Raw genomic sequence first — 144179 nt, forward strand, 5'->3', positions numbered from 1 at the left:
TGGTTTAAAGTCGAGGAGAAGCTCACGCTAGAGGAATATGCTCAAAATTAGGGATTACGGAGATATGCGGGAATCAGAAGTCGGTTCCCATAGATGGCGCCTCTGTTCTGTAGCAGAACTAGAAATAGATGTGGTCACAATGATGGAGAGATTCCGATGTGACAAAGCAAGGGGTGTATCTACAAGGTTAACACTCCAACTCTCAAGTCAGTATGTGAGTGAGAGAGTATTCATATCGTGTTTGAAAAAAAGGTTACATAAAATGGAGCCATCTGCATATATAGAGGAGTTGAATAACTAAATCGCAAACTAACCGATGTGAGATGCAAGTGACCGTTGGATGCGTTGGAGGGATGTATCTTCTTCTTCTAGATCTGAAGATTTAATAGTCAGAGGAAGGTTCTAGAAGCCTTAGTGTGTGCTTGAAATGGACCTGGGATGCTACACTCAGAGGTGGCCATACTGGAGATGAACCTTCTTGGATCAGATCAATTCAGGGAGTTATTTTCTTGCATTAGTCGGGTCTTCAAAGGTGGGACCGGATCCCTGAGCATGTGGCCGACCTAGAACATATTATAATTTCAATAACACTGATGGTCATTTTAAAACAAATGATACTTGAATATTTAGTAATTCATTTTTTAGGAGAAAAATTAGAAATCTCAATTTTCATCATTTAATGAAGGCTAGAATATGTTTATGACAATAAAGGACATGCCCTGATAATGTAAAATAGTTTTATATTGTCAACCAATCACCATTCTGTACTCGACCAAATCACACTATTATTTTTAAATTAGGTTTATGATTTGACTGAATAATAAATTTTTATTGGATGATAGTGTAAAACTATTTTACATTTTGCACTACTTATTTTATTTTTTACATCACATATATTCCTATTATTTTAAAAAGTTTAATTGGCCAATTATTTTACTTTTAAATCAGTGTAGTGTATTTCTTTCTGTTTGATTTGTTACTAGGGATTATAAAGAAATAACTTTCGCGGAGAAAATTACTCAAGGAAGACTCCGATGTTGCTAACATGCTTTTCAAAAATTATTACGAATATTTGTTTTAATGCGACATGTTTGAGAAATACATGATTTACCTTCATTTTCCTTTCTCTCTTTTATCGATGTTCTTTTCACGAATGAATATCCTCCTTATAATCTTAAGGGTTAAATATGTTAGTGGTCCTCCTAAATATCTCATATTTCACTTTTAGTCCCTAAAAACTTTTCCTTCAAAGAATGATGCTCCTAAAAATTTTCACCCACACTTTGGTTCCTCCTACTAAAATCATCGATAATTCAGTCACTAAGTAGTAAACTGTCACTAATTCTGTCGCTAACTTGTAAAAACCATCACTAAGTTGCAAGAGGGGCCAAAAAGTGTGGATGTAAAATTTTAGGAGGACCATTCTTTAAAGGAAGTTTTTTGAGGAACTAAAAATGAAATATGATATATTTAGGAGGACCAAAACATATTTAACCCTAATCTTAATATGAATAATCTTCTTTTATACAAGTCATACATAATAAACTAACATATTTGAGTCTTTCTCTACCTAAAAAATTAGTCCAATACTCAATACATATTTGTCTGTCAATAAAACCAAGATAAATAGCACTTTGGTTGACAATAAATAACACATATTTGTCTTGAACGAAATCAAGATTCTGCAAAAAGAAGTCCAATTCTAACATATTTGGCTTCGATAAAGACAATGAACTCTGCCTCTGTTGTAGCCAACATTTTACACTTCTGCAAACTAAATTTCGGAGCCATAACAACTATGCAAATTTAATCATTCAATCCAAAGGGGGCCTACTCGAATCAATGTCTCCCATCTAATTTAAGTCGGAGTATCCCATCAAAGTAGGAGGATGAACTCTGACTATGTTGTGATAATTTTGATGATGATACCTTGAAGATGCTAGTCTTTGTATGTTGGGCCTCCTTAATTAAACTTAAGTTGATTCAGGTGCATCATCAAGATCTTCATCGCATGAGGTCTCATACTCCTCATCATTATTATTTGCTGGAATACTGTACTTATCTCAAAAATGTTGATCATCAAAATAATCATACGTCTCATCATTCTGAACATTACCATTAACCATATCCATATTATAAACATGCAACCAAACTGGATCAATATCATACAAACTATTATCTTTCTCGAGTGTAATCTTCTCCACCTTATCAATGCCTTAATAGTCTGGTCTTTCATGAACACCATATCACGACTTCTGAGAATTCTTTTCCATACAAGGTCATACCACCTATAACCAAACTAATCATGTTCATATCCGATGAAGATACATTATTTTGACTTTGCATCAAACTTGAATCTTTCATCGTTGGAACATGCACAAAACCTTATACTAAATACTATAAAATGATCATGATTTAAGTTCTTGCAAAACCAAACTTTTTATGGAACCTATTTGTTTAGAGAATTAATAGGAGTGAGTTAAGAATATGTATTGCCTTATACAATGCTCCACCCTTGTATTTTTTAGACAACATAACTTCATAGAGCATACACGTCACTCTCTCAACCAGTGTTCGATTATTCTGAGTCATACCATTCAACTAAAGATTTTAGGAGGAGTCTTTTCATGTGCAATACCTTGATGCTTATAATATAATAATTCATATTACTCACCATCATCGTTAGTACGAACATATTTCATCTTCTTGCTTATCTTCCTCACAACTAAATCTAGGATCTCTTTGAACTTATACAACACTTGGTCTTTTATAGTCAAGGCATAAACCCATAATTTTCTGGAACATTCATCAATAAAAAAAATGAAGTGTACCTCTAAAGGATTTTATCTTTAAAGGATCACAAATGTCATAATGCACCAGTTGAAGCAAATTTGACTTCCTTAAGGGAGGATGACTTTTGAAAAATACTTTGACCTGCTTATCAACCATATAATGAGAATACTTCTCCAAATCAACATTATTCAATCCCTGAAGCACATATTTTTTTACTAAAATATGTAACCCATTTTCATTGATATGTGCCTTTGGTAAGACAAAGATGCTTCTATATCAATGGCATCCCATTGTCTTTAACAACTAAAGATTTATGTCCAATACCAGTTAGAAAGTTTATCCCATCTAGTCACAACCAATTTACATTTGCTAAGTTTTCTAATTTGAAGAACCAAAATGATTATCATAACCACAATCGTCAAGCATATGCATAGATATCAAATTAAAGAAGGCATATTGAAACAGGTTGGACTTCTTTAAGATACATCTTCAACACATCAAAATCACTAGAAGTCTAAGATGCAAAAAAAATCGTTCCTCAGTGTAACATGCCATGTAATACCAATATCAACCATCCACACACTCTCATTTGATACAAGATTAAGTGAGTCATGTTTATGTTGAAAACAAGATCCTAAATAGTAGTAGTAGTAGTAGTAGTAGTAGTAGTAGTAGTAGTAGTAGTAGTAACACAACCATCCTTATGATCTGCAAGATACATTTTTTTCTACTTACCGTTATGGCCTTTTTTCTCAATTTTCTACTAAAAACTATATTTTTGTATGTGCCATGCTTTGTAATAATAATAACACTCACGATTCTTGTATCGTGACTTTGACATGCTTATATTATTCTCTCTATCACCCTTTTGTTATTTTTTTTGACTTTCCCCTTATTTTTAGTGACAAATACTCCATATTGAGAAAAAGAACCATATGCTTTATTTCTCATATTCTCATTAAGAACAACTTCATCGTTGTTTCCAAAGAAACAACCTCTTTTAAAGACATACTTGTGATAAAACCTGTCATGTCTCCCAAGACAATGCTAAAGATAACTGTTAGGTAATTAATTCTTTGAGAGTCATTATGAATGGTCATTTTACATTGGGGCGTTTCTTTATGAGAAACATACCTTGTGAGACACACACTACATATTCCCCCAAAATCTTAAGGTGATAGGTGTGTGGGTTATCTCACTTATAAGGTGCTAAATCTAACCTTTCCTAATCAATGTGAGACTTCCTCACACTTTGTTTCTCAACACTCCCCCTCAAGTGCGAGTCTATCCACAATGCTCCCCATCAAACGCAAGTTCTTTCTTCCACATACAATTGTACCATCGTTGACAATTTTCAACGGGACTGCCTCATACCTAGGGATGGAAATGGACATGGTACTATAGTATCCTCTTGTTGTTTTGCTCAACAATCTCTTCGACTTCGACCGAGGCTTGCATGTGTCGACCTGCAGACTCGTCTACCCTCTTGTCGAGGAGTCTCCAACAGGTCCCCTGGTCGAAATTGGCTTTTCCCCTTAGCTGAAATTGGTCAGCTAACACCTCCCCATACACGCAGATGGAAAAAATCCCCGTCCCTGAGCCCATACCCGCTTGAACACAAACTTTAGCATCCGTACCTGTGCACTGTGGGTATGTAAGTGTTAGAACAAGATTTTGGGTCTACAATTTATCTCTAAGTTTTGATGATAACAAAGGATGAAACATTTTGGTACCCTGATAAAATTCTCTAAGTATGCAGGGCTCTAATGATTAATGCATCTAAAGGAACAAGTCTAAGCGTCAAAACAAGTCCAGAAAAGCTGAACGCAAAACATCACTCTGATGGCACAAGGCTCTAACACTCTACATCTGAAAGATCCTTATCATCTGAAGCCTGTAGAGCTCAGCACTCTGAGGAATGCAAGTCAAAATCTTCTGAAGAAAATCACTTCTAACATCGATTTGAAGAATACATGCTCTAACAGAAGATCTGGTTTCCGTGCATTCTGATTCACACCTAACAGATCAACTTCAAGACTTAGCAAAAAAGTACTCCAAATATGGTATGAATCTTTATATGGAGAAGATTAAATACTCTCCAAAACTGCTTTGGAAAGGACAACAAACTTAATGTTAATTAAGTTACATCATTGGCAAGATATCAACATCAATGCTTCAGCCAACGACATCATATTCAAAGCACTATATAAAAGGCCCAACTACCGTCATACAAAATACGAAGCAATCACACAAGAATACTGCAAATCAAAATTCAATATTTCACTAATTCTTGCTCTATTTTTTCTCACACGAGTTATTGCTCTTAGTGTGAATTTTTACTGCTCTTACTGTGTTCAAACTGCTTACCTAGAAGCACTAAACACCTTCTTGTAATTCTAAAATAATGTTGAATATTTCCTCAAGTGACTTGTGAAGTTTGTATACTTGAGAGGGCTAAGAGATCATTATACTCTTAGAAGTTTGTTGTAATATTTCTAGATTATTGAATTAAGTCCTTATTGAAGGAGAAATCATCTTGGTCGGGTGGACTGAAGTAACTTTGAATTTCAAACGAATCAGGATAAACTTCTGTGTTATTTGCTCTGTCTTTCGTGTGTGTGGTGTTTGCAAAAGTTTTTATTTGTGGTGAAAACAATTCAGACCCCTCTTTCTTGTTTTTCTCTACCTTCAGTAAGTACTTGTATCCGTACCCGCTGCACACATTTCTAACAAAAATAAATAGACCAATTATAAAATATAATAGTATTTTATGTTTTTAAGAACATTAAAAAATTTTCAAAAAATATTTTGTCGAATTATGAAATAAACAAACACATATATAAATACGTAATGGTTTAACATTGAAATATTTTTTTAAAATTGATAAACATAAATTTTTATAAAATAAAATAAATTAAAAAATATAAATATACATAGTGCGCGGGTATGGGGCAAGTTGGATACTAAGGTGTCCATACCCACATCGATACTCGCTTATTTTAGTGGGTAGTTACCCGAGCCCATTCTCGTACCCATTTTTGCGGGTTTTTACCCTACCCATTATGAGTATTTTCACGGGTGCCCACTGAGGATGTGTCAAATCGCCATCCCTACTCATACCAATCACCATGTGGGGAGGAATTTTGACACAAGGAAGCCGATCATTTACTCACACCAACGACTCTAATACCATTGTTAAGTCATCGATTCTTTGGGGGTCAACATGAAGGAACATTTTTACATTGGGGCCTTTCTTTATGAGCAAAACACTTTATGAGAGACACACCATATATTCACTCAAAACCTTAAGCTGATAGGTGTATGGATTCTCTCACTTATAAAGTACTCAATCTCCATTTTTCTAATCAATGTGGGACTACCCCACGCTTTGTTTCTCAACAATAACAATAAAATTAAACATAAAATCTCATCACCAAGCTTGATACCCATTCCTGACACATGATCAAAGAATATTTGAAGTTCACTCAAGTGAATTATAAAATAAGTTCCCTAATTTAAACTTATGAAGCTATTCAACAAGAACAATATATTATTTTCTGATTTAGAGGCATAAAAGAACTCCATACTCTCTCATATAGTTTCTTCATTTGTCTCATTAGCAGTATGATTACAAACATTCTCTTTTACATATTGTCGAATAAAATCACTAGCCTGCTAAAGTTCAAATTCTCATTCTTCTATAGAAGTGGAATTTGGACATTTCTTTCCAAAACCAGATAAAAATAATTTATCCACAACATAAAAAACCTTTATTCTTTCTCTTCAAGAAATGGTAATTAATGCCATTCAAACAAATCATCTTTGTGTTTGAATTTACCTCCATCATCCAAACAAGTCAAATAACCCCTTAACCAAGAGCTCTCATACCACCCTAATAAAGAATTACATAAACAAAATAACAAACAAATACGCAGCAGAAATAAAATTTCTAAAACTTGTAGTCACCTAGGAAGAGCAATAATAAATATTTGGCAGCAACAAATCAAATAAAACGAACAAAAGGAACATACAAATTTTAACTTGGAGAGTAATAGCTTCACTATAAATAAGGTACACGAGAGTCTCAATGTGAACACAAATAGTATTAACAACCAACAAAATATACAAAACACACAAGCTTACAATTAATAACAAGAAGAAAAATACTCAAGTCTGCTGCTTTAGTAAGAGAACAATTTATTTTTGCTTAGAATTCATTTCATTGATCCAAATAATGAAACAAAGAATCAAATATTCCAAACTTGGTCTTCAAAAATGTGTCTGATCCAACGGTTAATTTCTCTAAAATCTCTTTCCCACCGAGCCAACTAGAGCTCTGATACCACTTGTTGGGAGTCTGGGGAGCATCCAGAAGTGTCAACAGGCAAGACTTTGGGGATCCAAGAGACCTTGATTCCAAATAAGGTATCAAATCCCTGGTTGGCTTGGTGGAGGAGCAGAAGTGGATCCTTATATGGCGTAAAGGTCTCTTGATCCTTAATATTTCCTCCATTCTTATGTGATATGGGACTTTATCCCTTTCAAACTTGAATCCCAACAATCTCCCCCATAAGTGTGAGTCACCCACATCACTAGCCTTCATCCATACTAGGATCCAATTTCGCTCCCCCACCGAGCCAACCAGGGCTCTGATACCATATTAGAGTTTGGCCTAACGTCCTCACAACCAGCTTGTAAGGTGAAGGATTTCACTCTATATAAACTCTTCCAATGCTCTATCTCCAACCAATGTGAGACTCGTGATCTTCCCAATAATCCCAACTATTAGTAACCAAAGTAGTTTCAAAACCTAATCGAGAATCTATAGCTTCCCAAACATTCCTTATGACTCAACATTGAAAAAATAAATGAGAGATATTTTCATCTTCTACGAAGTACAAAACACAAACCTTTTGTCTATCTCCTTGAAGAATGCCTCTTCTTAGAAGTTGGTCCCTAGTTGATTATCCGTTAAGGAATAATCTCTAACCGAAAATCTGAATTTTGTAGGTATCTTTACTTTCCACATTCCTCCCAAGGTTGTATTCAAGTCAACGTCTAGCTCCCCCTATTGAGTAGTATCTTCATCCAATTTATAACAAGGTTTAACTGATAATTAATATAAATTTTCTGGTATCTACATAAAAATGTAATCTTTGTGAGCAAATTCTTTACTTTGAATAAGTTTTGAATGATAGCAAATTGTGTGATCATTGTCCAATTGTTGGTTGTGCATTATTTCGCATGTTTCAATTGTGTTTTTAGCCCATACTATTGTTTCGTGTCTATACATAAAGATCCACATTGATACAATTCTTCAAAGAACTCATAAAAACTGTTTTGTGTTAGCATGTATCAATACATGTTCTTTTGCATCGATACATAAACTTGTTTTAAATCACAAAACGTTTTTGCTTCAGTATGTATCGATCCATACGAGCCTTGCATCGATACATAAACTTGTTTTAAATCACAAAATGTTTTTGCTTCAGTATGTATCGATCCATACGAGCCTTGTATCGATACATGTTAGTTAGAATGTTCTATGGATCGATACATACGAGCTTTGTATCGATACATGCTTGTATTAATTCTCAAAAATTAATCAAAGCTACAGTATGTATCGATGCATAACCTTTTGTATCAATACATAATTCTGTTTTGTCTACTAACAACTTCTGTCTTTCATATAAGAAGCATTTTTGACAGTTCAGTGAGGCGACGAATTCTGAAGAGAGAAACAGTTGAACACAAATCAAAGAAGTGTGTAGCAGCAATTGTTTGAGCAGTTGGAAACCTGAAAGATACTTCATCTTCTTCATCTTCTCAATCTCTTTTCTTCAAGAACATCAACACATAATCATTCTTGTTCTTTGGATTAAAGGATCAACGAGATAACGTTCAGTGGAACGATCAAGGATCTAGCTGAGGTGTTCAGTGGTACGATCGAGGATCTAGCTGAGTTGAAGGTTGAAGGGGGTTTCGAGGAAAAACCAATTGGTTTGTCCTTCAAGAAATGGAGTGTTCTTGCGGGTTTGTTAGTCACGTTTGCAGAACAGATTCAGCCGTAGCGTTGCGTTTGGAAATTGGGTAATTTCGCAAACAGGTCGTGGAACCGGTGAATTGTTTGCAATTTCTTGCAGGAAATTCTTGATCGAGCTCAGATCAAGTGGAGGTTTATACAAGAAGAAGATCTTGGGATTTAGATTTCTGTCTTTGTATTGTAACCTTGTATCAACGAATTTGGCATTATTGATAATTACAGTTCTCAATTTCATTTGAAATTGAGAGGGAGACGTACCCACACGCGAGGACGACAGTGGGGAACTTCCTTACCAAATCTCTGCGTATCGTATTCTTTCCTTATCTCCCTTTACGTTTTCAACAGTTTTGTGATTTCAGTCGATGTGTTGTGGCTGTACATTTCGTGATACAATAGTGGCAAGAAAACTTCTTTATCTAAACTCCACCATTGTTCATCATTGATCACATACACACCAATTGTTTGACAAAACTGTTAGCTGAGTTTTATTCATTGGAATTAGGATTTAGTGATAAGTGCATTTGATTTGATAATATTCTGGTGTTAATATTCTCTATCGTTCTCATTAAAATCCAGCAATAAATTCGCGTGTCCGGTTTTCTAGTAGCGGTTCAGAATAGACGGAAGTCGATTCGGGACTGTAATTTTCCGCTAAGTTTCAAAAACTCTGATAAGATTTTTTAAATCCGTTTATTTCAAAGAGGTGATCTATTCACCCCCCCTCTCGATCACTAGCCACACCGTCTAACAATCTTGATTTGGGTTCAGTTCTGATCCTAATAAAAACATGAGATTTATTCCTACTACCAACCTAGCTCCTCACCATCTTCCTCCAACTTTAATTGGAGATTATAGACCCAAACACTTTCACTCCAAGCCCCCATATAAGCCACACTTCCATTAGGATTTTCTGTAACTGAAAATAGATCAGGAATAACATCCTTGACATATTGATTGACTAATCACCTGTTATTCCAAAAAGTTATGTTCCTTCTATGTAATACCCCAAAATTTACCCTTCATCTTTCTTGGAAGCATGGGATTATGTTTTACACTTCATTAGCATCATACTAGGTCATACTCATTGCATACTGCATTAGTGACATGGAAATCAGGGTTTGATTGGTCACTCCTTAACAGAAGGAGCCCACACAAGGCAAGATTGATAATTGGACTTCATTCTCCAAGTATACAAGTCTCAAGGGTCTCAAGGTGGCCCAAGTGTCTTATTATGGTCCTCAATTCATCAGTGGAGGATTCAGAGCTCTCAGAATGTGCATATGGATTTAATCAGAAATTAGGGTTTCATGGCTACCTGCAACAGGCAATTTTTGGTTGGAAGTAGAGGGGCTCATTCATGTCATGATTAGAGAGGCATCTTGGCCTAAGAAGATTCACAATTATCTCACAAAGATCCATTGGCAATCAGTGCAATCAGTTCTTAATCATTTTTGCCCTAAACTAGGGTTTGGTTTAAAATCAGTTTATTTCTGATTCTTTGGGTGAAACTCTTTTCCATGGCCCTCCATATGACCACAAGGGTCTACATACAAAAAATCAGCTCTTTATTTGAGCTAGAGGTGCTTCAATTGATCAATGGAATCGGGAATCAGACAGTTTGGGAAAAGTCAACTGTGGGGCCAGAAAAGTCAACTCCTGACATTTTAAGAGTGGAATCTCAAAATTCATGCCTAAGGGAGCCTACATGTGAAATTTGATCAAGGTTGGATCATGGATTCATCATTTAATCAGGAGTTGGAAAAGTTACTAAATTTGGAAATGGTTGACTTTCCATTTAGGGCAAGTTTTCATGATTGTTGCACCCACTTTAAGCCCATTTTCCATCAAGATACAAGCTCCATCTGAAAATTTCTCCAACAGGAAAGTTGTTCCTCTTGTTCCAAGCTTTCTATAGATATAAAGTTTGCTCCATTTGGATCAATATTGAGAAAGTTATGTTTGGTCAAAGTGAGACATTATTTTAGGACACTTAGAGAAATTTCTAAGTCCAAAATCTGCAAAATTTGTCAAGACTTCTTGGCCAGATTTCTTGCCCTTCAAGGCACCATTTGAAAATACTTTCTTCATAACAATTGTACCTTGCCATGTCCTCTTTCACATCCTTTTGGAATCACCTCATTTGGATCCATGGTTTGAGAGATGCACTCATCTAAAGTTGGCATCATGAACTGAATTTCTAGGCAGCATTTAGGCCAAACTGGCCCAGCCATTTTGCAGATGGTGAGACACGATTTTATGGCCATTTTCACCTCTTTCCATTCATAATTTCCACTTGTGCTCAACATGAAATATGTTAAGCTCCATGAACTCTTCCTACTGTTTGCATTGCCTTTGCCATTTGGTCATGTGCTCATCAAGATACAAAGTCTCAAAGTCACCCTGTTGGATTATTTCCTTGCCAGACCAAGACAGCCAAGTCATGTTGCACAAATGACCAGCCCACATTCTTTACCTCATTTGGCCATGTACTTTTGTTTACACTAACTTAAGTTTTGCCAAAATTAGAAGCTTACTTTCACCATCTCACCTTTTGTATCATAGTGCACATAACCAAAACCAAACATTTGCAAGCCCATTAGACACTTTAGACCTACATACTTAAGAGCTTGAAACCCTAATCTGAAGAGGGTGGCTGTTATTTTCGAGCTGAGCAAGCAAGGCAAGCATTAAAGATCTGTTTTCATCCCTTTTCATTTGCTCAAAGTTGAAGTTTCAAAGCAGTAGCATTCCTTCCATTCCTCTCCAATACCAAGAGGCAGTGGACTGTTTTCCACTAGGTACCTTTACTACTCCATTTCCATGACTATGGCTTTGCTTATTCCATGCTTGTTCATCATGTTTACCATGCTTACCATGCTTGCTTCATGTTGTTTTTCCATTATGCCATGCTTGCATCATGTTGTGTTCCATGTAAATACTATGCAATGCTTGTTTATAAAGCCCTCAACATAAGGCATTGCTATTAAGTTTGAGTTTGTGTTGTTAAAATTCTGTGGTATCCGTGTTCATATGGTCGCCTTGTTGTCCATTTTTCTTCATGTTTGAGCCACTATTTTTACTGAAACAAAATACCATGATGTTCTACTCATTGCATACTTGAACTTTGCTTTTTATACCATGTCATTTGATGCATTATCGAGCTTGCATTCTTGAGTGGAAATGTGAGAAAATCCATCTGTGTTTTCGCGTGGCTGTTGCATGGTGTTAGGGTTTTGGAGAAGACGAACACGTGTCGTCACATGAACCGCTTGATCAAAAATGCATGTTGTAATCTGGGCCGTGCGCGTGGTTTTGTCATTTTGTGACTTAAGTGAACCCTTGACCGGTTGATAAAAGTGACATGTTTTTTTTCAAAATAAAATGTTACTTTATTTAGTGTCACGCGTTGGCTTAAGCGCTTGGACCGTGGGCCTCAGCTGCTGCTTCCAACACCCCCCCACATTCAAGGCCCACCATTATTCCACTTTATTTTCATTTTTTATTTTTAATTCTTATTTTATTTTTCTGTTTTGTTTTTTTATTCATAAAAATATTTTATTTTTTCATAAAAATACCAAAAAATACTTTTCACATTTCTTAATGTTTTATTTAATTTTATTTAATTTTTATTTTCATATTTATTTAATGTTAATATTTTATTTCAATTATTTATTTCAAGTGGATCATTTTAACACACATTTATTTCTTGATTTTATTTTCATGACTTAGAATTATTTTTAGGTTCTGATTTTTGGGATGAGGGTTGACCAATGTCTCATGGTCAACCTGGCCTTTTCTTGGGATTTTATTTCTCATTTTCAATTTATTTTGGATTTATTCTTGACCTAGTTTGTTTGGTTGACTTTTCATTTGACTTCTGTTTTATTTCAATTAATTTATACACTAATTTTCATTATTTTTGAAATCTTTTTGGGGGATGATGATGTCCTGACCCCACCTTACTTAGTTTAATTTTTCATATTTTTCTTGATTAATTTACTATTTATTTCATATTTTTTAAGTTGACTTGACTTTTCAGTTGACTTTTCTATGATCGATGTTTGACTTAGGGATTGCTTATGGCAATTGAAGAGATCTTTTGATCCTCCCTTGTTCATCTCATATGCCATGTATTAGAGGCCTTTCATCTTGATTTTATTTGATCCTTGCATCATTTCCCGATTAAATTATTCAATGATCCTTTGTGTGCATAGTTTCATTTGTCTGATTCATCTGTTATTTTTTTATACTTGTTTCTTTCATCCATGCTTCTATTGTTTGATTGCTTAACATGTTTATACTTCTCATGCATTGTCTAATGCTTCATTATTTCATTCTTTGATTCTTTGACTTGATCATATACTTGTTTACTTGTCTGATCTGATTAATATCTGTTGCCTACTTGTATGATGTATGAGGCATATATTTTTATTATTTGATTGCCATGAACAATCCCCATTCATAACAAGTGTACCCCTCTCCCATGAAGTGTATAATGTTTATTCTTTCATTCTTTATTCATCCGTTAATACAAGAATTAAAACGAACATCCGATAACCATTTCAAAACAAGATCAAAACCTCGATCCAACGTCGAGTAATCATTTTCAAATTTAACAGAACCATCACGTATTCATCCATCCTTTTGTAAGTCGATTGCTTCATGCATCGCCATTTCTCTTGTAAGTCGATTGCTTCAAGCATCGCCATCTACCACCTGTAAATCGACTGCCTCAGGCATCGCCATCTACCCTTATCCGTGGCTCCTCTCCTTGCTCCATCCGTCGACTCTTGTTCTGTTTAGGTAGCACCCATTAGGTAGAACCCTTTGTATGATAACATAGGTAGAACCCTTTGTATGATAACATATGTAGAATTCCCTTATTCTTTGTATGATAACATAGGTAGATTTCCCCTATTTCTTTGCATGTTAACATTAGGTAGATATTCCCATTTGTAAATCCTAACACATAGGTCCACATTGCATGACAACTCTAGGGCAGAGCTTCCCCACTTTTAGACCTTCCGTGCGTCTCCGATCTTGTGGCATGTCAGTCCGTTCTATTGCAAAGAGGTAACTGCCTAAGACTCGATTCAGCGAGCTGCGACACCTACTGCTAGGACGTTGAACATACTGCCCACTCTCCTTTGACACAACTAGTGTCCTCCTTTGTAAGTCCATATTCAGATGGCAATCCTTAACCCCTAGTTAGTCGAACTACGACAACTCTGATTCTAATGTTCAGATGAGATATGTAGGCACGAGATGCGATGTCTTGTCGATTTTGCTTGACAACTAACAACTAATCCTTGCTTGTTTTCGCCCTTGTTGCGATTCTTTTCTCTCGCCCTCGTTGCGATTGAGACCTTCCCTTTCTCTTGCCCTAGTTGCAATCGAGACCCTTGTTCCCGTAGTTAGCTGAACTACGTTTTGCTCTGATTCTCATTCCAGATGAGATACGTAGGCATAAGACGCGATGTCTTAGCGAGCACACTTCTCTTTCACCCCTAGGTAGCCGAGCTACGAAGACTCTGATTCTCATACTCAGATGAGATACGTATGCAGTGGATGCGACATCCGTGCGAGTCATTTTCTTTTGACCCTTTCTTTTAGTAAATAGTACCTTAGATAAACACACACCCTTTAGACTAGAACAACAAGAGTGGATCCCGTAGAGTACTACGGATGCGTAGGGGTGCTAATACCTTCCCTTCGCATAATCGACTCCCGAACCCAAGATTTGGTAGCGAGACCTTGTCTTTTCCTTTCCTTTCTCTTCAGGTTTTCTTTGATCGTTTCCTTTCCCTCCTTTGGGATAAATAACGAACAGTGACAACTCTTCTGTCTTTCTTTTTTCGCCGGTTGTTTCGTTTCGCATCATTTTTAGGTTGCGACAGCTGGCGACTCTACTGGGGATAGAACCCAGAGTCTCTGGTTTCCCTATGCGAGTCCCTCCTAGCTTTTGTAGGTTTCTTGTTTGTTGGGTGTTTATTCTTTTGTATAGTTATTTACTTTCAGCATTTACCTGCTTTACCTTATCGCATTCATGTACATATCTTTGCTGTATCTGTGGGTTCTGTGGGTTGGTTGTTTGTTGGGGTGGGATGTTTTATGAGAGATAAGCCCACTACCCAGGCTTGAGCGTACACACAGGTTTTAGAATGGATAGTCATGAGGCTTGCGTGGCATGTTGCTACGTTAAGTCGTTCATGAAGACCCACATCCAGACGAGGTTTCTTTTGGATATATTCTGTCCTATGGGTGTTCCATAATGACAGATGTTCCTTTAGAAATCGTCGACTCTGGTGACCATTTCCCGAGAACTCAGTCGAGGCCTCTCCTCCGAGATGCGGTTATGTTAACTCTGGTGGGCGCATTCTCGCTGCTCAATCTGAGGACCCCGAGATTGAGAACTTGCTTTTAGGATGTCCTGTTGAGGGGGGTCAGTGGAGGTCTTTTGTCTCGTAATAATGCCAAACCTTCAGTGGTAAACGTATTATTCTTGATTGAAGGGCTGAAGCTGACAAACTTCTGTTCTTAGAACCTACCAGTGAGGGGCGGGCCAAATTCAGGAAACCTTAACCTTCAACCAGCCCGGTTTTCTGGAGTAGAGCTTTGATCTCGTATTATATTCCTTAGTGGATTTCTCTTCAGACAGTGCAACCCGACAGTTGTTCAAGCAGATACATCAATCCTGATTTCCATGTCACTGCATTGCATCACATCATTTTGCATTCATATCATTTAACACATGTTTATCTATTCCCAGGGGTTTATATCTTCTTCTTGATTCTAGTCGGGGTTTTATAGTTCCCCTAAGATGGATATTGGCAGAAAGAGACACGTCGCCTACAAATTTCCTGTGGTTTGCTTGGAGCCCATTCAGCAGCTGATGAAGTTAATGGATCATGATTCTCTAGAAAGATTCCGGAAGGACTACGGGTTGATTCTAAGTTTCATTACGGTTCTCTCCAAAGATCAACGCGATGCTCTCTTTACATTGCTGCAGCTCTATGACCCTCCATTGAGGTGTTTTACATTCCCAGACTATATCTTGGTCCCTACTTTGGAGGAGGTTGCCAGTTTTCTCAGAGTTCCTATCAAGCCGCAGTTGTTATTTTACAGTTCTGAGTTTCTGCCCGATCTCAGCATGGTTGCTTCAGCCACATATTTGGGGAAATCAGTCTTGAAGGCTAATATGTGTCAGAAGGGAGGAGTCAGTGGTTTTCATTTGAGTTTCTTAGTGGGAGAAGCCAAGAAGAAGATTGAAGATGGTGATCAGAGGGGTTTCAATACTGTGTTGGCTCTTTGTGTGTATGGGATTGTCCTGTTCCCTAATGTTGCGAAATTTGTGGACGTAGACGCTATACGCCTCTTCGTGTTGGGAAATCCAGTGCCGACTTTGTTGGGAGATTTCTTTCATTCAGTGCATCATAGGAATGAGAATAGAAAAGGAGGATTGGTGAATTATTGTGCGCCCTTGTTTCATAAGTGGTTCAGTTCCCACCTACCCAAGTCAGGAGCGTTCGTTGATGTCAAGGACTCGTCGAGTTGGTCGAAGAGACTGATAGGGATAAGAGCTAAAGATATTTCTTGGTGGTCATACCAGAACTTGCTTCGGGAGGACATTGTTCACAGTTGTGGGAACTTCCCGAATGTACCGTTGGTAGGAAGAAGAGGAGGTATAAACTATAATCCTTCTCTAGCAGTCAGACAATTTGGATATGCTTTAAAAACTCCGCCTTTGGAAAAGGATGTGGAAGAATATCTGTTTTTCCATTCTTCATCTGATTTGACTGTATCCCATAAGGCGGCTGAGGCCTGGCTCAAGGTGATAAAGAGAGGAAGGACTGTGCTTGGAAAAGGAGATTGCAGGACTTATCCTCAGTATGAAGGTTGGCTTCGGGGAAGGGTCGAAGAGTTTGGTCTGCCGTTTCCTATTGAAGAACCTTTGTATCCACCTACTCCTGAGCAGTTAACAATGGTGAGCCGAGAGGAGTATGACAAATTGAAGAATGCCATGGAGGAACTCCAAACTGAAAACTCGGAGTTGAGTGTGAAGTTGCAAGACTGTATGCATCTATACCATGAGGCGGAATATCAGAAGGGGGAAGCTATCAGATTGCAAGAGGAAGCAGAGAAGAAATTGGCTATGGAGGTGGACTTCTTCAGGAAAACTGACAAAGCCTTAGGGTGATCCAGTTCTGAGTTGAGGCGAGTCAAGCAACAGTTAACAGATGCCCATGGTAAGTTAGCTGGGTGGCAAGAGCAATGGGATGCCTTTTCAGCTTCTCGGAAGGCAAAAGAGGAGGAGATGGTGGCCGAATTGACTGGCCAGATGGAGAAATTGAAGACTTTGCTGAAGGAGAAGAACAATGAGCTTCTGTGCGTCCGTTCAACCAATGGTTACATCACAGATCAACTCGACAAGGCTCAAGAACAGATTGAAGAACTCAAGGTGCTGGCGGGTTTGAAGAGGTCTAAACTTGAAGAGGTGTTCAGAGAGGATGATGGGAATTACTACATAGGGCACATCAACGAACTGGATGGGATTATTCACAAGAGGAATTTGCTTATCCGACGTTTGATAGAATCTCCAGATTATCCTGACACGGCGGCACTACTGGCTGAAGTGAGGAGCAGTCCTTATGGGTTGTATACAAGAGGCTGATTCCTGATTTTCTGTTCCTATTCTTACTTGTCGTGTTCCTTTGTTGCTTTGTAGTGATGATCCACAGGCTTGTTGTGGAGATCCTCTTTTGGTGTACTGTTGGCTAAGGCCCTCTTCCTTGAACTCATTTGTATGATGGTTTTCCCTATTGCATCTTGATCTCAGAAGTTTATCCATGGATCGATCTTCTCGTGAGACTGGAATCAAGGGGGTAGAATACCCTTTGGAATTGATAAACAAGTCATTGCATTTACATATTCATTTGCATGTCTTGCATAACAGGTACCACTGCGGTGTTCTCATCTTGTTTGGTGTTCCACTAGCAGGATAACTGATTTAGGCATTCACCGGTACGGTACTAGAAGAAATCAACAGAGAGCAATGGAAGGCCTACAAACAGAGCTTGCTGAGATGAGGATCCGCATGAATCAGTTTATGGATGTGGCTCAAGGACAAGAGTAGCTTAGACAGATGATACAGAGGAATCCCGCCACTACTCAACCAGAGACGGTAATTGATCCTCCAGTTGGAGAAGTTAACGGACCCAGTGGACCGGGGCCTATCCCGATCCCACGTGCCAACCCTGATCAACCACCCATTCATGACGACCAGGAGGATCAGTTCACCCTGATGCCGGAAGATTTTGGCATGGGCCATGGCATGGACCCCATGTTCAGGAGATTGGAGGAGAGGCTGAAGGCTGTAGAGGGGCAGAATGCTCTGGGGGTAGATGTTGCTGATTTGGGGCTGGTCCCAGGTGTGAGGGTGCCACCGAAATTCAGAGTCCCAGTGTTTGACAAATACAATGGCAACTCTTGCCCAAAGACTCATGTGCAAGCCTACTTCCGCAAGATGGTTGCATACTCCGATGATGAGAAGCTGCTTATGTACTTCTTCCAGGACAGCCTAGCTGGGGTATCCCTGGAATGGTATATGAGGCTGGACAGAGCCCACATCCGCTGCTGGAGAGACTTGTCTGAGGCTTTCGTAAAGCAATATCAGTACAACACGGACATGGCGCCTGACAGAATCCAACTTCAGAATCTGTCTCTCAAGAGCAATGAATGCTTCAGAGAATATGCTCAACGCTGGAGAGAGACAGCTTCCCGTGTTCAACCTCCTATGTTGGAGAAGGATATGGCCAACATGTTCATGAACACTCTGCCCAGATCTTACTTGGAGCGTCTGGTGGGTTGCAACGCCTCCAACTTTGCTGATGTAGTCTCTACCAGTGAGAGGGTGGAGAACTACTTGAAGACGTGCAAGATCCAAAGTGGGGCTGGATCATCAATAGGGGTGAAGAAGCCGTTTATTGGAGGACAGAAGCGGAGAGAGGGGGACGCAAATTCTTTGTCTTCATATCAGAGCAGGGGTATCCGGAGGAACAACTTCCAGAATTACCACCAGCAGCCTTATGTCGCAGCTGTGACCATTCCGGCTGCAGCACCAGTGCAACAACAACAACCACAACGTCAACAAACTCAGTACCAACAGCAACCGGGTAACAGACCCGCCTACCAACAGAGGCAAAAGATGATGGACAAGCGTTTTGACACTCTTCCAATGTCGTATGCTCAGTTGCTTCCTAGCCTTCAATAACTACAACTTGTGCAGTTACGCACTCTGGCTCTTCCTGTTGGCAGGCTTCCGGTGGGTTATTACGCCAATGCTAGGTGTAATTTCCACTCTGGGGCACCTGGCCATAATATTGAGAACTGCAAAGCTTTTAAGCACGTAGTTCAGGACCTCATAGATTCAAAGGCCATTAACTTTGCGCGGGCTCCTAATGTCGTCAACAATCCCATGCCGCAGCATGGTGGTGCAAATGTTAATATGGTGGAAGGGGAAGCCAAGTCAGTCAAAGATGTGTTGAAGCTGAAGACTCCACTGTTGGAGATTAAAGACTACTTGCTGAAGGCCGATATTTTCCCCGGTTGTGGGAATGGTTGTTTGGATTGTGCTACACAGAGTGGGGGTTGTATGAAGCTGCAACAGGGTATCCAGGCCTTGCTTGACGATGGTATCCTCCAAGCTGAAGACTTGTCTGTCCAAGAGTCTGTTGAAGGGGTTGTGGAAGAGGTGTTTGAAGATGCCGTTGAAGAATTCACAAATGTTGATCCTGTTGATTGTGTAATTCCCATCGATGTATTTAATTTTTTTGATGTTGTTGCTGATATCCCAAACAATGTGTTTAATACTGATGTATCTGTTGAACTTGATTCCGATGTTTCAAATGTTTGTTTTTCAATGAATAAGATTTTTGAGTATGACTGTGATGTTGCCACTATCATAATTTTCTACCCAACTGCTCAGATCAGTGTGCCAGAAGCGCAACCGGTGCCACCAGTGCGACCATCCACTATGACCATCACGACCCCTGGTCCTTTACCTTTCACCAACGAAAGGGCCATTCCTTGGCATTACGGGGGGAGTGTGTACATGCATGATCATGGAGTGGAGCAGCCATTGAAAATAGAGGAGGTGCAGGATCAGAAGTTTGAACTTGAAGTTGGAATAAAAGATCCCGCAGTGGACAATGTTGGTGGAATCGGGCGATTCACCAGAAGTGGTAGACTATTCTCACCGTCGGTTACCCAATCAGATGGTGCTGACGCCGCGGCGAAGGCCAAAGGCAAACAAGCTGTGAATGAGGGTACCTCTGCACCATAGGCTGGCTCTGAGCCTATTTTTGCGAAGGATGTGGACGAGCTCTTGAGAATTATAAAGAAAAGCGACTACAAGGTAGTCGATCAGTTGATTCAGACGCCGTCCAAGATATCCATTCTCTCACTCCTGCTGTGCTCGGAGGCACACAGGGAGGCACTTCTGAAGGTCCTTAATGCTGCATATGTGCCTCAGGAGATCTCAGTAAACCAACTAGAAGGGATCGTTGCAAATGTTCATGCAAGCAACGGGTTGGGTTTTACTGATTCTGACTTGACACCAGCTGGACGCAATCATAACAAGGCTTTGCACATCTCGATGGAATGCAAAGACACTGTGTTATCACATGTTCTGGTGGATATAGGTTCCTCTCTGAATGTGCTACCCAAGAGAGCCCTGTCAAGGTTAGAAGTAGAAGGTTTGATCTTGAAACCTTCCGATCTTGTAGTGAGAGCCTTCGATGGTTCTAAGAGGTCGGTGTTCGGAGAGGTAGAATTGCTAATTATGATTGGATCACAAACCTTCAACACCGTCTTCTATGTGATGGATATCAGCCCCTCGTACAGCTGCCTGCTGGGTCGTCCTTGGATCCACAATGCTGGGGCAGTCTCCTCAACTTTGCATCAGAAGATCAAATCCCTGTCAATGGAAGGATTATCACTGTCTGTGATGAGGAGGACATTCTAGTCAGTAACCTGTCTACATTCAAGTATGTAGAGGTAGAAGGTGAAATTCATGAGACCCTGTGTCAGGCCTTTGAGGCAGTTCAGGTCAAGGATGCAGCTCCGGTGGAAGAGGTTAAAGCAGGTGCCTCTATTTCATCCTTCAAGCAGGCACGGGCCTTGGTAGATTCAAGTGTTGCTCCCGGTTGGGGATGTTTGTTGGATTTGCCTATGAAAGAAGACAAGTTCGGGATTGGGTATCAGCCAGCTCTGACTTCTACAACTTCAACGCCTCAGACTCGTCAGGGGCCGATTACTTTCTCCAGTGCTGGCATCATTCAGTATGTCCAGATCTCTGCAATCAACGAGGAAGATGGGGATAATGATTGCGACATGAACAACTGGGTGCGTCCGAGGGTCCCGGGTGAAGTCATCAACAATTGATCTTCTGAAGAGATTATCCAAGTCACTCTTCTTGAGGAGTAATTTTTCTTTGTTTATTCATGCATATCCAAGTCTTACGTTCCGCCCAGGGCGTAATGACTCATTGTAGGGCTCATCTATGTGAATACCTACATTTTTTATCATAAATAAAGGACGTCTTTTGCATTCAAAAATTTTGTTCACTGTCTTTCTAATTTTGCAGTTTTCAAAAAAATCAAAAATCAAAAATATTTTGGCAATGTTTGTTTAGTTTTCACTTTTTCACACTCATAAGCACATACCATCACTCATGCAGATGCACGTCACCGGATCCTATCGATAACGGTTCTGCTATGGCTCGCTTCGACTTTGAAAATCCCATCTTTCAAGCTGAAGAAGAGGGTGTTGAAGACTGTGAACTCCCTGAAGAACTTGCCAGGTTGTTAAAATAGGAGGAAAGGGTCATTCAACCGCATCAAGAGTCTGTTGAAGTGATTAATCTTGGCACTGAGGACGTCAAGAGAGAGATCAAGATATGGGCTGCTTTGGAAGGTGATGTGAAGAAGGGGCTGATTGAATTGCTGCAAGAGTATGTTGACATCTTCGCCTGGTCTTATCAGGACATGCCAGGGCTTGACACAGACATTGTGGTACACCGTTTGCCTCTCAAAGAGAATTGTCCTTCGGTCAAGCAAAAGCTCAGAAGAACAAGACCAGAGATGGCTGTCAAGATAAAAGAAGAAGTGCAGAAACAGTTGGATGCAAGATTTCTAGCAATTACCAATTATCCGTCATGGGTTGCAAACATCGTTCCAGTACCTAAGAAGGATGGAAAGGTACGGATGTGTGTCGACTACCGGGATCTGAACAGAGCTAGTCCTAAAGACGATTTCCCATTACCTCACATCGACGTTTTGGTGGATAACACGGCTCAATTCTCGGTATTCTCCTTCATGGATGGATTTTTTAGCTATAATCAAATTAAGATGGCAGCAGAAGACATGGAAAAGATAACTTTCATAACCCCATGGGGCACCTTCTGTTACAAGGTGATGCCGTTTGGTCTGAAAAATGTTGGGGCAACATATCAACGAGCTATGGTAACTCTTTTCCATGATATGATTCATCATGAAATCGAGGTTTATGTTGATGATATGATTGCCAAATCTCAGACGGAAGAAGGACATTTGGTGAATTTGCAGAAACTGTTTGAGCGTTTGAGGAAATTCAAGCCGAGGCTTAATCCGAACAAGTGTACTTTCGGGGTGAGATCTGGAAACTGCTGGGTTTTATTGTTAGTGAAAAAGGGATTGAGGTGGATCCTGCCAAAGTGAAAGCAATACAAGAAATGCCTGAGCCAAGAACAGAGAAACAAGTCCGTGGTTTCTTAGGGAGGTTGAACTACATTGCAAGGTTCATCTCTCACCTAACAACCACGTGTGAGCCGATATTCAAGTTGTTAAGAAAAGATCAGGCTATCAGGTGGAATGATGATTGCCCAAGGGCTTTCGAGAAGATAAAAGAGTATTTGCAGAATCCTCCTATCCTCATGCCTCCAGTCCCAGGGAGACCGCTGATTATGTACTTGACAGTACTTGATAATTCCATGGGTTGTGTTCTCGGTCAACACGACAAGACAGGTAGGAAAGAGTATGCCATCTACTACCTGAGTAAAAAATTCACAGACTGCGAGTCGAGGTACTCAATGCTTGAAAAGACATGTTGTGCACTTGCATGGGCTGCTAAGCGATTGAGATAATACATGATGACTCACACAACCTTACTGATCTCCAAGATGGATCCAGTCAAATATATATTTGAGAAGCCAACTCTCATCGGAAGGGTTGCTCATTGGCAAATGGTACTGACAGAGTACGACATCCAGTATACATCCCAGAAAGCCATCAAAGGGAGTATTCTGTCAGACTATCTTGCTCAACAGCCGATTGATGATTATGAGCCGATGAAGTTTGATTTTCCCGATGAAGACATCATGTTCCTCAAGATGAAAGACTGTGAAGAGCCAGTTGTTGAGGAGGGACCTGATCCAGATGAAAAGTGGACTTTAATGTTTGATGGGGCCGTCAATGCCAAAGGAAGCGGAATTTGTGCTGTCATTACCACTCCGAAAGGTGCCCACATGCCTTTCACCGCTCGTCTGACTTTCGAGTGCACCAATAATGAAGTTGAGTATGAGGCTTGTATCTTGGGTATTGAGCAGGCCATTGATTTGAGAATCAAGACTCTGGACATCTTCGGATATTCAGCTCTAGTGATCAATCAAGTGAATGGTGATTGGAATACTCTCCAGCCTAATCTGGTCCCCTACAGAGATTACACGAGAAGACTGTTGACTTTATTCACAACAGTAAAGCTGTATCATATACCTCATGATGAGAACCAGGTGGCAGATGCTCTTGCTACTCCATCCTCCATGATCAAGGTGATTCGGTGGAACCATGCTCCCAGGATCAATGTGATGCACCTTGATAGGGCCGCGTATGTGTTTGCTGCTGAACTGGTAGTTGACGACAAGCCCTGGTATCACGACATCAAGTGCTTTCTGAAGAGTCAAGAGTACCCTGCAGGGGCATCCAACAATGATAGAAAGACTTTGAGAAGATTGGCAGGCAGTTTCTTCTTGAACAAAGACGATGTGTTGTATAAGAGGAACTTCGACATGGTGTTGCTCAGATGCGTGGATAGACACGAAGCAGACATGTTAATGCAAGAAGTTCATGAAGGCTCCTTCGGTACTCATGCCGGAGGACATGCAATGGCTAAGAAATTGTTGAGAGCGGGTTATTACTGGATGACCATGGAATCTGATTGTTTCAAATATGCTCGGAAGTGTCATAAATGCCAGATTTATGCTGATAAGGTGCATGTGCCGCCAAATCCTCTGAATGTGATATCTTCTCCGTGGCCGTTTGCTATGTGGGGCATTGATATGATTGGAAAGATTGAGCCGACTGCTTCCAATGGGCATCGCTTCATCCTTGTTGCCATCGACTATTTCACCAAGTGGGTCGAAGCAGCGTCATTTGCGAAGGTCACCAGACATGTGGTTGCCCGATTCATTAAGAAAGAAATCATTTGTCGTTATGGGATTCCCGAAAGAATCATTACTGATAATGGTTCTAATCTCAATAACAAAATGATGAAGGAATTATGCAAGGACTTCAACATTCAGCATCACAATTCTTCCCCTTATCGTCCTAAGATGAACGGTGCTGTTGAGGCAGCAAATAAGAACATAAAGAAGATTGTGCAGAAGATGGTCGTTACGTACAGATATTAGCATGAGATGCTACCCTTCTCCTTGCATGGGTACCGTACTTTAGTACGTACGTCGACCGGGGCAACCCCTTACTCCCTTGTGTATGGTATGGAAGCAGTCCTACCTGTTGAAGTGGAGATTCCTTCTCTAAGAGTCCTGTTGGATGTCAAGTTAGATGAAGCTGAATGGATTCATACAAGGTTCAATGAGTTGAGTCTTATCGAAGAGAAGCGAATGGCAGCCATCTGTCATGGGCAGTTGTATCAAAGTCGGATGAAGAGAGCCTTTGATCAGAAAGTGCGTCCTCGATGCTTCCAAGTCGGAGATTTGGTGTTGAAAAGGATCCTTCCTCCTCAGACAGATCACAGGGGCAAGTGGACTCCTAACTATGACGGACCATATATTGTCACCAAGATTTTTGATGGTGGAGCCTTAATGCTTGACACTATGGATGGTGAAGACTTCACTTCCCCTGTGAACTCAGACGCAGTTAAAAAATACTTCGCATAAAATAGACCCGCTGGACAATAAAAAGAATAGTCCAGGCAAAAAAAAGGCATCCCGGCGAACCAAGAAAATGAAAAAGGTTCGGGCAAAAGTTAGGGATTAAAAATGAAAAGATTGTACACCCGGTAAGTTGAAAACCTGAAAAGGCAACTTAGGCAAAAATGGGTATCCCGGTGGATTGAAAACCCGAAAGGGCGATCCAGGCAAAAGTTAGGGATTAAGCGAATGACTGCGTTCTGAGTAGTTCTGAATCTCATCTCGTGTTGATAACTGGAAACTTTTGAAGGATAGGAAACAATCCCATCACCTTTTTCAGAAAGCTGATCATTTGGAGGATCTTGAAGACGAGCGAGTCATAGCAGAATTGGAACCCGATAGAAATCCATTTCACATTGCCATTAGATTAATTTCTATTTTTATCTTTTGTGCGATTACCTCTTTCCAGGGATCGCTTCCTGATGTAAATGCCTATTCAGAGGCCTTTCAATCAATGAAATCATGTTATTCAGTATATCTCTGTTTTCATTTTCATTTTACTGTTTTGTTTGCAAAAATGACGTCCGAATTTTTGATAAACATTGCATCATGAAACATAAGAGCTTTACAGGTACATGCTTAATAAACATTTAAAATTGCTGTAAATTTTAAGTGCTTTGGATCGTCTATTCAGAACAGGTACACTCGGGGCATTTCCTTAAGGTTCCTAGCAGATGATCGCGGATGTTTTGCCCCAATAGTTGGAGTTTGGTATGTTATCCCTGCAGAGCTGATCCGAGCATTGGATTCTTCAATCCCCAGCAGGTTCTCACAACTGTACTCCCCAAGCATTTGTTTCAGATTATACACTCCCTAGTAGAGTTGACAGTGCCAGACTGTATATCCCCAACGGAGTTGACAGTGCCAGACCGTGTCTTCTCAGCAGAAGCAGCTGCTCCTCAGAGTTCGATGCCAGATCCACGATCTCGACGCTAGATCCTTGGTTTCTCTTTCCTTGAAGCAGAATCTCAGTACCGTGTCGGTGTTTGCTTCCCTTGCTGAGTCGGCTCTCTCATAGATTTTGGTTGCCAGAACCACTGTCGCTTTCCTCAGCAGCAGGCTTTCAATGCCATTCTCTCCCCAGTCAGAGTCTCGGTATTTTGTTATTGCCAGAACATCGCACAGCCGGTCATCTCCCCATAGGGTTCATTGTGCTGTGTATTTCCAACAGCATTGCCAGGGTCAAGAAGATTGTGATCATTCCCCAGCAGAATCCCTTGCCTCAGCTTGGCGTTCTAAGCTAGCATTTCGCATCCTTGCATTTAGAATCATATTGCATTGCATCCTCCCAAATTGCGTAGCATTTCCATTTTCATGGAGCATTACGCCATTGAAAAATTCAAACATACGCATGTAAAGCATAAGGCATTCTCGGTATCCCAAGTGATAAGCCAGAGTTTGTTTCCAGTACTCAGACTGAAGGTCGTTCATGACTTATCCTTATATTATTCCCAGCAGGGGTCGTTGGCCCACGTGCCACCTCAATTATCATTTTCCTTATTTCTGCCGATGCCGACAGGCATACAGTTTTTCCGGTATTCAGACCGAAGTGGCATTCAGGCCAATTTTCCGATATTCAGATCGAAGAAGTTTCCGACGTTCAGGTCGATGCAACTTGTGGCATTCAAGCCAGTTTTTCCGGTATTCAGACCGAAGTGGCATTCAGGCCAATTTTCCGATGTTCTGATTGAAGAAGTTTCCGACGTTCAGGTCGACACAACTTGTGGCATTCAGGCCAGTTTCCGGTATTCAGACCGAAGTGGCATTCAGGCCAGTTTTTCCGGTATTCAGACCGAAGTGGCATTCAGGCCAATTTTCCGATGTTCAGATCGAAGAAGTTTCCGACGTTCAGGTCGATGCAACTTGTGGCATTCAGGCCAGTTTCCGGTGTTCAGACCAAAGTGGCATTCAGGCCAGCTTCCCGGTGTTCAGACCGATGTTTGATAATCTCGTATCTTCCAATGCTCAGATCGAAGTCATTTCCAGTATTCAGACTGATGAGCGGCATTCAGGCCATGGTTATTTCTGCGTTACCATTTATTTTGGTATTCAGGCTAACATTCTCTTTTTCGGTGTTCAGACCGACTCTCACCGTACCAGACGGATTGTTTTTGTCAAGACCACCTCTTTGCCGATTCTGGCAGGCATTATTATTTCATTTTTCACTTCAGTGTAAATTTTCAGGCTTTTATTATATTCAATCCCTTGATACCTCGAAAGTACGAAAGCCGTTGCTATCTTCCTTTCGGGTCTCCAATTGATTGAATATGGGCAGCTGTAATACCCCAAAGTTTACCCTTCATCTTTCTTGGAAGCATGGGATTATGTTTTACACTTCATTAGCATCATACTAGGTCATACTCATTGCATACTGCATTAGTGACACGGAAATCAGGGTTTGATTGATCACTCCTTAACAGAAGGAGCCCACACAAGGCAATATTGAGAATTGGACTTCATTCTCCAAGTATACAAGTCTCAAGGGTCTCAAGGTGGCCCAAGTGTCTTATTATGGTCCTCAATTCATCAATGGAGGATTCAGAGCTCTCAGAATGTGCATATGGATTTAATCAGAAATTAGGGTTTCATGGCTACCTGCAACAGGCAATGTTTGGTTGGAAGTAGAGGGGCTCATTCATGTCATGATTAGAGAGGAATCTTGGCCTAAGAAGATTCACAATTATCTCACAAAGATCCATTGGCAATCAGTGCAATCAGTTCTTAATCATTTTTGCCCTAAACCAGGGTTTGGTTTAAAATCAGTTTATTTCTGATTCTTTGGGTGAAACTCTTTTCCATGGCCCTCCATATGGCCACAAGGGTCTACATACAAAAAATCAGATCTTTATTTGAACTAGAGGTGCTTCAATTGATCAATGGAATCGGGAATCAGACAGTTTGGGAAAAGTCAACTGTGGGGCCAGAAAAGTCAACTCCTGACATTTTAAGAGTGGAATCTCAAAATTCATGCCTAAGGGAGCCTACATGTGAAATTTGATCAAGGTTGGATCATGGATTCATTATTTAATCAGGAGTTGGAAAAGTTACTAAATTTGGAAATGGTTGACTTTCCATTTAGGGCAAGTTTTCATGATTGTTGCACCCACTTTAAGCCCATTTTCTATCAAGATACAAGCTCCATTTGAAAATTTCTCCAACATGAAAGTTGTTCCTCTTGTTCCAAGATTTCTAGAGATATAATGTTTGCTCCATTTGGATCAATATTGAGAAAGTTATGCTTGGTCAAAGTGAGACATTATTTTAGGACACTTAGAGAAATTTCTAAGTCCAAAATCTGCAAAATTTGTCAAGACTTCTTGGCCAGATTTCTTGCCCTTCAAGGAACCATTTGAAAATACTTTCTTCATAACAATTGTGCCTTACCATGTCCTATTTCACATCCTTTTGGAATCACCTCATTTGGATCCATGGTTTGAGAGATGCACTCATCTAAAGTTGGCATCATGAATTGAATTTCTAGGCAGCATTTAGGCCAAACTGGCCCAGCCATTTTGCAGATGGTGAGACACGATTTTATGGCCATTTTCACCTCTTTCCATTCATAATTTCCACTTGTGCTCAACATGAAAGATGTTAAGCTCCATGAACTCTTCCTACTGTTTGCATTGCCTTGCCATTTGGTCATGTGCTCATCAAGATACAAAGTCTCAAAGTCACCCTGTTGGATTATTTCCTTGCCAGACCAAGACAACCAAGTCATGTTGCACAAATGACCAGGCCACATTCTTTACCTCATTTGGCCATGTACTTTTGTTTACACTAACTTAAGTTTTGCCAAAATTAGAAGCTTACTTTCACCACCTCACCTTTTGTATCATAGTGCACATAACCAAAACCAAACATTTGCAAGCCCATTAGACACTTTAGACCTACATACTTAAGAGCTTGAAACCCTAATCTGAAAAGGGTGGCTGTTATTTTCGAGCTGAGCAAGCAAGGCAAGCATTAAAGATCTGTTTTCATCCCTTTTCATTTGCTCAAAGTTGAAGTTTCAAAGCAGTAGCATTCCTTCCATTCCTCTCCAATACCAAGAGGCAGTGGACTGTTTTCCACTAGGTACCTTTACTACTCCATTTCCATGACTATGGCTTTGCTTATTCCATGCTTGTTCATCATGTTTACCATGCTTACCATGCTTGCTTCATGTTGTTTTTCCATTATGCCATGCTTGCATCATGTTGTGTTCCATGTAAATACTATGCAATGCTTGTTTATAAAGCCCTCAACATAAGGCATTGCTATTAAGTTTGAGTTTGTGTTGTTAAAATTCTGTGGTATCCGTGTTCATATGGTCGCCTTGTTGTCCACTTTTCTTCATGTTTGAGCCACTATTTTTACTGAAACAAAATACCATGATGTTCTACTCATTGCATACTTGAACTTTGCTTTTTATACCATGTCATTTGATGCATTATCGAGCTCGCATTCTTGATTGGAAAAGTGAGAAAATCCATCTGTGTTTTCGCGTGGCTGTTGCATGGTGTTAGGGTTTTGGAGAAGACGACCACGTGTCGTCACATGAACCGCTTGATCAAAAATGCATGTTGTAATCTGGGCCGTGCGCGTGGTTTTGTCATTTTGTGACTTAAGTGAACCCTTGACCGGTTGATAAAAGTGACATGTTTTTTTTCAAAATAAAATGTTACTTTATTTAGTGTCACGCGTTGGCTTAAGCGCTTGGACCGTGGGCCTCAGCTGCTGCTTCCAACACCCCCCCACATTCAAGGCCCACCATTATTCCACTTTATTTTCAATTCTTATTTTATTTTTCTGTTTTGTTTTTTTATTCATAAAAATATTTTATTTATTCATAAAAATACCAAAAAATACTTTTTACATTTCTTAATATTTTATTTAATTTTATTTAATTTTTATTTTCATATTTATTTAATGTTAATATTTTATTTCAATTATTTATTTCAAGTGGATCATTTTAGCACACATTTATTTCTTGATTTTATTTTCATGACTTAGAATTATTTTTAGGTTCTGATTTTTGGGATGAGGGTTGACCAATGTCTCATGGTCAACCTGACCTTTTCTTGGGATTTTATTTCTCATTTTCAATTTATTTTGGATTTATTCTTGACCTAGTTTGTTTGATTGACTTTTCATTTGACTTCTGTTTTATTTTAATTAATTTATACACTAATTTTCATTATTTTTGAAATCTTTTTGGAGGATGATGATGTCCTGACCCCACCTTACTTAGTTTAATTTTTCATATTTTTCTTGATTAATTTACTATTTATTTCATATTTTTTAAGTTGACTTGACTTTTCAGTTGACTTTTCTATGATCGATGTTTGACTTAGGGATTGCTTATGGCAATTGAAGAGATCTTTTGATCCTCCCTTGTTCATCTCATATGCCATGTGTTAGAGGCCTTTCATCTTGATTTTATTTGATCCTTGCATCATTTCCCGATTAAATTATTCAATGATCCTTTGTGTGCATAGTTTCATTTGTCTGATTCATCTGCTATTTTTTATACTTGTTTCTTTCATCCATGCTTCTATTGTTTGATTGCTTAACATGTTTATACTTCTCATGCGTTGTCTAATGCTTCATTATTTCATTCTTTGACTTGATCATATACTTGTTTACTTGTCTGATCTGATTAATATCTGTTGCCTACTTGTATGATGTATGAGGCATATATTTTTATTATTTGATTGCCATGAACAATCCCCATTCATAACAAGTGTACCCCTCTCCCATGAAGTGTATAATGTTTATTCTTTCATTCTTTATTCATCCGTTAATACAAGAATTAAAACGAACATCCGATAACCATTTCAAAACAAGATCAAAACCTCGATCCAACGTCGAGTAATCATTTTCAAATTTAACAGAACCATCACGTATTCATCCATCCTTTTGTAAGTCGATTGCTTCATGCATCGCCATTTCTCTTGTAAGTCGATTGCTTCAAGCATCGCCATCTACCACCTGTAAATCGACTGCCTCAGGCATCGCCATCTACCCTTATTCGTGGCTCCTCTCCTTGCTCCATCCGTCGACTCTTGTTCCGTTTAGGTAGCACCCATTAGGTAGAACCCTTTGTATGATAACATAGGTAGAACCCTTTGTATGATAACATAGGTAGAATTCCCTTATTCTTTGTATGATAACATAGGTAGATTTCCCCTATTTCTTTGCATGCTAACATTAGGTAGATATTCCCATTTGTAAATCCTAACACATAGGTCCACATTGCATGACAACTCTAGGGCAGAGCTTCCCCACTTTTAGACCTTCCGTGCGTCTCCGATCTTGTGGCACGTCAGTCCGTTCTATTGCAAAGAGGTAACTGCCTAAGACTCGATTCAGCGAGCTGCGACACCTACTGCTAGGACGTTGAACATACTGCCCACTCTCCTTTGACACAACTGGTGTCCTCCTTTGTAAGTCCATGTTCAGATGGCAATCCTTAACCCCTAGTTAGTCGAACTACGACAACTCTGATTCTCATGTTCAGATGAGATATGTAGGCACGAAATGCGATGTCTTGCCGAGTTTGCTTGACAACTAACAACTAATCCTTGCTTGTTTTCGCCCTTGTTGCGATTCTTTTCTCTCGCCCTCGTTGCAATTGAGACCTTCCCTTTCTCTTGGCCTAGTTGCAATCGAGACCCTTGTTCCCGTAGTTAGCTGAACTACGTTTTGCTCTGATTCTCATTCCAGATGAGATACGTAGGCATAAGACGCGGTGTCTTAGCGAGCACACTTCTCTTTCACCCCTAGGTAGCCGAGCTACGAAGACTCTGATTCTCATACTCAGATGAGATACGTATGCAGTGGATGCGACATCCGTGCGAGTCATTTTCTTTTGACCCTTTCTTTTAGTAAATAGTACCTTAGATAAACACACACCCTTTAGACTAGAACAACAAGAGTGGATCCCGTAGAGTACTACGAATGCGTAGGGATGCTAATACCTTCCCTTCGCATAATCAACTCCCGAACCCAAGATTTGGTTGTGAGACCTTGTCTTTTCCTTTCCTTTCTCTTCAGGTTTTCTTTGATCGTTTCCTTTCCCTCCTTTGGGATAAATAACGAACGGTGGCGACTCTTCTGTCTTCCTTTTTTCGCCGGTTGTTTCGTTTCGCATCATTTTTAGGTTGCGACATTCTATCCCCAAGGATAGATTTTATGTTGTTATAGAAAATGTCACTGTCCTGCTCCACTTTGATGCCCAACTTAAGAATATCCTTCTACCAAATTGAGTCTCTTTTTCCACATACAAAACCATTATTAAATAGCATATTCAATCCTAGATTTCTGTACCCGTGAGTGAGGATTCCTACCTAAAGAGTATCCTTGTCCACCAATATACGTCATTTCCACTTAAGCATGAGAGCTTTGTTAAAAAGATATATATTCTTAACTCTTAGATCACCATCATATTTAGCTCTACAAACCTGCTGCCAACCTATCCAATAAACTAGTTTTCTTGAATCTGAACCACTCTATAAGAATTTATTTTGAGTGCTTATTATCTCCTTCAAAACACTGACTGGTGCTTTGTAGAAGGATAATGTGTAAACTGGAATAACATTTAAAATTGCATTTATCAAGACTACCTTCCATCCCATAGACAAATATCTACCTTTCATAAAGACAACCTTCTCCTTACTTTTTCCATAACTACTTTCCACAAATAGGCTCTTCTTGAGTTGTAACCAATCTGCACACCCAAGATCTTGAATGTCAACCTGTCCACATAGCAGTACAAAAAAGAAGAGGCAACCTGCATAAAATTGATCTTCAGATTTATCCCATAAATGTTTACACTCAGACCAAAAATCAACTCAAATCCTCTAAGGGATGCCTTGATACTCCATAAATTATTCAAAGAATTCCTTTTCCTATAATGACAGTGTCATTAGCAAATTAAATAATATTGATCTTGACATCTTCATTCACATGGAAACCCCTTAACCCGCCTAGCTCCTATGCTTTCTTCATGAAATATGTAAGCCCCTCGATCACTAACACAACAATGAAAGGGACAAAGGACCCCCCTGCCTTAACACCCCCCCCCCCCCCCCCTCACACACACACACACACAAAAATCCTTAGTAGCCCTCATATTGACCAACATAGATATATAATTCTTAAAAACTGCAAGCCACCATCTAAGCTTTCCATATATTACTAAACCCCATCCTTGTGAACAAATACCTGAGGTAATCTAAACTTAGACTATCATAAGCTCTTTCAAAATCTACTTCCCCCATCTCTCTCTCTCTCTCTCTCTCTCTCTCTCTCTCTCTTACATATCCATTAACATATTCACCACCAAAACACCGTCAAAGATGTGTCTACTAGGCACAAAGGACGACTGGTTCTTGGATACAATCTTCCTTAAAACCCTCTTAAGCCTGGAGGCAATGATTTTACTAAAATATTATACAAGAACCATACTAACAAATAAGTCTATATTCATTTAGAACTTGAGGGTTAATGGTCTTGGATATAAGGGCTAAAAAAGAGGTTGTTACTACCTTAGATAACTTAGCCTTGGAATTGAAATCATTCACAAACTTATAGATATCCTCCTTGTCATACGGTGAACTGACTTGGGGTATTTTGCTTTTTATCGCAATGTCGCGGATAGCAAGAGTCGCCACCGACTTTTCTTTTATCCAATAAGGAAAGGTGGAAAAGAACAGGAAAGACCTCAATAGATTTTGGGTTCGGGAGGTACATTATACAAAGGGAAGGTATTAGCACCCTTTGTATCCATGGTTATCCATGGGCTCTTAATTGCTGGATCACTTATATTTTTGTCTGAAAAGTGTTGGTGAATTGTTTAAAAATGTTTCGAAAAGAGAGTTTAACTTTGTAATGATTCTCGTATGAATGTATACAAAGTATTTATCTCGTTTGATTTTTGAAATGGTTTAGAAAAATATAACTTGGTAATGATTCTAGTATGAATGTATACCAAGTGGTGATTTTCTAGGATTTGCAAAGTGTGAAGGGTGGAAAATGTTTTAGGTTATGATCCAGTAATTGAGAGTTATACCTTCCTAAGGTCGTTATGAACGTTTCCTATCCTTATGAGGGTAAAACTGTCCTTGCTATTGAGAAGTAAGTAATTTTACCCTTTGGATGTTTAAGGGTCATCGTAGGGTCATCGATAGGTCATTGAAGGCAACAGTTGTAAGGATACCTTAGCATTCGAAGGGACGATCATCATTTAACCGTAGGCTACACCGAAGGGTCATCGAGGGACAAAAATCATATATTCGAGGCAACATCCGAGGGACCATGATTTATTTTATGATGATTTAATCGAAGGGTCTTTGCTAAGTGTATCCCCACATTCGCGGGACATGACCGTAATACCGTAATATCGTAAGGCAAAAGAGAGGTCCAAGATCACATATTTAAAGGCCATGTTTTAAAGTTAATTAGGTAATTAGGATGAATCTCCACATTAAAATCAATACATTAAAAATAATACATTAAAATTAATACATTAAAATTAATTAAGCAATTTAGGGCAGCTCTTCACAAGGGTATCCCACAAATAAAGTGGGAGACCTAAACAGCAATCTTTTCCTGGGATATGTGAACCTTTACAAAACTCAACAAGACATGTCAGAACACCAAATCAGGGTGCAATCGAGGATTACACCACAAAAGAAATCACAACAGTAATAGGATCAGATAAACAATGCCTGGCTATGATAAAACATGAATGAAAAATCAGAATAGAAAAGTCGGCTACTGTCAGGTTCGCGCCTGCCTCGCCTAGCGAAGGCTTAGCGAATACTCGCTGCATGCTCGCTTAGCGACGTGCTAGCGAGCGACTGTGGATTCTGGTTTTGATATCAGTACGATTTCAACCAATTTTATGCCTTATGGCTTTCATTACAGCAATTATATGGTTAATCATTTAAGGTATTCAAGTGTACACTAAAATTCACATGACAAACTTAAGATATTTTCATAAATTTAATCATAATGCCATATGCAAATTAAGAACACAAGGCAGTAATAACAATGTAAACCTGTTTGCAATTGAATTGCGACTTTGAATCGGCAGATCGGATTGAATTGGGCGGAGGTCAACCTTGATGCCGCCGAGTTCCTTCAGGGTTTGCCTCCGTGAGTGTTAGGGTTTGCTTGCTAGGGTTCTCCTCTCTCCGTTTTCGTTCTCCTTTTTCATTACTGAAGTTGTGGTATTTATAATGCCTTTTTTCATGACCTAATGGGCTCAGAATGAAGCCCGAAATTTTCTGTTGTCTGTCAGCTTCGCTAGGCGAGCGTGTAGCGAACGTGTAGCGAACGTTCGCTAGGCGAGCGTGTAGCGAACGTGTAGCGAACAGGCCAGTTTGGGCCATTTTCTGGATTGGGCCATTCGTGAGCTGGGCCTTTGTTCCTTTAAGATCAGTGTCATAAAAATGAGTCGGAGTGCCCTGAAAAATGTCTTGAAATATTAATGGGCAAATTTTGGGGTATGACACTCCTTCATAGATTCCTAACAAGTCTTCAAGAAATGAAAACTAAACCCATATGGCCCAAGACTTTTGTTTCCATCACAATTCCAAACAATCTCCTTTATTTTATCATTTGTGAAAGGAACTTCAAGAAAATATTACTAAGTTTGTGCAAAATTAATTTTGTCGGATACTTGGTGTGCACTTCACACCAAGTATCAATTTCACTTGAGTTGAATGTGCAGAGTTTTACTCAAACAATTTATCCAACATTTGATATGCACATCAATCAAGCGATATTGATTTTACAATCAATTTCACATACAAAGTAATTATGCAGAATTTAAAGAGTTAAGGGATAGAGAGAACAAGACCGGATTTATTGAGGCAGTTCCCCTGTCGTCCTCGCTTAGGGTACGTCTTCCCTCAATTCTAAATCTAGAATTGAGATATTTTTATTAACACGTTGCAAAGTCAATACAAGAGAACAAATGATCACTGGCGATCAACTTCTAGAGTTATTGCAGATCCTATTCTATTCTCTCCTCTTGATTCGAGTTGAACCAAGATCTTCAAGCACTTCGAACAAACCTCCGTTTACCGCTACCTTATTGGACGAGCGCATCGTTCTCCAAAACTTCAGCTCGGCTGATTTCGAACACAAGTTGCTTGAACCCTAAGCTTTCTTCACAATCCTCCATTTAGCGCTACTTGTTTGACCGAACCTTCTGTTCTTCAAACTTTTCATTCGGTTGAATCTGCGAAGACAAGGTTAGTGCAAAAAAACCCCAATTCTTGGAGGATAAAACCTCAAGGGTTTTATTCAAGAAAAACCCACACAAAGTCTCAACCCAAACTAAGATAATCCAATCTTATTTGAATGTTATCACAACTGTAATGCACAATGCTCAACAAAGATTATTATGTGTGATTATTGAGAAATGCAATGAACAATGAAGATGATGAGCACTTTGGTGTATATCTTTCACTTTTCTTGTTGGTAATGTTGAAAAAGAGATACCAGAATATTTATATGATGTATGGGAAAATAACTAACATAACAGAAAAATTTCACAAAGTTACGCAGCAGAAAATTAGGTGAAACAGGCGACGAGTCGACTCAAACATGGGATGAGTCGACTCAAACAGAGTTTATTACATGGTTGAGTTGACCTATGAGTCGACCTATTCGGACCTTTGAAAATATGATTGGGAAATGATTCGACCTAAAGAGTGCATGAGTCGACTCATTCAGGTTTTCCAGGAATGAGTCGACCTGTTCAGACCCGAAGGTTTTGCTTCAAGTCATGAGTCGACTCACAGAGGTTTAACTTCCAAAAATGATTTTTCCAACATGACCAATTTAAGCCTATTTCTTATGAACCTAGAATGTTTACTATGATTTAGTGCATGCTGCACATATAAGATATGCTCCTATATGCTTGAACACACGAAACCTATATTTTGAACATGTTAAAGGATGAATGCTTTCTATGCTATGATGATATTATTCAAATACACGATGTGGGAGAATAGAGAGGCTTGACATCATAAAAATAAGGACTAAGCATATTTTCCCTCACATACTCCCCCTTTTTGATGATGGCAAACCCTGTCACAAAACGCGTGCTTTGATGGATATCCTCCCCCTGATTTTATGCATTCCTTTGAACATCCTGCTATATTATTTATCAGCTGCATTTGCTGATGTTTGTGTTTGTTTCCATTGGTTTCCATTTGTTTCTCCCCATTTGGCAACATAAAAAAGAGTCAAGGAAACGGTTAAGCATGTAGTAAAAATTATTCAGAATCACTTAGTCAGCGACTTTGCAACACATGGTCATTAACAACAATGCACAAATCATGTAGTTAATAACAGAAGTACATGCATAATTAGCACATGGTGAAAGAAACAATACAAAAGTAACATTACAATAGGTGTTCAACAAAAACAATAAGACAAATAAGTAACTAGAATAACATGCACACATAGTGAAAATTTGAAATGCATTGAGTTTGAGCAGTCATCTAAGGTCGTCGTCCACGGAACGATTCATGTCTGCCTCTATAGCTGGAAGGTGGACGTGCAAGTCTTTCTTCTTCATAGAGACTGGTTAATTCAATGACGTTCGTGTTCAACGTGTTTATGGAGCTTGCGAGAGCGCGATTTGTTCCTTCGATCCTTTGTAGGATGGTAGAGGAAAAGGAGTTGAAATTTTCACTGTGAGTTTGGATTTGACTCCTTAGTTCCACATATCGTTCCTCTTGGATGGAAGCGAAGGATGCAAAATTGTCACCTTGACTCTGAATTTGTTTCTGCAAGGCTGCGAACCTCTCCTCTTGAAGTGTAGCAAAGTTTTGCTGCTGGAGTTGCATGGTTCTTAACATTTCCATTACTTCAGAGTTTTCAGATGGAGAAGAGGGTGTGGGCATATAGGATGAACGATTTCTTGTCCATCTTATGTGTTGCCATTCACCCCATCCCTGATTAGCGGACGAATGTTGTCCGGGAGTAGGACAAGGGCAATCACCATGGTTAGCGACTTGATGGTCATGCTCCATTGGTTGAGAGTGGACTTCGTTATTTGCTTCCTCTTCTTCACCTTCTTCATCTTCATCATTTTCATCATCATCATCATCATCATCATCATCATCATCATCATCCTCAATATCTTCCACATACCTAGCATTGGTGCCTGGGACCGGTTGACGGGTTTTGTATACACGCGCAGAGCGATCCCAAGTGTCACCCATTAAACTCAAGGTCTTCTGACAGAATTCTTGATGTACCGTTATGGATTTGTAAGGAATTCCTTGAACATAAACATTTGCTTATGAAGTACGCTTTGAATGAATGAGGGATAACATAGAGAAGTACCTCTTCTTGACTCTTTCAGTGCAAAGATCCTACTTGCAATATAGTACGGCCAATGGACTTTTATTTTGTGTTTCAGTACATACACCAGGTGTACTTCGGACTTGTCGACACATGAGTAACCGCCTTATTTAGGACGCAGAATATACGTTACAATCCTGTGCAAAATTCTGTCAAGAGGCTTCAACTTCCCGATAGTCACATTAGTAGGAAAAAGAGTGCTCTGAACAACTTCCGGAGCAAATGGTTTCCTCAGCATTTTGTTTAATGCAGTCCTAGAATCATAGTCGGGTGCGTATACACTGTTGGTGATCTTGAGATCAGTTGGAGACGATAGTGGAAAGATCTCAAAGAGGGATTTCCCCACGTCATCGTTTACTTCAACAGTATGAGTACCTATGTTGGAGAAAAATCTACAGCCCTCGAATTTTTCAGCCACGCCGGTATAGAACAATTTAATTAAATCCTCATTGTACTCGGTGATGCAGTTTAAGAATAAGTCAATGCCTTGAAAACTAATACGTTCAACAACATCTGGAATGCACATCCGTCCAGCCACTAAAGGTGAGTAGACACATTGCTTTATGACAGTTCTATTTTTAAACTTCTTATCATAGATTTCAACCAGATCATTAGAGAGTAGAGATAAAGCGGTTACCGGAGCATGTGATCGAGATGAAGCATTCCCGGTGTGAGAGGAAGGTCCTCTAGCAGATCTCTTGCCGGAAGCTCTTGATGCCATTTCGATATTGTTGGTGAGATATTATTAGGGTTTTTGTGTGAAGGAGAGTGGTGAAGAGAAGAGAAGATAGAGTGACCAAGATAATCAATTATGCAGGAAAAGAGTTTTCTTGAAAACTGAGTCGACCAGATTTCAAGAGTATATATGCTGACCTAAGTAGCGAAGAGTCGACTCACGGGTCGATGCAGTCGGACCCAAAGTAAATGCAATCCCAGTGTTGGGCAGCGAAGAGTAGACTCACACGTGTGATGAGTCGATAAATTGATGTTTGAAAACCCAAAAGGTAGATCTGGGCAGCGATGAGTCGATGCATAGGTCGACCTGCTGGGACCTAGAGATTTATGAGTAGACACACTAGTCGACCTGTTGGGACCCGAGGAGAACTCTTAGATTTATGAGTCGACTCACAGATTGACCGGTTGGAATCCGAGGAAACGCAGAAGTTGATGAGTCGAGACATTCAGTCGACCTGTTGGGACCTATGTTACTAGTTTGATGATATGAGGCTCAAACTCATTTTCTTAACGCAGAATGCATGATAAATAACATACCTAAGCAAGTTTAAGTATAATTCAAGCATAGACATGGATCATACTTAGTTCAAATCAATCAATCATGAATATCAAAGTATAGCAAGTATGTATTCATACATAATTGATTAATATAGGTCAAATGAATAGGAACGATATTACCTCCAATGATGATAGACGACAAGTGCCTTCATGTAGCCCTCACATATGAATCATTGAATGGATAGGCATGATATATATACATATATCTAAACGCGATCTAAGATATCAAGAACACCAAGTTCCCTATGAATGTGTAATAAAGGCTCTGTCGCAAGAGGTTTTGTGAAAATGTCGGCAAGTTGATTTTTGCTATCAACATGCTCGAAGACAACATCACCTTTCTCAACATGATCCCTAAGGAAGTGATGCCGAATTTCAATATGTTTAGTGCGTGAATGTAGTTTAGGGTTTTTGGTTAGATATATGGCGCTTGTGTTGTCACAGAAGATGGGAATACGTTCAAGTTGAACATTGAAATCGAGTAATTGTTGTTTGAGCCATAAAATTTGAGCGTAACAATTACCCGCAACAATGTATTCCGCCTTGGCGGTTGACAAAGCAACTGAAACTTGCTTTTTGCTGTACCAACTTACCAAGGAATTTGAATAAAAATGACAAGTGCCACTGGTTCTTTTCCTATCCGATTTGCAACCGGCAAAGTCGGAATCGGAGTAACCAACCAAAGAGCAATCACTTCCCTTAGAGAACCAAAGCCCATACTTTGAAGTACCACACAGGTATCTAAGCATGCGCTTGACGACTTTTAAATGTGATTCTTTGGGACATGATTGATACCTAACGCACATACATACACTAAACATAATGTCTGGTCGGGATGCGGTAAGATAGAGGAGAGATCCGATCATACCTCTATACCTTTTGATATCAATGGCCTTACCATTTTCATCCCGATCCATGTTGACAGCGGTAGGCATTGGAGTGTCGATCACTTTGGAATTTGTCACATCGAAGCGTTTAAGTAGCTCATTATAATACTTGGTTTGGCTTACGAAGGTTCCTTCTTCAAGTTGCTTGATTTCAAGTCCGAGGAAGTAATTTAGCTCCCCCATCATGCTCATTTCGAATTCTCCCTGCATCAACTTAGAGAACTCCCTGACCAAATTAATGTTAGTAGATCCAAAGATAATGTCATCTACATAAACTTGAACTAAGATCGAGTGTTTCCCTTGATGTCTAATAAAAAGGGTAGTATCAACCTTCCCTCTTGAGAATCCTTGCTATAGTAGGAATTTGCTAAGACGCTCATACCATGCCCTAGGGGCTTGTTTGAGGCCGTACAAAGCCCGCCCGAGCTTATAAACATAGTTTGGATGCTCATGGTTTTCAAATCCGGGAGGTTGAGATACATAGACCTCTTCATTTATGTGACTGTTAAGGAAAGCGCTCTTGACATCCATTTGAAATAACTTGAAATTTTGAGAACAAGCATAGGCAAGCAGAAGGCGTATAGGCTCGAGTCGGGCAACTGGAGCATAAGTTTCCTCATAGTCTATGCCTTCCTCTTGGTTATACCCTTGAGCAACAAGGCGAGTCTTATTGCAAGTTATAACTCTGTTTTCATCTAACTTGTTCCTAAACACCCATTTAGTGTCGATTACTCGATGGTCTCGCGGAGGGGGAACAAGATCCCATACCTCATTTCTTTTAAATTTATTAAGTTCCTCTTGCATGGCTAGAAACCAATTTTCATCGAGTAATGCGTCTTTGGAGTTTTAGGCTCATTTTGAGAGACGAAAGCAAAGTGATAACAAAAGTTACTTATCTTAGACCGTGTTGTGACTCCCTTTGAGATATCTCCTAGAATATTATCAATGGGATGATCCTTGGAAGATTTCCATTCCAAAGGAAGGTCATTGTTATTGATGGAATGATCCTCCTCTTTCTTTTCGGAATTAAGATCCGGCTCCTCCTCAGTTTTTTCCGGATGGGTGTCAACAAGATTTTCTCCTTGATCTTTTATGATGTTTTCCAAAGGAACACCTGCACCATTAACAAAACTACCTTCTCCGACAATTTTCGGATAAGACTCATCAAAGGAGACATGCACGGATTCTTCAACAATAAGTAACCTTTTGTTCTATACTCTATATGCTTTACTAGATTGAGAGTATCCTAGAAAGATACCTTCATCATCTTTTGAGTCAAATTTACCAAGGTTTTCTTTACCATTATTTAACACAAAACACTTACATCCAAAGCTATGAAGATGTGAAATATTTGACTTCCTTCCCTTTAGCAATTCATAAGGGTTTTTGTTTAGAATAGGACAAATGAGTATCCTATTCATTACATAGCATGCCATGTTTATGGCATCGGCCCAAAAATATTTAGGAAGGTTGTTTTCATTGATCATAGTTCTTCAAAGTTCTTCTAAAATTCGGTTTTTACGTTCCACAACACCATTTTGTTGTGGAGTTCTTGGAGCAGAAAAATTATGATCAATTCCATTTGTTTCACAAAATTGCTCAAAGAGGTGGTTTTCAAATTCACCTCCGTGATCACTTCGAATGGTAACTATGCTAGTGTTCAATTTGTTTTGAGACTTCTTGGCACATTTTTCAAACGCAGAAAAAGTGTCGCTTTTACTTGCTAAAAAGATAGTCCAACAAAATCTAGAGTAGTTGTCCACTATGACAAAATCATAGTAGTTTCCACCTAGACTTTTAATTTTAGATGTCCCAAAGAGGTCCATATGAAGAAGTTCAAGAGGTCTCGTTGTGGAAACAACATTTTTAGATTTAAACGAGATCCTTGTTTGCTTTTCCATTTGGCATGCCTATGCCAAAGCCATGAGTCTTCACTCATGGAGACGAGACATTTAGCGCTTGTCGAGGATACTTCATTCAAGTTGAGCATGTATACATTATTTTCCCTCCATCTCTTAAGCACATCGTTCTTATTTTCATTATGTTCAATCATGCAACATTCTTTTGAAAACGAGACTTTATATCTTTTATCACATAATTGGCTAATGCTAATGAGATTGTGCTTAAGACCTTCAACTAATAGGACGTCTGAGATGGTAGTAGATGAGGGATTACCTACACTACCTTTTCCGAGTATAGCTCCCTTGTTATTATCACCATAGGTCAGAAACCCTTTCTTCTTAGCCACAAAGTCAAAGAATAAGGAAGAGTCACCCGTCATGTGTCTTGAGATTCCACTATCGAGAACCCATGTTCTCTCCGTATCCTCAAGACATTCCACCTACAAATTTAAGAATAAGGAAGAGTCACCCGTCATGTGTCTTGAGCATCCACTATCGAGAACCCATGTTCTCTCCATATCCTCAAGACATTCCACCTATAAATTTAAACAAGGGAATGAGGTACCAAATTTTCATTGGGTCCTAGTGTGTGAGTGAAACTTTGGTGGCATTTAGGCAACCATTGAAAAATGCCTTTAGGAACTAGAAATTTTCTAAATCGACATTTAGAAATAGTATGTCCCTTTTTGCAACAATATAGACAATTCAAGTTCGGATGAAAGTTGCTTTTGCTCGCTTGATCCTTAACCACATAAGTGTATTTTTGATAAGGATTATTCATATTGCTTATAAAGTGTGATTTATCAATAACAAAGGTAACTTTGGGTTGTAAAGCCTTGTCTAATTTAGCTTGGAGAGTTCTAACTTCTCTTTGCCAAATATGACAGGTTTCACATCCGCCCCATCTAAACAAAAATTCCTTATCGTCTTCCATTTTGACCTTAGTAGCCTCTATCATAAATTTCTTGAGGGTTTCTAATTCCTTTTAGGAATCAGAAATCTTCTTTTCTAAGTGGTTAAATTTTTTCTTATTAGAGGCCAAGCGTTTGAAAGATTCCTTGGCCTCATTGTGTAGATTACTAAAGGCATTTTGCAAATCAGAATAAGACATTTTATCAGTGTGATCATATTTGGAATGACTTACATTCTTTTTCTTCCTTTGATGAGCTGTGAGACAAAGATTGACAATTTCTTCTTCATCACTTGAGTTGTCATTGCTTGATGGCTCGCTATCGCTCTCCCATGCGATGTATGCTCTTCTAGGTTTGCTTGGTTTGTTATGGCATTTGTCTTTTCCTTTGTCTTTCTTCAATAAGGGACACTCCGACTTATAGTGATTGGTCTTTCCGCAATTGAAGCATGATCCTTTTGACTTGTTTGTCTTGCTTTCCTCTCGATTCGAAAATTTTGATTGCCTTCTGTAATTGACAAGATTTTTGTCCTAATGTTGGACTTCATTTTTTCTGAGGTATCAATTGTACCTCGTAACGAACAACCCCATGTCTTAATTCGATTCTTTGTCATCATCACTTGACTCACTTTCACACACATCGTTGGTGGATGACTTGTATCTTGAAGCCTTTAACGCAATAGACTTCCTTTCTGTGTTCTTGTCTTTCTCCTTCTTCTCCTTCTTTTGATTCTTCTCATGTTTCTCAAGATTCATGAGCTCTTGCTCATGCTCTTGAAGCTTGCCGAACAATGCCGTCATGTCCAATGTCCTTAGATCATTGGCTTCCTTGATCACGGTGACTTTTGGTAGCCAATCCCTGTTAAGACATCTTAAGATTTTATTAATAGCAACATCATTAGGGGTATTTCTACCAAGAGCATTTAATCGATTGATTAGATGTGAAAATCTCTTTTGCATATCGGTAATGGTTTCACCATCTTCCATATGAAAAAGGTCAAATTCTTGAGTTAGGGTGTTGATTCTAGCTAGTTTGACATCATTGGTTCCCTCATGGGTAATTTGCAATGAGCCCCACATAGCTTTAGCACTAGTACAATGGGAAACCCTATAGTACTCATCAACACCTAAAGCGGCAATGAGCATATTTCTAGCTTTCCAATCATAGATGTACTTTTTCTCATCTTCTTCGTTCCATTGTGCATTTGGTCTAGGTACAACAAAGCCATCCACATTGGTCATGGTTATTCCCATAGGACCATCTTGGATGACTTTCCATACTTTCCTAACAATAGAGTTGATATGGATACGCATATAATCTTTCCAATAACTATAGTTTTCACCAGTAAAAATAGGCGCCCTATTGTAGACCCCTTTAGGATTGTTACTCATTTTCTAAAAAGTTATATGCGAAGCACTAGATGAATCGGCGCTCGTGATATCACTTGTTAGACGATAGTGCCGATCTAAAGGGGGAGGGGGGGTGAACAAGTCAGTTTTGAAATTAAGCGCTTTTTAAAAATATTTTCGGCTGTTGCGGAAGCACCCTAGATTGAAATCGTCTAAACGATCCCGTTAATGGAAAGAATGGATATACGTGAACCAAATGGAATTACTTAAGATAGAGAAAATTAACCCCTATCTAACACAATCAATTAACTATTGTGGTCCTTGATATCGTTACCTCTAATGATGCTCAACACAATAAGAGATCAATGAAAATATTACTAAGTTTGTGTGAAATTAATTTTGTCGAACACTTGGTGTGCACTTCACACCAAGTATCAATTTCACTTGAGTTGAATGTACATAATTTTACTTAAACAATTTATCGAACAGTTGATATACACATCGATCAAGCGATATTGATTTTACAATTAATTTCACACACAAAGTAATTATGCAGAATTTAAAGAGTTAAGGGATAGAGAGAACAAGACCGGATTTGTTGAGGCAGTTCCCCTATCGTCCTCGCTTAGGGTACGTTTGCCCTCAATTATTAATCTAGAATTGATATGTTTTTATTAACACGTTGCAAAGTCAATACAAGAGAACAAATGATCACTGGAGATCAACTTCTAGAGTTGTTGCAGATCCTATTCTATTCTCTCCCCTTGATTCGAGTTGAACTAAGATCTTCAAGCACTTCGAAAAAACCTCCGTTTACCGTTACCTTATTGGACGAACGTCTTGTTCTCCAAAACTTCAACTCGGCCGATTTTGAACGCAAGTTGCTTGAACCCTAAGCTTTCTTCACAATCCTCCGTTTACCGCTACTTGTTTGACCGAACCTTCCGTTCTTCAAACTTTTCACTCGGCTGAATTTGCGAAGACAAGGTTAGTGCAAAAAACCCCCAATTCTCGGAGGACAAAACCTCAAGGGTTTTATTCAAGAAAAACCCACACAAAGTCTCAACCCAAACTAAGATAATCCAATCTTATTTGAACGTTATCACAGCTGCAATGTGCAATGCTTAACAAAGATTATTAGGTGTGATTATTGAGAAATGCAATGAACAATGAAGATGATGAGCACTTTGGTGTATATCTTTCACATTTCTTGTTGGTAATGTTGAAAAAGAGATACCAGAATATTTATATGATGTATGGACAAATAACTAACATAACAGAAAAATTTCACAAAGTTACACAACAGAAAATTAGGTGAAACAGGCGACGAGTCGACTCAAATAGGGGATGAGTCGACTCAAACAAAGTTTATTACATGGTTGAGTCGACCTGTTCAGACCCGTGGCAATATGATTGAGAAATGAGTCTACCTAAAGAGTGCATGAGTCGACTCATTCAGGTTTTCCAGAAATGAGTCAACCTGTTCAGACCCGAAGGTTTTGCTTCGAGTCATGAGTCGACTCACAGAGGTTTAACTTCCAAAAATGAGTTTTCCAACATATTATGACCAATTTAAGCCTATTTCTTATGAACCTAGGATGTTTACTATTATTTAGTGCATGATTCACATATAAGATATGCTCCTATATGCTTGAACACACGAAACCTATATTTTGAACATGTTAAAGGATGAATGCTTTCTATGCTATGATGATATTATTCAAATACACGATGTGGACGAATAGAGAGGTTTGACATCATTAAAATAAGGACTAGACATATTTGCCCTCACAGATCAGTGTTGACAAAAGCTAAGTAGTTCCTTCTTTGTCTTGCCTTTAAAGCATTATGAAAAATATAATGTTGAGGTCACCTTCCTTGATCCAAGAATGCCTAGATTTTTGTCTCAACAGACTCTCCTTATGCTCCAAATTCTTCCATATTTCCTTAGAATCCAGAGCCCTTCTCTTCACTAAATCAGAAAAGAGATCTCCATTATCCTCAGTAAGAAGATTTTCTAGTTCATTCATTTCTTTGACTGAGTCTTCCACTTTCAAATCAATCCAGTCAAACACTTCTTTATTCCACCATCTCAACATAATCTTAAATCTCTTCAACTTCTCCTTTTTTAACAAAGTCGCCCCTTCCTTTGACATCAAAATATTTCCACTCATCATCAACAAAACTAACCAATTCCCCATGGTCTAACCAACATCTGTTAAACTTAAAAGGTTTTGGGCCCCAGTTTAAATCACTAACTTTTAACCATATAAGACATTGATTTGACATGTCTCTCTGCCCCACATATTGCCCAACTACCTTCCAAATTGAGATCAAATTATATGAGAGCAGAAACCTATCTAATATGCTCATAGAGGTACATGCACTATTAAACCAAGAGAATTTGCTTCCTAAACAAGGCACTTTTATCAGCTCATTCTCTTCTATAAAATACCTAAAATCAATAATCTCTCCACCTTTGTAGCTCCCATCCAGCCCTCTTCTCTCTTCACGACTAGTTATAGAATTAAAGTCTCCACCAAAACACCATCCCCTCGAATAAACTTTTCTCTTTAGTTCCATCGGGTCTCCCTATCATTTTATTTATTTTCACTAAACTACATGAGGAATAAATATTCACAATATTATAGCTCGGTCCCTTCCACCCTACATTGATACCCATAAAACCATCTCGAATGAAACTAAAATTTAAAGAGAGCAACCCTTTTTTTAAAATAAAAAAAAACCGTCAAACCACTAGAAGCCCTTATAGCCCCACTAGCAGTCAATTCAACCTCCTAATTGCTTCAGAAACTAGCAACTAAAAAACTATCTATATGGCCTAATTTATTTTCTTGCAAAAAAACAAAAACAGATATCAACTACTTGATTGAAAGATGTGGCTTATCCTCTTCCTTTTGACACTACTACCTCTTTCTCTTATGTTATAGGATAACAAATTCATTTATCATTTTGTTTGTTCGCCTCCTGATTTAGCTTTCCTTCTTGATCTATGATATACATCTTTTAGATTGCTTCTTCGTATACCTTTGTTTTCAACACCAGATATTCCCATCTTAGATATGACTTCCCTCACTTTCTTCGCCACTTATGATTTCAAATTTTCCTAGAAATGATTGTTGTCCTGGACCACATCTGAGCAAATAACAAATTCATAGCAAAAAATCGACCCACCTGAAAATTGTTCCTTATGACTATTAAACTTAGAAAAAATGTCTGGGATTTTCCCTTAAAATTAAAAGGAATTATGAAATCATTTTAACAAAACTTAGAGAAGGTGAGTGAAAATTTCCCTTATTTTTTTTATGAAATAAAATGTTAATTTATTTGATAAACTATTAAAATCAACTAGAGCTCCTTAAACTATTAATTCTTCCATCCAATTATTTAGTCTCTTGAGTAAACTTTTATAAGACTAAATAGTAAAATGATAGAATAATTTAAAAATCTTTAAACTAATTTTAATAATTTAAAAACTAATTAATAAAATAAAGTAATCTAGAAACTAAATTAACAGTTTGTTCATATCCTTATATTTGTTCTTCTCGGCAACTAATAACCTCCTTATAATTCTAATACGACACATCTCCTCTTATACAAGTGATATATAATATCCAACACTAAAAATATTTTAAGAATCTTTGATAGTCTTTTTATAAAAATTAAACAAATCAATTTTGAATATATTTTATAACTTTTTTATTATGGTCGGTTAGAAATTTATAATTAAAAATCTTTAAAAGTGCTTTTATAATGTGTCACTGTTACGTACTTCTGTCTAGTAGCAGTTAACTAGTTATGCATCAACGTCAAATTCTGCATGTTAGTAAGAAACTGTCAGCGTTCAAATTTCAATTTCAACATTGATTAAAAAACACTTACGCAACGCAGTCATAAGCAGCCAAAAGAGAAAATACATTATTTATCATCATCATCCATAAGCACTTTTCTGACTTCTAAATTCATCAGTTTTTAAAATAAATACCTTTTCATTTTATAATTAATTTGTCAATTTATCGTGATATTATTTTTTAAATGATTAGAGAGGTGATATAAAAAAGAAAATAATACGTGGTTTGGTTTCTTTCCCACAGACAAAATAACACAATAACATGTCAATTTCACATACTACTTGGTTAGCTTAATAAAGATTCAACATGATGATAAAGTGAGATAAGGATAGTAAACCAAACAAATAAAAAAGTGATTAGATCAAATGAACAATACTTGTAAGCAAATGTATCTTAGTTTCCATCATTAATTAAATAACTTTTTTTTCAAAGTTTAATAGGAAAATAATAATTAAAAGGGATTGGTATACCGAATATAAGCATGACAAAAACAAGCAAAAATATATGAACCACTTGCCTATGCTGGCTTGTCCTTCGGAGCCATTATTGTGACAAGATTATGGATTTGATTTTTTTTTCTTTTCAAAAACTATAAATATTATTTTTATACAGACAATCTATTAAATATATATAATAAGTTAATTTTATTTTTTTGAAAATATATATACTTGATATCTTGTAAGATATGTTTTATTGATTTTTTAATGTTGATTATGGAAGATACATTGTTATGAAATATTAGATAGAATCATGGACTAAATTAAAAATTTATAATAATTTACATAGTACAACTAATAATAGGTTGGTCCAATTTCACAAGGATTTTGATGATCGATTCTTAACTTTTATATATAGAAAAAAATGACACTTTCCACTCAACACATTCTCTGGTTGAAATTATTTAATGTCAAATTTACTTTTATTTTAACCTTCAAGAAAATGAAACTATAAATTTACTTTTTTGGAATGAGATATTTTTGATATTGTAAGAACATTACTAAAATCATAAAGTTGATAGGTACGTGCATAGAACAGAATTAGATGAGACCAATATAGCTGGACGATGGGTGTGGGCATATAGGATGAACGATTTCTTGTCCATCTTATGTGTTGCCATTCACCCCATCCCTGATTAGCGGACGAATGTTGTCCGGGAGTAGGACAAGGGCAATCACCATGGTTAGCGACTTGATGGTCATGCTCCATTGGTTGAGAGTGGACTTCGTTATTTGCTTCCTCTTCTTCACCTTCTTCATCTTCATCATTTTCATCATCATCATCATCATCATCATCATCATCATCATCATCATCATCATCATACCTAGCATTGGTGCCTGGGACCGGTTGACGGGTTTTGTATACACGCGCAGAGCGATCCCAAGTGTCACCCATTAAACTCAAGGTCTTCTGACAGAATTCTTGATGTACCGTTATGGATTTGTAAGGAATTCCTTGAACATAAACATTTGCTTATGAAGTACGCTTTGAATGAATGAGGGATAACATAGAGAAGTACCTCTTCTTGACTCTTTCAGTGCAAAGATCCTACTTGCAATATAGTACGGCCAATGGACTTTTATTTTGTGTTTCAGTACATACACCAGGTGTACTTCGGACTTGTCGACACATGAGTAACCGCCTTATTTAGGACGCAGAATATACGTTACAATCCTGTGCAAAATTCTGTCAAGAGGCTTCAACTTCCCGATAGTCACATTAGTAGGAAAAAGAGTGCTCTGAACAACTTCCGGAGCAAATGGTTTCCTCAGCATTTTGTTTAATGCAGTCCTAGAATCATAGTCGGGTGCGTATACACTGTTGGTGATCTTGAGATCAGTTGGAGACGATAGTGGAAAGATCTCAAAGAGGGATTTCCCCACGTCATCGTTTACTTCAACAGTATGAGTACCTATGTTGGAGAAAAATCTACAGCCCTCGAATTTTTCAGCCACGCCGGTATAGAACAATTTAATTAAATCCTCATTGTACTCGGTGATGCAGTTTAAGAATAAGTCAATGCCTTGAAAACTAATACGTTCAACAACATCTGGAATGCACATCCGTCCAGCCACTAAAGGTGAGTAGACACATTGCTTTATGACAGTTCTATTTTTAAACTTCTTATCATAGATTTCAACCAGATCATTAGAGAGTAGAGATAAAGCGGTTACCGGAGCATGTGATCGAGATGAAGCATTCCCGGTGTGAGAGGAAGGTCCTCTAGCAGATCTCTTGCCGGAAGCTCTTGATGCCATTTCGATATTGTTGGTGAGATATTATTAGGGTTTTTGTGTGAAGGAGAGTGGTGAAGAGAAGAGAAGATAGAGTGACCAAGATAATCAATTATGCAGGAAAAGAGTTTTCTTGAAAACTGAGTCGACCAGATTTCAAGAGTATATATGCTGACCTAAGTAGCGAAGAGTCGACTCACGGGTCGATGCAGTCGGACCCAAAGTAAATGCAATCCCAGTGTTGGGCAGCGAAGAGTAGACTCACACGTGTGATGAGTCGATAAATTGATGTTTGAAAACCCAAAAGGTAGATCTGGGCAGCGATGAGTCGATGCATAGGTCGACCTGCTGGGACCTAGAGATTTATGAGTAGACACACTAGTCGACCTGTTGGGACCCGAGGAGAACTCTTAGATTTATGAGTCGACTCACAGATTGACCGGTTGGAATCCGAGGAAACGCAGAAGTTGATGAGTCGAGACATTCAGTCGACCTGTTGGGACCTATGTTACTAGTTTGATGATATGAGGCTCAAACTCATTTTCTTAACGCAGAATGCATGATAAATAACATACCTAAGCAAGTTTAAGTATAATTCAAGCATAGACATGGATCATACTTAGTTCAAATCAATCAATCATGAATATCAAAGTATAGCAAGTATGTATTCATACATAATTGATTAATATAGGTCAAATGAATAGGAACGATATTACCTCCAATGATGATAGACGACAAGTGCCTTCATGTAGCCCTCACATATGAATCATTGAATGGATAGGCATGATATATATACATATATCTAAACGCGATCTAAGATATCAAGAACACCAAGTTCCCTATGAATGTGTAATAAAGGCTCTGTCGCAAGAGGTTTTGTGAAAATGTCGGCAAGTTGATTTTTGCTATCAACATGCTCGAAGACAACATCACCTTTCTCAACATGATCCCTAAGGAAGTGATGCCGAATTTCAATATGTTTAGTGCGTGAATGTAGTTTAGGGTTTTTGGTTAGATATATGGCGCTTGTGTTGTCACAGAAGATGGGAATACGTTCAAGTTGAACATTGAAATCGAGTAATTGTTGTTTGAGCCATAAAATTTGAGCGTAACAATTACCCGCAACAATGTATTCCGCCTTGGCGGTTGACAAAGCAACTGAAACTTGCTTTTTGCTGTACCAACTTACCAAGGAATTTGAATAAAAATGACAAGTGCCACTGGTTCTTTTCCTATCCGATTTGCAACCGGCAAAGTCGGAATCGGAGTAACCAACCAAAGAGCAATCACTTCCCTTAGAGAACCAAAGCCCATACTTTGAAGTACCACACAGGTATCTAAGCATGCGCTTGACGACTTTTAAATGTGATTCTTTGGGACATGATTGATACCTAACGCACATACATACACTAAACATAATGTCTGGTCGGGATGCGGTAAGATAGAGGAGAGATCCGATCATACCTCTATACCTTTTGATATCAATGGCCTTACCATTTTCATCCCGATCCATGTTGACAGCGGTAGGCATTGGAGTGTCGATCACTTTGGAATTTGTCACATCGAAGCGTTTAAGTAGCTCATTATAATACTTGGTTTGGCTTACGAAGGTTCCTTCTTCAAGTTGCTTGATTTCAAGTCCGAGGAAGTAATTTAGCTCCCCCATCATGCTCATTTCGAATTCTCCCTGCATCAACTTAGAGAACTCCCTGACCAAATTAATGTTAGTAGATCCAAAGATAATGTCATCTACATAAACTTGAACTAAGATCGAGTGTTTCCCTTGATGTCTAATAAAAAGGGTAGTATCAACCTTCCCTCTTGAGAATCCTTGCTATAGTAGGAATTTGCTAAGACGCTCATACCATGCCCTAGGGGCTTGTTTGAGGCCGTACAAAGCCCGCCCGAGCTTATAAACATAGTTTGGATGCTCATGGTTTTCAAATCCGGGAGGTTGAGATACATAGACCTCTTCATTTATGTGACTGTTAAGGAAAGCGCTCTTGACATCCATTTGAAATAACTTGAAATTTTGAGAACAAGCATAGGCAAGCAGAAGGCGTATAGGCTCGAGTCGGGCAACTGGAGCATAAGTTTCCTCATAGTCTATGCCTTCCTCTTGGTTATACCCTTGAGCAACAAGGCGAGTCTTATTGCAAGTTATAACTCTGTTTTCATCTAACTTGTTCCTAAACACCCATTTAGTGTCGATTACTCGATGGTCTCGCGGAGGGGGAACAAGATCCCATACCTCATTTCTTTTAAATTTATTAAGTTCCTCTTGCATGGCTAGAAACCAATTTTCATCGAGTAATGCGTCTTTGGAGTTTTAGGCTCATTTTGAGAGACGAAAGCAAAGTGATAACAAAAGTTACTTATCTTAGACCGTGTTGTGACTCCCTTTGAGATATCTCCTAGAATATTATCAATGGGATGATCCTTGGAAGATTTCCATTCCAAAGGAAGGTCATTGTTATTGATGGAATGATCCTCCTCTTTCTTTTCGGAATTAAGATCCGGCTCCTCCTCAGTTTTTTCCGGATGGGTGTCAACAAGATTTTCTCCTTGATCTTTTATGATGTTTTCCAAAGGAACACCTGCACCATTAACAAAACTACCTTCTCCGACAATTTTCGGATAAGACTCATCAAAGGAGACATGCACGGATTCTTCAACAATAAGTAACCTTTTGTTCTATACTCTATATGCTTTACTAGATTGAGAGTATCCTAGAAAGATACCTTCATCATCTTTTGAGTCAAATTTACCAAGGTTTTCTTTACCATTATTTAACACAAAACACTTACATCCAAAGCTATGAAGATGTGAAATATTTGACTTCCTTCCCTTTAGCAATTCATAAGGGTTTTTGTTTAGAATAGGACAAATGAGTATCCTATTCATTACATAGCATGCCATGTTTATGGCATCGGCCCAAAAATATTTAGGAAGGTTGTTTTCATTGATCATAGTTCTTCAAAGTTCTTCTAAAATTCGGTTTTTACGTTCCACAACACCATTTTGTTGTGGAGTTCTTGGAGCAGAAAAATTATGATCAATTCCATTTGTTTCACAAAATTGCTCAAAGAGGTGGTTTTCAAATTCACCTCCGTGATCACTTCGAATGGTAACTATGCTAGTGTTCAATTTGTTTTGAGACTTCTTGGCACATTTTTCAAACGCAGAAAAAGTGTCGCTTTTACTTGCTAAAAAGATAGTCCAACAAAATCTAGAGTAGTTGTCCACTATGACAAAATCATAGTAGTTTCCACCTAGACTTTTAATTTTAGATGTCCCAAAGAGGTCCATATGAAGAAGTTCAAGAGGTCTCGTTGTGGAAACAACATTTTTAGATTTAAACGAGATCCTTGTTTGCTTTTCCATTTGGCATGCCTATGCCAAAGCCATGAGTCTTCACTCATGGAGACGAGACATTTAGCGCTTGTCGAGGATACTTCATTCAAGTTGAGCATGTATACATTATTTTCCCTCCATCTCTTAAGCACATCGTTCTTATTTTCATTATGTTCAATCATGCAACATTCTTTTGAAAACGAGACTTTATATCTTTTATCACATAATTGGCTAATGCTAATGAGATTGTGCTTAAGACCTTCAACTAATAGGACGTCTGAGATGGTAGTAGATGAGGGATTACCTACACTACCTTTTCCGAGTATAGCTCCCTTGTTATTATCACCATAGGTCAGAAACCCTTTCTTCTTAGCCACAAAGTCAAAGAATAAGGAAGAGTCACCCGTCATGTGTCTTGAGATTCCACTATCGAGAACCCATGTTCTCTCCGTATCCTCAAGACATTCCACCTACAAATTTAAGAATAAGGAAGAGTCACCCGTCATGTGTCTTGAGCATCCACTATCGAGAACCCATGTTCTCTCCATATCCTCAAGACATTCCACCTATAAATTTAAACAAGGGAATGAGGTACCAAATTTTCATTGGGTCCTAGTGTGTGAGTGAAACTTTGGTGGCATTTAGGCAACCATTGAAAAATGCCTTTAGGAACTAGAAATTTTCTAAATCGACATTTAGAAATAGTATGTCCCTTTTTGCAACAATATAGACAATTCAAGTTCGGATGAAAGTTGCTTTTGCTCGCTTGATCCTTAACCACATAAGTGTATTTTTGATAAGGATTATTCATATTGCTTATAAAGTGTGATTTATCAATAACAAAGGTAACTTTGGGTTGTAAAGCCTTGTCTAATTTAGCTTGGAGAGTTCTAACTTCTCTTTGCCAAATATGACAGGTTTCACATCCGCCCCATCTAAACAAAAATTCCTTATCGTCTTCCATTTTGACCTTAGTAGCCTCTATCATAAATTTCTTGAGGGTTTCTAATTCCTTTTAGGAATCAGAAATCTTCTTTTCTAAGTGGTTAAATTTTTTCTTATTAGAGGCCAAGCGTTTGAAAGATTCCTTGGCCTCATTGTGTAGATTACTAAAGGCATTTTGCAAATCAGAATAAGACATTTTATCAGTGTGATCATATTTGGAATGACTTACATTCTTTTTCTTCCTTTGATGAGCTGTGAGACAAAGATTGACAATTTCTTCTTTATCACTTGAGTTGTCATTGCTTGATGGCTCGCTATCGCTCTCCCATGCGATGTATGCTCTTCTAGGTTTGCTTGGTTTGTTATGGCATTTGTCTTTTCCTTTGTCTTTCTTCAATAAGGGACACTCCGACTTATAGTGATTGGTCTTTCCGCAATTGAAGCATGATCCTTTTGACTTGTTTGTCTTGCTTTCCTCTCGATTCGAAAATTTTGATTGCCTTCTGTAATTGACAAGATTTTTGTCCTAATGTTGGACTTCATTTTTTCTGAGGTATCAATTGTACCTCGTAACGAACAACCCCATGTCTTAATTCGATTCTTTGTCATCATCACTTGACTCACTTTCACACACATCGTTGGTGGATGACTTGTATCTTGAAGCCTTTAACGCAATAGACTTCCTTTCTGTGTTCTTGTCTTTCTCCTTCTTCTCCTTCTTTTGATTCTTCTCATGTTTCTCAAGATTCATGAGCTCTTGCTCATGCTCTTGAAGCTTGCCGAACAATGCCGTCATGTCCAATGTCCTTAGATCATTGGCTTCCTTGATCACGGTGACTTTTGGTAGCCAATCCCTGTTAAGACATCTTAAGATTTTATTAATAGCAACATCATTAGGGGTATTTCTACCAAGAGCATTTAATCGATTGATTAGATGTGAAAATCTCTTTTGCATATCGGTAATGGTTTCACCATCTTCCATATGAAAAAGGTCAAATTCTTGAGTTAGGGTGTTGATTCTAGCTAGTTTGACATCATTGGTTCCCTCATGGGTAATTTGCAATGAGCCCCACATAGCTTTAGCACTAGTACAATGGGAAACCCTATAGTACTCATCAACACCTAAAGCGGCAATGAGCATATTTCTAGCTTTCCAATCATAGATGTACTTTTTCTCATCTTCTTCGTTCCATTGTGCATTTGGTCTAGGTACAACAAAGCCATCCACATTGGTCATGGTTATTCCCATAGGACCATCTTGGATGACTTTCCATACTTTCCTAACAATAGAGTTGATATGGATACGCATATAATCTTTCCAATAACTATAGTTTTCACCAGTAAAAATAGGCGCCCTATTGTAGACCCCTTTAGGATTGTTACTCATTTTCTAAAAAGTTATATGCGAAGCACTAGATGAATCGGCGCTCGTGATATCACTTGTTAGACGATAGTGCCGATCTAAAGGGGGAGGGGGGGTGAACAAGTCAGTTTTGAAATTAAGCGCTTTTTAAAAATATTTTCGGCTGTTGCGGAAGCACCCTAGATTGAAATCGTCTAAACGATCCCGTTAATGGAAAGAATGGATATACGTGAACCAAATGGAATTACTTAAGATAGAGAAAATTAACCCCTATCTAACACAATCAATTAACTATTGTGGTCCTTGATATCGTTACCTCTAATGATGCTCAACACAATAAGAGATCAATGAAAATATTACTAAGTTTGTGTGAAATTAATTTTGTCGAACACTTGGTGTGCACTTCACACCAAGTATCAATTTCACTTGAGTTGAATGTACATAATTTTACTTAAACAATTTATCGAACAGTTGATATACACATCGATCAAGCGATATTGATTTTACAATTAATTTCACACACAAAGTAATTATGCAGAATTTAAAGAGTTAAGGGATAGAGAGAACAAGACCGGATTTGTTGAGGCAGTTCCCCTATCGTCCTCGCTTAGGGTACGTTTGCCCTCAATTATTAATCTAGAATTGATATGTTTTTATTAACACGTTGCAAAGTCAATACAAGAGAACAAATGATCACTGGAGATCAACTTCTAGAGTTGTTGCAGATCCTATTCTATTCTCTCCCCTTGATTCGAGTTGAACTAAGATCTTCAAGCACTTCGAAAAAACCTCCGTTTACCGTTACCTTATTGGACGAACGTCTTGTTCTCCAAAACTTCAACTCGGCCGATTTTGAACGCAAGTTGCTTGAACCCTAAGCTTTCTTCACAATCCTCCGTTTACCGCTACTTGTTTGACCGAACCTTCCGTTCTTCAAACTTTTCACTCGGCTGAATTTGCGAAGACAAGGTTAGTGCAAAAAACCCCCAATTCTCGGAGGACAAAACCTCAAGGGTTTTATTCAAGAAAAACCCACACAAAGTCTCAACCCAAACTAAGATAATCCAATCTTATTTGAACGTTATCACAGCTGCAATGTGCAATGCTTAACAAAGATTATTAGGTGTGATTATTGAGAAATGCAATGAACAATGAAGATGATGAGCACTTTGGTGTATATCTTTCACATTTCTTGTTGGTAATGTTGAAAAAGAGATACCAGAATATTTATATGATGTATGGACAAATAACTAACATAACAGAAAAATTTCACAAAGTTACACAACAGAAAATTAGGTGAAACAGGCGACGAGTCGACTCAAATAGGGGATGAGTCGACTCAAACAAAGTTTATTACATGGTTGAGTCGACCTGTTCAGACCCGTGGCAATATGATTGAGAAATGAGTCTACCTAAAGAGTGCATGAGTCGACTCATTCAGGTTTTCCAGAAATGAGTCAACCTGTTCAGACCCGAAGGTTTTGCTTCGAGTCATGAGTCGACTCACAGAGGTTTAACTTCCAAAAATGAGTTTTCCAACATATTATGACCAATTTAAGCCTATTTCTTATGAACCTAGGATGTTTACTATTATTTAGTGCATGATTCACATATAAGATATGCTCCTATATGCTTGAACACACGAAACCTATATTTTGAACATGTTAAAGGATGAATGCTTTCTATGCTATGATGATATTATTCAAATACACGATGTGGACGAATAGAGAGGTTTGACATCATTAAAATAAGGACTAGACATATTTGCCCTCACAGATCAGTGTTGACAAAAGCTAAGTAGTTCCTTCTTTGTCTTGCCTTTAAAGCATTATGAAAAATATAATGTTGAGGTCACCTTCCTTGATCCAAGAATGCCTAGATTTTTGTCTCAACAGACTCTCCTTATGCTCCAAATTCTTCCATATTTCCTTAGAATCCAGAGCCCTTCTCTTCACTAAATCAGAAAAGAGATCTCCATTATCCTCAGTAAGAAGATTTTCTAGTTCATTCATTTCTTTGACTGAGTCTTCCACTTTCAAATCAATCCAGTCAAACACTTCTTTATTCCACCATCTCAACATAATCTTAAATCTCTTCAACTTCTCCTTTTTAACAAAGTCGCCCCTTCCTTTGACATCAAAATATTTCCACTCATCATCAACAAAACTAACCAATTCCCCATGGTCTAACCAACATCTGTTAAACTTAAAAGGTTTTGGGCCCCAGTTTAAATCACTAACTTTTAACCATATAAGACATTGATTTGACATGTCTCTCTGCCCCACATATTGCCCAACTACCTTCCAAATTGAGATCAAATTATATGAGAGCAGAAACCTATCTAATATGCTCATAGAGGTACATGCACTATTAAACCAAGAGAATTTGCTTCCTAAACAAGGCACTTTTATCAGCTCATTCTCTTCTATAAAATACCTAAAATCAATAATCTCTCCACCTTTGTAGCTCCCATCCAGCCCTCTTCTCTCTTCACGACTAGTTATAGAATTAAAGTCTCCACCAAAACACCATCCCCTCGAATAAACTTTTCTCTTTAGTTCCATCGGGTCTCCCTATCATTTTATTTATTTTCACTAAACTACATGAGGAATAAATATTCACAATATTATAGCTCGGTCCCTTCCACCCTACATTGATACCCATAAAACCATCTCGAATGAAACTAAAATTTAAAGAGAGCAACCCTTTTTTTAAAATAAAAAAAAACCGTCAAACCACTAGAAGCCCTTATAGCCCCACTAGCAGTCAATTCAACCTCCTAATTGCTTCAGAAACTAGCAACTAAAAAACTATCTATATGGCCTAATTTATTTTCTTGCAAAAAAACAAAAACAGATATCAACTACTTGATTGAAAGATGTGGCTTATCCTCTTCCTTTTGACACTACTACCTCTTTCTCTTATGTTATAGGATAACAAATTCATTTATCATTTTGTTTGTTCGCCTCCTGATTTAGCTTTCCTTCTTGATCTATGATATACATCTTTTAGATTGCTTCTTCGTAGACCTTTGTTTTCAACACCAGATATTCCCATCTTAGATATGACTTCCCTCACTTTCTTCGCCACTTATGATTTCAAATTTTCCTAGAAATGATTGTTGTCCTGGACCACATCTGAGCAAATAACAAATTCATAGCAAAAAATCGACCCACCTGAAAATTGTTCCTTATGACTATTAAACTTAGAAAAAATGTCTGGGATTTTCCCTTAAAATTAAAAGGAATTATGAAATCATTTTAACAAAACTTAGAGAAGGTGAGTGAAAATTTCCCTTATTTTTTTTATGAAATAAAATGTTAATTTATTTGATAAACTATTAAAATCAACTAGAGCTCCTTAAACTATTAATTCTTCCATCCAATTATTTAGTCTCTTGAGTAAACTTTTATAAGACTAAATAGTAAAATGATAGAATAATTTAAAAATCTTTAAACTAATTTTAATAATTTAAAAACTAATTAATAAAATAAAGTAATCTAGAAACTAAATTAACAGTTTGTTCATATCCTTATATTTGTTCTTCTCGGCAACTAATAACCTCCTTATAATTCTAATACGACACATCTCCTCTTATACAAGTGATATATAATATCCAACACTAAAAATATTTTAAGAATCTTTGATAGTCTTTTTATAAAAATTAAACAAATCAATTTTGAATATATTTTATAACTTTTTTATTATGGTCGGTTAGAAATTTATAATTAAAAATCTTTAAAAGTGCTTTTATAATGTGTCACTGTTACGTACTTCTGTCTAGTAGCAGTTAACTAGTTATGCATCAACGTCAAATTCTGCATGTTAGTAAGAAACTGTCAGCGTTCAAATTTCAATTTCAACATTGATTAAAAAACACTTACGCAACGCAGTCATAAGCAGCCAAAAGAGAAAATACATTATTTATCATCATCATCCATAAGCACTTTTCTGACTTCTAAATTCATCAGTTTTTAAAATAAATACCTTTTCATTTTATAATTAATTTGTCAATTTATCGTGATATTATTTTTTAAATGATTAGAGAGGTGATATAAAAAAGAAAATAATACGTGGTTTGGTTTCTTTCCCACAGACAAAATAACACAATAACATGTCAATTTCACATACTACTTGGTTAGCTTAATAAAGATTCAACATGATGATAAAGTGAGATAAGGATAGTAAACCAAACAAATAAAAAAGTGATTAGATCAAATGAACAATACTTGTAAGCAAATGTATCTTAGTTTCCATCATTAATTAAATAACTTTTTTTTCAAAGTTTAATAGGAAAATAATAATTAAAAGGGATTGGTATACCGAATATAAGCATGACAAAAACAAGCAAAAATATATGAACCACTTGCCTATGCTGGCTTGTCCTTCGGAGCCATTATTGTGACAAGATTATGGATTTGATTTTTTTTTCTTTTCAAAAACTATAAATATTATTTTTATACAGACAATCTATTAAATATATATAATAAGTTAATTTTATTTTTTTGAAAATATATATACTTGATATCTTGTAAGATATGTTTTATTGATTTTTTAATGTTGATTATGGAAGATACATTGTTATGAAATATTAGATAGAATCATGGACTAAATTAAAAATTTATAATAATTTACATAGTACAACTAATAATAGGTTGGTCCAATTTCACAAGGATTTTGATGATCGATTCTTAACTTTTATATATAGAAAAAAATGACACTTTCCACTCAACACATTCTCTGGTTGAAATTATTTAATGTCAAATTTACTTTTATTTTAACCTTCAAGAAAATGAAACTATAAATTTACTTTTTTGGAATGAGATATTTTTGATATTGTAAGAACATTACTAAAATCATAAAGTTGATAGGTACGTGCATAGAACAGAATTAGATGAGACCAATATAGCTGGACGATGGGATACGTGTTTAATTACATTTTAGTATATGTAACATAGTATATGGTATTGGTACGAAACCCAACCAATTTGGAAGAAGAAAAAGAGTGTTCAAAACCCCAACTCTCAACTGCAACATGCAAATTGCGTTTATAAATATCCAAATTCTTGTTAGTGGATGTGACTACCAATTAAGTAATTCTTAGCACTAATTTCAGCTTCTTCTTCCAACTTCGTAACAAAGTGAACTCTTGTGAGTTGAGTATGAGTGGGAAGAGATGTTTTAACTCATTATAAGATAATCACAATGTAAAGATAGATAAAAGAAGACAAAAACAAACATTAATAAAGGACTAGGTGTGATTCATACGTCACCAAAACCACAAATGGATTAAGACAAACCATTGGGTGGAGGAAATAGTGAAAAAATCCAAAAGAAATTATTTGGACAGATAAGTGGTGGTCCAACAGAAATGACATGTTTATAAAAATCACTAAATACCTATTATTTTAAATGTTACGTGGTAGAATGAGAATTCAATGATTTGGAGGATTGTATTTTTTTTTATGTCGATGAGAGTCTCTCGATCGATGGATTGGGGTAAATCTATAAAATTAGCACTATAACGTTTAAATTAATGAAGTCGGAGAAATGTAATTTTTTTAAAGAATGAAAGTGAAATAATACATGTTATGGCGCATGACATGGCTTATATATGATACACGGTTAAAATCGTGTATGTCTAACTCAATGTATCATGCGTGGAATCCTCCGATTAGATATAACTCTATTAGATGCATGGGTAGTTGGGATCAGGTATCAAACTCTTTGACGAGGTTCCCCTTGTGACTAACTTTCTGAGATAACGTTTTGCAGTTCCAACCTTACACTTGTCCGCTTAGAGCACTCAAGTGTACTTTAGTGTCATTGCGATCTTGAGGTTGATCTTAACCGTTGATTTTATCTTCTGAGCATCCCCTATTTCATATTATAGATTTGTCCTTTTTTCTTAACCATATAAAGGCGGTCTCTTATTATGGTAGATTTTTTTTGCCTCTTTGTCAAACGCTCCGCCCTTCAAACATTTTTTTACCTCTTTGTCAAACGCTCCGCCCTTCAAACATTTCATGTTGTTCTTTCTTGAGTTTAGGCGACACATTGATTTGTTCATCGGTCTCTTCATTCTTGATCTCACATTCAATCGTCGTTCTAAAGTTTGTGGTAGTTTCCTTTGTGTCTCCTTTGCCTCCACCTTTAAAGTTTCCTTTGAGATGATATTTCTCTCTTTACTTCGTTATTGTTGTTCTTACTTTTTGCTTTATCCATGGCCAATTTAGGAAACCCAAACGTGAATGTTACTGTTATTCTTATTTTTGCTTTATTTATAGTCAATTTAGAAAATCCAAACGTGAACTTTGTGAACTTGACTAGTAGAAATGATATACGTGGTGCTTCTGTTAGAAAAACTTTATAAAAACTGCTTTTTTATTTGAACTTTGATCTTGAAAAAGGAAAATTCCAACTTGGTTTTCTTATTTGAAACCCCCAAAGATTCTCAACCCAATTTACAATTCAACAAACTAAATTGGACGTTATCAACTCTGATTGTAGATGGAATCCAAACAAAAAATGATTATGTGTAATTTGTTTGTGTGTATGCATAGAATATAGGTTGAAGATGAAGAGAATTCTTTGTATATTCCTAATTTCGTCTATGGTTTTTCACCACCCACTCTTGAAATGATGCATGTATGAAGTATTTATATGTATGCAAGTTGGAGGCAAAAGGAATGCAAAATATTTGGAAAAATCATGAATTTTTGGAGAAAATACATCGTATGTGTCGACCTATGCAAGTCATGCATCGGCACATTCGAAGCATGTGTCGACCTGTATAGGTCATGTGTCGACTCATAGAAGAAAAGTTTCTTCTATGTGCCGACTTGAAACCCCTCCATAGTCGGCACATCAAATTGAGGCTACAAGCTTTAAATTGAACTACATGTGTCGACTTATAACTCGTATGCTCCGACTCGTAGAAGAATAGTTCTTTTATGTGTCAACTTATACATTACAAAAGCTACAATCTTTAAAAATGATCCACATGTGTCGACTCATAACATGTATGTGTCGACACATATATTTGTTTTCATATAAAACCCGGTTTTTAATGCACGAAAGCTTTTCTAAGCCATTCCTAAGTTTCTTAATACTAAGATACGCACTTAGACTCAGTGGATACCTTCCAATATCCATAAATGCTAAAATGTCCAAGTTTTGACATCATACAAATATTTCTAATAGGAAGGTACACTCACAACTTTTGCATGCACAAGAGTGATTGACCCTAAGGTATTGGAAGTGGTTCCCCTTAGCGGTGATACCTTATTCTATGAATTTTATCCTGATTAGTGATAACTCATTTTCCAATAGGCATTTCGATGTGGTGGTAACACATCTAAGGATCCTGTGGAGGAAGATCGGAAAGGGGTGGGGGGCTAACCCATTTATGCTTGACAATAGGGAGATTGGTTGTGGCTTCACCTTCCCCTAAGTACCCATGGTAAACCCAAAGGAGGTTGAGGAGTACCGAGATGACTTAGGGGCCCGTACCTCTATTAAAGCCTTTAGGAATCTAAACGATTAGGAACCTAGCGATGACGAGGTTAGATGATATCTTGAATCTCAGGCACAGTGTACAACTCATCGTCGTGATTTTTTTTAAAAGTGCAGGGGAGACGGTTCTAAGGGGACATTGAGATATTAAGTTTCTTACTAACACATATCAATATCTCTAGGTGGAAAGGGATGTTCAAAGGATAACCTATGCCTTTTGTCGCAGCTGGAAAAATACAGAGTCACCATCATCCTTTATTTGTTCCTAATGAACATGAAAATAATGATAAAACTTATAAATTAAGGAGAGAGACTAAGGTTCGAAGTCGGTTAAGCAAGGGGAAGATATTAGGCACCCCCACCTTTATTGTACTCAATGGAATCCTCCTCTAATTCTAGGGTTAGTGTGTGTTTCTCAGGAAAGTTTTGCCTATGTTACTTATTCTTGCTTGAGTTATTTATTTACAAGGTAAGTGATATTATTCAGAGAAAATGTTTGATTAATAAATAAGGACACAAAAAATGTTTTTTGGTTATTGTACTCGCTAGAGTGCTACGACTCTATGCCTACGTACCTTCATGTTTGATGAAGGATCAAAGCACCGTAATTCTTCTAAAAAATGCTTCAATGCACAATGGTAGATGTATTAGTTTGAATGTATGAGGTTGGTTTTAGTTGACTTGTTAATTGCAAAGGCGTTATAGTTAATTTGATTGAAAAAACAGATTAAATGTCATATGTACATAATTATTTTTACATTGAGAAAATATTAAACATAATTAATTAGTAAAAGAAATATAACATTATTTTTCTCAATTATATCCTAATTGTCATTATCTTAACCCTAATTATATCTAAATATTAGTCATAATAATTAATCATAAAAACCATCCTAATAAAAACCCTAATTATAATAAAATTTAGTTTTTGTATTTATTGATTATAATAAACCTTAAATTTTTTAATTATTTTAATTCACTTAATTAATCCAATCCTAAACATTAATCTCCAATCAAAATTAACCTAATAATATAATTTATTAAGAAAACAAAATAAATAAATGGATAAAACGTGTCATACCCCAAAAATTACCCATCATTTTTCCTAAAAAAAAAAAAAAAAAAAAAAAAAAAAAAAAAAAAAAAAAAACGAGAAAAAAAAAAAAACGAAAAAAAAAAAAAAATTAATTAATTAATTAATTAATTAATTAATTAAATAATTAAATAATTAAATAATTAAATAATTAAAATAAATAAATAAATAAAATATAACATTCCAAGCCCATTACCCACGAAATTAGTCTATAAATACTGAAGCTTCAGACTTGGAGTTTACACACAGACACTGGGAGATTCACTTGAGAAAGAAGGAAGAGAAGCAAAACACTCTGAGGTTTCCTTGGAACAAAACCCTGAGGAAAAAGATAGTGAGAGAAAAGCCAACAGAGTTCAGAGCAACCTCCAAACCCTGAAGGGAACTCCACTTGTAAACCTCACGGGTGCAACTCAATTTCAATCAAGCTCTCCAATCAGGTTTGCCCTATATCCATCATCTTTATGCCTTTTATTTGAATGCTCTAAATGTATGAGGTATTATGGGTGAATTTGATACCTTTTTGTGAGCCTTTTGTGAATTTTGATGGAATTATTCATGTGGTTACATTTTGATTTAGGGGCAACTCTGGGTTACCCTATTTTGTTTATTCTAACCTGTCTTGTGTTTCCATGGCATTGTTTTCTCTTGATTTCATCCTGCTGCTCTAACCCTTTGTCGAGTTTTGTGAGGGCTCACATGGCTTTCGCAGAGACACTCGCGTGGTTTCCCACTTTATTTGTGGGATACCCCCTGGAGTTTTATTCTGATTATTCGTGTTGACTGATTTCCTTTGACGGTCCAGCTGGAGACATTTCAGGGTTTCTTGCCCCTTTAACTGCTATAGCTTCGGATCTTTATCCGTGTGGTAATTTTTTCCCTTTCTCATACTTTATCGCTTTCTTAGCTGGAAGACCTCGATAGGAGGCAATGTTTGAGCCCCTTGGTGGCATTTTACTTTGAGATACATGTTTTGTGTTTTGTATTCATATCCCTGCAGGTAGCGCGGTTCCTTCGTCAAGGACTGCCTTTTTGCCCTTGTTGTGATATTTCTCCGGTGTAATCTTCGATTGCACCCTGATTTGGTGTTCTGACATGTTTCTTTTTTTTGAGTTTCGTAAAGGTTCACATATCCCAGGAAAAGGTTATTGGCTAGGTATTCCACTTTATTTGTGGGATACCCTTGTGGAGTTTCACCCTAAATTAATTTTTAATGTATTAATTTCTAATGTATTAATTTTTTAATATATTATTTTAGTAATTTTAATGTGGAGTTTCATCCTAATTATATAATTAATTGTAAAACTTTGCCTTTGAATAAGTGATTTTGGACCTCTCTTTGTTGCCTTACGATTACGATATTACGGTCATGTCCCGCGAACGTGGGGATACCCTTAGCAAAGACCCTTCGGTTAAATCATCATAAAATAAATTATAGTCCCTCGGATGTTGCCTTCGAATATACAACTTTGTCCCTCGATGACCCTCCGATGTTGCCTACGGTTAAATGATGATAGTCCCTTCGAATGCTAAGGTATCCTCATAACTGTTGCCTTCAATGACCAATCGATGACCCTACGATGACCCTTTTACATCCAAAGGATAAAACTACTTATTTCTCAATAATAAGGACAGTTTTACCCTCATAAGGATAGGAAATGCCCGTAAAGACCTTGGGTCGGTATAACTCTTAATTGCTGGCTCACAACCTAAAACATTTTTTCACACCTCACACCTTTCAAAATACCTTCAGAAAATCACCACTTGGTATACATTCATACTAGAATCATTACCGAGTTATATTTTTCTAAACAATTTTCAAAACTAAACGAGATAATCATTTTGTATACATTCATACAAGAATCATTACAAAGTTAAATTCTCTTTCCAAAAACAATTTTCCAAACAATTCACAAACACTTTTTTTTTCAGACAAAAATAATATAAGTGATCGAGCAATTAAGAGCCCATGGATAACCATGGATACAAAGGGTGCTAACACCTTCCCTTTGTATAACTTACCTCCCGAACCCAAAATCTAAATTAAGGTCTTTCCTGTTCTTTTCCACCTTTCCTTATTGGATAAAAGAAAAGTCGGTGGCGACTCTTGCTAACCGCGACATTGCGATAAAAATCACAAAAAGTCCAGTTCACCGTATGACAGAACTGGCGACTCTGCTGGGGACCCTAAATATTTAAAAAGAGAGGTTACCTTAAAAACAAGATCACTTATTCAATTTGTCTGATTTATTTTTAAGGGAATGCTTGGGTATGTTATGCTTGAGTGGAAGATCCTACACCTGGATCTAGTGTACCTTAGGTAAGTAGCAAGAGATCATCGCGACTGTCCGGCGTATACTGGAATGGTCAAAATGATGGCTACGGTTAATGTGGCACTTTGGATGTCCTGATGTTCCTCATGTTAGTTGAGGAAATATTTGGCATTCGCGTGGTGTCATAAAAGCATTAACCAGACCTTTAGAACCCTAATTGACTCATCCTGGCCATTAGAAAGTAGTGAGATAACTGGCTTCGGTTCCGACTGGAGTTGGTTGAGACTCGATACTACACTCTTTGAGATTGGACTTTAGGGAAGCTTCGGTCAACCACTTGGTGTTGCACTGAAGTGGACTTAAGGAAAGGTCAATGATTTGAGATCCTTCTAGAACCCGGTTACTATTCTAAGACAGGTTGAACCAACCAAACTTCAGTGGGGAGGGTATTTACCTATGGAACTCACGCAAGCCTTAAAACCTAGGAATGATTGTTGTGTGACTTGCTTGTGCTTGTTATTTATCTAACAACATGACATCATAACAACATAACATCATAACATCATGGCATTGTACTAACCATTTCAAGGATTTAGGGATTTAACTCTGCTAAAAAAAAAACAGAAAAAACAAAAACAAAAGCAAAAACAAAAGAGAAAAGAAAAAAAAACTCTTTTTGTTAGTTTATGCAAAGTTAAATCCCAAAAGTCCTTGAAAACATTTCATACATTGCATTGCATCGCATAACAGGTATTCTAAAGGATCAGTGTTCTCACGATTTTCCTATCAAACAGATTCCAACAGATTCCAACAGATTCCAGCAGATTCAAACAGATTGAACAATGGCTCTCGAACAAACTGTCAAAGATCTCCAGGCCCAGAATGCTCAATTCCAGGAAATGATGCTGAGCTTATCTAAGGGGCAGGAAGAACTGAAAGCTCTTTTGATGGAGAAGAAGAAGGACCAGAAACCTGTGGGTTACATCAACCCGGGGAGAAGGCTTAAGGGACAGGTTACAGGAGTCAAGATTAGAATTCCGAAGGATTCAGAAGAAGAAACCGAGAATGATTCGGAAGATGAGAATCCTAATCTCGTCAATTCTGAGGACGACGATGAAGATTATGAACATGAACAGTACTCTCCGAAGGATGATAAGTACAAGTTGCTGGAAGAACGTATGCTAGCTATGGAGGGGCAGAAAGTGCCCGGTCTGGATTTTGAAAACTTGGGTCTGGTCTCTAATGTGGTCATTCCCCGCAAATTCAAGGTTCCCATTTTCACTAAGTATGATGGTGCATCTTGTCCTCAGATGCATCTAAGAGCTTATGTGAGAAAGATCCAGCCGCATACCACTGATGGGAAGCTATGGATCCATTTCTTCCAAGAGAGTCTGTCTGGCACACAGTTGGAATGGTATTATCAGCTCGAGAGCTCTGACATCCGCACCTGGACTGATTTAGCAACAGCTTTCTACAAGCACTACCAGTATAATTCTGAGTTAGCGCCTACTCGGCTACAGCTACAAAATATGACTATGGGCTCTAAAGAAGGCTTCAAAGAATATGCTCAAAAATGGAGAGATTTGGCTGGCAGAGTCAAACCCCCTATGACTGATCGAGAATTAGTGGACATGTTCATGAGCACACTGACTGGCCCATTCTACGGCCATCTATTAAGGAGTTCCTCATTGGGTTTCACTGCACTTATATTAACAGGTGAACATGTTGAAAGCGGCATTCGAAGTGGAAAGATACAGGCAGTTACCTCTGATCCTCCGGAGACTCCTAATGTCATCACTGCTCCTCTGCCTAGTCATGACGAGACTGTTAATGTTGTAGAAGATGCTGACAGCGACTGTGACCTGGATAGCTGGATTTTCCCAACAATTGGCGACAGACTCAATAATTGGAAGGCTGAAGACACTATCCTGAGTTCCTTTAGTCAGGAGTAATTGTTATTGCTATTTTAGTGTTTCAAAGCATTGTGTCTATGCCCGGGGCACAATAGCTAATTTTTCAAGGGTTTTGTCATTTTCATAAGCATATTCACATTCAATGAATCAATGGACTTTTTGCATTCAAATATTGCGCTCTTTATTTTTCCTGTCATTTTTCAAACAAGCTATGTTTTCTTGCACACACTCACGTAACAATTTGCCGATCCATATCCACTCTGGATCCTGTTGGTAATAACTCTGCTACTGTTCATTATGACTTTGAAAATCCGATCTACCAAGCCGAGGATGGAAGTGAGGAAGATTGTGAAGTCCCTGGAGAACTTGCCCGACTACTGCAAGAAGAAAAGACCATACAGCCGCAAGAGGAATCAATTGAAATTGCAAATTTGGGTACTGAAATAGACAAGAAAGAAGTCAGAGGTTTCTTGGGACACTTGAATTACATTGCCCGATTCATTCCACACTTAACTGCTACCTGCAAACCCATCTTCAAACTACTAAAAAGGAAAAATCAAGAGATGGCATGGAATGATGAATAACAAAATCAGGAAATATCTCCAAGAACCTCCAATTCTGATGCCACCGGTTGAAGGAAGACCTCTAACTATGTATTTGACCGTGTTAGAAAATTCAATAGGGTGTGTTGGGGCAACATGACGAGTCTGGTCGAAAAGAGCATGTCACACACTGCCTTAGCAAAAGGTACCGACTGTGAAACAAGATACTCACAGCTCGAGAAAGCTTGTTGTGCTTTGGCTTGGGCTGCTCGCCGACTAAGACAGTATATGTTGAATCATACCACTTTATTGATTTCTAAGATGGATCTTATCAAATATACATTCGAGAAACCTGCTGTCTCCTGAAAGAGTTATCACTGATAATGGTACTAAACTGAACTCTGCATGCAGTTCAAAATAAAACACCATAACTCTTCTCCGTACCGGCCAAAGATGAACGGCGCTGTAGAAGCGGCTAATAAGAATATTAAGAAGATTATACAAAAGATGACGGTAACATACAAAGACTGGCATGAGATGTTACCATTTGCTCTTCATGGTTATCGTACTTCCGTGCGAACTTCGACAGGGGCAACTCCTTTCTCTTTAGTCTACGGAATGGAAGCCATTTTACCAGTGGAAGTTCAGATTCCCTCTCTAAGGATCATGAAAGAGGCGGGCTTAGACGAGGACGAATGGATTCAGACTCGACTCGATCAGATAAATTTGATGGATGAGAAGAGACTTGCGGCTGTATGTCACGGGCAGATATATCAGAAGCGCATGACCAGGGCATTCAACAAAAAGGTCAAGAGACAAGTGTATCAAATTGGCGACTTGGTAATCAAACGCATCATCCTACCACAAACTGACCCCAGAGGCAAATGGACTCCCACATACGAAGGGCCATTTGTAGTTAAGAAGGTATTCTCAGGTGGAGCCATGATACTCGCTACAATGGATGGTGAAGATTTCCCGCATCCCGTGAACGCGGACATAGTTAAAAAATACTACGCATAAAAGAGACCCGCTAGATCGACGTATCTAGGCAAAAGTAAGGGCATCCCGGCGAACCAAAAGGGTTCGGGCAAAAATTAGGGATATATAAAAAAAAATGTACACCCGACAAGTCGAAAACCTGAAAAGGCGGCTTGGGCAAAAAAGGGTATCCTGGTGGACTGAAAACCTGAAAAGGCGGTCCAGGCAAAAATTAGGGATTAAAGCGTATGACTATGTCCCGTTCTCAGTCAACTTTCATCCAAGTTCGAGGGACTGACCAAGCCAATCACTTCTATCCGACAGCGAGGGATGAGATGCTCGAAGACATAATGACAGTAGTAGGCTTAAAATCAATAGGACTTCTTCCACATAGCTTTCTCTTTGTTTTCGACAATTTCCTCTTACTAGGATTTCTGTCTCCTTGTACACAAATTGCCTGTTTATAGGCCTCCTTTCAAAATCAATACAACCCTCTTTCAAAAAAGATGCTTTTGTTTTTACTTTTCTGTTTTGGTTGCGTAAATGTCCATTGATTTAATTTGAATTAATATGTGCATTTGAATATGACTGATGTTTACCAAAAATACATGCATAGAATAGCAATAGCAATTACTACCCGACTTCAGGATCAAGGAAAAGGTCTAATCATGCTTCCAATGAATCCGCTACCAATTCTCTTCCCCAGCAAGCCTTTTTTTTTCCTCAGAAAACGGCAGTATCCCCAGGCACAGCCAGTTACTCCCCAACAGAGGTCGGCGTCACCAGACAGATTGATCATCTCATCCATCCCCAGCCAGGCTCTGTTGAATATTTCCACCATCAGACAGAAATCAAGCATCCCCAGCCGAGAAAGGGTCATCGACACAAATATCTCCAATCAGTAGATGGGGATTTATTTTCCCCAGTAGAGTCCCCAAGCAGAACTTCTCATACGCATAACTCATTCATTACATCATTTCACAGCATACGCATGCATACAACATTCGCATTTATTTTAGCATAACACGAAACATCTCATACATCATGACATAGCATGAAGCTAACTTTTCTTTGCAGGTTATTTATCCTCCTGATATAGTCAAAATAAAAGGTTCATTCAGACAGACACCTTTATCAATCACATTCAAGATTCAGATACATATTTCAAATACAGTTCATGGGAACATTCACTCTGACAACACTTCGATATCCTCCTAACGATGGCATCTTTAAGCCCATCCCAGACATTTATTGCAAGTACAACATATACAGGTTATCAGATACAGCCTAACGTACGGTTCATTCTGATTCAGCCCAACATATGACTTCTTCAGCAACTCCAATGCGGTCTAACGTACGACCCATTTGGACCTTCAAATCCTCAGATGCTGCCTAGCGTACGGTACATTCAGGGGTGTAGTCTAGCGTACGACTACTTTCTTCTTCGGATACAGCCTAACGTACGGCTCATTCTGCAACTCAGATACGATCTAGCGTACGATCCATTCTGAACTCCAGCAACTCCAACGCGGTCTAACGTACGACCCGTTTGGATCTTACAACCCTCAGATGCTACCTAACGTACGGTACATTTCTGAAGTGTAGTCTGGCGTACGACTACCGCTTTCATCATCAGATGCGGCCTAACAGACGACTCATTCTGCGACGGTCTAACGTACGACCCGTTCGGATGTCCATCCCCTCAAATGCTACCTAACATACGGTACATTTCTGAAGTGTAGTCTAACGTACGACTACCCCTTTCGTCATCAGATTCAGCCTAACGTACGGCTCATTCTGCAACTCAGATACGATCTAGCGTATGGTCCATTCTGATCCTTTATCCCCAACAGCATATGACACACTCCGACTCCCCAGCGAAGTCGGCAGCCTGATGGATGACTCATTATTCGGTCTAATGTACGACCCAGTGTGGCACCCATGTCTTCAAATTGGCCTAATGTACGGCTCGATCTGAAGCTTTCATCATCAAACCTCCCGGATGGCATCTTTAAGCCCATCTCCATCAAGACCAACTGTCGATTCTCAAATGCAAATTTTTGGGGCATTCTAGTGTTCAATAATCTTCCACCTCCAGACCACGAATGGCATACACGCCATCCTAACTCTCTCGGTTCAAGAATATTGAACAGGGGCAGCTGTCATACCCCAAAAATTACCCATCATTTTTCCTAAAAAAAAAAAAAAAAAAAAAAAAAAAAAAAACGAAAAAAAAAAAAAAAAAAAAAAAAAATAAAAAAAATTAATTAATTAATTAATTAATTAAATAATTAAATAATTAAATAATTAAATAAATAAATAAAATATAACATTCCAAGCCCATTACCCACGAAATTAGTCTATAAATACTGAAGCTTCAGACTTGGAGTTTACACACAGACACTGGGAGATTCACTTGAGAAAGAAGGAAGAGAAGCAAAACACTCTGAGGTTTCCTTGGAACAAAACCCTGAGGAAAAAGATAGTGAGAGAAAAGCCAACAGAGTTCAGAGCAACCTCCAAACCCTGAAGGGAACTCCACTTGTAAACCTCACGGGTGCAACTCAATTTCAATCAAGCTCTCCAATCAGGTTTGCCCTATATCCATCATCTTTATGCCTTTTATTTGAATGCTCTAAATGTATGAGGTATTATGGGTGAATTTGATACCTTTTTGTGAGCCTTTTGTGAATTTTGATGGAATTATTCATGTGGTTACATTTTGATTTAGGGGCAACTCTGGGTTACCCTATTTTGTTTATTCTAACCTGTCTTGTGTTTCCATGGCATTGTTTTCTCTTGATTTCATCCTGCTGCTCTAACCCTTTGTCGAGTTTTGTGAGGGCTCACATGGCTTTCGCAGAGACACTCGCGTGGTTTCCCACTTTATTTGTGGGATACCCCCTGGAGTTTTATTCTGATTATTCGTGTTGACTGATTTCCTTTGACGGTCCAGCTGGAGACATTTCAGGGTTTCTTGCCCCTTTAACTGCTATAGCTTCGGATCTTTATCCGTGTGGTAATTTTTTCCCTTTCTCATACTTTATCGCTTTCTTAGCTGGAAGACCTCGATAGGAGGCAATGTTTGAGCCCCTTGGTGGCATTTTACTTTGAGATACATGTTTTGTGTTTTGTATTCATATCCCTGCAGGTAGCGCGGTTCCTTCGTCAAGGACTGCCTTTTTGCCCTTGTTGTGATATTTCTCCGGTGTAATCTTCGATTGCACCCTGATTTGGTGTTCTGACATGTTTCTTTTTTTGAGTTTCGTAAAGGTTCACATATCCCAGGAAAAGGTTATTGGCTAGGTATTCCACTTTATTTGTGGGATACCCTTGTGGAGTTTCACCCTAAATTAATTTTTAATGTATTAATTTCTAATGTATTAATTTTTTAATATATTATTTTTAATAATTTTAATGTGGAGTTTCATCCTAATTATATAATTAATTGTAAAACTTTGCCTTTGAATAAGTGATCTTGGACCTCTCTTTGTTGCCTTACGATTACGATATTACGGTCATGTCCCGCGAACGTGGGGATACCCTTAGCAAAGACCCTTCGGTTAAATCATCATAAAATAAATTATAGTCCCTCGGATGTTGCCTTCGAATATACAACTTTGTCCCTCGATGACCCTCCGATGTTGCCTACGGTTAAATGATGATAGTCCCTTCGAATGCTAAGGTATCCTCATAACTGTTGCCTTCAATGACCAATCGATGACCCTACGATGACCCTTTTACATCCAAAGGATAAAACTACTTATTTCTCAATAATAAGGACAGTTTTACCCTCATAAGGATAGGAAATGCCCGTAAAGACCTTGGGTCGGTATAACTCTTAATTGCTGGCTCACAACCTAAAACATTTTTTCACACCTCACACCTTTCAAAATACCTTCAGAAAATCACCACTTGGTATACATTCATACTAGAATCATTACCGAGTTATATTTTTCTAAACAATTTTCAAAACTAAACGAGATAATCATTTTGTATACATTCATACAAGAATCATTACAAAGTTAAATTCTCTTTCCAAAAACAATTTTCCAAACAATTCACAAACACTTTTTTTTTTCAGACAAAAATAATATAAGTGATCGAGCAATTAAGAGCCCATGGATAACCATGGATACAAAGGGTGCTAACACCTTCCCTTTGTATAACTTACCTCCCGAACCCAAAATCTAAATTAAGGTCTTTCCTGTTCTTTTCCACCTTTCCTTATTGGATAAAAGAAAAGTCGGTGGCGACTCTTGCTAACCGCGACATTGCGATAAAAATCACAAAAAGTCCAGTTCACCGTATGACAAAACGCAGGGGGTGTATATATAATTTTATTAATTGATTGGGCTGAGATTTGTGGGTGTGAAAAACAAGGGAGTGAGGCCCATCAACTTTGATCCCATGCGCTGGAGGGAGTCTACGGAGGGAGATAGTCAACAGTTGACTCTCTGTACCTCTTGATCAAGATTAAAAGGATCGTGTGGTGTGAAATCAGGGCCTTTGGTATTGATTACTGGTCAAAGTATGTAAGATGATGGGTTTAGATTTAAAGTCAATGGGAGAAGGCAATACACATGTACACACAATGGTTTAAATGAGTCAGCAAAACAATGTGTCATGGATTAGCCACATGAGTGTAACGCGGATCATCTTGGGGGAAGCATATAAGGAAATCCCCTTCAGGCTCTTTCATTTATTTCCCCTCACTCTTCACTCTACTGTCTCTCTTATTCTCTATATCTCTTCTCCCTCGGGCCACAATCCTAAACCCATAAACCACCGTAGTCCCCAGATCTCTGGTTAAAGTTCAATCGGGATCTTCAAATATTCAACCGGTGTTCATCCAAATGATGAACACCAACCCAGAAACCCTACCCCTAAACCCTTATAACCCTAACCCTAACACACTACCCAAATGAACCCTAACTGGGTTCTTATGAACCCTAACCCTAACCCTAACCTAAACATGGATGAACCCTAACCCTCTCAAGAACCCTAACTCCTATTCTTTAGCCCAAAACCTCAGATCTTCATCATGTTCGTCATGATGAAGATGAATATTAATCTCCTACCTTCAACCCTAAGCCCATAACCATCATAAACCTACCCAAAATCACATCAAACACCCCTTAAACCCTAGATCGTAACCTCTTTAACCTCAATCAAGCATCAAAATAGCAAATCAAACATTCTAGAAGCCCCAAACCAAATCATAAACTGAAACCTTAAACAATAACAATCAAACAGAGTGACATTGCATATTCATATGGTTTCAAGAAAATGAAGAATAAGACACCTACCCCTTAGGTCGTGTCCACTTATGTTGCGTCCCTTCCCTTCTTTTCTTTTTCTTGATCTGGTTCCTCTATTTTCTTCCTCTGATCTCCCTTTCTTCTTCTTCTTCTTTTGTAGGTGAGACTTGGAGGTTGAGCTCGAAGGAATTAGAGTTTCAATGTGAAACCCTAATCACTATTCAATTTGAGCTTTAAGTGAAGGTTATGGGATTCACAAAAGCAAGTAGTTCTTAGGGTTTAGATTTTTTCCTCCCCAACTTCTCTAATTTTCTCTGTATTTATAAATTAATTTAGGGTTTTAGTAAATTAATTAGGAAGTTTGTTTTTACAAAGTTGTAATTTGATTGATAGGATTTGGTTATGTTAGATTTTATGTTTCTTTGATTTGATTATGTACTTGGTCCAATTTTTCTTGTAGTTTGTACTATGTAATGAATCTATGAATGGATTTGGAAAGTTTTGATTGAATTTAAAATTGTAGGATTTTGTTTTGATCCAACTCTGCTTCCAATTGCACGCATAATAGGGTTTGGGGTTGAATTGGGAAATTCGGGATGAATTCGGGTCATGAACTTGACACGGTTTGGTGATGGACTTGGGTCGTGCTTGACCCAGTTGAATTGTGGACTTGGGTCAATCTTTTGACCCAATTGAATTGGGTTTGGTTCGGTCAACCTCTTGACCGGTGTTAAAAAATATCATCACCACTTCTAATAATCTAATTTAACTTAATAATATAAACTAACCTAATTGCCTCATTAATCTAATAAATTAATTATAAAATAATCAAAAATCTAATTAATTTAATTAATAATATAAACTAACCTAATTAACTCATTAATCTAATAAATTAATTATAAAATAATAAAAAATCTAATTAATTTAATTAATAATATAAATTAACCTAATTAACTCATTAATATAATAAATAAATTATAAAATAATCAAAGATCTAATTAATTTACTTAATAATATAAACTAATTAATATTTTATTAATTTAATTATAAATTAATAAAAATCCAATTGATTTTATTAATAATATAAATTAATAAATGTCTAATTAATTTAATAAAAGTAACCTAGTTAATTTTAATAACTAAAGGCTTTAAAAACAAAACATTACGTTAAACAAAACTTGGACTGTCCTATATTAGTAGTTAATCATGATGAGATCAAAGACTTTAAAAAGTCAAAATGATCTGTCTTTGACTTTTTAAGTCATTGGGATTGACCATATGATTTATATAGGCTCTAGATATGTTTGTGACCTAGATTCTAAGTTAGGAAAAATGGTGGTCAAAATTTAGGGTACGACATCTTTAGTGAGACTCGTAATCTAGAAAATGCTCACCAGGACGTTGGCCCGTCCTTTAACTGGCCAATCTCTCACATAGAGCCCATTAAAATATTGTGCAACTCCATCGATAAATGTTTGATTCCTCTTCATTTGTGTCTTTTCTCTAGGATGGGATTTAGACTCCATTTCAACGACTTCAAAGTGGGGCTCTTGAACGACCTAAAAATTGCTCCTTCATAGACGCACTTGGTTAACTAGACTCATGCAAATGTGTTTTGATATTTGGGTGAGTATAAGAATGGGGTAGCAACTCTAAAGTTATTATTTCATCTATTCAATGTGCAACATACTTTTGCCAAGGTGGAGCGGGAGGAAGGGTTGCTTTTATTTCGTCAGGATTTTTTTTGTTGATATTTTATTTACAACTTTAAGGACGGTATTTTTTAGTTGTTCCACAAAGTCGTGAGGCTTATTCGAGTTTGTGTGTTCTCCGTCCTACCTTTCTAGTTATGAGTCAAAGAAGTGTGCAAATAGGTTCCCCAAGTACTGGAAACGTATTAATTTCTTGGAGACTCCAAACAAGTATGTATTATAGTATGAGGAATTGTCAAAGAAAGAGAAGGACATGAAGATTGATCTTGTTGCTTTTTGGGAGAGCTTGATTTTTGTGTAAAGAGTCGCTCCTTTAGATGGGCCCATGTCTTAGTAGAAAAGGCAATACATTGAAACACAATTGTCGGTAGAGTCGTCCAAAGGAAAGAAATGAGAGATATATTTGGTGAGGAGAGGGAGTCAACCTTAAATATGTCTTCATTGTTGCCTTATTGCTTATTTTAACTGCTGTTTCCCTTTTTTTTCCAGATAACATGGGCGTCATTCATGATATTATCAAAAGAATGAAATCACTAGCTAAGAATACCATTTCAACCTCCCCATGTCCAAATATGGATGTGGCTAGGCCGACGATACAAGTGACATCGGGATGTGTCTTACCATCTTCCCCGTGCGACCATCATTCTATCTATAAATGCTTCAAGACTAAGATATGCTTTTAATTCAGACAACCAGAGAAGAAAGAATGAGCGCCTGAAGAAACAACTTATAACCGTCTTTCTTGAACATTATGGTATTTGAAAAAAACTATCCTATGGGAAGGAACAACTTTCTTCTTTTAAGAAGGAGGTGGAAGAGCATGAAACCCCTTCCCACTTTTCTCCTAAAGTCAAGCTTCTAGACAAATCATTAGAAGAAAAGGAGAATGAAGTTTCATGTTCTGATACGTTAAGGGGGTGACCTCTATATGATTTTGTTTCCTGTCTCTTAAGGCTTACTTTGATTTTAGTCTTATATTATTGAGACTCCTCTTTAACTATGCATATTCAAGGATTAAGTTTTATATATGCATATTTTTAGCATGCATAATTCAAATTGTTTATGTTTGAGTATGAACAACATGTTTTAAGTCAATTAATTGTGTTTTGGGACATGAACTATATATCATATTGGTTCAAGTCATGTCACAAGTAGAATATTAAAGTATCTTTAAAATCTAAAAAAATATATTTTAGGGGTGTGATTAGAATCACACATCTATGAGTCAAATCAAATTAAAAAGAGGGAAAACAAAAGTTTTTGTAAGTCTGTGAGGGTTATAGCAAATTGAACAGGATTCGAATCATGGAATCCTGTGACACTAATCACAACTTCTACATGAGTCAAATCACAGAGTTCCTGCCAACCGTTGTTTTCTTTGAGTTAAATCATGGCTTCTTCATGACTCAAATCATAACTTGCATGAGTCAAATAACAATATACACTTGACTCGAATAATAGCAAAACGAGTTTCTCAGTAAGTGTAGTTCATGTTCCACATTACTTTTCCTCTTGACTTAAATCAAACAAGTGTTCATGACTCGAATCAAACATGATTTTTCACTAATTTTTATGCTTCATATCCAACACATATAAGTTATTTTCTCTCTTAAAATGATTCACAAAGTTAGAAAACACACACTTCAATTGATGATTGAAAACTCACAAACCACTTGTTCTTTCATTTTCAAAAGAGTTTTGAGTATTTCTTGAACACTTACAAACAATTTCTTTCATATTCTATCTCATTATTTTTCCATTGTTGCATGGATCTGAATCCTATCTTTGAAGATTCGTGATTGATTGAAGACATTCATTTTGAATTTAACGTGTTTGTGAAGATTTTGTTAGGATTTTAGAGGCTTACAAGAGTGTGTGGTGTTCTGAACTGGTTATGACAATTCCAGTGAAAAAGAAGGAGGTTCTTCTCCCTAGGTTGGCCTTGGTAGTATTGTGTGGAAGGCTATAAAGGAGGAAAGAGTTATTCTTAATCTTTGGACAGATCAACACTCAAGATACCAGTGGATTCGAGTAAAGATTTCCACCGACGAAGACTTAGGAGCATGTTGTTGGGGCTGGAAGATTCAAGAAGCGAATTCGTGTAAAGATTTTTCAAAAGTTTTAGTTCGTGGAGCTGTGTACAAGTGAAGATCCAGAAACAATAAATTTAACTTTCAGAATTTATTCTAAACTAGTGATTGAATGAACCCTTGTAATTTTGTTACGATTAAAGTGGAAGGCCAACGGATTTTCAATGAGAAACCATCGAAGAGTAGATTAATCAGAAAGTAAGGACGAAAGTGTCAAACCACTATAAATCCTGGTGTACTCTCTCTCTCTCTCATTTAATTTTGTAGTTGATTTCTTGATTAAGGTGTTTTTATTGCTTTCTAGAATTGTATGATGATAGGATTTTCCGTTGGTACCGATTTATTGCATAAGTTGTAGGTTTTGTTAGAATTGGTACTTCAACTTTGGTCGTAGAATGTTATTCCTGTTGTAAACTATGCAATAACATTTCTCGTATAATTTTTCAATTATCCATTTTGATTGTGTTATAAATAGTGTATGCACAATTGGAATTCACTCGAGGAGAAGTTTCTTAACCGATTCTTCCCGCATAACAAGTTCATGGATGCCAAGACAACTATTACCGTATTTGCTCAAGGTTCAGTAGAAACACTTTGTGAAGCATGAGATCATTACAAGTCCATGTTATGTAAATTTCCAAATCATGGTTTATATGATCTTACATAAATTCATATTTTCCGTAATGGACTCCAATCGCAACCAAAGCTTCTATTGGGTGCAACTGCATGTGGTTCTTCAATGGCCAAGAGTGCGGATGATGCAATAACTATTATTGATCAAATGGCACTCAACGATCATCAGGTCCAATATAATATAATTTTTTTACAAACAAAAGTTAGCATAATTGAATTGGGCACGAACGATGCAATCTTGACTCAGAACAAATTACTCACTCAAATTATGGAATAACTGATCAAGCAACTATCAAAGATTCCACAACAACTCAAGGAAATGCAAGAGGTACCGAGAAAACCCTCACAAGTGGTTTTTTCTAAACTATGCATTGGTAACCATCCAACTGGTTTCTATCCTACATCATGTGAAGAAGTAAACTACATGGGAAATTAGCAGAGGCAATGGGCATATCAAGGCAATCCAAGTTATCAGTAAGGAAACAATGAAAACTATGGTAAGGGCTGACGCGAGATGCAGAACCGTCTAAATTATAGAATTCATATCATAATGCTAACCAAAACCCTCCATAACCAGATAAAATTTCAAAAGAATACCGATGCATCAATCAAGAATCTGGAAATGCAAGCTGACTAGATAGCAAAGCAATTAGCAAATAAATAACAAGGAACATATACGGCCAACACACAAACCAATCCAAGGGAGCACTGCAACACAATTACAACCAGCAGTAGAAAAGTGTTTAACAAGAGAGTTAATTACAATTCTGAAATAGAACAAGTTGTTCTTGACACAAAATAAAAACAAGAGGAGGAAAAAGTTGAGAGTGAGAAGGAAGTATAAGAAGAAAATAAAGAGGAAGACTTAGTTGAAAATAAGAAGAAAAAAATAAGAGAGTGAAGCAAAAGTGAAAGATGAATAGAAAACGAAAAATTAGAAAATGAGGGAAATTAAAGGAAATATGATAAACCCTCTAGTGCAACATTTGGCATATTCATATGCTCCTACAAAGAAAGACAAGGAGAGACAATATGCAAGGTTTCAAGATATTTTCTAAAGCCTTGGAACAAAAGTCAACATATGCTAAATTCATGAAGGAAAATCTTACAGAGAAAAGGAGGTACACAAATGACGAAACAATTCATTTAGATGTTGGCTACAGTGTTATTATTCAGAAAACCCTTATACAGAAAGAAAAAGATCCTTGAAGAGTTATGTTACATATTACCATAGGAGACATAAATGTTGGAAAAACATTGATTGATATTGGTTCCAACATAAATTTGATACCATTATTAGTGGTTAAGAGGATATGTGATCTTGACATGAAACAAACCATTATTAGGCGAAGAATCAATCCATCTGGCTTTTTCAAAGGCAAGATGCTCGGACCATCAAAGACATGAGGATCATGGCAATGTTGAAACTCAATGGAAACTCAACTTTATTGCCATTATGTCTTTATACACAACAATTACCTCATTAAGGAATTGCATCTTTATGTACATTATTTTCCGGTAAGGTTTATTTCATTTCCTTCTTCACTTTTTCCATATGTTTCCTGTCGCATAAATAACGCATCGACGTCATAAACCTGATTGTTGGCATGTGTGATTGTTTGTTAGTTTTATTGGTTTAGATTGAAGTGTTTCGATTTGATTGTTGGAGTTTGGTTAAGGGTTTATATAAGGTAGATCTTTGATTTATCATGTGATGTCAGAGCGTTTGAGAGTGTTTTTTCGGTTTTGGGTCGGGAAGTTTTGGCATGGAGAGTTTTAGATTGTGTTTTTGTCTGCGACATTAGGAACTAAGAGAAGAGAATAAATGGGGAGAGGGTCCGCGTGCGACTACTTTGAATGTCGTTTAGGTGTATAAAGATTTGTTGATGGTGTAAGTCCCAAAGGTTTTTAATGCTGATGTTTTTTCACTGCCCAAGATGTGGCTTTTTCGCTTCCCCTCCTGCAATCATAGCCACTTGTCATTATACCTTGGGAAACCAATTTTGTTTTGACCAAGACCTTTGGATTTGGAAGAGGCTTTTCGTTTTTTTTCTTCTGAGTTTTGTTGAGGGATTCGTTTGGACCCAATTTCGGGCTTCACTGTGGCCGAATTGGAGCCCCCCCTACGCGGGCCTTTTGGATGTTTGGCCCACTCCTTTGCGTTATTACTGTACGCCCAAATGGGTTCTAGGTGTTTAAAAGGCCCATCCAAATTTGTGTTGGTCTTTTTCTTTTTTTTTTACCCTTCTTTTTGCACCTAAAATATTATTATTATTAGAATTAACTAAATATTTTTTTATTAATTAATCTTTTATTATCATTATTAATTAGTTTATTTTATTTATTTAATGTTGCATTTTGTTTTTTTTGGATGTAAAGAATTTTATTTATTGTTTTATATCTCGATTGGTTAGGTTCACTTGTGTTATCTATAGTTGAATAAATCATGTGTTGAAGTGTTTTTTTTGACAATTTTTGATTATTAACCATCCTAAGCATTACTATCTTATTAAACCCTTTTAATAAATCACACAATTCTCGATTCAATATCGAGTCCCCATTTCAAATACCTTTGTAAGTCGATTGCTTTTATCATTGTCATCAACCTCCCATAGCTTACTCTTGGGCTTTCTTACAATGAAACCTATTTGATTTTAATTAATCGAATAGATGATTGATACACTAATTATAATCTAATTCATCAACAAACACAAATTTAAAACCTCGATCCAATGTCGAGTATTTTTATTTAAAATTAATTAAAACATCTAATTATGATTAAATACCATTTCATTTAGAAACGAAAAGGGAGATGGTTTTGAGTCTTAACTCCTCTCTCCGATTGTTTGAATACGAGTTCTCTTACTCGGTTAGTCGAACAATTGTCCTTTCTATCCGCCTAAACCTAATCAAATTGAATCATTTTTATAAGAAATGAAAAGGGAGATGGTTCTGAGTCTTCAACTCCTCTCCTCGATTGTTTGAATACGAGTTCCCTTACTTGGTTAGTCAAACAATTGTCATCTCTCTAAAAAACTTCCAAACACGGTTAAATCAATCATTTTCATAGTAAACTGAATAAAAAGGGAGATGGTCTTGAGCCTTCGATTCCTCTCCTCAAAAATACTTGGATATGAGTTGCCTTACTCAGTCATTCAAGTATTTGTCGTTTATTCTGAAATACATCAACCATACACAAACTTATTTTCATAATCACTTAGATGAAAAAGAAAATGGTCTAGAGCCTTCTATTCCCTTTCCCGAATATTAGGATACGAGTTGCCTTACTCGATTTTCCGAGTATTCGTCATCCACTCAAAATACCTTAACTATTATCAAATCCTTTTACAATTAAGGATGAAAAGGGAGATGGTCTAGAGCCTTTGATTCCCTTCCTCGACTATTTGGATACGAGTTGCCTTACTCGACTATCCGAGTAATCATCATCCAACAAAATATCTTAACACATCAAATCTATCTTTTCTCGCCCATGTGCGATCGAAACTAATCAAACAAAACATTCAACATATTAACTCAACTTATCACCCCCGTGTGTTCAAAACTCTTTTCAGAAAGAACACTGTTTAATCCTTTCTAACACGCACAACAAACTAGTGCTTAAGCCTCCGCCAAGAGTAAACAAGCCAACATTTAGCCTTTAGAACGCGATCTAAACTGTTGTTCACTAAAAGACACCAACAAACCGTAGTTTCCCGAACTACGAATGCTCTGATTTCCTTATTGCACCATAAGGATACGCAAGCACGAGATTGCGAGATCTTGGCAAGCACACTAATAAAAAACCTCCCTTTCCCCCTTTTGAGGTTTCCATCCATCTCTTTTCAATCTTTATTCATTCGAAGAGAACAAATAACATTTAGCTAACATTCAAATCACAAATTAAACTAAAAGGTTCCCTTTGAATACAACGGACGTGAGAGATGCTAATACCTTCCCTTTGTGTAATCGACTCCCGAACCCGAATATGGTTGCGACGACCATGATTCTATTTTCTAGAGGTTTTATCGATATTTTCCTATTCCTTCATTGGAATAAATAAAGTTCGGTGGCGACTCTGTTCGAACTATTTTTCCGCGACCATCGCGAGGAATCATATTTTTTGAGATGTGACATACATGTCAAAGGAAGTTTTCTTTCTGAAAGATAGAATAGAGAAAACAACAAATGAAATGAGTGATAAACTTCCACCACCAAAGAAAGTCAAAGGAATCAGAAGGTTTCAGAGTCAAGATACATTCTACAAGAAAATCATCAAAGATTTAATCAAAATGGTCAAGCCATTAAGAAAGTTGCATCAAAAAGCAAAACCATATTGTAGTGACGAAAGTGAATGGATCAGTACAAGAAAAGCATCTTGAATTTTTTTGAAAAAGGTGGCAAACTAATGGAATTAAACAAGCGCTTGTTGGGAGGCAAACCAATGTTTTAAGTATTTTTATTTTTATTTTCATTTTAGTTTTAAAAATTGAGAGTAGATGGCATAATGGTTGCGTACAAAAGAAAATTTCAAAATACTGATGAATTGATGTGCGTGCTTAGACCCAAAATTTGGTGTTAAACGCCACTGCGCTAAGCCTAGCATTGTTGCGCTAAGCCCAACTTTTTTTGCGCTAAGCCGGCATGACAATACAAAAATAAATGAAATTTACTCTCATTTAGCCACCACCCAACAAGGATTTTTGTTGGTGTTTCAAGAAATCATAACTTTTGAATGGTGGTTTATGTTATCTAGTTGTGTTTTGTTTATTGTTTCAAGTAATAGTGCAATTTGTCAACTGTTTTTGTTTTCGTGTTTGTCTCAAACTTGTTTTTCAAAATAAATTGATCCATGATATATTTTGTGTGTGTGTGAAGTAAACCCGAAAACCAAGTCATGATTGATTTATGTCCCTTGTCATAGATTAAAGAGAATTCAAAATTAAAGGTAAGGATTTGTTCAAGTCGGAGAGAAAAGGGAAAGGTGGCTTCATAAGCAAGAAAAATAAACGAAATAAAAAAATGAATGAAAAAAGAAAGAAAAACAAAATAGATGAATAAAGAAAAAGATTTAATGTCAGAAAGATAGTGTTCATCAAATGTCATTAAGGGTTTAAGAATGAGTTAGATGAGTAGTGTGTTGAAATGTTAAAAGTTTGTGAATGCTCTTCTATAAGTTTGGCCATTTTGTTTCAATTATCCGTAGAAATAACCTTTCTTTGGAAACCCGGCCAAATTACACCAGTTAAAAGTCCTTAGTGAAATATGCTTTGGTGCTTTTATGATGGTATGCCTAGATGAAGGCATAATTTGATCAAGATGTTAGCAAAATTGTGGATGTGAGTTCAATTCACACATGCTTTTCAATTCCTTATATACTTATAAGAAAGTGTGTTAGATGTGATTCAAGTTAAGATGTGTTATTGCTTTGGAACGTATGACATGAATTTTGTGTTTAGAAGGTTCAAATTTATGAGAGTGATAAGTGCAAGACTTGCATGTGCATCCTACCTTTGAATCATACATGTCCATCTTTTTTGTAAATTTGTTAATTATGATAACTTAGTACATACATTCATGCATTTAAATAGCTTTGAAAGACTTTTGTTTAAGGGCAAACAAAGTTCCAAGTTGGGGAGATTTGATAAGTGCCAAAAGTTAGTAAATGAACACTTTATAAATTGGCATTTGTTAACTTATTTTGCAGGTTTCATTCATTAAAACCCCAAAAAGAGTATATATTCTAGTTGTATCAAGATGCCAAGTGATTCCTTCTCATTTTATCTAATTCTAACTTATTTTTGTAGGTAATTCACTTTTATTGAGAAATTATCAAGAACGAGTTTGAATTGTATTAGCTTGCTCAACCATCTCAAAGTGAGACGATTTCCCCAACCAAGCCTCAAGCATGATCCAAGCAAAGAAAAACCAAGAAAATAAGTGAAGAATGATCAGAAATCTCGCGCAACATAGTCAAAGCGGGATTTCTCTAAGCCTAGCTCAAGCGCCCTCAGAGCAAAACCAGGCAGGGAGTTCCAAAGTACTAATTCAAGCAATTTCGCTAAGCATAACATATCTAGCTTTAAGCGAAGCAAGGCAAGAAATTTTGAGACATCCAGATGGAGCAGTATCGCTTAGCTCAGCTCTGTGAGGACAAAGTAAAATTTCATTGAGTGCAACTTCTGGGGCTAAGTGAGACATGTTAGTTTCTGATGCTAACGTGTCAGAATAATTCATGGTGAAGGAATATGTTTGGCCGAGCGAGCCAGTTTGTAGCTGAGCAAAAATAGGGTGATATCGCTAAGATAAAAATTAGTACTTCCATTATTGTTATAACACATTTGACAGTGACTTGGGATATTGGTCAAGAGTGAATCACAAGAGATCATCAAGGTTCCGAATTCGAAGGATCAATGGTGGATCAACAAGAATCCTCGAGAAATCAAAATTTAAGCTTGTTAATCTCTATTATTTTTGTGGTTTTACCAAGCTACCATGAGTAGCTAAACATCTCTCATGTTAGGATTAATTATCATTACCATAATCATATGTATTCTTATTGATCATCATTATATATCACTAGTTCTTCATTCATATTAATATTATCCTTATTTTGCCGTTGCTTTTATAGATTTGAACTATTATTGAGAAATGTTGTTTGAATCTCGACTTAGGATAATCATTTGTTAGATACAACATTATAGAGATAGGTTTAGATCTAACAATCATTATATGTATCAGTTCTTAAAGCCACCGTATTGCTTAATAGATTGAGAGATCATCGATTTAACAATACAGTTGACTTCCCGTCAGGGTTTAAACATAAATAATGTCGACGAGTGATTCATGATAATAAGGATGCATAACTAGGGCTTATAATCGATCAAGAAGATACATTCGACGTAAGTTAACAAAAACTAATCACATCAATATCTTTATTTCATAACTTTTCATCATCTATTACCATCTCTAAATTTATGTCATTTATGGAAATGAACATCTCATAAAACCCTTCATGTAAAACCTTATTAACTGTTGAATGACAGTGATATCACACTAGTTCCTTGGGATACGATAAATAAAATACTTATTTTTGATTACTGAACATCAGAAGGTGATAGTTTTGACGAATACTCTTTTAAATAAAAAGAGATGGGATTATTCGTCCAACGCTACAATCAGTATATGAGGAAACATAAGCTCAAGCATTTAAAAAAATCTAATTAATTTCAAAAAGTCTTATCCACACAATAAATAACATAAGAGAATGAAGAAGATGTCACATGTTTAGAATGCAGAGAATTGGGTCACTATAGAACCATGTGTTTGACTCTTAACAAACATCATTAGGAAAAGGGTAAGTAATTCTCCAAGATAAAGAGCAAACATGGTAAAGGTTACGGAGGCTATATCATTTGGTAAGAATAAGATGAGATCTCTTTTTCATCTTCCAGCTCAAGTTATAATGATGAATGTACCAACCTATGCTTGATGTCACACAAGAAAAGTGAAGATTCAGAGGTATATACTTTTGACCCTTAAGTTAAACCATCTTATAAATAATTGTCGAGAGCTTTTAGTGAAATGCATGTAGATACTTTTTAAAAAAATTCTCTCCAAAGAAAACTTATTTCAAATCTTGAAAAGGAGATTAATGATCTTAATAGTGCCTTAGATTCCTTAAAGGAAAATCATGCATCTCTCGTAGTTGAGAGTTTTAGTTCTTATGATACGTTAGTTGAAAAGATAGTAAAGATAGATTATGTTACTTGTCCAATTTTAAAACTTGAAAATAAAATTCTCAAAGGAAAATTAACACAAGTTATATTTATTTTATCTTCTACTAATTCTATGTATTCAAGTGAAAGAGGGGTTGGTTTTGAGAAAAACACTAACTTGCTAGAAGAAATGGAAAAGGGTATTTCATCTAAACCTATATGTCATTATTATGGCGATAAAGGTCACATTAGGCCTCTTTGTCACATTAGGAATGTAAAATTTACAAATGTTAACATGGATTGAATACTGATAAGGGTCATATTTTGTATATAATCAAGAGTATTTTGTGGCCCTTTTCACTTGGTTTAATTGGAATTTCATAGCAAAACCTTAACTTTATTATAGATAATTGGTTTTAAGTTTTATCGTGTAAATATCGTAAAGTTTGATCATTTTCATTTTATTTTGTAGGTTTTCTTGCATAGTTGAAGCATTGTGCACTAAAAAAGAAAAAGAAAAGCTTCAAGATGCATTTTTGTTGAAAATCAAGAAAGTGAACCTGTCCTTAGCGCGACCAAAGCACAGTTAGAGGAGGCAAGAAAGGAGGTTACTTGCTCAGCACGGTCAAAGTGTGCTTTGAGATGGTCAGGAACGAGGTCACAAGCTCAACTCGATTTGTGGCTGTTTGATCCTTTTTGTCACGTAGCCGCACTAAGCTCGCTCTATTGGGGCTTAACGCGATCTTCTTTTTTAGCCTAGTATATATACTTTTGTACTTCATATTTTTAGGTTAGAATATCCATTTAAGAGCAAAATACACCAAAAACATCAAAGGAAATCAAAATCAATTCTTTGGAGCATCAATCTTCGACTTTTCGACATTGATGCTTGTGAATCTTTTCATCTCTCTTATGAAGCAATATACCATGTGTGTAGCTAAACCTCCTTTTGTCAAGATTAGATGTAATTAATCTAAATAGTATGTATTTCTTTTTGATCCTTTGTATGTGAACTATTTAATGATCAATCTAGATGATTGTCTTCGCTTTTATGTATATTTGTGGTTTGAATCATTATTGAGAAATATCTTTCAAGTCTTGACCTAAGTTTTCATCTATCAAAGACCAAGATCTAGACATAGATTTGGAGTTTTATATTCACTTGTATCAAGTCTTAATGTTATTTTATTGGTTAATAGACTGAGAGATCGTCGATTAAACAATACGATAAAAATTGCAACACCTTTTAGACATAAGCGGTGTTGATGAGTGATACGTGATTATATTGATTATTAATGAAATTCACATGCTAGATTAATCAAGTAAATATGAAATAGATTAATGAATTCTAATATTGAAATGATTTTTAAAATGTTAAGTTCAAATCTTTTAACGTTGTTACAAACTATAGTGAATGTTACTTTTCACAATCGAAAACCCTTTGAAATCCTTACTTAAAACATTGTTAACTGTAGAACGGCAGTAATATCACACTAATCCCTTTGGAGACGATATACAATACATACCCAACGAAAATTGTTTCAACACATACCTAAGTGTTATTTAACTAACCTTAAATGATCCACTAGTTGGGTACCTAAATTACCTGTTTGGTTGTCTCTATGAATGTCTTATATCTGCAAAAAGGTTGTGATTACTATATAGAGGATGCTCGAGACACGTGACGGGAGATGCTTCAATGAGAATATGTCTATATCATGGACTTGAAGTGTGGCTTATCATTCATACCTTATCCAATAATCCTCTCTATAATACGAGAATGACTCTGGACGCAACCATAGAAAGAGCTCTGATAAATAAGTCATTTGATGAGGCTTATGCCCTTATTAAGGATATAGCCCAAAATCACCATTAATGGGGAAGCAAACGCGCTCTTGTTGAAAAAGCCCAACAAAAGGAGGACTTTATGAAGATAACGCCTTCGATCCTATGAACGCAAAAGTGGATGCCTTGTACCAAAAGTTAGACAACTTAAGCATCACACCTACCGCTACTACAACTGTTATAACTCCAAGTTGAAAAGTTTATGGAGTAGCTGACTACATTGGTGTCGTGTTCCAGTTAATGGCCATAATTGAACCCTCCACAACCAGATGAACTATGCTCAACAGGAAAACCCGTATTCCAATATCTATAATCCTGGTTAGAAGAACCACCCTAATTTATCCTATAATAACAATAATCCTCAAAATGCTATCGGTTTTGGAGCACCCGCCGCTCCTCCAAAATTTTAAGGACAGAAGGGTGCCCCCGTTGCTCCATGAAAGTCAAACCTTGAAATGATGATGAAAAAATTTATTATAACCCAAAGCCGACAAAACTAGGATTTCAATAAACAAAACATCCACACCAATGAAGTTTTAAGGCAACTCACGTCTAAGGTTGACACCATGGCTACTCATAATGAAATGTTAGAAACCCAAATTTCTCAAGTAGCCCAACAACAAGCGTCCACATCTGCCCCTACAAGAATATTTCTAGGACAACTTGAGCCTAATGCGAAAGGGCATGTAAACGTTGTGATACTGCAAAGTGGTAAAAAGTTGGAAGTCACTAATGATTAGAGTGATAAAGGAAAGGATGCTTAGAGCATAAAATGAGTGAACAATGATGTGTGATTAAAGTCACAAGCAAAAGTATGATTTGAGTCAAGGAGAAAAGTGATTTTAATCAATATATGAAACATATGAGAAACCCATATTTGTGATTTGGTTCATGATTCAAGCCATGAAAATGTATGATCCGAATCAAACAAGACAATGGAAAAACATGGAAATGCATTCCTTCATGATTTGAGTCAAGTCTAACTTATGATTTGAATCAAATGGTAATACGATTCAAATCATGACGGCTTGCAACAATTCATGCACTCCCTGTTTCAATTTTTTCGATTCATAAGATGTGTGTCGTGGCGCAAAAAATACGCGAGCGAATAAACGTTCGAATGACAATGAAGTCGCCATCGAAGTTTATTTTTAAAGGGAAAACATCGATAAAACTCTCGAAGAACAAAAATATGGTCATCACAACTAAATTTAGATTTGGGGGTCAATTATGCATGGGGAAGATATTATCACCCCGTGATATTCTTTGTAAACAACGGTTACCGCTAAATTAGTTTTTAAAAAAGGTTAGCTTAAAGTGTTAAATTTCTTCTACTTAATAAAATTGTCTAAAAGAAAATAAAAAAGACAAAAAAATGTCTCTATTAGGGTGATTGACCAGACGTTGGATCTTCCTCCTACGTATCCCTAGGTGCGAAGGAGAACTCAAAGTTACGTAGTTATTACAGCAAAAATTTGTGGATTGGTTGATTTTGATTGCGAAAAGGAGTTTAATTATGCTACGGAGGAAAAAGAATTATTGAAAAGAGATTGTGCTTAGACATAAATAAAGTTGACATGTTATGGTTGTTTTTATGCGGAAGACAAGTAATTAAACTAGAACCAAACATGCTCCCCGCGTTCGTTTACTCGAGGATAAAAGGGTGTGCACCCGATCATTCTGTTTTAATACAATTTTGTTTATAAAAAATATAAAAGATCGTTATTAGAGGGAAAAAGAAGAATGCCCCAAATAATATGAGGCGTGCTTCCCGCGTTTGATTATTTGATGAATATGAAGGTGTGCACCCAATTATTCCCTTTTAGTCTGAATCTAATTGCGAAATTTAAAAAGGATACATATATATATATATATATATATATATATATATATATATATATATATATATATATATATATATATATATGAAAGACGAATGGTCGAACTAAAATTAAACGTACGCCTCGCACTCGATTTTTCATGGATAAAAATGTGTACGCCTGATTCTCCCTTTTTAATCCATGTTTGTTTAAAATAATTGAAAGTATTAAAAAAAATTAAGATAAGTTAAAAGTGAAACAAAAATAAAAATATTTTTTTTTTCAATTTTTTAAGTCTGTGATGATTTAGACCAGGTGACGGTTGTCACCCTGGTGAAGATTCAAACCGTCATTGAGTCAAACAATGGTGATGGTTGTCACTACCGTGACAGGTTGGTCGTCCCCAGGCCCAAACCAAATGACCGTCTTCACTGGTTGGTGATTGGCGCACTTATTCCCTAATGACGGGGTTACAGTTGTCACGCGGATGACGGTTGGACCGTCATGGACACGAACTGGGTTGAAGGTCGAACCATCACAAATACAACCTGAGTTGATATTTGATCAGTGATGATACTGAAGCCCTTCAACACGTCCATAAGACATTTTCCTGCTCACAACAACCAACTCTCTCTCTCTCTCTCTCTCTCTCTCTCTCATTTTTATGCATGAAAACAAAAAAATTAAGAGGATATTTACATGAATACTACTTCTACACTAACTCTAAACTATCACTATAATATGACTGTACATACTTTACATGAATATACATCAATATTTACAAAGTATTACAAATATAAATATTCCCATGAACTACACCATCAAGACATGTTTGTTCTACATACTTAACCTTGAATGATGATGAAAATAATATTTACAAATGCCTAGCAAAACAAGTTGGAGTATATGAGGCTGTTGTTGTTGAAGGTGAAAATAGTGGGGTGAGGTGGTTGTTGTTTTTGATGGGAAAATGGTGAATAATGTTGTGGTGGTGTGTTTGTATGATTTTTGGCATTTGCTCTCTGGTTTTTTCTTGTTGTCTTTGCTCTCTCTAAACTCTCTAAGACTCTCTCTTGCAACTTTGTAACCTCCTTTCCAACCTCCCCTCTTCATAGAACGTGAGTTATTTTATATAGTAGTGCTTTAATGTTTGATTTTTTTAGGGTTTTTGCTTCCTTCTAAGTGAGACAATGACTCCTTATTATGCAGTAAAAGAGTGTAGCAAGGCTTTTTTTGATGAATAATATTTCATTCATGCAAATGGTAGTGATAAAAAATGACAAAGAGCAAGGTGAAAAAGTCTTGCTTCAATTGAGAAAGAGTGGGAAAGTGGGAGAATCTTGACTTTATTGGAATTTGGGAAAATGATAAATAGTAATAATACTAGAAAATAAAATTAGTACACAAAATAAATATTCTTTTTTGTACTTTTCTTTTAATTTCAAAAAAGGGAGAAAATAAATAAAACAACCAACATTTGATTACAATGCATTAACAAAATTAAATAAATCATAAAGTAAGTTTTTGAATTTTCCTATTTAAGAGTCAAAAGTGAATAAAACTCTCAATTTATTATTATTATTTTTCTTCTAAGATACACACATTGAAAACTAAAGGAAGAAAGTTAAACCAGGACAAAATTGGGGTGCTACAATGTGTGATTTGAATCACACACCTAGAATCTCAACTTATTTTCCAAATTTTAAAGATGTTTTGAGATTCTACCAATGTCATGACTTGAACCAAACTCAAATATAGTTCTTGATTCATATAACTTGACAAATTAACTTGAAGCATATCACTTACAGTGTAATCAAACATTTTGATTTATGCATTCTAAATACACATTTAAACCTCAATCTAGATATGCGCAACTAAGGAGAAGACTCAATGATATAAAAACACAAACCAAAATCTTAAGAGACAAGCAATAAATCCATACCCATTAAGGTAGCTAAGATATGCATCTTCAGACCCGTCCTTACTATATGTGTAGTTCCAGTAAATAGTGTTTAAACTTTTGGGTTGTGGTCACGAGGAGAAAAGTTATATTATCTATCTTTTGGTATTGTAACTTTGGCCTTGCAATATTTTAAAAATGAAGTATACTGGATTATGGGAAACCTCATCATCTTGTACCAATGTAGCTTTGGTGACCTCTATATAGTAGGTTAACCCACGAACCCCCTTATTTAAGGAAAAATGAAGTTTTAGATTTACTTCCAACCAAAAAACGAACAGTGGAAAGAAGAGGTTAGTCTTGACCCCAAACAACAAACAGAAATTCAAGAGGTTAGTCTCTAAGATAAACTGATATTTTTTATGGAATTATCTCAAACTAATATGGACTTTTGAACTAACTATCGTTAAACCCGAACTCAGGTTTTACACGGGTTGGCGACGAATTTTTACCGGGTTGATCTCGAACCTACTGAGCTTTTACATGAGCTTAACTCAGAAACTGAGAGAGATTTTATATCGAGGTGATCTCGTACAAATGTGAAGATTTTAATTCGGTATTCTTCACGAACAAAATGGATAACTTTTTCTTATGTGGCTGAACACACGAACCAAATAGAGACTTAATATTAAATCTCCTAAAAAGAGCTTTTGACGGGCTTAAACCCAAACCCAAACAAACACTTCCTTTGAAAGAATAATTCACCCAGGAGGAAAAGGAACTATTGGAGGAAATTCCCTTTAGATATTCTTCATGCCCCCTTTAGATATTAACATACTACTCCTTCTAAACGAGGAAAGCGCCTCCAAAAATAACAAATGACTAGGTCTAATTCTTTGTTTTACCTTTACGCAGATCATTTATGGGTGAAATTTCCCAATATGTGTAAAGTTATCCTACAATGCATGTCACGATGTGTATATTGTCCAATTCAGTGAAGATTCCACTAAAGAGCGGAGTTGCGAAGGGAGGAACGTTGTTCTTGTAACACCATAAACCCTGAAACTTATATATAAATGATTACTCGACAATTTAAGGTGTTATAAATACCAACCCTTCAACAAAACATAAACATTTTGAAAACATGTAGCGGAAAAGTAAATAAAATGCAACACCTGTCATCACATGCTCACCTTCACTTGGTATCATAACATCAGAATCACATTAATCGCTATAATAACACATATTAACTTCAAATTGGGTCTTATAAAGACTTAAATTTCATAAAATGATTTTAAACATAATTCCAATATCCATCTCTCAACAACTTCAAAACTAATGAAAATAGCTCCAAGAGCTATTTCCCATTCACATTAGCAACTCTACTTCTGAGTATCTGCGAGATGTCCATGGTGGACAACATTAAAGGAAATGGGGGAGAATTCATATCAATAATTTAATGTCATGAGTTGCAAGGTAGAATTTAACTACTACACAATCAACAACAATCATTCAACCTCAACCTCACACCCAATCCATCATCATACACACATCAATCACATATTCATCATTTAAAATATGCAATGAGACTCACAACTTCAACTAGACTCATATGCATGTGGTGACATATCATAATGAATTGGTTCACTAAGGAGCCGAGTTCACCCTGCTCGAACCCCGAATCCACCCTTCTCGGATTCAGGACAATTCACTAATCCACCATGCTCGGATTGCAACTTGCTTATTTCATCAATAATAATAACATAATGAATGCATGTTACAATACATAAATGCGATGACAACATAATGTTTAAAGTTCCCTCATGACAATAAACAAAGCATGCATTGACCAAATGATAATAGTTCCCTTCCCGAACTATCATCCTACAATAACATACTCACAATTCAAAAACATAATTCATACTTATACAAAAACATATCATCATCACAATTCAAAGAAATTAACACAACATCATCATCATGTGTGCTCATATTCATCATTCATCAAATAATTCATATATTCGATTAAAATTATGTTTAATAGTTAATTCATACCACAACATCATTTAAATAGTAGCATACAAAGCCTAACAATACCCAAAACATCCACAAAATTTGAAGAATCAAAATCTGTAACTTTATATCATCAAACTAAGTATTTATGCCAACTACAGACTCATGTCAGGTTAGCTGTCATGGTCGAGGTTCCCATCCCCGACCTCAACACCTAAGAACGTCGCCTATGTGATGACCATCTTAGAAAAAAAGCATGGGCAGTGTGACGGGTTACCCGTCACCAGCGTGACATCCGTCAGCGCCTTGCAACCTGCAGAACTTGTCTTCTCTCGTGGAGTTCAATGTAGAACTCCTAATTCTCATTCTAGAGATACCAAATTGATCAAAAACATTACAAACATGTTATATAGTCATTAATAACATCTAATTTCATCAAATCAACACCTCTAATTCATGGTTTTTATAAAATCATATTATTACCAAAGTCTTAAAAAAACATCAATGGTGTATATATGTTAACTCATCAAAACAAATTTTATCATACATCATAGTACACGAATTTCATCATCAATCATCATCGTATATAGAAATTCAATCATCAATAAAAGAATTAGGTTAAATCTTAATGCCTCATTGGAGGTTAAGGATTCTATATTTTACCCTTCATGCATATACCTTTTATTGAGATAGTTCTCCCCTTTACCTGGTTATCCTAGCAGCAGTGCAAAAATATGTTTTTTATTCTCTAATCCCCTCCAAGTTTTAAACCTTCTCTTGCACTTTCTCTAGCCTCTTTTATATTCTCCAATTCCTGGTTATACATACTGATGAAAACTCCCTAAAACTAGGTTATGTTCTAATTTATATCATTAGGGTAAATCTTATTATAATTCCAGTTTTGGCCTAAACTCTTATTCCTCTTACTCCTTCCTCCCTTCCACTCCTCATAAATCACATTTTGGCCCCAAACTTTCTATTTTCTATTAAATTAAATAAATATAATAAAATACTATTATTTTAATTATTAAAATAAACTCTAATAATGTAATTAAACTCTACTAGCCTCTAATTATCCTCCACACTCCCACCTCAACGTCACACACCCCCACCATCCTTATTTATTTAATTAATATTAGCAAATAGTTAAATAAATACCCCAAAAATCATAATAAATCAAATAATTTCAATAAATCAAAAACTGGAGTGTTACAACTCTCCCCCACTTAAAGAATTTTCTCCCTCGAAAAATACCTTAAATAAACAGATTCAGATACGACACCCTCATCTAGCTCTCAAGCTCCCAAGTTACATTTCCGCTAACTGGTCCTCCCCAATCTACCTTCACTAAGGTAATCTCCTTACCACACAACTTATTCACTTCTCGATCTTCTATCCGCACGGGTGATGCCTCAATAGTCATGTTATCTCTCACTTGTATATCATCCACTTGGATCACATGCGACAAATTCAAAATATATCTCCTCAATTGAGACACATGAAACACATATACAGGTTAGCAAGTGACAATGGTAAAGCATTCAGATAGGCCACTTCTCCTATCCTTTGGAAAATCGGGTACATACCAATGAAATACTGAGTGAGCTTTCTAGACTTCAAGGCTCGACCAACACCAATTACTGGAATAACTCTCAGAAACACGTGATCCCCCTCTTGGAACTCAAGTGCTTTCCTTTGCTTATCATGATAACTCTTCTAGAGTCTCTGTGAAGCTCTCATCTTCTCTTCGATCACTTTTATCTTCTCAATGGTCTGTTGGACAATCTCCAGTCCAATCATAACACCCTATCCAGACTCATACCAACATAAAGGTGTCCTATACCGTCTACCATACAACGCCTCAAGCGGTGTCATTTCAATGATCGAATGGAAACTATTATTGTAAGTAAACTCGATCAACGATAAAAAGTTATCCCAAACACATCCTTGTTATAACATATAGGCTCTTAACAAGTCTTCTAAGGATTGGATAGTTCTCTCTACCTGACCATCTGTCTGCGGGTGATAAGAAGAACTCAAACTTAGCTTCGTGCCCAAAGCTTTTTGCAAACTCTCTGAAACTCGACGTAAACCTCAAATCCCCGTCAGATACAATATTGGATGAAAGCCCATGCAAACTGACAACCTTCTCAATATACATCTATGTTATCCTCTCCAATGGATAGTTAGTTGAATCATAATGAAGTGATCCGATTTAGTCAACCTATCCATAATAGCCCAAATGGTATCACAATTCTTCATTGTCCATGGAAAACCAAACACAAAGTCCAACAAAATATTATCCCGCTTCCACTCAGGATAGACAACAACGACATCAAACCCAACGAATTATGATGTTCAACTTTTTACTTCTAGCAAGTCAAACACGCATACACGAACTCAACAATTTCCTTCTTCATTCCTGGCCACCAAAATATCTTCCTCAAGTCTTGATACATTTTAGTAGCATTGGCATGAATAATCAAGCCACTCCTTTGACCTTCCTCAAGAATAATTTTCTTAAGTTAGGGTATATTTGGTACACAAACTCTATCTCTGAATCTTACCACACCATTCTCGTCGATTATGAAATCACCACCTTGACCTTGATTACTCGACACCTGTCGGTCAACCAATCCTAAGTCGATCTTCTAACCTTCTCTAATATATTCAAGAATACCATTTGTTAGCTTCAACATGCCCAACCTCACACTGTTATGAGTTCTTTCACATACTAAACTCAGATCTCATAATTTTTCAATGAACTCCAACTCTCGAACCATAAGCATTGACATATGCAATGATTTCTTACTTAAATCATCAACTAATACATTGACATTACCAGGATGGTAATTCAAACCAAAATCATAGTCTTTTAGAAATTTGAGCCACATCCTCTACCTCATATTCTTTTCTTTTTGATCATATAAGTACCTCAAACTCTTATGATCAGTGACCATTTCAAATCTGGAACCAAACAGGTAATGCCTCCAAATCTTAAGTGCAAACATAACAACAACCAATTCTAGATCATGCGTATGATAGTTCCATTTGTGAACCTTCAATTTTCTAGAAGTGTGATCCATCGATTGTCTATTCTACATCAATAGACCACCTAGACCCATAATTGAAGCATCACAATACACAACAAAATACTCGTTCAGATTTGAAAAAATCATACTAGAGCAGAAGCCAACTTCTTTTTAAGTTCTATAAAACTCTCTTCACACAAAGCATCCCACACATATGCTTGAACATTTCAAGTCAACTGAGTCAAAGGCATCACCAACTTTGAAAATCCTTCAATAAGACTTTTGTAGTAACCAGCCAAACCTAGAAAACTTTTGATCTCAGTAACATCATTTGGAGTTTCCCATTGTAACATAATATCAATATTCAACGGATCAACAACAACAACACCTCCACTAGAAATCACATGACCTAAGAAACTCAACTATTTCATCCAGAACTCACACTTAGATAATTTTTCATACAACTTATTTTCTTTCAAGGTATGCAACACGATTCTAAGATGCTCTATATGATATTCACTTGACTTCGAATATATCTGACCACAACTACAAACTGATCTAGATACATTTGGAATATTCAATTCATGTACTCCATGAACACTCCATGCGCATTAGATAAACCAAACGACATCACATAATACTCGTAATGACCATATCTCGTTCTGAATGCAATCTTCGAAATATCCTATAGTTTCACTCGAATCTGATGATAACTTGACCTCAAATCAATCTTGCTGAAAACACAAGCGCCAACTAACTGATCCATCCGATCATCGATTTTCGTAAGTGGATACTTGTTCTTGATAGTCACTTTATTCAGCTGTCGATAATCAACACACAACATCATGCTACCATATTTTGTTTTGACTAACAACACTGTCGCCCGCATGGTGAAACACTCGGTTAGACAAACTTCTTCTCAAGTATCTCTTCCAACTGTTTCTTCAGCTCACTCATTTCTGAAGCGGACATTGATGGTGAGAAAAATACAAGAAGGGGGATTGAATTATGTTGACTTTTTATCTTCTAAGCTTTTTCTTCTTCTGCTTCCGATGGTTATTAACTAGATTATGAACACTTGGTTCAGAGTATAACTCAGAAACCTTGGTTTACTTCTAAAAGACTTTATCAGATTCTCAACTTGAATCTGACTTAGAGTATCAAAGTTGATAGCATGGAATATTAAGTGTATAAGTAAGGAAAGTAAAAGCAAAGACACAATCACGTATTCTGGTTCCCCTCACAACTTGATAATAGTCTATTTCCTTTGTACTTCCAAGGGATTTATACTATAACCAAACTGATTACAAATGCTCAAGCATCAAGCAAGAGACTTCCAATGCTCAAACCCACAAGTAAGAGACTTCAATGCTCAAGCACACAAGCAAGATACTTCAAATGTGCAAACCCACAAGTAAGGTACTTTTAGGCTAAAGCACATAAGCAAGAGACTTCAAATGCTCAAGCACTAAAGCAATATACTTATGACTCTATAAAAAACTGTAAGACCCTAATTTTGACCCTAAGATCCCTCATGCTATCTCATCATTTGCATTGGCTTTGGGATCACACATTGGAATCATCCTTACCTCTTATTCATTGGGTTTTCATTGGGAGAGATCACTAAGTATATTTTATTGTATCATACTTTATTTTTTCTTTGTTTACTAACCAAAATTCCAAATATATGTCCATGTATAACTTTGTTTCTTTTGTAGGTAGTGTGTGCATCCACTTATGCCCTATAGAGCTCACAACTAGGGTTTGAAACCCTCATGACAAGAGATCAATCAAGGAATGGTTCACAATGGTTCCAAACATCATATATTGATCCCCATGTTCATTATTTGTCGTTTTGATCAATAATTCATCAAGAGTTTGAAGCTTGTTTGCCTTGGAAGCCCTAATTCATCTAGGTATCTTGTGTGACTTCCTCAACAATTTTATTCAACATTTGATCAAATATATCAAGGGATAATTAATTATACATCATATCAAGCATATATTATCCTCCATGAGTCCTAAAGATCAAGATAACTTCAAGTTTGCAAGTTGGTTCAAAGAAGTTGACTAGAGAAAGTCAACTGGTCAAAACTGGGGTTCCTTAGACCTTATCTCCTACAATGTTTATCATATGAAAAATGATTCCAAGAGAAACATTACTCTTTTATAACATTATAAACAACTTTCATGTTGGCATAAAGATCTAGTTTTGCTTGGAAAGTCAGTTTTTATGGTGAAAAACTATAGGTCATTTTGTTTGTGCCCTAGTTAGAAGGTTAGCTTTCAAGGACCATAACCTGCTTAATGTTTATGATATGAAGGCCATCCAACTTTCATTATCAATTTCAAGATGTCTTATACAAATTTTATTCTTTGATAAATTTCAAATTCAACTTGCAAGGGCATGTTCCAAGAGGAAATATTATAAGTCATTTTGGGCCATCACCATTGAACAAGCAATTCTCCTCAACTTCTAAAATGCATAACTCCCTCATACCAAATTCAAATGATGTCAAATATGTGACCAAATTTAATAGGAATGAAAGAGATACAACTTTGGTGAAAAACCATTTTCATTTGGATCTCATAGCAAAAGGTATTTAAGGTGGAAGAAGTGGTCATTTGACTTTATACTTAGAAAATTTTCAACTATGTTTGATTTCTCCAACTTTCACCTTAAAATTCAACATGACCCAAGTTCCAAATGGAAAAGTTTTTAACATAAAAGTTATTCCCCTTGATGTCACCTTTCTAAAGAGTCAAAGATCACTTTATTTTGACAAGAATTGAGAGACTTGTGCATGGGTTATTTACATGGCTTCATTTGGTAAGATCAATGTCCAATTTCCATTTCCATAATGCATGATCACATAATATCATTTCAGGTTGATTAGCACACAATGTTGGATTTTTTGGCATCATTCAATGGGCCTTATACACACCCATGCAACCATGCAACTAAGGTTGCTATTTTTGACAATTTTTAAAAGTATGTGAAAAGCAATGCAAGAGCCTATATATACATGTTCTCCTGCTTAGAATGAAAGACCCTTGGCCCAAGCTTTGAGCTACAAACACCCTTACCTCCATTAAAGGATAATATTGAATATTTTCATTTTAAAATTGAGTTTCAATTTCACTTTTGTTTTGATGTTGAAACTCCAAGAGTCCAAACCATTTGAGTTTCCATTTCACTTCCTGCAAGCAATCAGAAGCAAGCCAAGCCAATTGAGATCCAGATCGAGCTTCATCACTGCCCAACAAAAAGTGGATTTTCTCAATTTTCTCTTCTTTGATTCTCCCTCAAATCTCAACTATTTTGATTGATTTTTGGTTGGCTGAAGTCCTACCAATGTAGGCAACAAGATTGAGTTGCTTTGAGGTTAAATCGAAGCAACTCATATCATGCACCTCAAATTTCAAATCCATGTATCTTTCAATATACTTGGAATTGGAAAAAGTTGAGGCCAGATTCGAGCTCTTGAGCATTTTCCCTTTAAAATAGTATCCTCACTTTTCATTTACTAATTGGTTGAGGGTGGACCAGTCCGGTAAGGTTCCAACCATTTGATCTTGTGTCCACGTTCTAATCTTGACCGCTCCTTCTGATTACCATGTATGCAATGCGTTAACTGCAGTGCACCATGAAACGCGCGCGCTTGACCATCAGATCTGCCATCTCAATTAATGAGGGAGATCTGATGACCCTCATTTTTTCTAATTTCTATTTTAATTCTGATTTTCCATTTAATTTCTTTATTTTCTCTAATCCATATTAATTTCATTTTTAATCCAAAAAGTATGGGACTTTCACCAAAAATCTTTAAATATTTTTCCCTTTCATGTTTTGAATTAAAATTATTTTTTGGATTAACTTTGATATTTTTCATGAATTAAATGTTTTTGTATATATTTTTAATTATTTTAAAATACTTCTGACTTTCCAAAAATCATGAAATTTGTTGTCTAAGGTCCTTTGACCTTGTTTGACCTAGGATAAATCCCTTGGATATTTATTTGGTGTTTTGAAGGGATATGAAGTTTTGTCCATTTTTAAATGCATTTTAATTCACTTTTAATTTGATTTTTAATTGATTAAATGTTTAAAAATGATGTTGAGCCATTTTTATGGTCTTGTGATGTTTGACTTTCTGTTTGGGCCTTGGTCATGGTTGATTTGACTTTTCTTTGATTAGTACCATTGAATTTAGGGGATTGATGAAATGTACATTTCATCTCCCAAAATGAATGGATGGTATTGATTAGATGAAATTCCTCTCATGATCAATTTGTATTTCTATTTCCCCTTCCCTCTTTATCTTCATCCCTATTCTTTCCCAATCTTTTATTTGACCAATGATTTCTCTAATGTCTAAATGCTAGTTGATTCATTAATGACCTTGTGTCAGATGAATCAACACAAGTTTGACTGAGATAGGTCTTCCCCCCTTTTTAGTGTGTGGTATGTTTTAGGAGTTTCGTTCTTTGTATCAAATCTCTAACATGCATTAACACCTATATTTTTATTGCCCAACCTCAGATAGTTGTAACTTCTATATAAGTCCAATTACGATTGCTTAACATAGAGCTAAATTTGTCCCTCAAGGCATAGCATTCTAGTAAGTGAGATTGTAAGTCTCCCATTCTTCATGGCATTGTGTGAGAACTTGACCTTTTTTCCATTCATGATAGCTAGTGGCATAATTGTTGGAGCCCTTCTCATGGATGATGTCTTGGTTCAAGGATTCATACTTGTGAATGAATGGTTGAGTGTTCTCCAAAGAATGACTTAATCAATTAAAACTCATCACTAACATTTGACTAACCGTTTGAATAACTTCTTCATTAATGTTGCTTTACTTTCAAGTTATTTAACTTATGCACTTTAAATTTCAGTACCTTTATCATTCATTTCCATTTACATTTCATGCAACTTGTTTATGTTTCAAGTCTTTTCACTTTGCTCAATTTAGCCATATCTTGTGATTATATATATTGTTTGTTTGTCTTTTGTTTTGTTTGTGGTCTTAGGACCTTAAAACACCTAATAACAATAAAAACCTTAAAAACATCTTGTTGGACTGTTGAGAGTGCAATTGTTGACCGTCTCTTACTGGACCATGAGATCAAGTTATCTTACAAAAATTGGCAACTTCCAAAAGTACTTTTTCTTTCAATTCTATCTTCAGCATAATCAGCATCACAATAGCCTACTAATTTATACTCACTTGATTTTCTATAAAATAAACTAAGCTTAGTAGTACCTTTCAGATACCTAAAGATTCTCTTAACAATAGTTAAGTGAGTTTCCCTATGATCTAACTGGAAGCTAGCACATAAGCAGACACTGAATAAGATATCAGGTCTAGAAGTGATTAGATATAAAAGTGAACCTATCATACATATGAATAACTTCTGATTTACCTTACAACTTACCTCTTCTTTCTCCAGAATATATGTAGGATGCATTGGAGTCTTTGCTTGCTTGCATTCTGATAAGTTGAATTTATTCAGAAGTTCCTTTGTGTATTTGCTTTGATTAATATACGTGCCTTCTGATCTTTGATCAATCTGGATTCCCAAAAAGAACTTAAGTTCTCCCATCAGACTCATTTCAATTTCTTCCTGCATAGACTTAGCAAAATCCTTACACAATGACGCATTAGTAGAACCAAAAATGATATCGTTAACATATATTTGCATAACCAGAATGTCATTCTTGAAGGTTTTGTAAAAGAGAGTTGTGTCTACTTTCCCTCTGGTAAAATCATTTTCCAACAGAAAGTTACTTAATCTATAATACCAAGCTCTAAGAGCTTGCTTCACACCATATAAAGATTCTTTCAGTTTAAAGACAAAATATGGATTTTAAGAACTTTAATACCAGGGGGTTGATGAAAATATACTTCTTCAGAAATATATCCATTCAGGAATTCACTCTTAACATCCATCTAATAAAGGTTATGTCATGATTGACTGCAAAGGAAATTAAAAGACGAATAAACTCTAACCTCGCAACTAGAGCAAAGGTTTATGTATAGTTTATACCTTCTTGTTGACTATAACCTTGAGCTACCATTAGAGCTTTGTTTTTGACAACTTCTCCTTTCTTATTCAGGTTGTTTCTAAAGACCCATCCGGTTCCAATGACATGGAAGCCTTTTGGTTTCTCAACGAGATCCCAGACATTGTTTCTGGTGAATTGATTCATTTCTTCTTCCATGGACATAATCCATTCATTACCCAGAAGAGTTTCATCAATTTATATGGGTTCTATCAGAGACACCAAACCTAGAAGAGTCTCTTCAGAATGTTTGAATGAAGGCCTAGTTCTTACTGGAGCATTCTTGTCTCCCAGAATCAATTCTTCAGAATCAGAAGTTCTTGATATTCTCTTCTTCTGATGAGCTGGATCAACTATTGCTTCTGGTTGAGTCGTTTCTTCAGATTCTTTGGCTTTTCCTTCTGAGTCATTTTCTCTAGAGACAGAGTCTTTGGATTTTGAAATATTGATCTTCCGATCTGCAAATTTCTCAACTAGCTTTGACTTTTCAGGGTCAAGTTTATCATTGAATCTAACATGAATTGATTCCTCACCAATTCGTGTTTCCGTGTTAAAGATTTAGAGTGTTCAACATATCCTAACAGTAAACACTTTTGTGCTTTAGAGTCAAACTTGGAAAGATTATCTTTAGTGTTTAACATAAAACATTCACATCCAAAAGGATGAAAGTAAGAAATGTTGGGCTTTTTGTTCTTCCACAATTCATAAGGAGTCTTACCAAGAATAGGTCGGATAGAAATCTTGTTCTGAATGTAACACGTTTTGTTAACATCTTCTTCTAGAAAATGCTTAGCCATATCAGTTTCTTGGATCATGGTGCGATCCATTTCTTGCAAAGTCCTATTCTTCCTTTCTACAACTCCATTTTGTTGAGGAGTTCTAGGACAGGAGAAATCATAGGAAATACCATTTGAATCAAAAAGATTTTCAAAATGTTTGTTTTCTAATTCACCACCATGATTACTTCTAATTTTGACTATTTTGTAATTCATTTCTGTTTGCACTAGTGAGCAGAAGGTAGAAAGCATAAAATGTGACTCATCCTTGTGTTTCAAGAACTTTACCCATGTTCAGTGACCGTAGTCATCAACTATTACCAATCCATACTTTTTTCCATTGATAGAAGCAGTTTTCACTGGTCCAAACAAATCAACATACAGAAGTTCTAACGGTCTTGAGGTAGAAACAACAGTTTTTGCTTTGAAAGAGGTTTTAGAAAACTTTCCTTTCTGACATGCTTCACAAAGAGCATATGAAGCAAACTTCAGTTTGGGTAGACCTCTGGATAATTCAAGCTTATTTAGATGACAAAACCTTCTCATGCTAACATGGCCCTAACGTTTATGCCAGACCCATTACTCCTCATTAACAGACATTAGACATTTTACATTTTGATCTTCAAGATCAGAAAGTATAATTTTATAAATGTTGTTCTTCCTCTTTCTGTTAAAAAGGATTGTATCATCTTTCTTACATATAACCTTAAATGATTTTGGATTAAAGATGATATCATAACCATTGTCACTAAGTTCGCTAATAGGCAATTGGTTATGCATAAGACCATCAACTAAAAGAACATTAGTAATAGAAGGAAGTTTACTATTACCAATGGTTCCAGAGCCAAAGCCTCTAGGCTTAAGTTCTAAATCTTGGAACATATAACTTCTTCCCGTCATGTGTCACGAGGATCCACTGTCCAGGTACCATGATTGGTGTATCAACTTAGCTATTAAGGATGTCTGCAACAAAAATTATTTTATCCTTAGGTACCCACTTTTTGGGTCCTTATTTGTTAGTTTTCCCAAAGTTTCTTACAACTTTGGGTCTTTTAGCAGAAGGATAATAACGGGAGATTTGTGCATGATAAATAGGTTTCAGAACAAAGTTCTTATCCTTAGTATGTTGCTGCGTCTGTGCAGAAGTATTAAGCTCAGTGCCAATAGGCATGAAATGCACATATAAAGGTTTTGGTTTGACCTTGTGACTTTCGCCAAGCTTTATAAATTATGTACAACCCAAACCTTTCCTGCCATTTCTTCTAACTCCATAGATCAAGGAAGCCATTTTGTTTCTATATATGCTTTTAGCCAAAAAGTACCGGAATGCTTTATCATATCTGATGATGCAGTCAGAACCAGATGCTTTTGAAATTATTTCCTCCTCTAGTTTTGAAATTTTATTTTTCAAAGTAGAGTTAATACTTTCTAAAGAAAATATTTTTTTATTTAAAGAGGAAATATCTTTCTCAAGCTCTTTCTGAATTTCAGAAGTAATTGCTTGGACTTGTTTAAGGTCCTTGTATTTACTCTGAAGACTCTGGTACTTTTCTAGCATTTTAGAGAGACATGATTCAATATCATAACGAGATAGGTTAGAAAATACCTCTTCAGATTCGGAGTCTAATTCTTATTCTAATAGTACCTTGTCTTCTGACTCTTCAGATCTTATGGGATCCTCTGTGGTTGCCATCAGTGCAACATTAGCTTTTGCTTCATCAGAATCTTCTTCTTCAAATTTTGAGTCATCTCAGGTAGCCATCAACCCCTTCTTGACTTTGGAGAAGTTCTTCTTGGGCCTTCTGTCCTTCTTCAGCTTAGGACAATCATTTTTGTAATGGCCTAGCTCATTGCACTCGAAGTTGATAACTTCTTTTCCAGAAGCTTGCTTATTTTGTACAGACGGAGATTCGAAGCGACCAACAATCCTTCTAACTCCTTTGAACTTCCCTTGACCAGTTTTCATGTGTTTCTAGAGTCTGTTGACTCTCTTTGAGATTAGCGACAACTCATCATCATCTTCTGAGTCTCCATTAGATCCTTCTGATTCTTCCTCAGCTTGATATGATCTAGTCTTCTCTGGCTTGGATTTTAGAGCAACTAATTTACCTCTCTTATGAGGTTCATCTTATTCTAGCTCAATCTCATGACTTCTTAAAGAACTAACATGTTCTTCAAGACCGATGTTGTTGAGATCCTTTACCAGCTTCAAGGAAGTTACCAGAGATCTCCATTTTTTGGGAAGACTTCTGATAATTTTCTTAACATGATTAGTTGTAGAATACACTTTGTCTAGAACTTTAAGCCTTGCGACAAGCATCTGAAACCTTGAGAACATAGTCTCAACTTTTTCATCATCATCCATTTTGAAGGCTTCATATTTCTGGATTAAGGCCAAGGCCTTTGTCTCCTTTACTTGAGTGTTTCCCTCATGAGTCATTCTCAGAGAGTCAAAGATGGATTTGGAAGAACCCCTGTTTGTTATCTTCTCATACTCCGTATAAGAGATATGATTAAGCAATATGGTTCTGGCCTTATGATGATTTTTGAAGTCTTTCTTCTGTTGATCATACATAGCACTTCTTGCTAAAGTATTTCCTTCAGCATTTACTATGTGTGCATAGCCATTGATTACGAGATCCCAGAGATCAACATCGTAACCAAGAAAAAACTTTCTATTATGTCTTTCTAGTAGTCTCTCACCATAAAAAATAGGTGGTTTTGCACTGTAATGATCTCTATCATTATTATTAACATCGTTAGCAGCAACCATTATTTCTCACACAACTGGATCGGTAATGAACACTGTGAGGTGTTAATAAAACTTTTTATCACAATTAGAACCGGAGCTCTGATACCAATTGAAGGTGTGAAAAACACAAGAAATGGGGGTTTCAATTGGGTTTTAAAAGCAATTTTTTTCAAAACAAGAACACCACTAACGAGTTAATAACAAAGAGATAAGAACACAAGTATTTTTATCCTGGTTCGCTTGAACTCAAAGCTAATCTAGTCTACCTGCCAAGGTGATTTTTCCTTATACACAAGGACTTAATCCACTATAATCAACGGATTACAAAAAAAACAAAGATCTAACTAGACCTTAGTTGCCTTCTCAAAGATCCAACTAAACCTTAGTCTCCTCAAGGATTCACAAAGAACAACTTTCTTTGTCTTCTCAAGGATAACCTCGTTAAGGACTCAAACAAATAGTTTGAAGAATATTTTGTGTGTTACAAGATGTTTATACATAAGCAGATTTTACACAAACCAATGACAAATACTTAAAGAAAATTGCATACAAAGAATGATAGCTTTTCATAAAGAAAAATAGCTTGTCAAAATACTTGTGCAACCAGCGTTTTCTTCAAGTCTCAAATGCATGCTTATATAGCATAAGCATGTGACTATTGGAGGGAAAAATAGGGAAAGCTCCTTTGAGCGGCTGTCTACTATTGGATGGGAAAGGAATGATACTCCCCACTGTCCTTTCACTCACAAATTCAGTGACATGTGTGATGTATAGTACTGTCCTTGCCCATGAAATCAGGTAGCGGAAAGGATGTTCGTTTTGTACCATGTACTATTTGATCACATTCCCATTTTGAACTTGTCTTCAAATTCATTGGCTTCTGATGAAAGTTGATTGAAGCATGAAGTGAAGAAATAGAGAGTTGAATTCAAAAACTTCAGAACCTTGACAACATTAGTAGTCTGGCTTGAGGTTTTCAGAATCTTCAGCTTCATAACACAACTTTAGAAGCTTGCCATTCTTCAGAAGTTTGGTTATCAGAGTCTCGTCAAGAAGAACAAACTGAGAGAACATTGTAGCAACAACATAGAGTCCCTTCAGAAGCTTCTGATGAGTGAAATAGCTCATAAGCAGAAAGAATATTGCAGCAATAACATTTTCGTCTTTCAGAACTTCTAATAACTTGCGCAGAAGCGGATTTATAACACATTGTTAAGAAATTGATGATGTTTAACATCATATATTCAGAATCATAACTAATTGTTAAAGATACACAATAACAAACCATTAGAGTACCAAAATTATTCTCATACAAATACAATATTGTTATCATCAAAACTCAAGGTATAAATATAGAACTAAATCTTGTTCTAACAATGAAATGTATTATTTATAGTAGTGATAGTCCAGTCCCCTTGTACTTATAATGGATTTCTAATGTAACCAAACTTATTACAAATGCTCAAGCACCAAGCAAGATACTTATAATTCTCACACTCACAAGTAAGAGACTTCAATGCTCAAGTACACAAGCAAGAGACTTCCATTGCTAAAACCTACAAGTAAGAGACTTCTATGCTCAAGCACACAAGAAAGAGACTTCAAATGCTCAAGCACTAAAGTAAGAGACTGCTCACTCTATAAAAAATTGTTAAGAGATTTGGGTAACAACTACACTTGATATACAATCAGAGGTGCATATAGAATACAACTTAGAAAGACTCTAAGACCTAAGAAATTCTAAAATATACAAGTGTTAAAGGGTTCGAAGTCTAGCAATTTTGATAGAGTAACTTCCCTTTAAAATGTCAAGGTTGAGAGTCTTGTGATGTAGTGTATTAGTCTTCAACATTTAGTCTTTCAGCTCTTTATATAGAGAGAGCATAAAAAGAGACGTTGAAGACTTCCACCAAAAGGTTGGATAACCTTTGCACTTGATTAGACACATAAAAAAAACAACTTTCTACAAGAGGAATTATCGTTGAAGCTCAAACAATAAAGAATATATTTTTCCTTAAGTCTTCATATGATCAAAAGTTCTTTGAGTCTGTCAGAGTTTCCTCGATTGAAGAGACTGTGCTTCAAAGGTTGACTATCTTCAGACTTCACTCTTCAGAGGCTGATCACTTCAGAGCCCACTTTTTGGCTTTTGATGCTTTCAATTCTGGATCACCGGAGGCTGACTTTCTTTAGAGTTGACTTCTTCCGAGTCTGGATCTTCCTTCAGAGCCAGAGTCTTCAGAAGTGATCTTCAAAGTCAATCTTATCTTCATCCGTTCTTAGTCGTATAATCCTACATACTTGAAAAGATGTTAGAATACTCAGTTGTTCTTTAAATACTTTATTATTGGATACTTCAAACATACTAATGAAGTAGTTACTGAACCACTGGCTGGGGTATCAATAACTATACTTCCAATCATAGAAGACAACTTTAAATCCAATCTCTTAGCACAATTAAGAAAAATAAAGAATGTGTTGCTCCCATGTCAATAATAGCAATCTGAGGAATATTATTGGTAAAAAACATACCTCTAATAAATCTATAAGCACTAGTAGTCTCTGTCTCAGACAAGGAAAAAAACTTTCCTCAATAATGAGTCTTATTTGGTTTCTGGAAATTAGTACTGATATGGACTTGTTCTCTATAATTGTAGAAAGTCACAACATTACCTTTACAATCAGCAATGAGTGTAATACCCCAAAATTTGCCCCCCTCATTCGTGCATTCATTTTTAGGTCATTTAACATTTCATATTGCATTTCATCATGTCAATCGGAATTAGATCCAAGAAGCTTGAATATCATCCAAGACACTTTGTGGGTCCTATCTGGGTGATCAGTCAACACAAGGGAAAGACTTGAGTTACTGCCAACAGGGGTCTATTCGTCAGTCAAAACGTTAATCTTGAAGGAGCAAAGGTTTGTTCATGAGCTGTCATGCTCGCTAGGCGAAGCCCACGTGTTTTGAAAAAAAAAAACGAAAAAAAAAATGGAAAAAAAAATGGAAAACGAAAAAGTAAATAAATAAATAAATAAATAAATAAATAAATAAATAAATAAAAGAAAAAATCTTGGACTTGGACCTCTCTCATTTGAGCCCACAGGTCCACAAAAATCAGGTTATAAATTCAGAGTTTCAGTGAAACAAAAGGCCATTCTATTCCTATTACCCTGTCTGGGAAAAAGATAGTGAGAGAAGAACCCTGGGGAAAAAGATAGTGAGAGAAGAGTTAACAGAGTTCAGAGCAACCTCCAGGCAACTCTGAAAGGTTCATTCTGACTCACACACTTTCAGCTCAAGCAAATCCTAACATTGGTTTGCAAATCCAGCCGTGCCATTTGATTTCAACTGATCTCTCCAATCAGGTTTGCCCTTATTCCCATTACCTTTGTGCTTTGAAGTTGAATACTCTGAATGTTTGAGGTATGATGGATGAATTTCATTAGGTTTTTGCCCACGGGTTCATAATTATGTATGAATGTATAAATAATGCCTTGAATGCTTAATCGTTTAATTTCTGAAGTGTATGCCACAGGGTTTGAGGTTTCTGAAACCATACTGTTATCCATGAAAAACCATACTGTTTTGCTCTAATCTGACTTACGTTTGTCATAGCATGTTTTCTCCTAATCCTTATCTTGTTTCACTAACCCTTTTGTTGAGTTTTTGTGAAGGCTCACATGACTTTTGCAGGGATAGCTCGCTGGATATTCCACTTTGCTTGTGGGATACCATTTGGGAGATTTATTCTGATTGTCTTGTTGGCACATTTACTTTATACATGTTTGTTTTGTATGTGTTCGTATCCCCGCAGGTAGCGCGGTTCCTTCGGCAAGGACTGCCTTTTTGCATGAGCATCCAAAACCCTAACCCTTCATTAATTTATCTTCTCCTAAACACACGTGTACTCCTTCTACTACAGGCGAGCAAGTCTCCAAAGGTCGAGCATCCGGTAGATTGCGTAGTAACGTCGTTCACCCAAAACATAATCCTTAACCCCGTAGTTAGACGAACTACGGCTTGCTCTGATTCTCATTCCAGATGAGATACGTAGGCATAAGACGCGATGTCTTAGCGAGCACACATCCCCCAAACCCATAGGTCAGCCGAGCTACGAAGACTCTGATTCTCATATTCAGATGAGATACGTATGCAGTGGATGCGACATCCGCGCGAGTCATTTTCTTTCGACCCTCTTTTTTTAGTAAATAACACATTAGATAAACCCACACCCTTTAGACAAGAACTACAAAAGTGGATCCCGTAGAATACTACAGATGCGTAGGGGTGTTAATACCTTCCCTTCGCATAATCGACTCCCGAACCCAAGATTTGGTTGCGAGACCCTGTCTTGTCCTTTCCTTTTTTCCAGATTTACTTCGAGCGTTTCCTTTCCCTCCTTTGGGATAAATAACACACGGTGGCGACTCTTCTGTCATTTTCTTTCGCCGGTTGTTTTTTCGCACACTGTATTTTTCAGGTTGCGACAGCTGGCGACTCTGATGGGGACCCGGTTTCCCTAAGCGAGTCCCTCCTAGCTTTTGTAGTTTGTTTGTTTATTGGGTGTTCATGCTTTTGTACAGTTATTTATTTACCTACTTTACCTTATTGGATTGTGTACATATCATTGTTGTATCTGTTGGCTGGCTATGGCTGCTTGGTGATCTTTGTGAGATGAGTTCTATACCCGAACCCGAGTGCACTTAGGATAGGAGAATGGCATAGTCTTGGCGACTTGTGTGGAGTTATTCCTTAGCAAGTTGACTTGCAAGCCCATTCACTTGGTGGAGGTCATGTTGAGATCAATAATGTCACACAAGTAAGTTGTGGTTAGACATTACTTTTTCCAATATAGACCTTAGAAGCCGAGGACCTTAGTTTACCAAACCCATCTTGGCCTATTCGTAGGACGTAGTGCAAAAGTCGTTCAAGTGTAAGATTTGATACGATTGTTACGTGATACTACACTCATAAGAGTCTCTCTTGAGAATATTTTTGGAATACGAGTAGTCGTTCCTCCGATAATATCCGAAAGATGGGATTATGACTATGGGAACCTTTTGTAGAACATGTTTGGCAGGTTTAAACCTTAGTACACTCGTTTTGGGTGGTTCTTAACCTAAACTCCATGCTCATGACTTGCAACAAACCCTTGATTCATGGTTGATCCGATCAGGTATCCTTAATATCAATGAAACTTGGGTGTTGATAAGGTGTAAACCATAATCCACCAAAATGGGTGGTTGATATTAAGGATAACATGATCCATCCCATGACCTTTGTTTGGTGTGCTCTTAATTTCTCTCCAGACAGTGCAACCTGACAGATGTTCAAGCAGATACAGCGATCCTGATTCCCATGCCACTGCACTACATTCATATCATTTTGCATCACATCATTTTGCATTCATAATCATTCACACATGTTTATCCATTTCTATGGGGTTTATATCTTCTACTTGATTCTAGTCGGAATTTTCTTGGTTCTCATCAACGGCTTAGTCTTTTTTTTTACATCGTTTATCTATTGAGAGACTGGAATCAAGGGGGAGAATACCTTTGGAATTGATTAACATGTCATTGCATTTACATATTCATTAGCATGTCTTGCATAACAGGTACCGCCACAGTGTTCTCAGTTTGTTTGGTGTTCCATCAGCAGGATAGCTGACCCAGGCATTCACCGGTACGGTACCCGCAGAAACCAACAGAGAGTAATGGAAAGCCTATAGGCAGAGTTCGCCGAGATGAAAATCCGCATGAATCAATTCATGGATGTGGTTCAAGGGGTGGCTCAGGGACAGCAAGAGCTCAGGCAAATGATACAGAGGAATCCCCTTGCTCAACCAAAGACGGTGATTGATCCTCCAGCTGGAAAGGCTAATGGACCCAATGGACCGGGGCCTATCCCAATCCTACATGTCACCTCCGGTCAACAACCCGTTCATGATGATCAAGACGATCAGTTCCCCCTGCTGCAGGAAGACTTTGGTATGGGTCATGGTGTGGACCCCATGTTTAGAAGACTGGAAGAGAGGTTGAAGGCAGTGGAAGGACAGAATCCTCTGGGAGTAGATGTTGCTGACTTGGGGCTGGTCCCAGGTGTGAGAGTGCCACCGAAATTCAAGGTCCCGATATTTGACAAATACAATGGAAACTCTTGCCCGAAGACCCATGTGCAAGCCTATTTCCGTAAAATGGTTGCATACTCCGATGATGAAAAGTTGCTTATGTACTTTTTCCAGGACAGCCTAGCTGGGGCATCCCTGGAATGGTATATGAGGCTGGACAGAGCCCACATCCGTTGCTGGAGGGATTTGGCTGAGGCTTTCGTGAAGCAGTATCAGTATAATGCAGACATGGCTCCGGACAGAACTCAACTTCAAAATCTGTCTCTTAAAAGCAATGAGTGCTTCAGAGAATACGCTCAACGCTGGAGAGAAACAGCTTCCCGTGTTCAACCTCCTATGTTGGAGAAGGAAATGGCTAACATGTTCATGAACACTCTTCCAGGACCTTATTTGGAGCGCCTGGTGGGTTGCAATGCCTCCAATTTTGCTGATGTAGTCTCTACCGGAGAGAGGGTGAAGAATTACCTGAGGACATACAAGACCCAGAGTGGAGGTGGATCCTCATCAGGGGTGAAGAAGCCGTTCATTCAGGGACAGAAGAGGAGAGAAGGGGATGCAAGTGCCATATCTTCTTATCAGAACAGGGATAACCGGAGGAATAACTTTCAGAACTATCATCAGCAACCGTATGTTGCGGCTGTGACCATTCCAGCTGCAGCACCACTACAACAACAACAACCACAGCGTCAACCAGCTCAGTACCAACCACAACAACCGGGTAACAGACCCGCCTATCAACCGAGGCCAAGGACGATGGACCGATGTTTCGACACTCTTCCAATGTCGTACGCTCAGTTGCTTTCTAGTCTTCAACAACTACAACTTGTGCAGTTGTGCACTCTGGCTCCTGCCGTTGGTAGGCTTCTAGTGGGTTATGACGCCAACGCTAGGTGTAGCTTCCACTCTGGGGCACCTGACCATAATATTGAGAACTGCAAAGCTTTTAAGCACGTAGTTCATGACCTCATTGATTCAAAGGCCGTTAACTTTGCACCAGCTCCTAATGTCGTCAACAATCCCATGCCCCAGCATGGTGGAGCCAACGTTAACATGGTTGAAGGAGAAGTCAAATTAGTCTTTGCGGTCAACAATGAAGATGGGGATAGTGATTGCGACATCGATAACTGGGTGCGTCCGAGGATCCCGGGTGAAGTTCTCAACAATTGGTCTTCTGAGGAGATTGTCCAAGCCACTTGTCTGGAGGAGTAATTTTCTTTGTTTATTCATGCATATCCAAGTCTTACGTTCCGCCAGGGCGTAATGACTCATTGTAGGGCTCATCTATGTGACACTTGCATTTTTTTATCATAAATAAAGGACGTCTTTTTGCATTCAAATATTTCGTTCCCTGTCTTTCTATTTTTGCAGTTTTTCAAAAAAAATGGCAATGTTTTGTTTATTTTTTTTTTCACACTCATAAGCACATACCACCACTCATGCAGATGCACATCACCGGATCCTATTGATAACAATTCTGCTATGGCTCGCTTCGACTTTGAAAATCCAATCTTTCAAGCTGAAGAAGAGGGTGATGAAGACTGTGAACTCCCTGAGGAACTTACCAGGTTATTAAAACAAGAGGAAAGGGTCATTCAACCACATCAAGAGTCTGTTGAAGTGAGTAATCTCGGCACCGAGGACGCCAAGAGAGAAATCAAGATAGGGGCTGCTTTGGAAGACAATGTGAAGAAGGGGTTGATTGAATTGTTGCAAGAGTATGTTGACATCTTCGCTTGGTCTTATCAGGAAATGCCAGGGCTTGACACAGACATCGTGGTACATCGCTTGCCGCTCAAAGAAGGTTGTCCTCCGGTCAAGCAGAAGCTCAGAAGAACAAGACCAGAGATGGCTGTCAAGATAAAGGAAGAAGTGCAAAAACAGTTGGATGCAGGGTTTCTAGCAGTCACAAATTATCCGCCATGGGTTGCAAATATCGTTCCGGTACCTAAGAAGGATGGAAAGGTACGGATGTGTGTTGACTACCGGGATCTGAACAGGGCTAGTCCTAAAGATGATTTCCCCTTACCTCACATTGACGTTTTGGTGGATAACACGGCTCAGTTCTCGGTATTCTCCTTCATGGATGGCTTTTCTGGCTATAATCAAATTAAGGTGGCACCAGAAGACATGGAGAAGACGACATTCATAACCCCATGGGGCACCTTCTGCTACAAGGTGATGCCGTTTGGTTTGAAAAATGCCGGAGCAACATATCAGCGAGCGATGGTGACTCTGTTCCATGATATGATTCATCATGAAATCGAGGTTTATGTTGATGATATGATTGCCAAATCTCAGACAAAAGAAGAACATTTGGTGAATTTGCAGAAACTGTTTGAGCGTTTGAGGAAATTCAAGCTGAGGCTTAATCCGAACAAGTGTACTTTTGGGGTGAGATCTGGAAAACTACTGGGTTTTATTGTTAGCGGAAAAGGGATTGAGGTGGATCCGGACAAAGTGAAAGCGATACAGGAAATGCCTGAGCCAAGAATAGAGAAACAAGTTCGTGGTTTCTTAGGGAGGTTGAACTACATTGCAAGGTTCATCTCTCACCTAACAGCCACGTGTGAGCCAATATTCAAATTGTTGAGAAAAGATCAGGCTATCAGGTGGAATGATGATTGTCAAAGGGCGTTCTAGAAGATAAAAGAGTATTTGCAGAATCCTCCTATCCTTGTGCCTCCGGTCCCAGGGAGACCGCTGATTATGTATTTGACAGTACTGGACAATTCCATGGGTTGTGTTCTCGGTCAACACGACGAGACAGGTAGGAAAGAGCATGCCATCTACTACCTGAGTAAGAAATTCACAGATTACGAGTCGAGATACTCAATGCTTGAAAAAACATGTTGTGCACTTGCATGGGCTGCGAAGCGATTGAGACAATACGTGCTGTCTCACACAACCTTACTGATCTCCAAAATGGATCCAGTCAAGTATATATTTGAGAAGCCAGCTCTCACCGGAAGAGTTGCTCGTTGGCAAATGGTATTGACAGAGTACGACATCCAATATACTTCCCAGAAAGCCATCAAGGGGAGTATTCTGTCAGACTATCTTGCTCAACAGCCGGTTGAAGATTATGAGCCAATGAAGTTTGATTTTCCAGATGAAGACATCATGTTCCTCAAGATGAAAGACTGTGAAGAGCCAGTTGTTGAAGAGGGACCTAATCCAGACGAAAAGTGGACTTTAATGTTTGATGGGGCCGTCAACGCCAGAGGAAGTGGAATTGGTGTTGTCATTACAACTCCGAAAGGTGCCCACATGCCTTTCACCGCTCGTCTGACTTTCGAGTGCACCAATAATGAAGCTGAGTATGAAGCCTGTATCTTGGGTATTGAGCAAGCCATTGATTTGAGAATCAAGACTTTGGACATCTTCGGAGATTCAGCTCTGGTAATCAACCAAGTGAATGGTGATTGGAACACTCTCCAGCCTACTCTTGTCCCCTACAGAGATTACACGAGAAGACTGTTGACTTTCTTCACAACAGTAAAGCTGTATCATATACCTCGTGATGAGAACCAGATGGCAGATGCTCTTGCTACTCTATCCTCCATGATCACGGTGATCCGTTGGAACCATGCTCCCAAGATCGACGTGATGCGCCTTGATAGGGCCGCGTATGTGTTTGCTGCTGAACTGATAGTTGATGACAAGCCCTGGTATCACGACATCAAGTGCTTTCTGAAGAATCAAGAGTACCCTGCAGGGGCATCCAACAATGATAGAAAGACTTTGAGAAGATTGGCAGGCAGTTTCTTCTTGAACAAAGACGATGTTCTGTATAAGAGGAACTTCGACATGGTTTTCCTCAGATGCGTGGACAGACATGAAGCAGACATGTTAATGCAGGAAGTTCATGAAGGCTCCTTCGGTACTCATGCCGACGGACATGCAATGGCTAAGAAATTGTTGAGAGCAGGTTATTACTGGATGACCATGGAATCTGATTGTTTCAAATATGCTCGGAAGTGCCATAAATGCCAGATTTATGCTGATAAGGTGCATGTGCCGCCAAATCCTTTGAATGTGATGTCTTCGCCGTGGCCTTTTGCTATGTGGGGCATCGATATGATTGGAAAGATTGAGCCGACCGCCTCCAATGGGCATCGCTTCATCCTTGTTTCCATCGACTATTTCACCAAGTGGGTCGAAGCAGCATCATTCGCGAATGTCACCAGACATGTGGTTGCCCGTTTCATCAAGAAAGAAATCATTTGTCGCTATGGGATTCCCGAAAGAATCATTACTGATAATGGTTCTAATCTCAACAACAAAATGATGAAGGAGTTGTGCCAGAGCTTCAACATTCAGCATCACAATTCTTCCCCTTACCGCCCTAAGATGAACGGTGTTGTTGAAGCGGCAAATAAGAACATAAAGAAGATTGTGCAGAAGATGGTCGTTACGTACAGAGATTGGCATGAGATGCTACCCTTCGCCTTGCATGGGTACCGTACTTCAGTACGTACATCGACCGGGGCAACCCCTTACTCCCTTGTGTATGGTATGGAAGCAGTCCTACCTGTTGAAGTGGAGATTCCTTCTCTAAGAGTCCTGTTGGATGTCAAGTTAGACGAAGCTGAATGGATTCGGACAAGGTTCAATGAGTTGAGTCTTATCGAAGAGAAGCGAATGGCAGCCATTTGTCATGGGCAGTTGTATCAAAGTCAGATGAAGAGAGCCTTTGATCAGAAAGTGCATCCTCGATGCTTCCAGGTCGGAGATTTGGTGTTGAAAAGGATCCTTCCTCCTCAGACAGATCACAGGGGCAAGTGGACTCCTAACTATGATGGACCGTATATTGTCACCAAGGTTTTTGATGGTGGGGCCTTAATGCTTGCAACGATGGATGGTGAAAACTTCACTTCCCCGGTGAACTCAGACGCAGTTAAAAAATACTTCGCATGAAATAGACCCGCTGGACAATAAAAAGAGTAGTCCAGGCAAAAATGGGCATCCCGGCGAACCAAGAAAATGAAAAAGGTTCGGGCAAAAATTAGGGATTAAAAGTGAAAAGATTGTACACCCGGTAAGTTGAAAACCTGAAAAGGCAACTTAGGCAAAAAATGGGTATCCCGGTGGATTGAAAACCCAAAAAGGGCAATCCAGGCAAAAGTTAAGGATTAAGCGAATGACTGCGATCTGAGTAGTTCTGAATCTCATCTCGTGTCAATGACTGGAAACTTTTGAAGGATAGGAAACAGTCCAATCACTCTTTCAGAAAGCTGATCATCTGGAGGATCTTGAAGACGAGCAAGTCATAGCAGAATTGGAACCCAATAGAAATCCATTTCACATTGCCATTAGATTAATTTCTGTTTTTATCTGTTGTGCGATTACCTCTTTCCAGGGATTGCTTCCTGATGTAAATGCCTATTCAGAGGCCGTTCAATCATTCAATCATGTTATTCAGTATATCTCTGTTTTCATTTTCATTTTTCTGTTTTGTTTGCAAAAATGACGTCCGAATTTTTTGATAAACATTGCATCATGACACATAAGAGCTTTACATGTACATGCTTAATAAACATTTAAAATTGCTGTAAATTTTAAGTGCTTTGGATCGTCTATTCAGAACAGGTACCCTCGGGGCATTTCCTTAAAATCCCCTGCAGATGATCGTGAATGTTTTCCACCAATAGACGAATTCGGTATCTTATCCCTGCTGAGTCATCTCTCGCAGATCGTGGTTGCCAGAACCACTATCGCTTTCCCCAACAGCAGGTTTTCAGTGTCGTTCTCTCCCCAGTCAGAATCTCGGTATTTCGTCATTGCTAGAACACCGTGTGGCGGGTCATTTCCTCACAGAATTCTTTGCGCTATGCATCTCCAGCAGCCTTGCCAGGGTCCAGAAGATGGTGATCATTTCCCCAGCAGATCCCCTTGCCTCAGCTTGGCATTCTACCCAGCATTTCGCATCCCTGCATGTAGAATCATATTGCATTGCATCCTCCTAAATCGCGTAGCATTTCCACTTTCATGGAGCATTACGCCATTGAAAAATTCAAACATACGCATGTAAGCATAAAACATTCTCGGTATCCCAAGTGGTAAGCCAGAAGTTGTTTCCAGTACTCAGACTAAAGATTGTTCATGACTTACCTTTGTTATCCCCAACAAGTGTCATTGGCCCATGCGCCGCCTCTATTATCGTTCCCTATTTCTGCCGATGCTGACAGGCATGAAGTTTCTGGTATTCAGACCGAAGTGGCGTTCAGGCCAGTTTTCCGATGTTCAGATCGAAGAAGTTTTCCGATGTTCAGATCGAAGAAGTTTCCGACGTTCAGGTCGATGCAACTTGTGGCGTTCAGGCCAGTTTTCTGATGTTCAGATCGAAGAAGTTTCCGACGTTCAGGTCGATGCAACTTGTGGCATTCAGACCAGTTTTCCGATGTTCAGATCGAAGAAGTTTCCGACATTCAGGTCGATGCAACTTGTGGCATTCAGGCCAGTTTTCCGATGTTCAGATCGAAGAAGTTTCCGACGTTCAGGTCGATGCAACTTGTGGCATTCAGGCCAATTTTCCGACGTTCAGATCGAAGAAGTTTCCGACGTTCAGGTCGATGCAACTTGTGGCATTCAGGCCAATTTTCCGATGTTCAGATCGAAGAAGTTTCCGACGTTCAGGTCGATGCAACTTGTGGCATTTAGGCCAGCCTCTCGGTGTTCAGACCGATTTTAATAATCTCATATCTCCCGATATTAATAATCTCATATCTCCCGATGTTCAGATCTAAGTCATTTCCAGTATTCAAACTGATGAGCGGCATTCAGGCCATGGTTATTTCTGTGTTACCATTTATTTTGGTATCCAGGTTAACATTCTTTTTTGGTATTCAGACTGACTCTCACCGTACCAGACGGATTCTACTTTCAAGACCACCTCTTTGCCGATTCTGACAGGCATTGTTACTTCACTTCACTTCAGTGCAAATTTTCGGGCTTTTATTGTATTCAATCCATTGATACCTCGAAAGCACGAAAGCCGCTGCTATCTTCTTTCCAGGTCTCCAGTTGATTGAATAGGGGCAGCTGTAATACCCCAAAATTAGCCCCCCTCATTCATGCATTCATTTTTAGGTCATTTAACATTTCATATTGCATTTCATCATGTCAATCGGAATTAGATCCAAGAAGCTTGAATATCATCCAAGACACTTTGTGGGTCCTATCTGGGTGATCAGTCAACACAAGGGAAAGACTTGAGTTATTGCCAACAGGGGTCCATTCGTCAGTCAAAACGTTAATCTTGAAGGAGCAAAGGTTTGTTCATAAGCTGTCATGCTCGCTAGGCAAAGCCCACGTGTTATGAAAAAAAAAACGAAAAAAGAAACGGAAAAAAAAATGGAAAACGAAAAAAAAAATGGAAAACGAAAAAGTAAATAAATAAATAAATAAATAAATAAATAAAAAAATAAAAGAAAAAATCTTGGACTTGGACCTCTCTCATTTGAGCCCACAGGTCCACAAAAATCAGGTTATAAATTCAGAGTTTCAGTGAAACAAAAGGTCATTATATTCCTATTACCCTGTCTGGGAAAAAGATAGTGAGAGAAGAACCCTGGGGAAAAAGATAGTGAGAGAAGAGCTAACAGAGTTCAGAGCAACCTCCAGGCAACTCTGAAAGGTTCATTCTGACTCACACACTTTCAGCTCAAGCAAACCCTAACATTGGTTTGCAAATCCAGCCGTGCCATTTGATTTCAACCGATCTCTCCAATCAGGTTTGCCCTTATTCCCATTACCTTTGTGCTTTGAAGTTGAATACTCTGAATGTTTGAGGTATGATGGATGAATTTCATTAGGTTTTTGCCCACGGGTTCATAATTATGTATGAATGTATAAATAATGCCTTGAATGCTTAATCGTTTAATTTTTGAAATGTATGCCACAGGGTTTGAGGTTTCTGAAACCATACTGTTATCCATGAAAAACCATACTGTTTTGCTCTAATCTGACTTACGTTTGTCATAGCATGTTTTCTCCTAATCCTTATCTTGTTTCACTAACCCTTTTGTTGAGTTTTTGTGAAGGCTCACATGACTTTTGCAGGGATAGCTCGTTGGATATTCCACTTTGCTTGTGGGATACCATTTGGGAGATTTATTCTGATTGCCTTGTTGGCACATTTACTTTATACATGTTTGTTTTGTATGTGTTCGTATCCCCGCAGGTAGCGCGGTTCCTTCGGCAAGGACTGCCTTTTCGCATGAGCATCCCAAACCCTAACCCTTCATTGATTTATCTTCTCCTAAACACACATGTACTCCTTCTACTACAGGCGAGTAAGTCTCCAAAGGTCGAGCATCCGGTAGATTGCGTAGTAACGTCGTTCACCCAAAACATAATCCTTAACCCCGTAGTTAGCCGAACTACGGCTTGCTCTGATTCTCATTCCAGATGAGATACGTAGGCATAAGACGCGATGTCTTAGCGAGCACACATCCCCCAAACCCATAGGTCAGCCGAGCTACGAAGACTCTGATTCTCATATTCAGATGAGATACGTATGCAGTGGATGCGACATCCGCGCGAGTCATTTTCTTTCGACCCCTTTTTTTTAGTAAATAACACATTAGATAAACCCACACCCTTTAGACAAGAACTACAAAAGTGGATCCCGTAGAATACTACGGATGCGTAGGGGTGCTAATACCTTCCATTCTCATAATCGACTCCCGAACCCAAGATTTGGTTGCGAGACCCTGTCTTGTCCTTTCCTTTTTTCCAGGTTTACTTCGAGCGTTTCCTTTCCCTCCTTTGGGATAAATAACGCACGGTGGCGACTCTTCTGTCATTTTCTTTCGCCGGTTGTTTTTTCGCACACTGTATTTTTCAGGTTGCGACAATGAGGTGCCATGTCTTCCCACACTTGTGACACTTCTTCTCAACACTGAAGTACTCATTGGCACGATGACCTATCACACCATACCTGTAACTGGACTGAAGCAAAAGCTCCTCCCCAATTGGCTTCTTCTCAAATGTAGCTTTTTGTTTTCTCTTTGTCAACATGAGTCACATATAACTTTCCTCAAAATTGTCCCTTCCCTTTCTTTTCACTAAGACTTTTGTAGTGAGTTAAATGGGCTCTACAATCTTCATAATAATTCTGGCACTTGTTCGCAAGTACATCAAACTGGAGAATCTCATGATATCTGATACCCTGCTTTATCTCTAGTCGTAATTCACTCCTGAATTTAATACACTTAGACCCCTTAGCAGTACCAACATTATATTATGGGCAAAATTTCATAAGCTCCTCAAGCTTGGTAGTATACTCACAAATAATCAAACTCCATTATTTCAGTGCAAGGAATTCAATCTCTTTCTTACTACGCACTTTATTAGGAAAATGCTTCTCCAAGAATGTAGCTATATACGCAGTCCATGTGATTTTAGTACCATCACCTTCAAATATATGATGCGCGTTATCCCATAAATCATCAGCCTCTTCATGAAATTCTGGTATCAAATATAAGATGTCGAAGGTAATGTCACGACACTAATATCTGGTAATACACAATGGATAAACAAAAACAGAATGGTAAAGCGAATAACACAAGCAATTGTTAACCCAGTTCGGTGCAACTCACCTACGTCTGGGGGCTACCAAGCCAGGAAGGAAATTCACTAAAATAGAATTAGTTCAAAGACTCTCCGTACACTTCAACAAGTTACAGTCTTTATCACCTAATCTCTACCCGTGCAATTTCTACCTAAGCACTCTTAGATATGAGAACCCACTCACTTCCCTACAATCACACACCAGTGATTTTAAACAACAATCCCTAGTGAAAAGAAAATACTTTTCAATTACACACTCTTGATTTTACTTCACAGTTTCAATCAAGAAGACACACTCTTGATCTTGCTTCAAAGCTTTGATCAAGAAGACACACACTCTTGCTTAACAGCTTTAGAGTGACAAATTACAACCACAAATCAGTCCAATTCAATCATCAATGGATGACTTGAATGACCTACAAGTCTTACGACTAAACAGACACAAACCCTAGCTCTCTCTCTATATTTCGCTCAGTCTTGGTTGTGTGTTCAAACAGGTTTTCTAAGTCCCTTTTTATATAAGCTTTCAGCTGGGCTTGGACATCTTGAAAACCCTAAATCTATTTTCCAATCAAATCTTTTTATAACAGTTGTATAGATCTCCTTGGAAAATAAGTAAATCTGGTTGTAATCCATGATTGAATGCGCCAGCTAGCCATATCTTCAATCATCCAAAGATTGCCATTAATTGTGCAATCACAAAACACCAGACATTCATACTGAATGTTCTGTGTACAGGATGTCATGACATCGGGTCTGACATCCTGGAAAAATCCTGCATAATCCAATAATTTCTTTTATAACTTCTAGTAGGTACAGCCATATCAGATGCCATGACATTGTGTATGTCATCTGAAACAATTCTGCATGAACATGTCTTTCATTTAAGCTCCAGCAGGTACATCCAATATCAGAAGCCTTGTCATTGTATGTGGCATTCTGAAACAATCCTGCATGCACATGTTCTTGAACTCCAGCAGGTACATAGGATATCTCATGTTAAGACATCACACATGACATCTTGTGAACACTCTTTGTTTTACCAAAATTGCTGCCAACACTTAGAATCAACAAACTCCCCCTTTGGCAAATTTTGGCTAAAACATATATCTGTCCTTTTTGTTCACAAGGTAAACTATCAGCAGTTAAACAATATAACAGTAGTTTAATCAGCAGAAGAAGCAAAACAATTACTAGCTATGGCTACTAGTAATACACACATGCACAAGGGTACTTCTCCTCCCCCTAAATCTGTGCAACAAACAGAATTACTAGTTATGGATGCAACTAGTAAGACACACAAATGCATAATGCACAAGGGTACTTCTTCTCCCCCTAAATTTGTGCATACAACAAACATAACAGCTACTGAACTCCAGTACATGTACCAGCCAGAATGTCATACTGACATCTGCTTCATCATCAACACTTATGCACCATATCAGACATCCTTTTTGACATCTGTAACAAACAGAATTACATTCTATTTTAGCCCCTGTGCACTCCTTTCAATAATAGCTGTCCTTCTGTCCAGCCACATACAACTTCCACAACAGCTTCCATATCAAGCACTTCTCCCCCTTTTTAGTCAAAATTGACCAAAGGTGACCAATTAGACAAAATAAATGTCTATTAGCCTAGCAGAGAATGTTAGATCAGATGTTATAACATTAAGCATGTTAAAACAAAATATTCAGGAAGTACAAACCATCATTATACACAGCTGAAAGCTGAGACAATGAACAAATCCAAGGAACTCTTTAAGAGCCCTGAATATTACATAACAGGCATCAATAAGGACTGCCACAAAATACATACAGTAAGGGCAACAGCCTTCCAAACAGCAGCCCAGCTTCCACCACACCTCCCAGTCTTCAATTCAGGCAGGAACCATTAATCAGAAGAAGAAGTATCACCTTCACCTTCATCTTCATCTTCAGAACCCTCAGAGCTTCCAGAGCTGCCACTGGATTGTGCTTTTCCATCTGAATCCTTACCAGCCTTCTCTAACTCCTCCTTTTCCAGGCTACAAATAAGAGCTTCCAAAGCTTCTTTTCTTGCCTTTGCCACCTTCATACCCTTCTCCAATTCCTTGCAAGTATCTTTCAATTGATCAATTAGGCTTCCTTGAGATGCAGGCTCTCTTCTGACAGATGTCATAACAACATCATTTATATGACTTCCCTCAAACAGCTTATAATGAATGGATAGAGGGGTTTTTCTTTTGCTTGGCATGTCATTTGTATTGAGTATGCCTGGTTGTTGGCTCAGGATAATGCCACACATAAGGGAAGGGAAGGCAATAGGTAATTTCACAGCATTTGTAGAAGCATGTCTGATGGTTTGATCAAATATAAATTTGCCAAAATCATAGTTTATCTTGGTTCCAATAGCATGAATGATTCTTCCAAGGACAATGGAGATGGTAGAGACATGATTAGTAGGAACCCAATTTGCTGAACCAATCTTGTGCAGAATGGCATATTTAACAGTGAGCTTACTAGCTGATAGGTGTTTCCTACTAGGCCATTCCTTAACTTGGCCAGCTGTAATAATTCTACAGACCTCATTGTCTGTGGTCTTTAGATCTACTCCTCCATCAGTTCCTCTCCCTAGGAACTTGATGATGGTAGGTGAAAGTTTCACACACTTACCCCTTACAAAAACTTTGCAGACCTCCCTGCTGCTTCTTTCATAAATCTCCTCAGGGATGTTCACAATGAATTCTTTGACCAACCCCTCATAGCACTGAGGCAGAGCAGTCACAGTTTTCATAAGACCAGCAGCCTTAATTAACTCCATGACTTCCTTTACTTCACTTGCCTCTTTTCCCAATTCTCCTTCAACTGTTACCCTTCTTTGAGTCACAAACTTCCATTTGGCAGCACCATCTTCTACGTGAAAAGAGATATTGTCAAGATGAACAGCAACCACTTTGTTTGGAGACTTCTTTACAGACTTCCTTTTAACAGGGGGGATGTCTGAGACATCGTATTCGACATCCTTATCAGATTCACAACTCTCACTTTCTTTCCTCTTCCTGACCTCTACTTTACTCCAAGACTTGGAGGGACCTATACCAGCAACCTTTTTCTCTCTCCTAGCTGTCTTTATCTCAGCCATACTCTTCCTTTTTCTCAGTTTATTAGCTACACTGGTTTTCACAAGATTGACCAAAGTGTCATCTTCTTCCTCAGACCTTTCTTCCTCAATATCCTGAGCAGTATCAAGGGACATGCTAGGTAAGTTTTTTCCAAGAGAACATAGTCCTTCAGCAGCAACTTCCTTTTCTGTCTTAGATGAGTCATCATCTTTCTTAGCTTGGGTTTCCACCTCAGGAGAGGGGTCCCTTCTGGACAAAGGGGTAAAAATATCCTTTACTCCATGTTCTTCATTCAGTATCCTAGTAACTAGGTTTCTTATGGTGCGATCAGTAAAGTGCATGTCCTCTTTATCAGGAGATTTTTCAGGAGTGTTACCTTGCTTAGCTCCAGCCATGGAAGGGGAACCTGGGATATCACCTGGTATTATACGCAGAGGAGTCACGTCCATAAAATCTTCATCTAAAAATTCCATGGAGGAAGTTCTTGTATGAAAGGGTTTTGAGCTGGATGTTGATGGATGTTGAGACATGTTGTTGAACTTTTGAGAAAAGTTTCTTTGCCCTAGCAGAGGTTCTCTGAGTAGTTTGATGAAGATGGAAAGAATTGTGTTCAGGCAGAGTGTGCTAATGAAATAGATACTATTTCCAATACTAGGAGATGATTCATTATTAATGTGGCTTTTTCTTTTCATTGGGACAATATTTTTGTTACCTTTTCCACTCCACATTAATTGCCATATTTTCTCAAGAAACCAAACCCCTAATTTCCCCCTTTCATATTTCAGTTGGACATCATACAAATCCCTTGCAGTCTTGTTAGTTAGTTGCATTTCATGTTGTAGAACTATGAGTTTGTTTTCCACATATTTTCTAAATGAGTGATGGAAGCAAATAATGTACTTGGTCCAGCTGTGCTGAATATGATCTTTGGACATAGGTGTACCATACAGGTTGTCATAATACAATGTCATAGCATCGAGTGTGGCATTGTATATAATTATCAGTAGTTTCATCCAACCTGGTTGAGAATTGTTGCTTTCATCTGATATCTTTTCTATCTCAATTTTCCTTGCACACATAGTCCCTTGTGTCTCAGTTCCAGCAAAGCTCTCACTAACTTCAGACTGCATACCACCAGTCATATGTTCCCCTTTTTCAGGTGTTTGGGACATCATGACCTTCTCTTCCTTGAGGTTAGGTCTTAGCTTCTGGTGTAACATCCTTGTCTGCCATTTTTCATTTCCCTTGAAGGTTCTTCTCGCAACTGTACTCATCTTAGAGGGGTCATACATGTAGCAATTGTTTTTGGTCCTGATTCCTTTCATAATTACTTCACTGTCTTTGTTAACAATCAAACATTCAGTTTTAGTGAAGATGATATTCAGACCTTGATCCCCTAACTGGATGATGCTTATTAGATTTGAAGTCAAGCCCTTGACCAGTAGAATATTGTCAAGTTTAGGAGCTCCAGGGCACTCAAGCTTGCCTATCCCCTTTATTTCACCTTTTGCTCAATCACCAAAGGTTACATAGCTTAAGTCATGAGGGTGAAGATTAGTTATCAAGTCTGAGTTTCCAGTCATGTGTCTAGAGCATCCACTATCAAAATACCACTCTTCTTTGTGAGCTATTAGACTTGTAACATTAGTCTTAGGAACCCATTGCTTCTTGTTGATAGGCCTGTGCTGTTTGGGTCTGGGTTGATAGTGAGTCTGTTGATGAACAGGGGTAGGGTAACCATACAGCTTATAGCAGAAGGGCCTTGAGTGTCCAAATTTCCCATAGTAATGGCATCTCCATCTTTGGTGTTTGCCTTTCTGCTGTTTTCTCTTCTGATGATGTGACATATCATGTGACATCTTAGGACTGCTCTTACTATTGCTGCATTTAGGTTTAGCTTGAGGTTTGCAACCAGTGTAACTACTTTCAGCCTTAGATTTATGGTACCCTATTCCATATTTGGCTCCTGTGATTAGTCCAGTTTGGAGAATCTTGTCTAAGGAGTCAGATCCATTGTTTAGCATCCTTACATACTTGGTTGTCTCTTCTAATTTTGAATTTAAGAGTATGACTTCAATTTTTAGCTTGAAGATGGTTTCCACATGTTCTGCCTTTTCATTCTCCAGTTGTACTATCTTCTGCCTCTCAACTTGTTGACTTTCATCTAGCTTGACCTTTAGAGTCACAACTTCTGTTTTCAATTTGGAGATGGTTTCCAAGTATTCTACCTTCTCATTTTCAAGTTGAGTTATTTCTTTCTTCTGGTTTAAGACCTGCTTGCTCAGCTCTACACTTTTATGACACAGCTCTCTGTAGGTAGAGGCCAATTCCTCAAAGGTTACTTCACCATCACTTGAGTCTTCATCAGATCCCCATCTTCCTGTCAAAGCAGTCACAAGATTTACAGCCTCCTCTGTATCACTCTCATCTGACCAGGTGGCAACAAGACTCATCTTCTGCTTCTTGAGGTAGGTTCCACATTCTGTTCTAATGTGTCCATACCCATCACATTCATAGCACTTTACTTCTTTTTCTTCTTTGGGCTTCTCTTCTGACCTTACTCTTCTTCCATTGCTGATGTCAGATGAGATGTTCTTGACATTTGCCTTGGATCTTACATCCATTTTCTTTAACAATCTGTTAAACTGTCTCCCCAGCATTGCAACTTCATTGGCCCACTCTTTTTCCATATCTTGACTGAAGGCAATGCTCTTGGTTTTCTTTTCAGTTCCATCATTCAATCCCATCTCAAAGGTTTGGAGGGAACCAATTAGTTCATCTACCCTCATGTTGGAGATGTCTTGAGACTCTTTTATGGCAGTCACCTTCATTGCAAATCTCTTAGGGAGTGACCTGAGTATTTTTCTTACCAACTTTTCATCTGTCATCTTCTCTCCCAGGGCTCCTGAAGTATTAGCAATCTCAAGGATACTCATGTGAAATTCATGAATGTTTTCATCTTCTTTCATCCTTAAGTTTTCAAACTTGGAGGTGAGCAGCTGAAGTCTAGACATCTTTACCCTGGAGGTGCCTTCATGAGTGGTCTTGAGCATGTCCCAAGCATCTTTGGCCACTTCACAATTATTTACCAGCCTGAAAATATTCTTGTCTACCCCATTGAATATTGCATTCAAGGCTTTAGAGTTTCCAAGAGTAAGATCATCCTCCTCCTTGGACCATTGTTCTTCAGGCTTCTTCTCAGTGGTGGCTTCTCCTTCTTTAGTCATGACAGGATGCACCCATCCTGTTAGCACAGCTTTCCAAGCCTTGTTATCAAGGGATTTCAGAAACGCTACCATTCGAGGTTTCCAATAGTCATAGTTAGAACCATCCAAAATTGGTGGCCTATGAACAAATCCTCCATCTCTCTCCATTGTACCAGAAAGTATTGCCCCTAGATCTCACCCAGAACCAGAGAAGGATGCCTGCTCTGATACCAATTGAAATTCTGGTATCAGATATAAGATGTCGAAGGTAATGTCACGACACTAATATCTGGTAATACACAATGGATAAACAAAAACAGAATGGTAAAGCGAATAACACAAGCAATTGTTAACCCAGTTCGGTGCAACTCACCTACGTCTGGGGGCTACCAAGCCAGGAAGGAAATTCACTAAAATAGAATTAGTTCAAAGACTCTCCGTACACTTCAACAAGTTACAGTCTTTATCACCTAATCTCTACCCGTGCAATTTCTACCTAAGCACTCTTAGATATGAGAACCCACTCACTTCCCTACAATCACACACCAGTGATTTTAAACAACAATCCCTTGTGAAAAGAAAATACTTTTCAATTACACACTCTTGATTTTACTTCACAGTTTCAATCAAGAAGACACACTCTTGATCTTGCTTCAAAGCTTTGATCAAGAAGACACACACTCTTGCTTAACAGCTTTAGAGTGACAAATTACAACCACAAATCAGTCCAATTCAATCATCAATGGATGACTTGAATGACCTATAAGTCTTACGACTAAACAGACACAAACCCTAGCTCTCTCTCTATATTTCGCTCAGTCTTGGTTGTGTGTTCAAACAGGTTTTCTAAGTCCCTTTTTATAGAAGCTTTCAACTGGGCTTGGACATCTTGAAAACCCTAAATCTATTTTCCAATCAAATCTTTTTATAACAGCTGTATAGATCTCCTTGGAAAATAAGTAAATCTGGTTGTAATCCATGATTGAATGCGCCAGCTAGCCATATCTTCAATCATCCAAAGATTGCCATTAATTGTGCAATCACAAAACTCCAGACATTCATACTGAATGTTCTGTGTACAAGATGTCATGACATCGGGTCTAACATCCTGGAAAAATCCTGCATAATCCAATAATTCCTTTTATAACTTCCAGTAGGTACAGCCATATCAGATGCCATGACATTGTGTATGTCATCTGAAACAATCCTGCATGAACATGTCTTTCATTTAAGCTCCAGCAGGTACATCCAATATCAGAAGCCTTGTCATTGTATGTGGCATTCTGAAATAATCCTGCATGCACATGTTCTTGAACTCCAGCAGGTACATAGGATATCTCATGTTAAGACATCACACATGACATCTAGTGAACATTCTTTGTTTTACCAAAATTGCTGCCAACACTTAGAATCAACAAACTCCCCCTTTGGCAAATTTTGGCTAAAACATATATCTGTCCTTTTTGTTCACAAGGTAAACTATCAGCAGTTAAACAACATAACAGTAGTTTAATCAGCAACAGAAGCAAAACAATGTCAAAGCAAATGGGGTGAGAATTCACATAAATAAATTAACGACATAAGCTGCTAGGTTGAATTCAACTACTACACAATCAACAACAATCACACAACATCAGCCTTACACCCAACTCATCATTATACACAAAGCAATCACATATCCATCATTTAAATTATGCAATGACACTCACAACTTCAACCAGACTCATATGCATGTGGTACCATATCGTCATCAATTGGTTACCTGAGGAATCGGGTTCACCCTGCTCGAATTCGAGACAAGTCACTAATCCACCGTGCTCCGATTGCAACTTGCCCCTTTCATCAACAATAGCAACATAATGAATGCATCTTACAACACGTGAATGCGATGACGACATAATGTTTAAACTCCCCTCCCGATAATAAACAATGCATGCATTAACCCAACAATAATAGTTCCTGTAGCGGTAACATTTTTGAGATTAATCTATTGATTAACTTAAATCATAAAGAAAGAGTCGCCATCGCGCTTTTATAATTTCCAAATAAAAAGGGAAAAAGTACAAATAAAACCCGAAGAAGTTTTAAAACAAAACTAATAAAAAAGAGATAAGGGTTCGGGGGTTAGTTATGCAAAGGGAAGGTGTTAGCACCCTAAACATCCATGGTACTCCATGGGAACCTCTTTGAAAATATGTATATTTTAGTTTGAAAAAGGGTGTTGTTTGCAAAAGATTGGAGATATGGGAAAAGAAATGTTTTTTTTTCTAGTTTTTGTGTTTGCCAAGACTCTTTGAAGTCTCATGCCTATGTACCAACAAAGTGCAATGGAGGATCAAAACCTCATAGTTCGTGGTAAAACTAACAAAGATATTTGTTTTGATTAATTTTTAATGAAAAGACACTTTGTCATTTTAAGGAGAATACTTAACTAGTCACCCGCAAGTATGAGAACTTTGCATCATCATGAAAAAGGCTCCAACTTGGATAAGGATCAATAAGTATGCAACTAGCTCTCGCACATGGAAAAGAATTATCATCAATGTTATGGGGATATGAGAATTATATCTCAACTATGGAAATGAATCATGTCTAAACTTTGAGAAAAAAGTTTTAAAGGGAAAAGTGCACAAAGGGCACAAAAATGATTTCAACGAGTTATGCATTTTTTAGTATTTTGAAATTGGTCTGAATATGCTTAAGATGGATTAGAATTTACTAAGAAAAGGTTTTTAAAATCACTTTATAAAAGTCAAGGTTTGTTAAGAAAGTGGTTCAAGTTTGAAAACAAGAATGTTTTGAAAAAAAGAGAGAGGAGATTTGAAAATTAAAGAAGGGGAGGAGGAGAAGAGACTATCCTAGAGCATAAAGTAAAAGCTAGGGAGGAAAGATCTAACCAAGAGATAGCAAGCTTTATGACATAAGTCTAGAAAGAATTCCCTCCTTTGGATTTAAGCCTTAAGAAAGCCAAATAAGCAAAGAATAATCATGTATCAGATGAAACCAAAGTAACTCAACCAAGTCTCCAAAAGAAGTCCAAAGTCAAAGGTACCAGATGAATCCCAAGGTCTAAAATCACTATCTCCCAAAGCAAAGGTCAAAGTCCTACCTCTAAGTCCGTAACTCCATAACAAATTCTAAGGATAGTAACCTCAAGTCCATAAACCAAGAGAATAAAAAATTTAGGTTTTTTTTTCTTTATTAATGTTTTATTTACAAGGAATGAAAGAAAAGTCTAAATAGACAAAGAACAAGTAACATAATCACAAATAATATGATATGAGATGCTAAAAATAAAGTATAAAGTAAATGGATAAAATAAAGAGCATAAAGTAAAATTTAATACGATAAAATGTTAGTAATACAAAAACGAAAGATGGTATGGTCATTCTTTGGAGAACACTCAACTATTCACCCACAAGCATGAAAACATGAACCAATCCATCATTATGAGAAGGGCTCCAACTTGGGTAAAAATCAACAAGTATGCAACTAGTTCTCATAAATGAAAAGGGAGAAATATTTTCACACAATACCATGAGGACTAGGAGACTTACAATCTCACTTATAAAAATGCTTTTTGCTCTTGGGAAAAATTTAGTGCTATGTTAAGCAATCGTAATTGAACTTATTTAGAAGTCACAACTATCCGAGGCTGGTCAATAATAATGTTAGTGTTAATACATGCTAGAGAAATTATATGTAAATCATTAATGTCATGCCACACAAAAAGAAAAAAAAGGAAATGATCAAGCACAAAGGCTAGGAGGATGGCCCATTACTTCAATCCATACTTCATGACACTTAGGACAAACTTATGCATCAATCCAAAGTACCTTAAATGATGAAAGTTCATCAAGTACCAATCCACACATCATGAGTAGGATGGACACAAGCTATCTAATTGATCAAAGGGAAAAAGAAAGAGATGGAGAAGAAGGGGATCAGAGAAATCACACCCAAATTGGACAAAAGGTTTGATCAAGTCATCATCAAAATCATCATCTGTTTTGGTGGATTAGGGTTTTCACCCCATCAACACCCAAGATCCATTGAGTTTGATGAGACTCATGGTTCAAACCATCATGATCCAAAACCAACAGAAGTTCACAAAAGTCACACAAATATAAAATACAATTAGATGAAATAAAAGTGCACAAAAAGTATTTTTGAATGAATTTTAAAATAGAAATAAAATGAAAAATCCATAAAATCATTCGAAACACCAAATAAATGGCCAAGAAAATTAAGGAATGATGGAAATAGAATAAGAAACATATACTAATTTTATCAGAATTTAAAAATGCAAAAAAGTATTTTTAAACCAATAAAAACAAAGGAGAAAATAGAAAGATCATGAAAAATAGAAAATTAGTGCAATAAAATGTGAAAAAATAAAAATCAAATGAAGAAAAATAAAAGAGAATTTTAGAAATTATCTTGGGATTTTTTGGATGTAAAATGAATTTTCTATGAATTTTAAAAAAAAGTAATTAAAAATAATAAAAGAAAAAAAATTAAAAATCAGAAAAAACACAGAGCGTTGGATCACGCCTCTGGAGGCTTTTTGGTCTCATTCTTTTTGCAATGTGTTGACATCATATCATATATTACAATGTTCCAAGCAAGGTTGCATTTGATTGCTTGAGCACGAAGTTATGTCATATTGAAGTTGGCACGAAAAACTGATCATGTAACTTAGAAAAATTCAAGTGTCCAATGACTGAAAATAACCTGTAATGTCTCAATAACTTCCATGGCCTTCCAATCATAATTTGACCTTGATCATTGAAGAAAAATTGTAGAGGGCATCACAAATCAAATTGTGCAAAAATAATAAGCCTCAAATGTTGAAAATTGAAGAAGTTATGAATCTTGAAAGTTGAGAAAAAGTCACTTTAAAATAGTTCAAATTTTACTAAGTCCACAAATGACATATAATGTCTCCAAACTTTTGATGATTCTCCAAGCATAATTAGCTCTTCTCAAGTAAAGAGAAGTTGTAGAGGATGTTGAGAAGAGTCATATGAAAAAAGAAGAATTCAAAAATGTTTAAAATTGAAGGAGTTGCGATCCTTGGAACCTTGATTTCAAATGTTGACTTTTTGGTCAAACCACTTGGAACAAGCTTGTGTACTTGGACTTTTCTTTCATTTTAAGGTACATGGATGATCATAGTAACTCAAATAAGGTGTCCTTCAATGTATCTTGATTAAAATTCTTAAAGCTTGAAGTAACTTGTTGAAGAATGCATGGAAATAAACACATGGACCTTTGACTTTCCTTGAGAAGTAAGCAACAAAACTTTGATATACTCTTGATATAAATGAGATTGAAAGGTGCTTTAAAGACGTTGAGATAATGCATTGAAAGATAGCCTCCTTAAGAATCAACGGTTGGCCATACTTTACTGAGGAATAAAAGAAAACCTAGCCGAGGAATCATGGTTGATACTCTTGGTGAAAAGCCCTACCTTGCACAATAAATTTAAAGAAAACAAGAAATATTTTGATTAGTGCTTAGATAAACAATGAACATATAAACAAAAAGGTAAAAACATCAACAAAGTGGTGCTTGATGATCCATGCAAAAGAAAAACCCAAAGATGAGAGGGAGATGGATCAAGATGTGGCCTTGTTTGTCTGCAAGGATGCCAATGGTATGTGGGATCTTAGGGTTAAAAATTAGGGTATGACAGATGGCCCTATTTAAGTTTCTGCAATTTGGAGATATGAAGATTGATATCTTTGTCTCGACGGGGTTGAAGAGACTTAAATACAAAAGACATAATTTTTGGCTCTAAGATAGCGCAAAAATACTTATGATATGATATGAATGCAAACAAGGATCTCTGTGAGGGGAATATAGCACCACGAGAGACAAAGAAATGCTGAAGGAAAGAAAAGACTGAAATTCCGCGAGGGAATCATAGAGAGTCCAAAGGGATATCCAGCTGGGGACAACCAAAATTCCACAGGGGATACAACTCGACTCGGGAATAACTATTATTTGGAAATAAACCAATGTATAGTTGGAGAATGAACAAACAAAGACCCAATGGGGGAAGACTTAAAAAGGCAAGACTCCACCGGGGAAATAAAATCATCAAAGGGGAAAACCCAACTCCACCAGGGAAGGAATATTACCTAACCATCAGCCAAGTGATAGCTTAATAAAGGTAATAAACCAAAAGGAAAGATTACTAACAACCAGCCAAATGATAGCTTAACAAAGGTAACCAACCACAGGTAAAAGGAAATATTACCTACTATCAGCCAAGTGATAACTTAACAAAGGTCATAAGCTCAAAAGTAAAGATTGCCAACTACTAACTAAGTGATAACTTAACAAAGGTAACAAACCAAAAAGAATGATTGACAACTACCAGTCGAGTGGTAGCTTAACACAGGTAACCAATGACAGGTAAAATGAGATATTACCTAACTATCAGCCAAGTGATAGCTTAACAAAGGTAATGAACCAAAAAGAATGATTACCAACTACCAACCGAGTGATAGCTTAACAAAGGTAATAAGCTCAAGAGGAAATATTACCAACTACCAGTCAAGTGAAAACTTAACAAAGGTAACAAACCAAAAGAATGATTACCAATTAACAACCAAGTGATGGTTTAACAAAGCTAACCAACAAAAGGTAAGAGGAACTAATACCTATTATCATTCAAGTGATGGCTTAACAAAGGTATTAAGCTCAAAAATCAAAGTTCAAGCCAGGAATAAACAGGAGAGAAACGATCAAAGAAGACTCAATCCAATGAGGAAATAAACTCAATTGGAGATTAATTGCATCCAGATAATGAACTGGAAAGGAAAACTGAAAAAAGCTTTTCCACGAGGATCAACTCGGTGAGGAATTAGAAAGGATAAGAACTTTCTGCTTAAGGTCGACACTCTATTGGAGAGACGACGCACACACTCTACGGGGAGTAAAAACACCAGAGAGCGGGGAAACACCAAGAAAATGCAAAATGTGCAACTAAATGTCATGATGCTATGCATATGCATATGAATATGCTGAGACGCTCATTTTTGCCTAAGCCTCCTTTTAGGGTTTTCAATCCAACGGGACGCTCTTTTTTTGCCTTTTCAACTTAGCGAGTTGTTCTTTTCTTTTTTAGGCGAAGTATTTATTGACTGCATCGATATTCACAGGACGAGTGAACTCTTCACCATCCATAGTTGTAATAATCAATACACCGCCTGAGAAGGTTATCATAACAACATATGGGCCTTGATAATAAGGAGTCCATTTGCCCCTAGAATCGGGTTTGAAAGATAAGATCTTCTTGAGCACGAGGTCACCTTCTCGAAACACACGAGGCTTGACCTTCTTATAAAAATCTTTCTTCATTCTCTGCTGATACAACTGATATGACACATGGTCGTTAATCTCTTCTCTTCAATCAAATTGAGCTGATCAAATCTAGTTTGACACCATTCAGCTTCACTCAACTTGGCTTCCATCAACATATAAAATGATGGGATCTCAATCTTTACGGGGAGCATAACTTCAATCCCATAAACAAGAGACAAAGGGGTTTCCCCTGTTGAAGTACAGACTGATGTACGGTACCCATGTAAAGCAAATGGGAGCATCTCATGCCAATATTTGTATGTCACAACCATCTTCTAGATAATCTTCTTGATATTCTTGTTTGCAGCTTCAACAACCTCGTTCATCTTGGGTCTGTAGGGAGAAGAATTATGATGTGCTATCTTGAAGTCTTTGCAGAGAGCTTCCACCATATTGTTATTCAAGTTAGATCCATTATTAGTAATGATCTTACTTGGAACACCATACCGGATTATGATATGATTCTTGATAAACCTTACAATAACTTGCTTGGTCACATTTGCATACGATGTCGCTTCAACCCACTTTGTGAAGTAGTCAATAGCCTCTAAAAATGAAACGATGTCCGTTTGATGCTTATGGCTCACTCATACCAATCATATTAATTCCCCGCATGGAGAAGGGCCATGGAGAGGAAATGACATTCAAAAGTGTCGGAGAAACATGAATCTTGCCCGCACAAATTTGACACTTGTGGCATTTCTTCACAAACTTGCAACAATCAGATTCCATCGTCAGCCAATAGTAATATGCTCTCAACATCTTTTTTCCCATAACATGTATATTGAAATGAGTACCAAAGGAACCTTCATGGACTTCTGTCATCAATAGGCCTACTTCGTGTCTATCCACGCATCTGAGCAAAACCATATTAAAATTTCTCTTGTAAAGCATATCACCAGTCAGGTAGAAGTTGCCATCTAATCTTCTCAAACTCTTCTTATCATTCAAAGATGCCCCAAACGGGTAAACCTGACTTTGGAGGAAACATTTGATATCATAATACCATGGATTATCATCTTTGATTTCTTCAACAACAAACACATGAGCTGGCCTGTCAAGACGCATCACAGTCAAATTAGGAGCTTCATTCAAAAACTTCACCACGATCATGGAAGCCAATGTTGAAAGAGCATCTTCCATCCGATTTTCATCTCGAGGGATATGATGAAACTCAACCTTTGTAAAGAAAGTTGATATCCTCCTCGCATAATCTCTATACGGTATCAAACCGGGTTGATTCGTCTCCCATTCACCTTTGATCGGATTAATCACCAAAGTCGAATCTCCATAGATGTCAAGATATTTGATTCTGAGATCAATGGCTTCTTTGAGCCCCATAATCCAAGCTTCATACGCAGCCATAGTATTTGTACATTTGAAGGTAAATCTAGCTGTAAATGGAAAATGAGTGCCTTGAGGAGTAATAATCACTTCCCCAATGCCATTACCATACAAATTAAAAGCTCCATTAAATACCATGCCCCAACGGGAACCATGTTCTGGACCTTCTTTAAGCAATGATTCATCACAATCTTTCATCTTCAAATATACTATCTCTTCATCAGGAAAATCATATTGCACTAACTAATAATCATCAATGGGTTGGTGAGCCAAATGGCCAACTAAGACACTACCTTTAATAGCTTTCTGAGCTTGGTATTCAATATCATATTCAGATAACATCTGCCAACGGGAAATCCTCCCATTTAAAGCAGGCTTTTCAAAAATGTACTTGATTGGATCCATCTTGGATATCAAACATGTAGTATAATTTAACATATACTGGTGCAGGCGCTTAGCGGCCCAAGCTAAAACATAACATGTCTTCTCAAGCATAGAATACCGAGACTTACAATCGGTGAACTTCTTACTGAGGTAGTAAATTACATATTCTTTCTTACCAGATTCATCTTGATGACCAAGAACACAACCTATACTCTCTTCAAGCACAATCAAATACATGATTAACCGTCTTCCTTCAACAGGAAAAGACAGAATTGGAGGCTCAAGCATATATTCTTTGATATTGTCAAAAGCTTTCTGGAAATCCCCCGATCCAATCACAAGACTGATCTTTCTGAAGGAGCTTGAATATAGGAGCACATGTGACAGTCATATGCGGTATAAATCTTTGAATCTAGTTCAAGCGGCCGATAAAACCTTTGACTTGCCTCTCAGTTTTGGGCGCATGCATCTCTTGTATTACTTTGACCTTGGCAGGATCAACTTCAATACCCTTCTCACTGACAATAAAGCCCAACAAGTTACCAGAGCGAACACCAAATGTACATTTATTAGGATTTAAATGGAGTTTGTACTTCGTCAAATGCTGGAACAAATTTAATAAATGCTCAACATGCTCATCGTCTATCCTTGATTTGGCATTCATATCATCAACATAGACCTCAATCTTTTTATGCATCATATAATGGAAAATAGTGGTCATGGCTCTCTGGTACGTTGCACCAACATTCTTTATACCGAAAGGCATCACTCGATAACAAAATATTCCCAAGGCGTAATGAATGTGGTCTTTTCCACATCTTCAGGTGCTATCTTAATCTGATTATAACCGGAAAATCCGTCCATCAAAAGAAAATACTTTCAACTTAGCTGTATTGTCTACCAACATATCAATGTGTGGAAGAGGAAAATCATCTTTAGGACTGGCTTTATTCAAATCTCTATAATTAACACACATACGAACTTTTCCGTCCTTTTTTGGAATATGCACAATATTGGCCACCCATTGCGGATACTCAGAGGTAAATAGGAAATCGACATCAATCTGCTTCTACACTTTCTCCTTGATCTTCACTTCCATATCAGGATGAGTTCTTCTCAACTTCTACTTAACTGGCGGGCATTCAGGCTTCAATGGCAATCTATGCTCCACAATATCAATATCAATATCAAGACCTGACATATCTTGATAAGATTAAGCAAACACATCAGTGTATTCTCGGAGAAGTGAACTAACCCCTTCTTAACCTTTGGACAAAGTTGCGACCCAATATTGACTTCCTTGATATCATCTTCAGAACCCAAGTTGACTGACTCAATCTGCTCTTCAAATGGCTGAATGGTTATGTCCTCGTGCTTAAGCAAAAGGGATAACTCATCAGGAACATCTTCATCATCATTCTCTTCCTCAGCTTCAAACACAGGGAAATCAAAGTTTGGAGAGGGAGTAGGATCATTATGTTCAATGGGTTTGAGAAGTAACTTGTATAATGATTTGATATTTTAATTTTAGAAATATGAAGTGCACATAAATATTATGCAAATATGGGAAAAGATATTTCTTATTTATGTTTTTTGTGATTACCATTTTCAGAAAAAAGAAAAAAGTAAAAACAACATAAAAATATGGATGAATAAAATTGTATTTTATTAATGATAATTTGAAAATGCCTAACAATGTTTCACTTCTCCCTTAGGCATAGGAGAAGGATTTTCATAAACAATAAGACATATTACTATGAGCGAAAAACTACAATAGGAATGTCAACAACAACCTAATTGTTGCAAATTTGTCCGTGTATCATAAAGTTGATGTTGTCTCTTTCATCTTCATCTTCAACGATTGCAGCTAAGTGTTGTTCATCTTCATGAATGAACGCTCCGCTATGGAAAACTGGTTGCATAGACTTGACATTGCCGTTGAATGACCCTTTCTGAAATCCCAGACCAACTTTGTTCTTGTTCTCAACGACTTCTACAACACGACCCCACTTGTCGATGCCACCAGCCTGAACAACTTCCCTTACATACTTCAGAGAAGACATGGATGCCCCAGTCTTCCGAACTTCATTAGCTACAGACAAAGCTTGGAATGGAGTTCCAACTTCTTCTTCAGCTTCAACATAAGTGAATGATGAAATATGGATTACTAGAAGCGCTTTCTCTCCTCCTACAACAACGAGCTTGCCATTCTTAACAAATTTAAGCTTCTGATGCAACGTCGACGTGACGCACCAGCCTCGTGAATCCATGGCCTTCGCAGTAAACAGCTGTAGGTTTGGTGAATGTCCATTACTTGGAAAGTAATATGAAATTCACTCAGACCAATCTTGACTAGAAGGTCCACTTCTCCAATGACAATTTTACAAGAACCGTCGAATGCTTTCACCACCACACCGATGTACCTCATTGGTGCGCCCTGATAAGATAACCTTGCCAAAGTTGATTTTGGTAGCACATTCAAAGACGAACCAATATCCACCAAAACATTGGACATAGCGTCCTCTTTACAATTCATGGATATGTGAAGTGCCAAGTTGTGATTTCTTCCTTCCTCAAGAAGCTCTTAATCACAAAATCTCAAATTACTGCAAGAAATGATATTAAAGACAATATGATCAAACTGATCAATTGTGACATCATGCTCAATATAGGCTTGCTCCAGCACCTTCTGCAAAGCCTCTATATGCGCCTCAGAGTTAATCAACAATGACAAGACAAAGATCTTGGATGGTGTTTGGAGCAGCTGCTTCACAACATTAAACTCACTCTTCTTGATTAACCAAAGAACTTCATCATCATCATCATCATCATTAACCTTTAACCCGCTGAATTCACCAGACTGACAAGTTGGAGCGTTAACAGGATAAACTGAAGGAACATCTGCCTTCTTACCAACATCCTCCGTGACCTTCGGAGATACTGGGCCAAGCACACGACTGCTACGAGTCACCTTAACGACATCTGCAATGCTCACTACTGAATTTGATGCGGGAAGAGGAACCTCTTGCCCATTCTCAATCATAGTAGCATTGTATTTATAAGGAACAACTTTATCGGATGCATACGGGATTGGGCTCGTTAACCATATTACTAACGGCGATACCGATCTATTATCATTCTTACTGCTATCAAATTGGATCACTACTCGCTCCAGATTCTTGAATACTGGTACGATTACATTCACATCATTAGCCATATTTCTGGACTGTTGACTTTAGATCACACCTTTATCCACCAACTTCTGAATTCCCCTCTTGACAATCACACATCCTCGAGGATTGACACTGCAAATAACACAACCATCATGGTCATGCGCGCAATCACTGATCAGGCACAAAGTTCTATGTATCTCCACCAAAGAATATCATATATGACGAACATCAAAAACCCTGAAATTACCAGGACAACCATCTATCATATTCATAGAAGAATTGCCATGACCAGGAAAAGGATTAACTTTGACATCCGGTGCGTGGTCCTTAAAGGACACCATACCACTCTTGATCAACTTCTGGATCTCACCCTTCAATGGGTAGAAATTTTCAATGTCATGTCCGGGAGCTCCCTGATGAAAAGCACAGTGCAAATCGGTCATGTACCGCCATGGTAGAGGCTCGGGTGTATGCAGAGGATTCCTTGGTTGAATCAAATTCTTGACAACCAGGGAAGGATTAAGTTCTGGATAAGACATCATAATGGGATCAAAAGTGACCTTCTTTCTTTCAAAATTCTGCTAATATTTGTTGTAGTTGTGATTGTTGTGGGTACATTGTTGTTGTTGTTGGTGCTGATGTTGTTGAACTGATACTGATTGAGTTGCTGAATTGTTGGTAAATACTGGAATAACTGATGATACTTGATGATGATGTTGGCGAGATCTAGAATTATTTCTCACATGAGGCCTCTTCTGCCTCCCTACAGTCACTGCATTGGTTTCCCCCTCTTTCTTCTTGGAGAAACTTCCACCATACTTCTTGCTTGTAGACGCCTCTTCATTAGACAACTAGCCCTCTCGGACACCTTCTTCTAACCGTATCCCCATGTTCATCATTTTAGTGAAGTCATTGGGAGCACTAGCAATCATATTCTCATGATAAAATGAACTCATAGTTTTGAGGAGTATCATTGTCATCTCCTTTTCCTCCAAGGGTAGGTTAATTTATGCAGCAAGCTCCATCCACCTCTGCGCGTATTCCTTGAACGTCTCTTTATCCTTCTGAGACATTGACCGTAACTGATCATGATAGAGAGCCATATCAACGTTGCACTTGTATTGTTTGATGAAGACCTCGCCCAAGTCGTTGAAAGTATGGACACTAGCACTGTCTAAGCCCATATACCACCGAAGCGCAACACCGGTCATACTGTCTTGTAAGTAATGGATGAGTAGTTGATCATTATCTGTCTAAGTAGACATATTGTGGGCGTACATTACAAGATGACTCGGAGGACAAGTATTTCCCTTATACTTCTCAAAGTATGAGACCTTGAATTTTACAGGGATTTTGACATTGGGCACTAAACACGAGTTAGCAGGACTCTTATAGAACAAAT

This window comes from Lathyrus oleraceus, chromosome 5 (genome assembly GCF_024323335.1).
Source record: "Lathyrus oleraceus cultivar Zhongwan6 chromosome 5, CAAS_Psat_ZW6_1.0, whole genome shotgun sequence".
Lineage (NCBI taxonomy): Eukaryota > Viridiplantae > Streptophyta > Magnoliopsida > Fabales > Fabaceae > Lathyrus > Lathyrus oleraceus.